The following is a 144179-nucleotide window of genomic DNA, read 5'->3' as shown; positions in this document are numbered from 1 at the left end:
CAAGTTTACACCAGCATTACACCAAGTTTACACCAGCATTACACCAAGTTTACACCAGCATTACACCAAGTTTACACCAGCATTACACCAAGTTTACACCAGCATTACACCAAGTTTACACCAGCATTACACCAAGTTTACACCAGCATTACACCAAGTTTACACCAGCATTACACCAAGTTTACACCAGCATTACACCACGTTTACACCAGCATTACAACAAGTTTACACCAGCATTACACCAAGTTTACACCAGCATTACACCAAGTTTACACCAGCATTACACCAAGTTTACACCAGCATTACACCAAGTTTACACCAGCATTACACCAAGTTTACACCAGCATTACACCAAGTTTACACCAGCATTACACCAAGTTTACACCAGCATTACACCACGTTTACACCAGCATTACACCAAGTTTACACCAGCATTACACCAAGTTTACACCAGCATTACACCACGTTTACACCAGCATTACACCACGTTTACACCAGCATTACACCAAGTTTACACCAGCATTACACCAAGTTTACACCAGCATTACACCTCTCACAGAATCATGATTCCTCTATATATGTGACCAGATTTGACTGAGAGCCTGCCATCGCGCAAATTCCAGCTTTTCACTGGAGGAGAATCACTTTTTTTTTTAAATGAGTTAATAACAGGCAGACTATTCACATAATAGAGCATGTCTGAAATAAGTGTCAGAGCTGAAATCGACATGTAAATATGAAATAAATGCTTAAACATGTAGCTAGGAGTAATGTTAGAGACCACAGAAGTGAACCTTTCAAGCCTGTTTTCTCAACTCGCTGTTTCTCTGCAAGACATTACTCTATAAGCCATATCTCCAAAACTGGTGGGTCAAACTGAACAACCAATATGTCAATTTGAAGCTATGATTCCCTGCTTTCATGTGACATGGAAAAACAAAAATTCAAAAAAATCCAATGGCAGTCAAACTCTCACAGAATCATGATTCCTCTATATATTATTACACCTCTAACAGAATCATGATTCCTCTATATATTATTACACCTCTCACAGAATCATGATTCCTCTATATATTATTACACCTCTCACAGAATCATATTATTCACACACCGCTACGTCAAAATAAATATCCCCATCCCCTGGGGACACGGTGGTAGAGCTTTCTGTAGGCTTGATGGGCAGAGCGGATCCTGTTATTGATATCCCTCGCTAGGGTCGTTGGTGTTGTTGATCATAGACCCGAGGTAGCAAAATCTGGGAACCAGCTCAGTGGCCTTGTGGTTAGAGTGTCCGCCCTGAAACTGGGAGGTTGGGGTTCGATCCCCGGCCGGGTCATACCAAAGACTGTAAAAATGGGACCCAATGCCTCCCTGCTTGACACTCAGCATCAAAGGGTTGGATTGGGGGTCAAATCTACTAATCAAATGATTCCCGAGCGCGGCACGGCTGCAGCTCACCGCTCCTTGGCTGCGGCTCACCGCTCCAAGAGATGGGTCAAATGCGGAGAACAAATTTCACTGCGGTAACGTGTGTGACAAATCGTACGACTTTGACTTTGACTTTGACCTGCTCTACCGAGTTGCCATGGATGGATACGTCAAAAGGCTGGAGAGGATGCGCAGGGTGGGATTGCGCCAGGATTTTTGTCTTTCCAACATTGACTTCCAGTCCTGCACTCTCATATGCCTCCACAAAAGCATCAGTAGACTCTCCTGTAGTATTCACTTCGTATTAACTTCAAAGTTAATACGAACTTAATACATACTGTTTTTGAGTCTCAAGTCATGAGTTTATCTTTCATTGTCTTTCAGGGCCGAGTTTAGGATCCAGAGCCGCGTGGGTGAAGTGTGCACCTTCACTCAGGAGTTTGGCATGGGCAGCTCCTACACTATGGTCATTCCCTCCAATTTATTGGAGGGAATTGTGAGTTACCTCGCACAATATGTTCTATGTTTCTCTGTCTCTTTGCTGACGAGTTACCTCACTCACTGCATGCTACGCTTCTGTCACTTTTCTGACGGGAATTACTTTGCTCACTGTGGCCCCCTTTCCACCGGTTGGTTCCCAATGGGAACCGGTTCAGTTCTTTTTGGTTCTTAGTCCCTGAGGCGGAGCTCCAACATTGGAACGTTAATAATTATGAATTGAGGGCAAAACCATACCTATATTAGATTGTTATCACCATGAAACTGCCCCAATTGACTACTTACACGAAGACTTAATGATGTATTGTATTACAAATTTGCAATGTGCAAAATAATCGAAAATATGAAAAAGCTACTACTGTGGAAGGGTTATCATGTATTAATTTACTTGTATTGATCCTATAAACAACTTAATATAGGTCTAGTTTTCCCCACCAATGTTGGAGCTCTGGCTCATGGACTAAGAACCAAAAACAACTGAACCGGTTCCCATTGGGAACCAACCGGGTCACTTCACTGACCCATTACCTCGCTCACTGCACACTACACATTAATACAATTATATGTAATTGGCCGCCGACCCCCATCTGAAAATATGTTGTTCCATGGATGCCCTAGAAGCAAAGATATGAGTTACAAACGTTTGCTCTGAAAGAATATAATATATTCAAAGATTTGCGCCACTTTTTCACGCTTTTCCAAAGATAGCAGATCTACAAGCTCGTAGCGCGGCACTTGGTGCAGAGCTATGAGCTTGTAGATCTGCTATTTTTCAATAGCTAAAGTATAAAATAATGCATGATGATGTGTCTGCGTGTCATGATGATAATGTGTCTGCGTGTCATGATGATGTGTCTGCGTGTCATGATGATGATGTGTCTGCGTGTCATGATGATGATGTGTCTGCGTGTCATGATGATGATGTGTCTGTGTGTCATGATGACGATGTGTCTGCGTGTTCCAGTGTGATGGTGATGTGTCTGTGTGTCATGATGATGATGTGTCTGCGTGTCATGATGATGATGTGTCTGTGTTCCAGTGTGATGATGATGTGTCTGTGTGTTCCAATGTGATGATGATGTGTCTGCGTGTCATGATGATGATGATGTGTCTGTGTGTCATGATGATGATGATGTGTATGCGTGTCATGATGGTAATGTGTCTGCGTGTCATGTTGATGATGATGTGTCTGCGTGTTCCAGTGCAAGGGCATCGGAGCCGTGAAGGACATCGACCCCAACACCGTCCACATGGCGTGGCAGATCCCGCAGTACTTCTTCATGACTGCAGGGGAGGTGGTTTTCTCCGTCACTGGCCTGGAGTTCTCCTACTCACAGGTATCTGTGTGTGTTCCACACGTCCCCAAACTCTGCTCCCTTCTGGTTCCACACGTCCCCAAACTCTGCTCCCTTCTGGTTCCACACGTCCCCAAACTCTGCTCCCTTCTGGTTCCACACGTCCCCAAACTCTGCTCCCTTCTGGTTCCACACGTCCCCAAACTCTGCTCCCTTCTGGTTCCACACGTCCCCAAACTCTTCTCCCTTCTGGTTCCACACGTCCCCAAACTCTGCTCCCTTCTGGTTCCACACGTCCCCAAACTCTGCTCCCTTCTGGTTCCACACGTCCCCAAACTCTTCTCCCTTCTGGTTCCACACGTCCCCAAACTCTGCTCCCTTCTGGTTCCACACGTCCCCAAACTCTGCTCCCTTCTGGTTCCACACGTCCCCAAACTCTGCTCCCTTCTGGTTCCACACGTCCCCAAACTCTGCTCCCTTCTGGTTCCACACGTCCCCAAACTCTGCTCCCTTCTGGTTCCACACGTCCCCAAACTCTGCTCCCTTCTGGTTCCACACGTCCCCAAACTCTGCTCCCTTCTGGTTCCACACGTCCCCAAACTCTTCTCCCTTCTGGTTCCACACGTCCCCAAAATCTTCTCCCTTCTGGTTCCACACGTCCCCAAACTCTGCTCCCTTCTGGTTCCACACGTCCCCAAACTCTTCTCCCTTCTGGTTCCACACGTCCCCAAACTCTGCTCCCTTCTGGTTCCACACGTCCCCAAACTCTGCTCCCTTCTGGTTCCACACGTCCCCAAACTCTGCTCCCTTCTGGTTCCACACGTCCCCAAACTCTTCTCCCTTCTGGTTCCACACGTCCCCAAACTCTGCTCCCTTCTGGCTCCACACGTCCCCAAACTCTTCTCCCTTCTGGTTCCACACGTCCCCAAACTCTGCTCCCTTCTGGTTCCACACGTCCCCAAACTCTGCTCCCTTCTGGTTCCACACGTCCCCAAACTCTTCTCCCTTCTGGTTCCACACGTCCCCAAACTCTTCTCCCTTCTGGTTCCACACGTCCCCAAACTCTGCTCCCTTCTGGTTCCACACGTCCCCAAACTCTTCTCCCTTCTGGTTCCACACGTCCCCAAACTCTGCTCCCTTCTGGTTCCACACGTCCCCAAACTCTGCTCCCTTCTGGTTCCACACGTCCCCAAACTCTTCTCCCTTCTGGCTCCACACGTCCCCAAACTCTGCTCCCTTCTGGTTCCACACGTCCCCAAACTCTTCTCCCTTCTGGTTCCACACGTCCCCAAACTCTGCTCCCTTCTGGTTCCACACGTCCCCAAACTCTTCTCCCTTCTGGTTCCACACGTCCCCAAACTCTTCTCCCTTCTGGTTCCACACGTCCCCAAACTCTGCTCCCTTCTGGTTCCACACGTCCCCAAACTCTTCTCCCTTCTGGTTCCACACGTCCCCAAACTCTTCTCCCTTCTGGTTCCACACGTCCCCAAACTCTTCTCCCTTCTGGTTCCACACGTCCCCAAACTCTGCTCCCTTCTGGCTCCACACGTCCCCAAACTCTTCTCCCTTCTGGTTCCACACGTCCCCAAACTCTTCTCCCTTCTGGTTCCACACGTCCCCAAACTCTTCTCCCTTCTGGTTCCACACGTCCCCAAACTCTTCTCCCTTCTGGTTCCACACGTCCCCAAACTCTTCTCCCTTCTAGTTCCACACGTCCCCAAACTCTGCTCCCTTCTGGTTCCACACGTCCCCAAACTCTTCTCCCTTCTGGTTCCACACGTCCCCAAACTCTTCTCCCTTCTGGTTCCACACGTCCCCAAACTCTTCTCCCTTCTGGTTCCACACGTCCCCAAACTCTTCTCCCTTCTGGTTCCACAGGTCCCCAAACTCTTCTCCCTTCTGGTTCCACACGTCCCCAAACTCTTCTCCCTTCTGGTTCCACACGTCCCCAAACTCTTCTCCCTTCTGGTTCCACACGTCCCCAAACTCTTCTCCCTTCTGGTTCCACACGTCCCCAAACTCTTCTCCCTTCTGGTTCCACACGTCCCCAAACTCTTCTCCCTTCTGGTTCCTAAACACACGTCCCCAAACTCTTCTCCCTTCTGGTTCCACACGTCCCCAAACTCTTCTCCCTTTTGGTTCCTAAACACACGTCCCCAAACTCGTCTCCCTTCTGGTTCCACACGTCCCCAAACTCTTCTCCCTTCTGGTTCCACACGTCCCCAAACTCTTCTCCCTTCTGGTTCCACACGTCCCCAAACTCTTCTCCCTTCTGGTTCCACACGTCCCCAAACTCTTCTCCCTTCTGGTTCCACACGTCCCCAAACTCTGCTCCCTTCTGGCTCCACACGTCCCCAAACTCTTCTCCCTTCTGGTTCCACACGTCCCCAAACTCTGCTCCCTTCTGGTTCCACACGTCCCCAAACTCTGCTCCCTTCTGGTTCCACACGTCCCCAAACTCTTCTCCCTTCTGGTTCCACACGTCCCCAAACTCTTCTCCCTTCTGGTTCCACACGTCCCCAAACTCTGCTCCCTTCTGGTTCCACACGTCCCCAAACTCTTCTCCCTTCTGGTTCCACACGTCCCCAAACTCTGCTCCCTTCTGGTTCCACACGTCCCCAAACTCTGCTCCCTTCTGGTTCCACACGTCCCCAAACTCTTCTCCCTTCTGGCTCCACACGTCCCCAAACTCTGCTCCCTTCTGGTTCCACACGTCCCCAAACTCTTCTCCCTTCTGGTTCCACACGTCCCCAAACTCTGCTCCCTTCTGGTTCCACACGTCCCCAAACTCTTCTCCCTTCTGGTTCCACACGTCCCCAAACTCTTCTCCCTTCTGGTTCCACACGTCCCCAAACTCTGCTCCCTTCTGGTTCCACACGTCCCCAAACTCTTCTCCCTTCTGGTTCCACACGTCCCCAAACTCTTCTCCCTTCTGGTTCCACACGTCCCCAAACTCTTCTCCCTTCTGGTTCCACACGTCCCCAAACTCTGCTCCCTTCTGGCTCCACACGTCCCCAAACTCTTCTCCCTTCTGGTTCCACACGTCCCCAAACTCTTCTCCCTTCTGGTTCCACACGTCCCCAAACTCTTCTCCCTTCTGGTTCCACACGTCCCCAAACTCTTCTCCCTTCTGGTTCCACACGTCCCCAAACTCTTCTCCCTTCTGGTTCCACACGTCCCCAAACTCTTCTCCCTTCTAGTTCCACACGTCCCCAAACTCTGCTCCCTTCTGGTTCCACACGTCCCCAAACTCTTCTCCCTTCTGGTTCCACACGTCCCCAAACTCTTCTCCCTTCTGGTTCCACACGTCCCCAAACTCTTCTCCCTTCTGGTTCCACACGTCCCCAAACTCTTCTCCCTTCTGGTTCCACAGGTCCCCAAACTCTTCTCCCTTCTGGTTCCACACGTCCCCAAACTCTTCTCCCTTCTGGTTCCACACGTCCCCAAACTCTTCTCCCTTCTGGTTCCACACGTCCCCAAACTCTTCTCCCTTCTGGTTCCACACGTCCCCAAACTCTTCTCCCTTCTGGTTCCACACGTCCCCAAACTCTTCTCCCTTCTGGTTCCTAAACACACGTCCCCAAACTCTTCTCCCTTCTGGTTCCACACGTCCCCAAACTCTTCTCCCTTTTGGTTCCTAAACACACGTCCCCAAACTCGTCTCCCTTCTGGTTCCACACGTCCCCAAACTCTTCTCCCTTCTGGTTCCACACGTCCCCAAACTCTTCTCCCTTCTGGTTCCACACGTCCCCAAACTCTTCTCCCTTCTGGTTCCACACGTCCCCAAACTCTTCTCCCTTCTGGTTCCACACGTCCCCAAACTCTGCTCCCTTCTGGCTCCACACGTCCCCAAACTCTTCTCCCTTCTGGTTCCACACGTCCCCAAACTCTGCTCCCTTCTGGTTCCACACGTCCCCAAACTCTGCTCCCTTCTGGTTCCACACGTCCCCAAACTCTTCTCCCTTCTGGTTCCACACGTCCCCAAACTCTTCTCCCTTCTGGTTCCACACGTCCCCAAACTCTGCTCCCTTCTGGTTCCACACGTCCCCAAACTCTTCTCCCTTCTGGTTCCACACGTCCCCAAACTCTGCTCCCTTCTGGTTCCACACGTCCCCAAACTCTGCTCCCTTCTGGTTCCACACGTCCCCAAACTCTTCTCCCTTCTGGCTCCACACGTCCCCAAACTCTGCTCCCTTCTGGTTCCACACGTCCCCAAACTCTTCTCCCTTCTGGTTCCACACGTCCCCAAACTCTGCTCCCTTCTGGTTCCACACGTCCCCAAACTCTTCTCCCTTCTGGTTCCACACGTCCCCAAACTCTTCTCCCTTCTGGTTCCACACGTCCCCAAACTCTGCTCCCTTCTGGTTCCACACGTCCCCAAACTCTTCTCCCTTCTGGTTCCACACGTCCCCAAACTCTTCTCCCTTCTGGTTCCACACGTCCCCAAACTCTTCTCCCTTCTGGTTCCACACGTCCCCAAACTCTGCTCCCTTCTGGCTCCACACGTCCCCAAACTCTTCTCCCTTCTGGTTCCACACGTCCCCAAACTCTTCTCCCTTCTGGTTCCACACGTCCCCAAACTCTTCTCCCTTCTGGTTCCACACGTCCCCAAACTCTTCTCCCTTCTGGTTCCACACGTCCCCAAACTCTTCTCCCTTCTGGTTCCACACGTCCCCAAACTCTTCTCCCTTCTAGTTCCACACGTCCCCAAACTCTGCTCCCTTCTGGTTCCACACGTCCCCAAACTCTTCTCCCTTCTGGTTCCACACGTCCCCAAACTCTTCTCCCTTCTGGTTCCACACGTCCCCAAACTCTTCTCCCTTCTGGTTCCACACGTCCCCAAACTCTTCTCCCTTCTGGTTCCACAGGTCCCCAAACTCTTCTCCCTTCTGGTTCCACACGTCCCCAAACTCTTCTCCCTTCTGGTTCCACACGTCCCCAAACTCTTCTCCCTTCTGGTTCCACACGTCCCCAAACTCTTCTCCCTTCTGGTTCCACACGTCCCCAAACTCTTCTCCCTTCTGGTTCCACACGTCCCCAAACTCTTCTCCCTTCTGGTTCCTAAACACACGTCCCCAAACTCTTCTCCCTTCTGGTTCCACACGTCCCCAAACTCTTCTCCCTTCTGGTTCCACACGTCCCCAAACTCTGCTCCCTTCTGGTTCCACACGTCCCCAAACTCTTCTCCCTTCTGGTTCCACACGTCCCCAAACTCTTCTCCCTTCTGGTTCCACACGTCCCCAAACTCTTCTCCCTTCTGGTTCCACACGTCCCCAAACTCTTCTCCCTTCTGGTTCCACACGTCCCCAAACTCTGCTCCCTTCTGGCTCCACACGTCCCCAAACTCTTCTCCCTTCTGGTTCCACACGTCCCCAAACTCTTCTCCCTTCTGGTTCCACACGTCCCCAAACTCTTCTCCCTTCTGGTTCCACACGTCCCCAAACTCTTCTCCCTTCTGGTTCCACACGTCCCCAAACTCTTCTCCCTTCTGGTTCCTAAACACACATCCCCAAACTCTTCTCCCTTCTGGTTCCACACGTCCCCAAACTCTTCTCCCTTCTGGTTCCACACGTCCCCAAACTCTTCTCCCTTCTGGTTCCACACGTCCCCAAACTCTTCTCCCTTCTGGTTCCACACGTCCCCAAACTCTTCTCCCTTCTGGCTCCACACGTCCCCAAACTCTTCTCCCTTCTGGTTCCTAAACACACGTCCCCAAACTCGTCTCCCTTCTGGTTCCACACGTCCCCAAACTCTTCTCCCTTCTGGTTCCACACGTCCCCAAACTCTTCTCCCTTCTGGTTCCACACGTCCCCAAACTCTTCTCCCTTCTGGCTCCACACGTCCCCAAACTCTTCTCCCTTCTGGTTCCACACGTCCCCAAACTCTTCTCCCTTCTGGTTCCACACGTCCCCAAACTCTGCTCCCTTCTGGTTCCACACGTCCCCAAACTCTTCTCCCTTCTGGCTCCAAAACACACGTCTCAAACTCTTCTCCCTTCTGGTTCCACACGTCCCAAACTCTTCTCCCTTCTGGTTCCTAAAACACACATCCCCAAACTCTTCTCCCTTCTGGTTCCACACGTCCCCAAACTCTTCTCCCTTCTGGTTCCACACGTCCCCAAACTCTTCTCCCTTCTGGTTCCACACGTCCCCAAACTCTTCTCCCTTCTGGTTCCACACGTCCCCAAACTCTTCTCCCTTCTGGCTCCACACGTCCCCAAACTCTTCTCCCTTCTGGTTCCTAAACACACGTCCCCAAACTCGTCTCCCTTCTGGTTCCACATGTCCCCAAACTCTTCTTAACTCTTAAATAACTTTTGTATGTATATGATGTATTGCCATGCTTTTTGTTCTTGCTTAATGTAAATCGCTCTGGATTATGAGCGTCTGCTAAATGCCTGAATTGTAAATTGTATAATAGTTTGTGCGCGTGTTTAACTGTGCGTGCGTGCGTGCGTGCGTGCGTGCATGCGTGCATGTGCGCATGCTCAAGAGTGATTTCCGTACAGATTTCACATTTGCTGTCAAATAGAAAGATATATATATAAGGATTAAAGACAAATGATTGTTATCGCCCCCCCTGTAGGCACCAAGCAACATGAAGTCTGTGCTGCAGGCTGGGTGGTTGTTTACCGTTGCCGTGGGCAACATCATCGTGCTGGTTATCGCAGAGGGAGCACAGCTTCCAGATCAGGTTGGTGGATTACAGCAGTGATTCCCAAACTGTGTCATGTCAAGGACCCCCAGACTGACACTAGTTAGCCCGTGGACCCCCATTTGAAAAGATATGCCAGCGACCCCCAAAAGAGAAGATTTTCACGGCTATAGCAGTGATTCTCAACCCGTTTAATTTCAAGGACCCCCAGTTTGACATGCATTAGTCTACGGACCCCCTATTTAATGGCATTTCTATTTCTGGGACCCCCAATTTATATTGTAAACTCAATGTTAATTTAACTCTGAGTGTGTACAAATTAGTTAACCCATTCTGGGCGGTAACCCCTGTTGGTGTTTAAGCATTATGTCATGCTTTATCTATTCAAAAATAGCAGATCTACAAGCTCATAGTGCGGCACCGAGTGCCGCGCTATGACCTTGTAGGTCTGCTATTTTTGAAAAATCGTGAAAATGTGCCTCAAGTCTTTGAATATATATTCTTACAGAGTGAACATTTTAACTCAAATCTTTGCTTCTGGGAGGTCCCTGGAACAACATATTTTCAGATGGGGGGGCGGAGGCTGAGGCATATATATAATTTTTGGGGTCCTTGACATGAAATATTGAGCACCACTGATATCGAAACAAGGTTTTTCAGAAAACTGTCAGGATTTTGAAGACATTTTAAAAATGTCGACGTCAGGCCTAAATGGGTTAAGGAAATGTGTTTCCTGTCTGGCCTGCAGTGGGCCGAGTACATCCTGTTCATGTGTTTCCTGTCTGGCCTGCAGTGGGCCGAGTACATCCTGTTCATGTGTTTCCTGTCTGGCCTGCAGTGGGCCGAGTACATCCTGTTCATGTGTTTCCTGTCTGGCCTGCAGTGGGCCGAGTACATCCTGTTCATGTGTTTCCTGTCTGGCCTGCAGTGGGCCGAGTACATCCTGTTCATGTGTTTCCTGTCTGGCCTGCAGTGGGCCGCGTACATCCTGTTCATGTGTTTCCTGTCTGGCCTGCAGTGGGCCGAGTACATCCTGTTCATGTGTTTCCTGCAGTGGGCCGAGTACATCCTGTTCATGTGTTTCCTGTCTGGCCTGCAGTGGGCCGAGTACATCCTGTTCATGTGTTTCCTGTCTCGCCTGCAGTGGGCCGAGTACATCCTGTTCATGTGTTTCCTGTCTGGCCTGCAGTGGGCCGAGTACATCCTGTTCATGTGTTTCCTGTCTGGCCTGCAGTGGGCCGAGTACATCCTGTTCATGTGTTTCCTGCAGTGGGCCGAGTACATCCTGTTCATGTGTTTCCTGTCTGGCCTGCAGTGGGCCGAGTACATCCTGTTCATGTGTTTCCTGTCTCGCCTGCAGTGGGCCGAGTACATCCTGTTCATGTGTTTCCTGTCTGGCCTGCAGTGGGCCGAGTACATCCTGTTCATGTGTTTCCTGTCTGGCCTGCAGTGGGCCGAGTACATCCTGTTCATGTGTTTCCTGCAGTGGGCCGAGTACATCCTGTTCATGTGTTTCCTGTCTGGCCTGCAGTGGGCCGAGTACATCCTGTTCATGTGTTTCCTGTCTGGCCTGCATTGGGCCGAGTACATCCTGTTCATGTGTTTCCTGTCTGGCCTGCAGTGGGCCGAGTACATCCTGTTCATGTGTTTCCTGTCTGGCCTGCAGTGGGCCGACTACATCCTGTTCATGTGTTTCCTGTCTGGCCTGCAGTGGGCCGACTACATCCTGTTCATGTGTTTCCTGTCTGGCCTGCAGTGGGCCGAGTACATCCTGTTCATGTGTTTCCTGTCTCGCCTGCAGTGGGCCGAGAACATCCTGTTCATGTGTTTCCTGTCTGGCCTGCAGTGGGCCGAGTACATCCTGTTCATGTGTTTCCTGTCTGGCCTGCAGTGGGCCGAGTACATCCTGTTCATGTGTTTCCTGCAGTGGGCCGAGTACATCCTGTTCATGTGTTTCCTGTCTGGCCTGCAGTGGGCCAAGTACATCCTGTTCATGTGTTTCCTGCAGTGGGCCGAGTACATCCTGTTCATGTGTTTCCTGTCTGGCCTGCAGTGGGCCGAGTACATCCTGTTTATGTGTTTCCTGTCTGGCCTGCAGTGGGCCGAGTACATCCTGTTCATGTGTTTCCTGTCTGGCCTGCAGTGGGCCGAGTACATCCTGTTCATGTGTTTCCTGTCTGGCCTGCAGTGGGCCGAGTACATCCTGTTCATGTGTTTCCTGTCTGGCCTGCAGTGGGCCGAGTACATCCTGTTCATGTGTTTCCTGTCTCCCCTGCAGTGGGCCGAGTACATCCTGTTCATGTGTTTCCTGTCTGGCCTGCAGTGGGCCGAGTACATCCTGTTCATGTGTTTCCTGTCTCCCCTGCAGTGGGCCGAGTACATCCTGTTCATGTGTTTCCTGTCTCCCCTGCAGTGGGCCGAGTACATCCTGTTCATGTGTTTCCTGTCTCCCCTGCAGTGGGCCGAGTACATCCTGTTCATGTGTTTCCTGTCTCCCCTGCAGTGGGCCGAGTACATCCTGTTCATGTGTTTCCTGTCTCCCCTGCAGTGGGCCGAGTACATCCTGTTCATGTGTTTCCTGTCTGGCCTGCAGTGGGCAGAGTACATCCTGTTCATGTGTTTCCTGTCTCCCCTGCAGTGGGCCGAGTACATCCTGTTCATGTGTTTCCTGTCTGGCCTGCAGTGGGCCGAGTACATCCTGTTCATGTGTTTCCTGTCTCCCCTGCAGTGGGCCGAGTACATCCTGTTCGCTTCGCTGCTGGTGGCCGTGTGCTTCATCTTCTCCTTCATGGCGTACTTCTACACCTACGTGGACCCCACCGAGATCGAAGCCCGCTTCGCCAACATGGAGTCCGAGGAGAGGAAGAAGAGCATGGAGGTGGAGATGATGCAGAGGAAGGACTCGGTCAAGAGCGACGGCGAGGAGAAGAAGTCTAGGCGAGAGTCTAGCAGTTCCAGCTCCGACGAAGAGCAAACCAAGCAAGATGAAGATGACAAGCAAACCAAGATCTAAACGAGAGGGCCATTCCAGTTTAGTTCACGCCTCTCTCTCTCTCTCTCTCTCTCTCTCTCTCTCTCTGTTATTTTTGTACTGTCGTACCCACGACTTGCTAGCCTGGGTTCCTGCCTGAATCGCTGCGTTCCGGACCCTTTCCAGACTGAGCAGCGAAGTGACAAAAAAAAAAACAGATTTGCGGAACGCAGCGAATCAGGCTGGAACCCATGCAGGGCCAACGACGTCCTGCTTGGTTCTCTGCATTGATTGGATTTGAGATTGATTTGAGATTGATTTGAGATTGATTTGAGATTGATTTGAGATTGATTTGAGATTGGCACGACGGGTATTTTAGTAAATGAGAGGTTAAGCCCAGTGGCGTGCACAGACATTTAGAGGGGCAGGTGCAAGTGAAAAAAAGGGCACCTTAATAGTGTGAGATTTATATATTTTGGGGCATAAATAATATATTGGAAGCTTTTTTTTGTATCAAGAATTGATCAATGTCACCATGGTCCACATAAACTACACTTCAAAAGGGCACATTGCTGTCCAGAGGGCAAGGGCAGGTGTCTATCTGTGCACGCCACTGGTTAAGCCTACTTTGTTGTGCGACGGTGTCTCGTGACAAAGAATTGCCGATGTACTGTAAGCTTGCGATGAAGTGGTGAGCTATTTTTTGGTACGCAACAGAGTGAATGAATTCGGCAACATGCAGGGGGAAACTAACCTGACTCCGCCAGATGGGGCAGCAGAGAGTACACTGGGTTCCCCCCTCCTGCTCCCATCTGGGAACTATCAGGCAGACTTGATGCCCGGCCACAAAACGGCCTGGCCAATCAGCAGCAGCTATCCCGCCTATAGCTGCTGCTGATGGCCGGCATCAAGTCTGCCTGAGAGTTCCCAGATGGGAGCAGGAGGGGGGAACCCAGTGTACTCTCTGCTGCCCCATCTGGCGGAGTCAGGTTAAGGGGAAACTGGCTTAAAGGGTAAACCCTGAAACTGCATGGAAAGTTAGCACGTTAATGTTGTTGCAGCCTTTCTAATTTTGTATTATTAGAGGTTATACTCATAAGAAACAAATCCATGTTCTCGACAGATAGTAATTTCTGTGCTTTCAGTTATTGTAAATGTATTGTTGTTTTTGTTTTTTTTACAATGACTTACTTTTTTTGCACTGTGTAGCAAAAGCAACATCGTTGGGCAATAATTTCCCTTTTCTAAGATTTATCATAAGACATAAAGTAACCATTCCAACGAGTGTATATGTATTTCCTGTGTATGCATTGCAATATAGATCTCGTCTGTGTTTTGTATTAGATGTTAGCGGGGCAGATAGCGGAAATAACCGTTCACTTGCGGATACAAGCACCAAAATTGGCACACATACTCCTTAGGGGTTGCTCTTTTGAGAAAACCACTGTGCCAAAAAAATATTCAAGATGGCGGCCATTTTTCAAGATGGCTGCCATTGAATATACAGTAATATTGCATTTCGCAATAAAATCCCATAGACTTGTCCTATTTGAATGATCTTGGTGTCAAATCATACATTTTTCACTATGTAGAATCCAAATTTGGACCCATGGACTTACTCACTAGTTTCCTTGTACCATATATCCTAATATTCTGCTAAATTAGAGGTTTGTGTTATGTCTGACTCGGGTAAAATGGATGGTAGTCTGCTTCAGCGGTACTAAGTATCTAACCTGACTCCGCCAGATGGGGCAGCAGAGAGTACACTGGGTTCCCCCCCTCCTGCTCCCATCTGGGAACTCTCAGGCACACTTGATGCTCCGGCCACAAAACGGCCTGGCCAATCAGCGGCAGCTAGAGGCGGGATCAAGGCAGCAGGGTGTATGCATTGATCCCGACCTCTAGCTGCCGCTGATTGGCCTGGCCAAAAACTAAGTATCCCCCCCCCCCCCCCCCCCCGACACATGAAATATCAACTTGTTTCCCACAGAAAGTACACACAGATTTAATACCAGTCTGCGAGACACCAGCTGCCCTACAGTACTGTATGTAACCGCCCGTCCTGCTGCCCTACAGCAGGGGTTCGCGACCCACGGGTCGGGGGGTCGCCAAATTATTTTTGGGGGTCCCCAAATTATTTTCCAAAAAAAAAGGAAAAAAAAAGATTTTTTTCAAAAATTTATTTTCACGATTTTTCAAAAATAGCAGACCTACAAGCTCGTAGCGCGCCACTCGGTGGCGCGCTATGAGCTTGTAGATCTGCTATTTTTCAATAGCTAAATTATAACATAATGCTTAAAACACCAAAAGGGGTTCCCGCCCAAAATGGGTTAAGGTTATTGTAGCAGTCAATTTATATTGGGGGTCGGGAGGGGGCGGGGCGGGGGTCCCGCCCGAGACATTGCCAAAGCATTTCCGGGGGTCCCCGGCCAAAAACGTTGAGAACCCCTGGGCCTACAGTACTGTATGTAACCGCCCGTCCATCCATCAAGTTCTTCAATAAATAAATAAATAAATAACATGGTTGTGTGGACTGCTCCTATTCACATTTCACAGTTCTTCTAAACTCCCGTCTGGAGTTCCAGATTTCTGCCAGTTCTTAAACATGCTTGGCTTCACACAGCATGATGGAGGACCTGGGCATGGAAAGCCATGTCTTTTGATATCAAATCCAGACTATTCTGTCATGTCTACTTTATGTATAGGCCCTGTATACATCTGTATTTAACATCCTATGGCAGGAAAACATGTCAAACTTTCCTTATGCTTTAAAGGACCTATAACATAAAATTCAACTTTTTCAATTTCTTTTGTGTTTTTGGGGCTCCCATATGTGTTTTCTATCCCCACAAATAACCACTTTTGAACAATCAGGCTTTCATATCATATGGGTGTTTTAATGGAAATTGCTCTCAGGAACAGCTCAACTGATTTTGGCCTCATCGTGATGTCATCAATGTCACCCTACTTTGTATAATTCCTCCTCTTCTTCAGTCTTCAGTTCCAAATTTGCATTTCCACTTTGTTTACAATGTCCACCATTGTTGATTTTCCAAACTGGCATGGAATGGAAACAAGCCTGGTTTTATCTAGCATCAGTATTATAATGAATCAAATATTAAATAATCTGCATATCAGCACCCCCACCACCTCAGGACATTGTGGTACTGCAGCTAAAACTGCTTTCAAAGTCCAGAAAGAAATGACAAGGCCTGGTTATATCAGAGTGGTGATTGAGGCTCAAACCATTAGAAATAACTTTGAGGGACATAGACAATATGATATTAAATATTAAAAGCAGTTTTAAAATGCATGTTATTTGCGCTTTAAGTAGCATGTGACATGTCAAACTAGGGGCTTTTCATGATTCTGAATCCATTCCAAGCATTAGTTTTGCACAAAATGCACTCCTTGGGCTAAAAACGTCCATAGACGTCATGACAAATGAGGTCAGCACATTTTTGGCTATGGGTAGTGGCTATGGCTGCTTTTAGCCCAAGGAGTGTATTTTGTGATAAACTAATGCTTGGAATGGATTCAGAATGATGAAAACTCCCTAGTTTGACACGTCACATGCTACTTAAAGCAAAAGGAAAGTTTGACATCTTTGCCTGCCATAGGATGTTAATGGTAGGGTCACGAGAAACACCTATAAAAGAAATTCCCCAATAGTGACAGCCGGTCAGCAAGTGGATTCATTAATGTATGTATATAGACAATATTAATAATAAAAGAAGACTATATACCAAATTTCCCACTTTAAACAAAAGAAGCCTGTCGGCTGCCGGACTATTTTTAAACTCAACTCAGACCGATGTTGAATGTGAAATGTAGCTATAGCTCAAATCCATGGCTCAAATGGGTCTGAGCGGCTAAATGTCATCAGATGGTGGTCCGTGGCTCAAATGGGTCTGAGAGGCTAAATGTCATCAGATGGTGGTCCATGGCTCAAATGGGTCTGAGAGGCTAAATGTCATCAGATGGTGGTCCGTGGCTCAAATGGGTCTGAGAGGCTAAATGTCATCAAATGGTGGTCCGTGGCTCAAATGGGTCTGAGAGGCTAAATGTCATCAAATGGTGGTCCGTGGCTCAGATGGGTCTGAGAGGCTAAATGTCATCAAATGGTGGTCCGTGGCTCAAATGGGTCTGAGAGGCTAAATGTCATCAGATGGTGGTCCGTGGCTCAAATGGGTCTGAGAGGCTAAATGTCATCAGATGGTGGTCCGTGGCTCAAATGGGTCTGAGAGGCTAAATGTCATCAGATGGTGGTCCGTGGCTCAAATGGGTCTGAGAGGCTAAATGTCATCAGATGGTGGTCCGTGGCTCAAATGGGTCTGAGAGGCTAAATGTCATCAGATGGTGGTCCGTGGCTCAAATGGGTCTGAGAGGCTAAATGTCATCAGATGGTGGTCCGTGGCTCAAATGGGTCTGAGAGGCTAAATGTCATCAAATGGTGGTCCGTGGCTCAAATGGGTCTGAGAGGCTAAATGTCATCAAATGGTGGTCCGTGGCTCAAATGGGTCTGAGAGGCTAAATGTCATCAGAAGGTGGTCCGTGGCTCAAATGGGTCTGAGCGGCTAAATGTCATCAGATGGTGGTCCGTGGCTCAGATGGGTCTGAGAGGCTAAATGTCATCAGATGGTGGTCCGTGGCTCAAATGGGTCTGAGCGGCTAAATGTCATCAGATGGTGGTCCGTGGCTCAGATGGGTCTGAGAGGCTAAATGTCATCAGATGGTGGTCCGTGGCTCAGATGGGTCTGAGAGGCTAAATGTCATCAGATGGTGGTCCGTGGCTCAAATGGGTCTGAGCGGCTAAATGTCATCAGATGGTGGTCCGTGGCTCAAATGGGTCTGAGAGGCTAAATGTCATCAGATGGTGGTCCGTGGCTCAGATGGGTCTGAGAGGCTAAATGTCATCAAATGGTGGTCCGTGGCTCAAATGGGTCTGAGAGGCCTTATGTCATCAAATGCTGAATAAATAAATAATGGACCTTGACATGAAAATGGTTGAAACCCACTGGCATTTAGAGACTCTGCCAGATCATGGAATACACTACTTGCTTCACAATCACATGTTTTGTGGGCGGCTGTGGCTCAGGAGGTAGAGCAGGTCGTCCAATGATCCCTGGGTTGGCGGTTCGAATCCTGGCTCCTCCTCCTGTCCACATGGGGAAGTGTCCTTGGGCAATAAGACACTGAACCCTACATTGCCTCCAATGAGTCGGTCGCTCTGAGGCTGTGAGCTCGCCACCGTCGGTGTGTGAATGTGGGAAGTGAAGACGCTGGCGTCGACTGTTCGCCGCTTCACCTCCCAATGTATGAATGAATGAACCGTTGTAAAGCGCTTTGAGCACTTGGAAAAAGCGCTATAAAAATGCAATTCATAAAAATGCAATTCATTTGTTTCAAAACTTGTGAATCAATAGCGCCCCCATCTGGCGGAGTCAGGTATTAGAGTTATCTTAATCAAACTGGACAAACCTTTTCACCCCCAGACCAGACCAACTTAACAACACGGAGGGTGGGGGGGTAATGATTGAAAACGAGGCTTAATAAATACAATAACGTACTGAACATAAATTTAATCAGGTCATTATATATAAACAACATTTTGGTTGTAGGCTACAATCCAAGTTCATATGGTCATAAGATTGAAACCCCCTGTTGTTAACTTGTTAATTTAAAGGGATAGTTCAGATTTTTTTAACTTAAGTTGTATGAAATATTTGCCATTAATATAGTGGTTGCAACTGTATTAATTGATTGCCCGAGTCCCATGGTGGGAGTTCTGCTCTGGTTTTGGTCAATATTAAGTAGTTCCGGTCATTTTGTGGGGGGCACTGGGGCCACGCAGTAAAAGTAAATGAATCCACAAAACGAATGTAATTTGTATTGTTGACCTATTTCTAAAATATTAGAGCGACTTTCGTTCAACTTTGACCCCTCTATCACATGGAACTATTTTTTGGGGCGTAGTGATATGGACACAAAAAACATAGTTCTGTGTGATAGAGGGGTAAAAAAAGAACGGAAGTTGCACTAATATTTTAGAAATAGGTCAACAATACAGTTTTGTGGATTCATTTACTTTTACTGCGTGGCCCCCAGTGCCCCCCACAAAATGACTGGAACTACTTGATATTTCACCAAAACCAGAGCAGAACTCCCACCACAGGACTTGGGTAATCAATGAATACAGTTGCAACCACTATATTAATGGCAAGTATTTCATACAACTTAAGTTCAAAAAATCTGAACTATCCCTTTAATGTTAATGTTAATGTTGAATCTGTCAAGTCTGGATCGGTCAAAATAGCGTCTGCATCGGACGTTGGTTCGATCCTAAAGTTGTGAATCGATATAATTCAACTAACTGCGGGAAAAACACAGATGTACAAGCCCAAAGCGCTGTGCATTGCGACGGGTAGATAACGTGTAGATCTGCTACTTCCAGCGCAGTAAGGGCGCATGCTTATGACGCTCATTAACTATGCATCAGCACTGCAGCCAGGGACAGTCACAACACACGAGCAGCAGACGGGATGCACAGGCAGATCCGACACAACTTTATTGCACACATCTGTGCTTTCATCCACGCTTCCATAGCCTTTTAATTATTATTTCCCATCCACGGGCACAAGCAGTGATATCAGCATGCAGCTTCCACCCGATCTGTGGTGGTGTTCTGTTGTCTGACGAGGGAAGCTACTAGCTAGTAGCTAGCATGGGAGCTAACGTTAGTTTAACTTCCACTATGTACTTTCCATCCGTTCCCCAACCCCTCACACTCGCTGCTGCGTTTACACGGGCAGACACAAAGACGAATGGGAATATCATTTGACCTGTCAAAACTATGCACTTCCCAAAACTCAGAGACATGCCACCACCTATAAACCCAAACCCACTTTCATTTATTTTATTCCATAGTCTTAGTTTTTCTCTAATAAAGTAGTTTTTATTTTTTTTCTCATGTTCTCCTTGAAAAGTGTCTTTAACTACTCAGAGAAGCATTATATAAATAATATTATTATCACTATTATTATTACTACTTGTTTTATTGCCTATGCTTATGTATAGTCACTATTCATTGATTCACTCTAGCCCAAACATTTAGACTCGTAGAGGTTTTTTTCGATTCTGACGAATCACGGCGACCACGGTCTCCTGCCAAGCGGAGGGACAGCAGCCTGTACTGTCCACGGTCTCCTACCAAACGGAGGGACAGCAGCCTGTACTGTCCACGGTCTCCTGCCAAACGGAGGGACAGCATCCTGTACTGTCCACGGTCGCCTGCCAAATGGAGGGACAGCATCCTGTACTGTCCACGGTCGCCTCCCAAACGGAGGGACAGCAGCCTGTACTGTCCACGGTCGCCTGCCCAAACGGAGGGACAGCATCCTGTACTGTCCACGGTCGCCTGCCCAAACGGAGGGACAGCATCCTGTACTGTCCACGGTCTCCTACCAAACGGAGGGACAGCAGCCTGTACTGTCCACGGTCTCCTACCAAACGGAGGGACAGCAGCCTGTACTGTCCACGGTCTCCTGCCAAACGGAGGTACAGCATCCTGTACTGTCCACGGTCGCCTGCCAAGCGGAGGGACAGCATCCTGTACTGTCCACGGTCGCCTGCCAAGCGGAGGGACAGCATCCTGTACTGTCCACGGTCTCCTACCAAACGGAGGGACAGCATCCTGTACTGTCCACGGTCTCCTACCAAACGGAGGGACAGCATCCTGTACTGTCCACGGTCTCCTACCAAACGGAGGGACAGCATCCTGTACTGTCCACGGTCTCCTACCAAACGGAGGGACAGCAGCCTGTACTGTCCACGGTCTCCTACCAAACGGAGGGACAGCAGCCTGTACTGTCCACGGTCTCCTACCAAACGGAGGGACAGCAGCCTGTACTGTCCACGGTCGCCTACCAAACGGAGGGACAGCAGCCTGTACTGTCCACGGTCTCCTACCAAACGGAGGGACAGCAGCCTGTACTGTCCACGGTCGCCTACCAAACGGAGGGACAGCAGCCTGTACTGTCCACGGTCTCCTACCAAACGGAGGGACAGCATCCTGTACTGTCCACGGTCGCCTGCCAAGCGGAGGGACAGCATCCTGTACTGTCCACGGTCGCCTGCCAAGCGGAGGGACAGCATCCTGTACTGTCCACGGTCGCCTGCCAAACGGAGGGACAGCATCCTGTACTGTCCACGGTCTCCTGCCAAATGGAGGGACAGCATCCTGTACTGTCCACGGTCGCCTGCCAAACGGAGGGACAGCATCCTGTACTGTCCACGGTCGCCTCCCCAAACGGAGGGACAGCATCCTGTACTGTCCACGGTCGCCTGCCAAACGGAGGGACAGCATCCTGTACTGTCCACGGTCGCCTACCAAACGGAGGGACAGCATCCTGTACTGTCCACGGTCGCCTACCAAACGGAGGGACAGCATCCTGTACTGTCCACGGTCTCCTGCCAAACGGAGGGACAGCATCCTGTACTGTCCACGGTCTCCTGCCAAACGGAGGGACAGCAGCCTGTACTGTCCACGGTCGCCTCCCCAAACGGAGGGACAGCATCCTGTACTGTCCACGGTCGCCTGCCAAACGGAGGGACAGCAGCCTGTACTGTCCACGGTCTCCTACCAAACGGAGGGACAGCATCCTGTACTGTCCACGGTCGCCTACCAAACGGAGGGACAGCATCCTGTACTGTCCACGGTCGCCTACCAAACGGAGGGACAGCATCCTGTACTGTCCACGGTCTCCTGCCAAACGGAGGGACAGCATCCTGTACTGTCCACGGTCTCCTGCCAAACGGAGGGACAGCAGCCTGTACTGTCCACGGTCGCCTCCCCAAACGGAGGGACAGCATCCTGTACTGTCCACGGTCGCCTGCCAAACGGAGGGACAGCATCCTGTACTGTCCACGGTCTCCTGCCAAACGGAGGGACAGCATCCTGTACTGTCCACGGTCGCCTACCAAACGGAGGGACAGCATCCTGTACTGTCCACGGTCTCCTGCCAAACGGAGGGACAGCATCCTGTACTGTCCACGGTCTCCTGCCAAACGGAGGGACAGCATCCTGTACTGTCCACGGTCTCCTGCCAAACGGAGGGACAGCATCCTGTACTGTCCACGGTCGCCTGCCAAACGGAGGGACAGCATCCTGTACTGTCCACGGTCGCCTGCCAAACGGAGGGACAGCAGCCTGTACTGTCCACGGTCGCCTCCCAAACGGAGGGACAGCATCCTGTACTGTCCACGGTCGCCTGCCAAGCGGAGGGACAGCAGCCTGTACTGTCCACGGTCGCCTCCCCAAATGGAGGGACAGCATCCTGTACTGTCCACGGTCGCCTGCCAAGCGGAGGGACAGCAGCCTGTACTGTCCACGGTCGCCTGCCAAGCGGAGGGACAGCAGCCTGTACTGTCCACGGTCGCCTGCCCAACGGAGGGACAGCAGCCTGTACTGTCCACGGTCGCCTGCCAAGCGGAGGGACAGCATCCTGTACTGTCCACGGTCTCCTGCCAAGCGGAGGGACAGCATCCTGTACTGTCCACGGTCGCCTGCCAAGCGGAGGGACAGCAGCCTGTACTGTCCACGGTCGCCTGCCAAGCGGAGGGACAGCATCCTGTACTGTCCACGGTCGCCTGCCAAGCGGAGGGACAGCAGCCTGTACTGTCCACGGTCGCCTGCCAAGCGGAGGGACAGCATCCTGTACTGTCCACGGTCGCCTGCCAAGCGGAGGGACAGCATCCTGTACTGTCCACGGTCGCCTGCCAAGCGGAGGGACAGCAGCCTGTACTGTCCACGGTCGCCTACCAAACGGAGGGACAGCATCCTGTACTGTCCACGGTCGCCTACCAAACGGAGGGACAGCATCCTGTACTGTCCACGGTCGCCTGCCAAACGGAGGTACAGCATCCTGTACTGTCCACGGTCTCCTGCCAAACGGAGGGACAGCATCCTGTACTGTCCACGGTCGCCTACCAAACGGAGGGACAGCATCCTGTACTGTCCACGGTCGCCTGCCAAACGGAGGGACAGCATCCTGTACTGTCCACGGTCTCCTGCCAAGCGGAGGGACAGCATCCTGTACTGTCCACGGTCGCCTACCAAACGGAGGGACAGCATCCTGTACTGTCCACGGTCGCCTGCCAAACGGAGGTACAGCAGCCTGTACTGAAGTTGAACCGTATACGTAAGTACTGTTTTATTTACTGCTGGTGTAAACCTGTAGTCAAGTTGTACAGGGTAGCAATAGTGTTTTATTTAAATACAAGAATGCTCTGGTCAAATGGCACATGCACTGTGATCTGTCCTTCACCGGCTATAAACCTGTCAATCTGTATATTGCACTTTCCCTCCATGCTTACATACTTAAAACACATATTTTAACCATTTATTTATGTCCACACAAAGGAGATGCATACAAGGACATAAATACAGTTACACTTAATCATGCCATGTGTTTTCATGTTACAATAGGCACATGCCACTCAGCATATATCTATGGGTATACGCCGAGTGGAATAGTAAGAGTGGCGACACGTTTTGATCTCGCCGCAAAGCGGGTGCCTTTGGGCTATAGTTCCAAACATTGGAACTATCCCATTGAGATAGAATTGGGAGTCAACGCCACTCTCTTACTAGATTACTCTGGGTATACCGTAGGTACAGTAACATATGTGGCGGCTGCCAATTATAACAGACATAACTACAATGCTTGGTCATAAAGGCTTCCTCTAGGCCAGGGGTATTCAACTAGATTAGGTCAGGGGCCACAACTGTAGAATGATTGTGTGTGGAGGGCCGCACAGCGTGCGCACGAAGCGCGTTTTTTTTAAAATGTATTATTCTACAAATGCTTTTTGTGTGCAAACACAAAGATTTATGTAGGCTACTGTAATACATTTGTGCACAGTATGAGCACAGGGTGATATGTCTATACAAGTATATGCTATACCTTAGAATAGACCTATTTGACAGAACGAGACACACACACACACACAGCAGGAAAAAAAGGTTTAGTTTTAATTTGTTATTATGCCAAGGGCCACTAGGGGGGGGGGGGGGGTGTGTGTGTGTGTGTGTGTGTGTGTGTGTGTGTGTGTGTGTGTGTGTGTGTGTGTGTGTGTGTGTGTGTGTGTGTGTGTGTGTCATATTAACCATACAACAAGTCCCTTTGCCACACAGGCCCAGGAACTGCTTCACACAACACTAGCTGACACCTCCATGGGCTTCCTGGGTGATGGCGAGATGGAGGGATCAGCGGAAGGCAGCAGAACATCCAGGCTTCAACACTACATCAAGGATCCCACAGATGTTCATGGCCAGCCAGCACCTGCCCTGCATGGAGTGGACAACCCTCAATCGTCTGAGGACAGGTGTGGGACGTTTCAGTACAGCAATGCAGAAGTGGGGTCTGACAGATGTGTAGGTAGGGCAGGAAAAACCTTTTGCATAGAGAGAGAGAATGGACTCTGAATGGAATGGAATGGAAGCACCTTAAGGAATACAAATCATTGTGTGTACACTGTGTATAGCAAATTACATCTGTATATAGAAATTCTGTTACATAAACAGAGCAATACATTCTTCATTTGTTTTATTTTTAGGATAGGATTTCAACTGCTGCTAGCCGATACATTTGCACTATATATTGTATCCCACAGTTTTTTGATATTTTATCTATTTTCTAATATTTATCTTTATCTTTGTATGTGTATAAGAGTTGTGTAATTTCACAGAGTTCAACAGAAATGTTTAAAAGTATTTTGTTGTGATTTTAAATTAAAAGGAAAAGGGATGGTATGATGTGCTATGATTTATAACAGCCACTAGATGGCAATGATGATGACTATATACTATTGCTATATCTAGACCAGTGGTTCCCAAACTTTTTCATGTCAAGGACCCCCAAATTGACACTAATTAGCCCGCGGCCCCCCATTTGAAAACATATGCCAGGGACCCCCATAATGGAAGATTTTTTTGATGGCTCTAGCAGTGATTCTCAATCTGTTTAATTTCAAGGACCCCCATTTTGACATGCATTAGTCTATGGACCCCCATTTCTGGCATTTCTATCTCTGGGTCCCCCAATTTATATTTTCAAATCAATGTTAATTTAACTATGAGAGTGTACAAATGGAACCATTTGGTTCCATTTGTACACTCTGAGTTACAGACCCATAAGGGTCCATTTGGTTACTATCATTTAGCTGCATGGGGACCCCCTGGAACTCCCTCAAGGACCCCTGAGGACTTGGTCATCTAGATGGAAATAATTTATCCAAATTCATGAATTCAATCATAACTAAATATAAGCAGTATAGAGTAGAAAATCAAGGGCAGAGAAATAAGCCACAGACACAGTGGTACAATTATAACTCAACATATTTTATTATTTTACATCCAGGTATGCCATTAACAGGCAGTTAACTGATCAATAACTAACTTTAACTATGGATACATCTTCCATGAGGGGGAATCGAACTCCAGTCTCCAAATCCCCTACAAAGAAAAGTGAAGAATTCTGATTGGGTGCCTGGCAACAAAGGCAAGCTTTTGTTTCATTGGCTGTGCGTCTGTGCCGACTATCCGCGACTGCCCCCAGCGAAGCGGACAATGGTTTCGTAGTTTAACGCCTAACAATATGGCACATGCCAAACAATGAAAACCGGTCCTGTTGGGAAGAAGTGAAAGCAACAGAGGGGTATTGTTGACCAAAATTGTACTTTAATTCAGAAAAGCTGTAGTATTAGATATAAAACCTGGACTATTGTATTATCAAAGTTGGATCACACTCCCTTGGACTCGAAGTAAAATTAGCTCACCCTCCCTCCGACTAAAATTAAAAAGACATGGCCCTCCCCTATTTTCCTCCAGGGCCCCCTTTTCTAAATTTCGACTGGTCCCTTAGGTCCTTATTTAAGGTTTTGTACTTAAGATTTGTCATTTCAGTATGCTCTGTTTTGGTCTTTGGTCATGTGTTCCTGACTGTTCTGTTACACTGTTGTTGCCTTGGTTTTGTTTGTCTTATTTTGTAGTAGGCCTATTGTGGCTAGTGTTTCCTGTCTTCCTAGTTACTGTTTTCCTGCCTTGTCTAACCTGGTAATTGGTCAGTGTTTCCACCTGTGTCCTGTTAGTCCCTCAGCCTATCCCAGTGTTGATTGTCAGTTGAGTTCACCTGTTATCCTGTGTCTATTTAAGTCCTGTGTTTGCATTGTTCTTGTTGGTTTGTTAGTTCCCTTCTGGGTGAGTTCCTGTTATGCATTCTGAGTTTTATCTGCCTTTTGCCCAGTTATGGAAGATCCTGAGTTTTATTAATGAATCCTTTAATTGTAACAAGTTTAATTGTTCTGCCTCAGTGGTGTCTCCTGCATTTGAGTCCTCATCCCTAGTCACTGTAACAGGTTCCTTACATACATAATTAATTAAAACATCTGCATGAATGCAGTCTTTTACTTTGTCTATTGTAGTACACCTAGCCCTCATCGACAGGAACTCTTCCATGTATCATTTATTTTAGAACACATGCCAGCGTTTGACCTCATCAATTCTAACTTGACAATCAAAAAGCTTATTATGATTATTCAACAGAAGAGTTCAAGGTGAATCCGTTATTAGTATCTTTTAACATTTTTGTATTTATTTTGTACGTGTTTATGGACAACAAGGTTGTCTTCGCTACTCCTGCGCAGACAGACATAGCAAAGACCCACTGCGCAGACAGACAGAGCAATGGCCCTCTGCGCAGACAGGATGGACGAACCAGGATGGATGGATAAACATCACAGTGAGTACAACTCTGCACCCCCTGCTCTCTCTCTAAGGTCCGACTCGCACCTTTCGATCTAGCATACAACATTGATGCATGCTAGATGTATACAAAGGGTGTGATACATCTTGCCCCAATGTATTTCCAATGGAAGTCACATGGTTTGACACAACATTTGTGTTGTACGGCTTTCGGCTGTGTTTCGACTGCCCCCCACCCCCTCATACAACACAAATGTTGTGTCAAACCATGTGACTCCCATTGGAAATGCATTGGGGGAAGATGTATCACACCCTTTGTATACATCTAGCATACATCAATCTGTTGCGACCGTGTGAGTCGCCCCTAACCGTGCACAAACACCCATCAAGCTCAAGCTTGTTTTATACATTTGAAAACTTCTTAAACGTGACCTCATGCCTAATCAGTACTTTTACTTTTTACTTTAACTGTATATTTTGGTGCCAATACTTTTGTACTTTTACTCAAGTAAATCTTGAACACCGCGGTCTGCATATGGAAAATTGGCACCACTTTGTGTTGCCAATCTGTGTGGTCTTTTACACATGCCATGCATAACATCTGTTTGCATTGTATTATTATTATTATTATTATTATTATTATTATTATTATTATTATTATTATTATTATTATTATTATTATTACTCAATGGAGAATGGAAGTGAGTAAACAGAGGAATAAGCTGTGAACTAATGGAGAGGTCATACCCACCTCCTGACAGTAGGGGGCACCCCAGCCACGCTGTAGATAACTGCACTAATGGCTAACCAGGGAAGTGATGTCCTTCAGAATAAAGGTTTATTGGTATTTAGTGGGTTAATTTCAGCAAGAGAGAAACGTGTATACTAGAAAATAATGCAGTCTGTTAGTCGGTGGTATACACCGTTGTCCAGAACCACCACAAAAGGCTCTGGTCAGGCTCTGCCAGTGGGCCTAATGAGGCCAACTCCTCTCACCTGGTCAGGCTCTGCCAGTGGGCCTAATGAGGCCAACTCCTCTCACCTGTGCAAATTCCAGCCTCTGCCTCAGCCAATTGATTGCCATGACAACCCCACAGCTGCCAATTGATTACTTAACCTTTTCACAGTCAGTTTGCACTCTTCAGGTACAGGCAGACAGACAGACAGACACAGACAGACAGACAGACAGACAGAGAGGCTGCGTTCAAATTCATTCCCTATGCCCCATATAGTGCACTACTTTGGGGTTCCGCCATTTTGTCATAGTGTCCGAATATGTAGTGAGCATTTTTGCACCCTAATGTAGTGGACTGAAGTATCCCACAATGCACCGGGAATTGTAGGGACCATCCGATGGTCACTACAAAAACACAGCGAAGCAAATCTGCCCCATAATGCATTGCGCAAGCTCGCTCTTGAGCGCACATGCACGCGTTTGCGCACGTGCGCTGCTTCTGCATCTTCTGAGTTGGAGCGCAATGAGCGCATGCAGTTGAACCAGCGAAAGAAATCACACAAATGTACTTTTTAAACGTTCGTTTTCCCCTCTTTTCTTCCCTGGCGGATTTCGAAGACAAATGATCTGTGCATTTATTTGCAATTGTTTTTTTGTATTTATAATAAAACAATTCATTTGCAATAGTATTACTAATCTGATTCATTGTATCACCCAGGCCCAGTGCATGACGTTAGGAGTGGAATCAGTTGCTTGCTGTAGAATAGATTTGCGAGATTCTTTATCACAAACGTAGGCTAAATACATGCATGTGAGACACATTAATTGTGTCCGAACATATGTTTTATTAATATTCATTCATTCCTGCCATGAAAAAAATATATGTTATCTATATTATTTCATTGAATTGCGATAAATACATTAAAACTTCATTATGTAGGCCTATAGATAGTAATTTATTGGACTGCTGTTTCTGTTAACACCAAACGTCCGTATTGTGAGCAGAGCTTGTAGATCGGCTACTTTCTGTAATTCTTTACCAAAAGTACCCGATCTACAAGCTCACAACATGAACATCGCGTTGCTTATAGATCGGCTATTTTTGCCGAGATCTCCATATACAGTATGGGCACAAAGACAGACAGTTAAAACGGGTGCTATGGCAAGTTGACAACGGGTATTATTAGGTTCCCAAGTTGCATCGTTCTCAAGTGGGCCGGTGGTCGACGGGCGCGTACACGTCTAGTTATCTTAAGTTAAAGAAAGACATCTGTGTGAACTGTTCAGTGTGTGTGAAAGGTATAGGCCCAGAGACAGTGTGTGTGAAAGGTATAGGCCCAGAGACAGTGGCCCTCATTTATCAACCGTGCGTACGCCAAAATATGGGTTTACGCCGAAATTACCGCAATTTTCGGCATTTACGATTTGCGCCAAAGCTTGAAAATGATCTTGTGCCAAGACAAAAATCACGTCTGGTCGGGAGCTGTCGTACGCTTTGTCCTCACCTGTTTTTCTGTCGTAGAACAGCGGAGCAGCATTGTTTGACCAGCTGAGAGGCTGTCACAGGCATCGAAACATATGTATTCACTCCTAAAATGTTTATATAAAACTGTATAGGTATGTATATGGGCTAAATGTAAAAAAGAAAAAAAAAGTAAAGGAATACGATGTGTCTTTGTGTCATGAAATTAGTAGGAGATTTCCAACTTTACAAGCAAGCAATTAAAATCGCGCATTTAAAAACAATGTTGCAAGTTAGATGCGTAAGCCATTTAAACAGTGTTTTGCATGATGAGCGCATACATGCGAGGATTTGGGCTGTCTGTGCTGAAATATTTCCATGACGGGACGTTGGAGAGTATAGTGCAGTGCTGCAGCGCGGAGAGTCCCAACATGGGTAGCCTACTGTAGCCTAATCTCCTCCTCGTTTAATAAACCCGACGCGTCGCTCAAATGCCAAATGTGCCGTGCCAGCGCAAGTGGGAACGCATCGGAGATAGTATAGGCTAAGCCAGCCTGCAGCTCACCACCACTGTCCAGTGCCACATGAGGCTACGGTTTTGTCTGCAATATTCATATAATTGACAGTTGACAGCGAGGCAATTTAAATAGACTGTCGAACGGTCAATTGGTCACGGTGTCACGGACGGACCACAGTGATAGAGAGACAGACAGGACAGACTGGCTGGCTGGCTGGCTGGCTGGCTGGCTGGCTGGCTGGCTGGCTGGCTGGCTGGCTGGCTGGCTGGCTGGCTGGCTGGCTGGCTGGCTGGCTGGCTGGCTGGCTGGCTGGCTGGCTGGCTGGCTGGCTGGCTGGCTGGCTGGCTGGCTGGCTGGCTGGCTGGCTGGCTGGCTGGCTGGCTGGCTGGCTGGCTGGCTGGCTGGCTGGCTGGCTGGCTGGCTGGCTGGCTGGCTGGCTGGCTGGCTGGCTGGCTGGCTGGCTGGCTGGCTGGCTGGCTGGCTGGCTGGCTGGCTGGCTGGCTGGCTGGCTGGCTGGCTGGCTGGCTGGCTGGCTGGCTGGCTGGCTGGCTGGCTGGCTGGCTGGCTGGCTGGCTGGCTGGCTGGCTGGCTGGCTGGCTGGCTGGCTGGCTGGCTGGCTGGCTGGCTGGCTGGCTGGCTGGCTGGCTGGCTGGCTGGCTGGCTGGCTGGCTGGCTGGCTGGCTGGCTGGCTGGCTGGCTGGCTGGCTGGCTGGCTGGCTGGCTGGCTGGCTGGCTGGCTGGCTGGCTGGCTGGCTGGCTGGCTGGCTGGCTGGCTGGCTGGCTGGCTGGCTGGCTGGCTGGCTGGCTGGCTGGCTGGCTGGCTGGCTGGCTGGCTGGCTGGCTGGCTGGCTGGCTGGCTGGCTGGCTGGCTGGCTGGCTGGCTGGCTGGCTGGCTGGCTGGCTGGCTGGCTGGCTGGCTGGCTGGCTGGCTGGCTGGCTGGCTGGCTGGCTGGCTGGCTGGCTGGCTGGCTGGCTGGCTGGCTGGCTGGCTGGCTGGCTGGCTGGCTGGCTGGCTGGCTGGCTGGCTGGCTGGCTGGCTGGCTGGCTGGCTGGCTGGCTGGCTGGCTGGCTGGCTGGCTGGCTGGCTGGCTGGCTGGCTGGCTGGCTGGCTGGCTGGCTGGCTGGCTGGCTGGCTGGCTGGCTGGCTGGCTGGCTGGCTGGCTGGCTGGCTGGCTGGCTGGCTGGCTGGCTGGCTGGCTGGCTGGCTGGCTGGCTGGCTGGCTGGCTGGCTGGCTGGCTGGCTGGCTGGCTGGCTGGCTGGCTGGCTGGCTGGCTGGCTGGCTGGCTGGCTGGCTGGCTGGCTGGCTGGCTGGCTGGCTGGCTGGCTGGCTGGCTGGCTGGCTGGCTGGCTGGCTGGCTGGCTGGCTGGCTGGCTGGCTGGCTGGCTGGCTGGCTGGCTGGCTGGCTGGCTGGCTGGCTGGCTGGCTGGCTGGCTGGCTGGCTGGCTGGCTGGCTGGCTGGCTGGCTGGCTGGCTGGCTGGCTGGCTGGCTGGCTGGCTGGCTGGCTGGCTGGCTGGCTGGCTGGCTGGCTGGCTGGCTGGCTGGCTGGCTGGCTGGCTGGCTGGCTGGCTGGCTGGCTGGCTGGCTGGCTGGCTGGCTGGCTGGCTGGCTGGCTGGCTGGCTGGCTGGCTGGCTGGCTGGCTGGCTGGCTGGCTGGCTGGCTGGCTGGCTGCATAGAGAGATAGAGGAAGTGTGTGTGTGGGGGGGGGGGATAATTACCACAGAGCAGCAGAAGTAGGAAGTGACATCATTATTGTCTGTCGGGCAGAAACGATGTGTACACACACCACACATGTTAGCTACATTACATGTTTAAATTACATGTTATCTACATTACACTCTTACCATTGTGGTCGACACAACAAACTCAAGTCAAAATATTTAATTTGATTTGATTTGATTTAGCACAATATAAAACAATTCAATAAAACATTCAAAAAACTATAAAAAGTGCCAGGAGGAGGCTTGTATCCCTAAACTTCTTTACCTTTTTTCTTAAATGTTTGAATAGTTCAAATTGCCAATCTATGCTCACAACGTGAGTAATGCTCACAACGTGTCGATGTAGATCAGCTAGTTGATTGAAGTATTTATTAACAGTTTGCAGAATTACAGTACGTTTCAAGCACAACTCAATACAAAAAACTGTTAGCTGTGGACGATACCATAAAAGCATTAGACCTACACTTGTTTACAACAGGGCCCACCATGTTCAATTCATCATAACATTTAGAGACCTACAAATACACAATTATTTATATATGGAGGTTTAGGCCTGAGAGCGACTGCCTGTGGGGCCACAGGGAGGGCGTTTCGACATCTGTGGTGAGAGAAGGAGGAAGAGGTTGTGCATGTTTTGCAATAGATGCAGAACTTGACAGGAAGCCAGTGCGGTTGTTTTCCGTGAGGGGCGGGGGGATGTGCTGACGAGGCTATTGGTGTGAGTTAGAACGGATGGTATACTATAGCTGAATGTTTTGCTAGTAGGCAAGGCCTGAGCAACACGCTGACCAATCAGACCTGCATCCTCCAATGACACCGTGTTTCATGTCCTTTCATGGGCAGGAAAGGACAGGAGTGGAGTCCTTCTTAAAGCAGTGGACTAGACCTGTCCTGCCACACTGAGGACGTCTGTCCTGCCATAGCACTGAGGATGTCTGTCCTGCCATAGCACTGAGGACGTCTTTCCTGCCACACTGAGGACGTCTGTCCTGCCATAGCACTGAGGTCGTCTTCTTAGACTGCAGCACAACAACGCCAGGTAAGAAACATCATGGAATCAATCCAGACCCAATGTAGCAGTTTATTATTATTATTTATTTATTTTATTAATAAGGGACCAAGCCCGAAGGTATTTGCTGTTTTTTTTTCTAATTCCTCCAAAAATAGCAGTTCTGTCTGAAACGTGCAGTCGTTTTTTGCGAAACTTTGCAAAAGAGGGTATGCGTGTGAGTGACCTCTTCATATCTGGAAGTAAACGACTTTCTGGCCTCGACGTACAGCCCATACATCCAATCAGAAAAGTCCTATCTGATTGCATTAAACAACGTTAAACAATGTTAAACTCACTTTGCCACTCGATTTGCCATTTGCTTTATGCATGTGCATACTCTTTATGCCATGACGTTAAGCTGTGTGTGTGTGTTCAACAACACAGCCATGACGTTAAGCTGTGTGTGTGTGTTCAACAGCACATCCATGACGTTAAGCTGTGTGTGTTTAACAACACAGCCATGACGTTAAGCTGTGTGTGTGTTCAACAACACAGCCATGACGTTAAACTGTGTGTGTGTTCAACAACACAGCCATGACGTTAAGCTGTGTATGTGTTCAAACAACACAGCCATGACGTTAAGCTGTGTGTGTGTTCAACAACACAGCCATGACGTTAAGCTGTGTGTGTGTGTTCAACAACACAGCCATGATGTTAAGCTGTGTGTGTGTTCAACAACACAGCCATGACGTTAAGCTGTGTGTGTGTTCAACAACACAGCCATGACGTTAAGCTGTGTGTGTGTTCAACAACACAGCCATGAAGTTAAGCTGTGTGTGTGTTCAACAACACAGCCATGCAAAATAACACTGACAGCTATGAGGTGACGGAAAGCTTCACCTGCATAGCAACAGTTGCTAAACTATTTGGATTGGCATTGATTGGACAATCACTTTTTGGGATGGGGTTTATCGAAGGGCTAATTGCGTTCGTCAATGAAGAGTGCACAGGAGGGGCCACACACACACACATACACGCACACGTGCACGCGCACACACACACACACACACACACACACGCACATGCACGCACACACACACACACACTCACACACACACTCTGTTATGACCTGGCTCTTGGGCCAGACCTGCTCTTGGGCCATAACAAAGGAGGAAGACACACGGCTGTTTAAAAGTGCACAAACCAATATTTATTTACCATATAAACAAACATATGAATCAAACAATACTAACATACAAAGTGGGGTGTGTTAATCAGTAGATCAGCAGTGTAAGTGAGTGGATGTGTGGTGAGTGTAGTGGGGGGTGTTGAATGGTGCGAACACATGCTGCTGCTCTCATGGAAGGAGAGAGAGCATTTTTTTGTCAGATTTTGTTGATTAATTGTTAATTGTAATTGTGAATTGTAATTCACTTGTCCTCATAGTTTTCTGTCTGAATTGGTACGTCCAGCATTTTGTTGTCGGTACATATCTTGTGAGAGCTCCATATGTGGGAGCTGTTGTTTAAAATTGGTAATGGCAGGAGTAGTCTTCACCAGGCTGGTGCAGCTGGGAGACAGTGTTGTATCTGTCAGGCTGTAGATGGTTTTACTTATCTGCGAAAAGAAAAGCCTGGTCACAACGTAAGGCAGAGAAGCTATTGGACGGATGTATCCTCTGGAACATCCGACCGCTGTATTTCCCCCGGATACGATATTTTACCGACCAATCACTTGTTTCACTTGTTTAATTTGCGGAGAATGTAAACTGACTGTCTAGTATGCGATTTGTCTCATCAGGCCAGAATGGCTGGGAGGCAGTGTTCGTTTCTCCTGTCCTTCTGACATATGGGTCGGTTGGGGAGGGGGGTTTGGTCAAGGGCAATGCTGGATGGATAGGTGTGGGGCTTTGTGCGCACACTCCCAGTGAACTGGGAGGAGCCTCCACCGGCACCCGCTGTTGTATTCAGGTTGGCCTTATTAAAGGGTACTGGATTGTGTATGTTGGATCAGAAAATGTTGTGAGGGAGAGTATTATATTGGACAACGTGAACTGTGTTTTGTCATTTTCAAGTCTGGCCTGTTTCTGTCTCGTATCTACCTATGTCCCTGTTCCTCTATTCTTAAATGCTTCAAGAATACTACGGTAATCTTAGTTGCTGATGAGGGGCCTGGTGTGCTGGATGCAGATTGAATTGGTTGAGCTGAAATACATTTTGGAGTTTGTCTTAATGTTGGTTTATAGTTATCTTAGGTAAATTATGTCTGGTACGTTGGTTATATTGGTTTGATTAAGTTGGTTTGGCAGGTGTATGGTTTGCGCAGATTCCCATCCTTAAAAATAATAATAATGAATTGACTATATAGCACTTTTGTGTTGCTGATTGTTAAAATGTGTAATGTCTCTGTTTGCCTTGTGGGAGACTGGTCACTGGTGTGTCAAAGCTGCTGGCAGCTTTAGGGTGAAACATCATGCCACAGTGTGGTAGTTTCATACGCTGGGGGGGACGATAGTCTCGGCTGGCCTCCCGCCTCTGAGAGGTGGAGCTCCAAACGAGCCGGTTGTGCATTAGGGCTATAGAGCTGACCGGGTTACCTGCCCCTCAGCCAAACTCCGCCACTGTTAACTCTTTTAACATCAGCAAGCATAGGTTGTGCTCTAATTTGTATTTGTTTCCTGTTTCCTGTTTGATCTAAATTGGGGGGGTAAGTCTGGTTCGGTTTGGTGTGGGAAAAAACAAAAACATCTGCCAAACAGACTTTGGTTACATTTTCGATTATTGATTGCTAAATGTCACAAATATTTAGTACATGGAATTTGGATTATTAGCTGATAGTGTCTCGGTCCCTTAAGGGTCCTGGTTTTGTAGGGGGAGGGTGTCACAGCCCCTTGTAGTTTGGCCTACTAGGGCCTGTGTGGTTTGTTAGGTAGGCCTATTTCTTTGCTTCCCACAGGTTCTGAATTGCCAATCAGTGCATTGGGAGCACCTGGCCAGTGTTCCCAGGGGAGGGGAGGAGGATTAATCTGTGAGTACACAGATTAATCCTCCTAACGTCAGTGTCCACATAACGTCAGTGTCCACTCCGAACGTATGAGGTTGACGAAAGCTATACCTGCATAGCAACAGTTGCTAAACTATTTGGATTGGCATTAATTGGACAATCGCTTTTTGGGGTGGGGTTTATCGAAGGGGTAATTGTGTTCGTCAATGAAGAGTACTGCATGGGAGGGGTCATGTGACCACACACACACACACACACACACACACACATACAAACACACACACACACACCTGTCCCACGTGCACCATACGCTATCGTGCTTGCATGTGTGGTAAACAGCCCATTGTACAGGAAATGCTTTCCAACTTCTGCTTTCCTCCTTCCCATTCTATGACTAAACATTTAGCATTTAAGCATTGCCACACACACACACACACACACACACACGCCCACGCCCACGCACACGCACACGCACACGCACACGCACACACACCACCCCCACAGAGGAATATATTCAAAGATTTGTGCCACATTATAAGATTTAAAAAAAAATAGCAGATCTACAAGCTCGTAGATCTGCTATTTTTCAATAGATAAAGTTTAAAATAATGGTTAAAACACCAGAAGACACAACATGTAGTCCAGGAAGGAAGTCTTCTAAATCTTGTCATTAACATATATTCTTTTGCAAAAAGGGTGAAGTTTCCCTTTAAGCACTGTAACAGACACATGCTATTGACATTTAGCATTTAATCATTTTAACTTGTATGAACAGTTCCTGATCAATCATTTTAACTTGTATGAACAGTTCCTGATCAATCATTTTAACTTGTATGAACATACCAGCTAGGGCCTTAATGTTACGGGCCATGCCGACCACACACACACACGCACGCACGCACGCACGCACGCACGCACGCACACACTCACTGTTATGACCTGGCTCTTGGGCCATAACAAAGGAGGAAGACACACGGCTGTTTAAAAGTGCACAAACCAATATTTATTTACCATATAAACAAACATATGAATCAAACAATACTAACATACAAAGTGGGGTGTGTTAATCAGTAGATCAGCAGTGTAAGTGTGTGGTGAGTGTAGTGGGGGGTGTTGAATGGTGCGAACACATGCTGCTGCTCTCATGGAAGGAGAGAGAGCATTTTTTTGTCAGATTTTGTTGATTAATTGTGAATTAATTGTTAATTGTAATTGTGAATTGTAATTCACTTGTCCTCATAGTTTTCTGTCTGAATTGGTAGGTCCAGCATTTTGTTGTCGGTACATATCTTGTGAGAGCTCCATATGTGGGAGCTGTTGTTTAAAATTGGTAATGGCAGGAGTAGTCTTCACCAGGCTGGTGCAGCTGGGAGACAGTGTTGTATCTGTCAGGCTGGAGATTTTTTGATTTGTATAGATTTTTATTAAGGATCCCCATTTTGAGCTTGTAAAATGGGGATGTAACTAATTCAGTAGCAGTAACAATAGTGTTTTCTCTCAGTCAGTTGATTCTTCATATCCATATGAGTGAAACGGCCGGGGTGACATGTTTATTTTGGAAACACAGTTCTTATATGAGGCGATCTAAAATCCCCCCTGCAAATAAAAAGTACACAAACCTGTGGATTTGCGCCCTCTACCGATATTGACGTCAGACTTCGGTGCTCTACGTCAGACTTCGGTGCTCTACGAGCTTGTAGGTCTGCTATTTTTGAAAAATCATGAAAATGTGGTGCAACGCTTTGAATATATATTCATTCAGAGTGAACGTTTTTAACTCAAATCTTTGCTTCTTTTAAAGTTTTTAACTCAAATCTTTTCACATAAGGGTCGGCGGCCGATTACATATCATTGTTGGGGTCCTTGACATGAAATGTTGAGCACCACTGAGATATAAACTAATCAGAAAACTGTCATGATTTAGAAGAACTTTGTTTAAATGTCGCCGTCAGGCCTGAATGGGTTGAAGTGTAACATAAAGGGGTTCCCGTCCTGAATGGGTTAAAAGGACGTCTGCAGTTCAAAGAAACAGACGCTGAAGAGGAAGTAACAACTAATCTGACCTGCTCTCCAAACCAGCTGGTCCGTGTGTGTGTGTGTGTGTGTGTGTGTGTGTGTGTGTGTGTGTGTGTGTGTGTGTGTGTGTGTGTGTGTGTGTGTGTGTGTGTGTGTGTGTGTGTGTGTGTGTGTGTGTGTGTGTGTGTGTGTGTGTGTGTGTGTGTGTGTGTGTGTGTGTGTGTGTGTGTGTGTGTGTGTGTGTGTGTGTGTGTGTGTGTGTGTGGTGGAAATAGCAGATCTACACGCTCACAATGCGTCGCTTGTAGTTCTTCACTACATCCACCAACTCTCATCGTGCACTATGAATGTCAAGGACCCCCAAATTGGCCATAATTAGCCTGCGGACCCCCATTGAAGAGGTATTCCAGGGACCCCCATTGAAGAGGTATTCCAGGGACCCCCATTGAAGAGATATGCCAGGGACCCCCATTTAAGAGGTATTCCAGGGACCCCCATTGAAGAGATATGCCAGGGACCCCCATTTAAGAGGTATGCCAGGGACCCCCATTGAAGAGGTATTCCAGGGACCCCCATTGAAGAGGTATTCCAGGGACCCCCATTGAAGAGGTATTCCAGGGACCCCCATTGAAGAGGTATTCCAGGGACCCCCATTGAAGAGGTATTCCAGGGACCCCCATTGAAGAGGTATTCCAGGGACCCCCATTGAAGAGATATGCCAGGGACCCCCATTGAAGAGGTATTCCAGGGACCCCCATTGAAGAGGTATGCCAGGGACCCCCATGAGAGAAGATCTTTACGGCTCTAGCAGTGATGCTCAACCATTTTCATTTCAAGGACCCCCAGTTTGACCTGAATTAACCATTTCTATCTCTGTATATTGTAAAAATCAAAGTTAATTTAACTCTGAGAGTGTACAAATGGAACCAAATGGACCCATTAGGGTCCATTTGGTTCCATTTGTACACTCTCTGAGTTACAGACCCATTAGGGTCCATTTGGTTCCATTTGTACACTCTCTGAGTTACAGACCCATTAGGGTCCATTTGGTTCCATTTGTACACTCTCTGAGTTACAGACCCATAAGGGTCCATTTGGTTCCATTTGTACACTCTCAGAGTTACAGACCCATAAGGGTCCATTTGGTTCCATTTGTACACTCTCAGAGTTACAGACCCATAAGGGTCCATTTGGTTCCATTTGTACACTCTCTGAGTTACAGACCCATAAGGGTCCATTTGGTTCCATTTGTACACTCTCAGAGTTACAGACCCATAAGGGTCCATGTGGTTCCATTTGTACGCTCTCTGAGTTACAGACCCATAAGGGTCCATTTGGTTCCATTTGTACACTCTCTGAGTTACAGACCCATAAGGGTCCATTTGGTTCCATTTGTACACTCTCAGAGTTACAGACCCATAAGGGTCCATTTGGTTCCATTTGTACACTCTCTGAGTTACAGACCCATAAGGGTCCATTTGGTTCCATTTGTACACTCTCTGAGTTACAGACCCATAAGGGTCCATTTGGTTCCATTTGTACACTCTCAGAGTTACAGACCCATAAGGGTCCATTTGGTTCCATCTGTACACTCTCTGAGTTACAGACCCATAAGGGTCCATTTGGTTCCATTTGTACACTCAGAGTTACAGACCCATAAGGGTCCATTTGGTTCCATTTGTACACTCTCAGAGTTACAGACCCATAAAGGTCCATTTTGTTCCATTTGTACACTCAGAGTTACAGACCCATAAGGGTCCATTTGGTTCCATTTGTACACTCAGAGTTACAGACCCATAAGGGTCCATTTGGTTCCATGTGTACGCTCTCTGAGTTTTAGACCCAGTTACAGACCCAGTTACAGGGTCCATTTAGTTACAAACTATCATTTAGCTGTCCCCGGACCCCACTTTGAGAACCACTGCTTTAAACAATATAGGCTTAGGCTCTTCTGTGCACATAACATGCGCACATTGTAGGCGTGCACGTGCGTGCGTGCATGTGACGTCATGATAATTAATAAACTTAACTTAAAGAGCTAAGTCTGATGCAAAGACCGAACTGATTCATGCAGACTAATTTAATTTACATTCGTACACATACCTTCAGTATGACCTTTTATTTATTATGCTCTCACATTGGTCATATTATGCACCCTCTCTTTTCTCAAGGGACGGATTAACCCCTACAAGGGCCCCTGGGTCCCAGGGCCCCTGGGCCCCTGGACCAGTACATTTTGCAGGACCCCCATAGCGTGCGTGTGTGCGCGCATCATTTTCGTGATTTTCTGTGTGTTTTTTTTTCATCTTTCTGACCTAAATTTAACAAAATCAATGGCCAATGAAGGGCCCCAGGAGCCTTTTTCAGGGCGTCAAACCTATAGTACCGCGCGGTCCAATGGCTAATTTGTCCCTACGGTTTTCTCTATCGTTTTTCACTGCGTCGATGAGCCTATAGACACAACCAAGGAAGATTAGAGAAGGAAGTGTCATGGTCACGTGACTGTGCTGACACTTTCATGTCCGGGGGTAAATTGAGTCAATGGGAATCACTAATCACTATTGAGTAGTAAAATTTCATGGCCCTTTGTCATAGATGCTTACTCATCATTTCAATTAGAAGACATCCTGAAATATGGGTAGATCATTCGATTGTACTGCCATCCCTCTATAAAATGACACAGTGTACACATCGAAAAGCAACACAGAAGACAATAATGTGTTACATGTCTTCTGTTATTTTCCAAAAGTGATTGCTTTACAAAAGATCTCAGTCATTCAGAAATAGCGTTTGTTCATGAGCTCTCATTGACTCCAGTGTATTTTATATATAAATAGAGCTGGTCACTGAGCTCTCATTGACTCCAGTGTATTTTATATATAAATAGAGCTGGTCACTGAGCTCTCATTGACTCCAGTGTATTTTATATATAAATAGAGCTGGTCACTGAGCTCTCATTGACTCCAGTGTATTTTATATATAAATAGAGCTGGTCACCGAGCTCTCATTGACTCCAGTGTATTTTATATATAAATAGAGCTGGTCACCGAGCTCTCATTGACTCCAGTGTATTTTATATATAAATAGAGCTGGTCACTGAGCTCTCATTGACTCCAGTGTATTTGATATATAAATAGAGCTGGTCACCGAGCTCTCATTGACTCCAGTGTATTTTATATATAAATAGAGCTGGTCACTGAGCTCTCATCGACTCCAGTGTATTTTATATATAAATAGAGCTGGTCACTGAGCTCTCATCGACTCCAGTGTATTTTATATATAAATAGAGCTGGTCACTGAGCTCTCATCGACTCCAGTGCATTCTGCTGAACATCCGGGTGCAGTTTGGCTCCCATGGTGCGACGAATCTGCCGCCTGGAATTGCGTGATAGCGAAAATGACGTTGGTGACCTTACCTCCATTTAATATACCTTGGACACAAGCAGGTTTTTCCCTGCGTTGATGAGCCTGAAGACACAGCCATGTTTTTCACCCACCTTACTTGTAATGTGATGTAATGTGACAACAGAGATTGATTCTGATTATCTTAATTCTTACTAACATAGCTGTGTGTGTGTGTGTGTGTGTGTGTGTGTGTGTGTGTGTGTGTGTGTGTGTGTGTGTGTGTGTGTGTGTGTGTGTGTGTGTGTGTGTGTGTGTGTGTGTGTGTGTGTGTGTGTGTGTGTGTGTGTGTGTGTGTGTGTGTGTGTGTGTGTGTGTGTGTGTGTGTGTGTGTCTTGTTAGAGAAATAACTTGTTTCCACAAACAAGTTATCTCTCTCTCTCTCTGTGTGTCACCATGCTGTTGTTTAAAGGGAACCTACACCTAGAAACTGAAATGACACACTACTGGTTATACTGGAAGTATTTATTACTGGTTATACTGGAAGTATTTATTAACAGTTTGCAGAATTACAGTACATTTCAAGCACAAACTCAATACAAAGACTGTTAACTGTGAGTGGACGACCCAATAAAGCATTGTTTACAAGAGGGTCCACCATGTTCAAATCATCAACACATTTAGAGACGTACAAATAGACACACCCAGTGTGTTAATGTCAGTGAGAAAAACACAGGAGTGTGGCTTTAGACACACCCATTTTTTGGCTTGTGTGTTTGTGGGAACAAACAGGTTATCTCTCCTCTCTCTGTCTCTCTCTCTCTGTGTCTCTCTCTCTGTCTCTCTGTCTCTCTCTGACACACAGCCTCTGAACAGTCTGGACTGCTTAATGTTTTAACAACGTGGGATTAAAGCACCAGGATGAATTCATGGTAAGTGTTGTTCATCATGTCTGTTTAATTAATGGAGGCTAAGCATGCTGCTGTATGGACGCACGCATGCACGCACGCACGCACGCACGCACGCACGCACGCACGCACGCACGCACGCACGCACACACACACACACACACACACTACACCCTGCTTCCTTAATCACAGGTGTTACCGATGATATTGATACTAATTTAGGCTCTGTTCCATTTAGTGTACATACAGTGGTGGTGCTCAAACTTTTTTTAAATTTCAACGACCCCCAAAACCCATTCTGGGCGGGAACCCCTTTTGGTGTTTTTAAGCCTTATGTTATACTTTAGCTATTGAAAACAGCAGAACTACAAGCTCGCAGCGCGGCACTCGGTGCCGCGCTATGAGCTTGTAGATCTGCTGTTTTTTTGAAAAATCGTAGCGCAAATTTGGAATATATATTCTTTCAGAGCGAACATTTTCGCTCATCTTTGCTTCTGGAGGGTCATATTTTGAGATGGGGGTCGGAGGCCAAATACATATAATAATTGTTGGGGTCCTTGACATGAAATAGTTTGAGCACAACTGACATCTAAATCATGACAGTTTTCTGAAAACAAAATATGTTTCTATGTTAAAATGTTTGCTCTGAAAGAATATATAAATTTGTGCTACGATTTTTCAAAAAACAGCACAACTACAAGCTCATAGCGCGGCACTCGGTGCCGCGCTATGAGCTTGTAATCTGCTATTTTTCAATAGCTAAAGTATAACATAATGCTTAAAACACCAAAAAGGGTTCCCACCCAGAATGGGTTTTGATGGTCCTTGAAATAAATAAAAAGTTTGAGCACCACCACTGTATGTACACTAAATGGAACAGAGCCTTAATTAGTATCATCGGTAACACCTGTGATTAAGGAAGCAGGGTGTAGTGTGTGTTTGGGATCACTTCATAAATGAAGGAAGGATCAGCTGTTTGGGATCACTTCATAAATGTCATGCCGACGTGAATGTACTCCAAAACCGACGCTCAAATTTGGGGCAGATTTTACACTCAATTGATAAATGAGGGCCTTAGAGTCCACAGAAGACATGATGTAAATATGAAATAAATGCTTAAACATGTAGCTAGGTGTATGTTAGAGTCCACAGAAGACATGTACATATGAAATAAATGCTTAAACATGTAGCTAGGTGTAATGTTAGAGTCCACAGAAGACATGTAAATATGAAATAAATGCTTAAACATGTAGCTAGGTGTAATGTTAGAGACCACAGAAGACATGTAAATATGAAATAAATGCTTAAACATGTAGCTAGGTGTAATGTTAGAGACCACAGAAGTGAACAAAAGTTCAATGACTTAGCCTCGGTCAGAAGCGGTCACACGATCTATGGTTCTATGATCATCTATGAGTATTTTAAGTATTTTAAGACATTTTAATGGCATAGAATGCCCTGCTTGCCGTGTCTCTCAGCTCCTTCACAGCTTTGGTTGACGTTACCTGGTCTCTCTCACACACACACACACACACACACACACACACACACACACACACACACACACACACACACACACACAGTGTCACTGTCATGTCAGACTATAAGAATGTTCAGAATGTCACGCACAGAAAATACCTTTGAGCGCTCGGCTGTTTCTGGTGAGAATGCTTGGTACGCAACCACGTTGAGAAGGTGTGCGTGCGTGCGTGCGTGCGTGCGTGCGCGCTTCCAAATTGTTATTTTTACTGTTTTATTGCTTTTAAATTCTTATCTTTTACTTCTTTATCTTTTCCTTATGAAGTTGTAATTTTCTTTTTGTTCTCTCCACATGTAAAGTGCCTTTGAGTACTTAGAAAAGCACTATGTTTTATATCCCAGATATAATTATTATTATAATTATTATGCTAATTATTTTTATTACTATTACGTGCTCTCTTTTTATTTTGATTATGAGTCGGTGTCGTCCTAATTCTGCCCTGCGTTATTTGGTGTTTTTTGCAGAATTCTGTGTGTAGAGCAGTGGTTACCAAAGTGGGGTCCGGGGACCCCCAGGGGTCCTTGAGGGAGTTCCAGGGGGTCCCCAGCTAAATGATAGTTTGGAACCAAATGGACCCTTATGGGTCTGTAACTCTGAGAGTGTACAAATGGAACCATTTGCACGTCAGAGTTAAACTAACAGTGATTTTTACAATATAAATTGGGGGTCCCAGAGATAGAAATGCCATTAAATGGGGGTCCGTAGACTAATGCATGTCAAACTGGGGGTCCTTGACATGAAAAAGTTTGGGAACCACTGCTCTACACCAGTGGCTCCCAAACTTTTCCATGTCAAGGACCCCCCAAAATGACACTAATCAGCCCCACGGACACCCATTAGAAAATATATACGAGGGACCCCCATAAGAGAAGATTTTTACGGCTCTATTGACCATTTGCAGACCGCGGCCATGTTTCCATCAGAGTTTGGAAGCACTCGTTTTCGGTAAAGCGACATACTGCTGCCTCCTGCATTATGTGCTAATTCAAAACAGGTGGTACACATGGGATGTTGAGTGATGTCTAACGAGCACTTCCAAACTCCAGCACTTAGAAAAAGAATCACCTGCACAAGGCCACAAAGTAGCTCATAACATGTCTACGGTGGATTTTTATGAAACAAACGCTTTGAGGATAGAAAGAATAATTCAAGCTTTCCGTACAGCTGCAATGTTGGTGAGTTTGACGTTGTTTAATACAATCAGATAGGACTGTTCTGTTTGGATGAATGGGCTGTCTATGGACGTTGCACCTTGGTAGCACCTTGCCATTAACTTATATGGTAAGATGGCCGTGGTCTGAATATGGAGAATAGCAGTTATGTTCAACATTTTCATTTCAAGGACCCCCAGTTTCATATGCAACAGGCTACGGACCCCCCATTTAATGGCATGTCTATCTCTGAGACCCCCAATTTATATTGTAAAATCAAAGTTAATGTAACTCTGAGAGTGTACAAATGGTTCCATTTGTACACTCTCAGTTACAGACCCACATAAGGGTCCATTTGGTTCCAAACTATTAGCTGGGGACCCCCTGGAACTCCCTCGGGGACCCCTGGGGGTCCCCGGACCCCCCTTTGGGAGCCACTGGTGTAAAGCAGATTCTCGGTTTGGTGTTTATCACGTTTTTCCCACATCTCACAAACATAGGTGACTCATTTTGGTACAGAGACAGTCATTGGGGCAAGACTAACCGTTCAGGAGAGGAGAAAAACTGATTTATTTATGTATTCATTTTAATCCAAAATGAGTTAATAGCACAGGCAGACTCTTCACCTACTAGAGCATGTCTGAAATAAGTGTCAGAGCTGACATGTAAATATGAAATAAATGCTTAAACATGTAGCTAGGTGTAATGTTAGAGACCACAGAAAACATGTAAATATGAAATAAATGCTTAAACATGTAGCTAGGTGTAATGTTAGAGACCACAGAAGACATGTAAATATGAAATAAATGCTTAAACATGTAGCTAGGTGTAATGTTAGAGACCACAGAAGACATGTAAATATGAAATAAATGCTTAAACATGTAGCTAGGTGTAATGTTAGAGACCACAAGACATGTAAATATGAAATAAATGCTTAATGTTAGGCCCTCATTTATCAACTCGGCGTACGCCAAAATATGGGTGCATGCCGGAATTACTGACATTTTCGGCCTTTATAATTTCCGCAAAACCTTGAACTTGAACGTGCGCCAGGACAAAAATCGCATCAGGTCGGGAGCTGTCGTAGGCTTAAGTCCTCAGCTGTTTTTCTGTGGTAGAAAAGCGGAGCAGCATTGACTGACCAGCTGACAGGCTGTCACAGGCATCTAAACATAATGTATTCACTCCTAAAATGTTAATATAAAACTGTATAAAGAAAAGAAAAAGAGAGATTTCCAACTTTACAAGCAATTAAAATCGCGCAATTAAAAACAATATACCGGTAACATGTTTACAATGTACTAGTTTATGCTTAATCAAACCTTGTTAAACATATTTATGCGAGCACACTTGTGAGATGATTTGGGAGCGCATGAGCGTGACATCAGAGGCCTATATATAATCCCTGTGATATTATAAAAAATGATTTGGGCATAAATGGACTGCACGCCTTTATTTCCAAGTGACAATGACAAGCATATAGCTTGCCTATGGGGCTTAATCATTCACCATTTAGTGATCATCAAGTGCTTTGACAGTCATTCAGATAAAAGCGAGATAATTTTCGGGAGTCGGGAGGACGGGATATTAACGGGAAACGGGATATTAATATAGTAGCCTACAAACGTATTCCAACATGCTCGTAATGCAACTGTGATGTGTCATGTAGCCTTGGTGCGTGCGTGCGTGCGTGCGTGCTTGCGTGCGTGCGTGCGTGCTTGCGTGGACATGACAGCCAGACAAGCGAGGCGAGAGGGAAACAAACATGTGTAGGGTATAGGCCTACAGCTATTATTTAATTCATGCAGGTGTTCGTTCTTTATTTATTTAGATAACACACCAGTTGGGCTTGCAAGTTGTGTGTGTGTGTTTGTGTGTGTGTGTGTGTTGTGTGTGTGTGGGGGGGGGGGGGCAGCAAGGCAAGCGGGGTAAACTTTTTTCATTGGCTTTTTCCATCATGTAACTATGGTTTCCATATATGTTGTTTGGTCGTATTGCAGTTGCTCATATCGCAAAAACGAGGGCGAGGCTTGATTTCATAGGGCGTGCCAGATTGATTTCAGCCGCCACATTTATCACTGCTAGGAATGAAATGAAGGAAGGATCAGCTGTTTGGGATCACTTCATAAATGTCATGCCGACGTGAATGTACTCCAAAACCGACGCTCGAATTTGGGGCAGATTTTACACTGCATTGATAAATGAGGGCCTTAGAGTCCACAGAAGACATGTACATATGAAATAAATGCTTAAACATGTAGCTAGGTGTAATGTCAAGAGTCCACAGAAGTGAACCTTTCAAGCCTGTTTTCTCAACTCGCTGTTTCTCTGCAAGACATTACTCTATAAGCCATATCTCCAAAACTGGTGGGTCAAACTGAACAACCAATATGTCAATTTGAAGCTATGATTCCCTGCTTTCATATGACATGAAAAATAAAATAAACTAAAATCTAAAAAAGTTCAATGACGTAGCCTCGGTCAGAAGCGGTCACAGGGAATTGGTTCTATGGTTCTTATATGGTTCTATGGTTCTATGACTCTAAGGTTCTATGATTCTATGGTTCTATGATCATCTATGAGTATTTTAAGTATTTTAAGACATTTTGATGGCATAGAATGCCCTGCATGCCTTCAGTTTGGTTGACGACGTTACCTGGTCTCTCTCTCTCTCTCTCTCTCTCTCTCTCACACACACACACACACACACACACACACACACACACACACACGTATATTCTGTGCATGACATTCTGAACATTCTTATATAGTCTGACGTGTGTGTGTGTGTGGGGGGGGGGGGGAGAGTTGCGTCATTAAGGAGAGTTGCGTCATTAAGGTTGCAGAAAACTGAGCTCTCGAGCGCTGTTCATGCAGCCTGGATGGAGAGGGACAAGCTGGAGTTGGAAATACATTGTTTTCAACGAGGGCGGCACAAATAAGAGCCATTTTAGGTCATGTGTGCAACATGACAACTGTTTTAAAGTATTGCACAGTAACAACTAAAGTCTCTGTAATGTTTATGTTGTACTATTACTACAAAATAATCTAAAATAAAGGGATTTAAGATCATTAAAGCTGGGCGGTTTCCAGTGCATTCTGCCAACTTCCAGTCCAGGACTTATCGCCAATAGAAGTCTATGTAGAAGAGCTGCCATTGGACTGAAGCCAATATAAGTCTATGTAGAAGAGCTGCCATTGGATAGCGCTGAACACAACCAACCCGGTCTCATTCCTACATTAACCCAATTTGCATAAACATCACTGTTGTTGTCATTTGTCACCAGAACTGTTAGAAGAAGCAACAAGGAAGACATCAACATGGGGAACTTCCCAGGCAGACGCAGACGAAATAAGGTACGTTTATTTACAAAGCAGACTAACTGAAGACCAGAGCTGAGTTGTTTAAATGTATTGCAAACATTCACTGTTAGTATACAGACTGTAGGCAGTAGCATCTGTACATTAACATCACTGTTAGTATACAGACTGTAGGCAGTAGCATCTGTACATTAACATCACTGTTAGTATACAGACTGTAGGCAGTAGCATCTGTACATTAACATCACTGTTAGTCTACAGCAGGGGTGCCCAAAAGGTAGATCGTGATCTACCAGTAGATCACAAAGGCTGTGCAGGTAGATCACATGACATGCCCCTAAAGAGTATTTCATTTAAATATATTGAAGGAAAAAAACGATTAAAAATAAATAAAAAAATCTCCCCCTCTATTTCCCATTCCAAGTGCATTTGTCTTATACTGTACAGAATGTAACACGAACTCTACTATTCCGAATGTACTTTGTCAATGAATTTAGATATTATTTTGACAGCAGAAACTGCCTGTCATAATTTCTCCCCCCTCCCTATTCCAAAGCCCCCCCAGGTACATTATATATTTAAAATATTTTCAGCAATGGTACACTTATTTTTTCAGTGGGTAGATCTTGTTGAGCTGGTCATTTTGAAAGTAGATCTCACGTCATAAATGTGTGGGCACCCCTGGTCTACAGACTGTAGGCAGTAGCATCTGTACATTAACATCAAACGGGTCAATTAGCCCTTCTTCGCTAAGTCCCTCCCCAACCCGTCCTTGTCCAATAGGCACCTTAGCGACGCTAAGTCCCTCCCCAACCCGTCCTTGTCCAATAGCCACGTTAGCAACGCTAAGTCCCTCGTTTGGATAAAAATGAATAAAATCACACCTGTGTGAAGTGAGGGGTGCTCTTATCATCATACATTATCTCATTCCAGCCAATCAAAACATGCGTCCTCACCTTCGTCTTCAGTGTTAGTGTTTTTACACAAACACATCTGGGCATTCAATGTCAATTCAATGTCAATTGAATGTATGGCAGGTCTGATCGAACTCTACAAACCCTCCCGCGCGTTCAGATGAGCTGGAAGTACCTTCATTAAAAACAGCCGGGACAAAGCTCCACACGTCCCCCAAACTCTTCTCCCTTCTGGCTCCAAAACTATGGAATAAACTTCCCATTGCAGTCAGAACTACAGACTCACTCCCAATCTAAACTATGGAATGAACTTCCCATTGCAGTCAGAACTGCAGACTCACTCCCAATCTAAACTATGTAATGAACTTCCCATTGCAGTCAGAACTACAGACTCACTCCCAATCTAAACTATGGAATGAACTTCCCATTGCAGTCAGAACTGCAGACTCACTCCCAATCTAAACTATGGAATGAACTTCCCATTGCAGTCAGAACTACAGACTCACTCCCAATCTAAACTATGGAATTAACTTCCCATTGCAGTCAGAACTACAGACTCACTCACAATCTAACCTATGGAATGAACTTCCCATTGCAGTCAGAACTACAGACTCACTCCCAATCTAAACTATGGAATGAACTTCCCATTGCAGTCAGAACTGCAGACTCACTCCCAATCTAAACTATGGAATGAACTTCCCATTGCAGTCAGAACTACAGACTCACTCCCAATCTAAACTATGGAATGAACTTCCCATTGCAGTCAGAACTACAGACTCACTCACAATCTAAACTATGGAATGAACTTCCCATTGCAGTCAGAACTACAGACTCACTCCCAATCTAAACTATGGAATGAACTTCCCATTGCAGTCAGAACTACAGACTCACTCCCAATCTAAACTATGGAATGAACTTCCCATTGCAGTCAGAACTACAGACTCACTCACAATCTAAACTATGGAATGAACTTCCCATTGCAGTCAGAACTACAGACTCACTCCCAATCTTCCGCCGTAGTCTGAAAACCCACCTCTTCAGACTCCATCTTAGCCCGTAGAACTTGCCCTAGCCCCGATGACCTTACAGGCATACGCAAAGGTATACATGGGCAACTGGCGGCCCGGGGGCCACATGCGGCCCCCACCTTCACTTAATGCGGCCCACAGGTTAATTCCAGAATACTGATATATTATTGATTTCAGCTGTTGCAATTTCAATCATGCAAACATGAGCCACTTTAATTACTTCAGTCTGTTATTGTCTTTTTTTGTGTCCAATATATTTGGATTTAGTTTGCAAAGTTAACATAACTATAACTAAATGCATTTGAAATTAAATAAAAGGGTTATTTTCAGGATTGAAATGCAAAAATGTCAAATAATTCAGGATTTCAATTCAAATAATAGCAAATATGCTGATCTACAAGCTCAAAACTCGCCGCAGTGCGACGCATTTTGAGCTTGTATCGGCTATTTTTGCTAGACAGTATGCAATGTGGCCCCTCTAGTGAGTGTGGAAATATAGTGGCCCTCTCCATCGTCAAAGTTGCCCACCCCTATTTGCCCACTCCCAGTCTTCCGCCGTAGTCTGAAAACCTACCTCTTCAGACTCCATCTGAGCCCGTAGCCCCTCCCCTAGCCTCGATGACCTTACAGGCGTACACAAAGGCTAAACTTATGTAACTTAGATAGCATTTTATGTAGACTTTTTTTAGGCCTAATAAAAGTTACAGGTATGGTATGTGTGATTGAAGTGTGAGATTACCATAATGAAAATAATCCTTAATCATATTCAAGGGCTTTAGGCACCCAGAGAGTGTATTAAGGAGAGTGAATAAATGGAACCAAATGAACCATAGCAGGTGCATTTGGTTCCATTTGTACTCTCAGAGTTAAGTTGACGTTGAGTTTACGCTATAAAAATAATACTGAGGCATTACATGGGGGTCAGTAGCCTATGCATGTCAAACTGCCATGTCTTTTCAAAGGGGTCTTGCCCTGAAAATGAATTAATTTTAAACTCTCAAGAGTTAAAGATCTATAAGGGTCCATTTGGTTACCAACTCTCCATCAATTGCATGGGGACCACCTGGAACCTCCTCAAGGACCACTGGTGGTCCCCGGACCACTGGTTGAGAACCACTGTTCTACATTCTATTCCAAGCTTAATTAATGAATGGACAAAAAAATGACGCAGACGGACTCGGACTCGGCCCCCAGCCTGGTGCCCTAGTCAGACGGACTCGGCCCCCAGCCTGGTGCCCTAGTCAGACGGACTCGGCCCCCAGCCTGGTGCCCTAGTCAGACGGACTCGGCCCCCAGCCTGGTGCCCTAGTCAGACGGACTCGGCCCCCAGCCTGGTGCCCTAGTCAACCTGGACTCGGCCCCGCCCCCAGCCTGGTGCCCTAGTCAACCTGGACTCGGCCCCCAGCCTGGTGCCCTAGTCAACCTGGACTCGGCCCCGCCCCCAGCCTGGTGCCCTAGTCAAAATATGGCCCTTGAGGAAAAGGAATTGGGGAAGACTATATAGTAGATATGCATAGTTTCATTATATAGATATTCCACTGTTATCTTCCTAACTTATGTATATGATTCATGATGACTATTTATTGTATGTATGTGATGTATTACAGTGCCTTTGTTCTTGCTTACTGTAAATCGCTCTGGATTAAGAGCGTCTGATAAATGGCTACATTGTAAATTGTAATGGCATTCAATGTTTGTATAAACACAATGTTTGTGTTAACATAATTTTTGTGTTTACCCAAACCTGGACAAAGCTGGACACATAGGAGGGGCCAGCGCCCCTCAAAACAAATAGAAAGGCCTCCTCAGTTGTTTGTGTGTCTCATCTAATCTGTTCTCTTCTATTTTCATCTCCAGCATAAAGCTCCAGGCAGAGCTAAAGGTGAGCTGATAATGTCTTATGAACTGATTAATGACTCTATGAATAGATGTCTTATGAACTGATTAATGACTATGAATAGATGTCTTATGAACTGATTAATGACTCTATGAATAGATGTCTTATAAACTGATTATTGACTCTATGAATAGATGTCTTATGAACTGATTAATGACTCTATGAATAGATGTCTTATAAACTGATTAATGACTCTATGAATAGATGTCTTATGAACTGATTATTGACTCTATGAATAGATATCTTATAAACTGATTATTGACTCTATGAATAGATGTCTTATAAACTGATTATTGACTCTATGAATAGATGTCTTATAAACTGATTATTGACTATGAATAGATGTCTTATAAACTGATTATTGACTCTATGAATAGATAGAAACTCAACAGAAATATTTTAAACAAAAACGTACAATATGTGGAAAAGTATCGTTTACGTTACTTCTGTGGCCTACTGGCAGTGCCCATACACGTGTGCGCGCGCGAACGCACGCACACACACAGTACTGTGTTTCTTATACAAGTCTTTTGTCTTTTCAGACCAGCATGGAGCTACAGCCGCTGACCCACCAATGTCAAGTTCAACGTCTACAAGACCAGGAGCAGCTGAAGGTGAGCTGACTGTGTGTGTGTGTGTGTGGGCACTGCCAGTAGGCCACAGAAGTAACGTAAACGATACTGTGTGTGTGTGTGTGTGTGTGTGTGTGTGTGTGTGTGTGTGTGTGTGTGTGTGTGTGTGTGTGTGTGTGTGTGTGTGTGTGTGTGTGTGTGTGTGTGTGTGTGTGTGTGTGTTACGTGCTGCTTAGCGGACAGTGTGGTGTTGTAGAGGAGGTCTCCCCGGACGCGTGCGTATGTCACACTAGTCGAAACATAGCAGGGATTTTTGTCCAGCGTCCACTTTAGTCCACTGTAGTCTGGAAATGGGAAGTTTTTTTAAGTTTTTTTACATCTGACCTGGTGCCAATTTTTGTTTTACACCTCTGCTGCTTAGCGGACAGTGTGGTGTTGTAGAGGAGGTCTCCCCGGACGCGTGCGTATGTCACACTAGTCGAAACATAGCAGGGATTTTTGTCCAGCGTCCACTTTAGTCCACTGTAGTCTGGAAATGGGACATTTTTTAAAGTTTTTTTACATCTGACCTGGTGCCAATTTTTGTTTTACACCTCTGCTGCTTAGCGGACAGTGTGGTGTTGTAGAGGAGGTCTCCCCGGACGCGTGCGTATGTCACACTAGTCGAAACATAGCAGGGATTTTTGTCCAGCGTCCACTTTAGTCCACTGTAGTCTGGAAATGGGAAGTTTTTATGTTTTTTTTACCTGTGACCTGGTGCCAATTTTTGTTTTACACGTCTGCTGCTTAGCGGACAGTGTGGTGTTGTAGAGGAGGTCTCCCCGGACGCGTGCGTATGTCACACTAGTCGAAACATAGCAGGGATTTTTGTCCAGCGTCCACTTTAGTCCACTGTAGTCCACTGTAGTCTGGAAATGGGAAGTTGTTTTATGTTTTTTTACCTGTGACCTGGTGCCAATTTTTGTTTTACACCTCTGCTGCTTAGCGGACAGTGTGGTGTTGTAGAGGAGGTCTCCCCGGACGCGTGCGTATGTCACACTAGTCGAAACATAGCAGGGATTTTTGTCCAGCGTCCACTTTAGTCCACTGTAGTCTGGAAATGGGAAGTTTTTTTAAGTTTTTTTACATCTGACCTGGTGCCAATTTTTGTTTTACACCTCTGCTGCTTAGCGGACAGTGTGGTGTTGTAGAGGAGGTCTCCCCGGACGCGTGCGTATGTCACACTAGTCGAAACATAGCAGGGATTTTTGTCCAGCGTCCACTTTAGTCCACTGTAGTCTGGAAATGGGACATTTTTTAAAGTTTTTTTACATCTGACCTGGTGCCAATTTTTGTTTTACACCTCTGCTGCTTAGCGGACAGTGTGGTGTTGTAGAGGAGGTCTCCCCGGACACGTGCGTATGTCACACTAGTCGAAACATAGCAGGGATTTTTGTCCAGCGTCCACTTTAGTCCACTGTAGTCTGGAAATGGGAAGTTTTTTATGTTTTTTTTACCTGTGACCTGGTGCCAATTTTTGTTTTACACCTCTGCTGCTTAGCGGACAGTGTGGTGTTGTAGAGGAGGTCTCCCCGGACGCGTGCGTATGTCACACTAGTCGAAACATAGCAGGGATTTTTGTCCAGCGTCCACTTTAGTCCACTGTAGTCTGGAAATGGGAAGTTGTTTTATGTTTTTTTACCTGTGACCTGGTGCCAATTTTTGTTTTACACCTCTGCTGCTTAGCGGACAGTGTGGTGTTGTAGAGGAGGTCTCCCCGGACGCGTGCGTATGTCACACTAGTCGAAACATAGCAGGGATTTTTGTCCAGCGTCCACTTTAGTCCACTGTAGTCTGGAAATGGGAAGTTTTTTTAAGTTTTTTTACATCTGACCTGGTGCCAATTTTTGTTTTACACCTCTGCTGCTTAGCGGACAGTGTGGTGTTGTAGAGGAGGTCTCCCCGGACGCGTGCGTATGTCACACTAGTCGAAACATAGCAGGGATTTTTGTCCAGCGTCCACTTTAGTCCACTGTAGTCTGGAAATGGGAAGTTTTTATGTTTTTTTTACCTGTGACCTGGTGCCAATTTTTGTTTTACACCTCTGCTGCTTAGCGGACAGTGTGGTGTTGTAGAGGAGGTCTCCCCGGACGCGTGCGTATGTCACACTAGTCGAAACATAGCAGGGATTTTTGTCCAGCGTCCACTTTAGTCCACTGTAGTCCACTGTAGTCTGGAAATGGGAAGTTGTTTTATGTTTTTTTACCTGTGACCTGGTGCCAATTTTTGTTTTACACCTCTGCTGCTTAGCGGACAGTGTGGTGTTGTAGAGGAGGTCTCCCCGGACGCGTGCGTATGTCACACTAGTCGAAACATAGCAGGGATTTTTGTCCAGCGTCCACTTTAGTCCACTGTAGTCTGGAAATGGGAAGTTTTTTTATTTTTTTTTACATCTGACCTGGTGCCAATTTTTGTTTTACACCTCTGCTGCTTAGCGGACAGTGTGGTGTTGTAGAGGAGGTCTCCCCGGACGCGTGCGTATGTCACACTAGTCGAAACATAGCAGGGATTTTTGTCCAGCGTCCACTTTAGTCCACTGTAGTCTGGAAATGGGAAGTTTTTTTATGTTTTTTTACCTGTGACCTGGTGCCAATTTTTGTTTTACACCTCTGCTGCTTAGCGGACAGTGTGGTGTTGTAGAGGAGGTCTCCCCGGACGCGTGCGTATGTCACACTAGTCGAAACATAGCAGGGATTTTTGTCCAGCGTCCACTTTAGTCCACTGTAGTCTGGAAATGGGAAGTTTTTTTATATTTTTTGACCTGTGACCTGGTGCCAATTTTTGTTTTACACCTCTGCTGCTTAGCGGACAGTGTGGTGTTGTAGAGGAGGTCTCCCCGGACGCTTGCGTATGTCACACTAGTCGAAACATAGCAGGGATTTTTGTCCAGTGTCCACTTTAGTCCACTGTAGTCTGGAAATGGGAAGTTTTTTGACCTGTGACCTGGTGCCAATTTTTGTTTTACACCTCTGCTGCTTAGCGGACAGTGTGGTGTTGTAGAGGAGGTCTCCCCGGACGCGTGCGTATGTCACACTAGTCGAAACATAGCAGGGATTTTTGTCCAGCGTCCACTTTATAAAGTCCATGCTCTCCAGTGAATAGCATTTATCCATTTAGATAACTTTTTAATTACTTATCTTTACACAGAAACATTACTTATTACTTATTTTTACACAGAAACATAATGTGTGTCCTATAGCATCGTTTAAATGCTTAATTTATAGTTTTAATGTGCAAATTAATCTTTTTTTCAATACTCTAGAGGGTACTCTTATTTTGAAGAGATCGTCCACCGGAAGTCTTATATTTGCTCACTTAGATTTGCCAAAAGAACGCTGCTCTCAATGCGTTGCTATCATCCGAGCAGACAACAACACACCCAAATTCACCCAAAGGAAGAAGCCGTTTATATCGCTGTTTATATAGTATGGTTGTGTACAATAGCGGATTAAAGGGTTCTATATGGGGCTGCCTGGAGTCTGGACTGGCGCTGGCCTGCCCGCTATGGCTGCTTCGACATGTATCGCATCTAGACGACGACCGCAGCGCGAAGCAGTGTTCAGTGTGAGACATTAGGCAGCCAGCGTGGAGGCTGACGCCAGTCCAGTCCATGGAACCTCTCCCTGAAGCTGCTACATTTAGAACGCCGGGCACGCCGGAGTGAGCTCCTTTAGTGGGGCTTAATGTGAAACATGACTGTGAACCATGGCTAGTATAGGAGTTACCAGCTAGCGCCCCTCAAAAACAACTAGAGGCAAAAACAAAAAAAGCTACTGGCTAGCGCCCAGCCGCCCCTCAAAAACAATGTTTTATTGCTTATTCTTTTGTAGTCACTATTCATTGATTCACTGGCATATGTTTCTCACTGTTATATTGAATATTGATATGCGATTAAAATGTGATTCATTGAGATTAATTACTTATAAGGCCTCTAATTAGATTAACATGTCCCAGCCCTATTATTTACTTTTTATTTTATTTAGTTACTTAGAGTAGAGCTTAACAATAATGTCATCTATCTCATCATCTTAAAGAAACATCTCAAAATTATGTGAGGACATAAAACCCAAAGTTTATATTGTTGATGCTATTCGCATTCTCATTTGTTATTAGTCAATAAAAGTGACTTAATGCAGAGAAACAAGTGTTTTTCTTTACAAATCAAAAATATTAGCCTAAATTAATGATCGTACAGTGCTCTGTGCTGAAAATAGGAGGTTTTTAAAAATATCCATTGAATCGTATCGAAAATCGTATCGAATCGAATCGTGACCTTAACATCGAAAATTGAATTGAATCGTGGGTTAGGCGAATCGTTACAGCCCTACTAAATAAGCATACACTTCAGAAACAAGCCCCGAAAAACGCAACCTAACCTGTCAATATTTTCAAGCAACTTTACAAAAAAACAAGACCAAAGTCGCTTATAAACAAGCGGACATGTTGTTACACAGATGCAATGAAGAAGAATCCTCACTCGGGTGCAACACATTTATTTTAGTTTTCAGGATAGGGGAATCTGTGAAACAGATTTAGATCACACATCAGTTTACATTCAGTGTCTCATTCAGTCTGTACTGCACTGATCTGATCTGAATACTACAACTTCCTTGAACACAGTATTTTCAATAAACACTGTTGCAATAAACTTAATACCTTAAGTGCCAAAACCTTCAGTTTAACATACAGTAGGCTACATAACACAGCTTCAGCAGCAATCTTAGTCAATAGCACTTCTTATGTTGGTTGACTGAGAAATACAACAAGCACAACATTAGCTCCCAGAACACACAATTAGAGAATAATGCAAATCTGCCATAAACAGACATTAATATTTTCAACATCTCCAAATAATCATAAAATACTCCAAAACTCTGTTACCAACTGCAAACATTATGTTGGTGATTGACAGAAATATCACAGTCCAAACTTAATCAACATGGCTGCTGTGTTGCAGTGTTAGCCTGATAAGTGCTGATGCTAAACACCAGGATAATCACAACTCACTCATCATAAAACACTCATCTCATATACTGAACTCATCTCTGCCCCATTTGCCCATTCATGCACACTTTGAAATGTACTCTTTGGTCATTATAGCAGCTCTTACCTGTGAAACAGATTTAGATCACACATCAGTTTACATTCAGTGTCTCATTCAGTCTATACTGCACTGATCTGATCTGAATACTACAACTTCCTGTTTAACGTGTGCAAGAAACCACATGTAACAAACTCACAAAGCCTCAAAGCGCCCCCTGCTGTCCTATTACTGTTACTGTGGTTAGGCACAAAACAGTGTTTAGGCATTCTTAACTGGGATTGAATGTCTGTACATTTTTAAATGGGGGGTGGCGCATTTATTGTAGGATAGTGTCCTGGTACTCACACATGCACCGTTTGTCATCCTCGAGCTGCCGTTCACACAGAGCCCAGCGGTAGAGTTCTCAACTAGATGACGTTCACACAGAGCCCAGCGGTAGAGTTCTCAACTAGATGACGTTCACACAGAGCCCAGCGGTAGAGTTCTCAACTTGATGACGTTCACACAGAGCCCAGCGGTAGAGTTCTCAACTTGATGACGTTCATACTGTGTTTCTTATACAAGTCTTTTGTCTTTTCTGACCCAACAGACCAGCATGGAGACACAGCCGCTGACCCACCAATGTCAAGTTCAACGTCTACAAGAGCAGGAGCAGCTGAAGGTGAGCTGACTGCGTGTGTGTGTGTGTGTGTGTGTGTGTGTGTGTGTGTGTGTGTGTGTGTGTGTGTGTGTGTGTGTGTGTGTGTGTGTGTGTGTGTGTGTGTGTGTGTGTGTGTGTGTGTGTGTGTGTGTGTGCACATGCACATGCACATGCACATGCACATGCACATGCACATGCACATGCACATGCACGTGTGAGGCAAGGATCAGCCTATAATCCTGTCCCAACATACATGTTGCCCTTGAATCTCCTCCAGGTCTGCTCTAGAGCAGCGCAACAACGCAAGCGTAAAAAAAAGCTAAACAGAACGTGAACAAATTAACAGGACTGCGCCCCACGTAAATACGCTTGCTCCCCAGTGCTCCGTGCAAAATTGCAGGTCTCATTGAAAATGAACTATAGGCGCGTTATATCACTAAATGAACTATAGGCGCGTTATATCACTAAATGAACTATAGGCGCGTTATATCACTATATATATATATATAGTGATATATATCGCTTCACGTTTGAAAGGCCCTTAAGATGCAGTTATGGAGCTAGTTGTATTCCTTCTAATGCGGGCATTTTAGTTTTCAAATTGTCTATTATATTAATAGTGTATCCTGGTACTCACACATGCACCGTTTGTCATCCTCGAGCTGCCGTTCACACAGAGCCCAGCGGTAGAGTTCTCAACTAGATGCCGTTTACACAGAGCCCAGTGGTAGAGTTCTCAACTAGATGCCGTTCACACAGAGCCCAGCGGTAGAGTTCTCAACTAGATGCCGTTTACACAGAGCCCAGCGGTAGAGTTCTCAACTAGATGACGTTCACACAGAGCCCAGCGGTAGAGTTCTCAACTAGATGACGTTCACACAGAGCCCAGCGGTAGAGTTCTCAACTAGATACCGTTCACACAGAGCCCAGCGGTAGAGTTCTCAACTAGATGCCGTTCACACAGAGCCCAGTGGTAGAGTTCTGAACTAGATGACGTTCACACAGAGCCCAGCGGTAGAGTTCTCAACTAGATGACGTTCACACAGAGCCCAGCGGTAGAGTTCTCAACTAGATGCCGTTCACACAGAGCCCAGCGGTAGAGTTCTCAACGGGCCTGAAATATTTTAAAAAGTATAAAACATACAATATGTGGAAAAGTATCGCTCACGTTACTTCTGTGGCCTACTGGCAGTGTCCGTATGCACACGCACGTGCATGCGCACACGCACACACAGTGCTGCGTCTCTTATACAAGTCTTTTGTCTTTTCTGACAACAGTTGTGTCAGACCAGCATGGAGCTACAGCCGCTGACCCACCGATGTCAAGTTCAACGTCTACAGGAGCAGCTGAAGGTGAGCTGACTGCGCGTGTGTGTGTGTGTGTGTGTGTGTGTGTGTGTGTGTGTGTGTGTGTGTGTGTGTGTGTGTGTGTGTGTGTGTGTGTGTGTGTGTGTGTGTGTGTGTGTGTGTGTGTGTGTGTGTGTGTGTGTGTGTGTGTGTGTGTGTGTGTGTGTGTGTGTGTGTGTGTGTGTGTGTGAGGCAAGGATCAGCCTATAATCCTGTCCCAACATACATGTTGGCCTTGAATCTCCTCCAGCGCAACAACGCAAGCGTAAAAAAAAGCTAAACAGAATCCAGGTCTTGTGAGTCGTGGGCGTGTGCACGAAACGAGCATGCGCACAACAAATTAACAGGACTGCGCCCCACGTCAATACTAGATGACGCTCACACAGAGCCCAGCGGTAGAGTTCTCAACTAGATGCCGTTCACACAGAGCCCAGCGGTAGAGTTCTCAACTAGATGACGTTCACACAGAGCCCAGCGGTAGAGTTCTCAACTAGATGACGTTCACACAGAGCCCAGCGGTAGAGTTCTCAACTAGATGACGTTCACACAGAGCCCAGTGGTAGAGTTCTCAACTAGATGACGTTCACACAGAGCCCAGCGGTAGAGTTCTCAACTAGATGACGTTCACACAGAGCCCAGCGGTAGAGTTCTCAACTTGATGACGTTCACACAGAGCCCAGCGGTAGAGTTCTCAACTAGATGACGTTCACACAGAGCCCAGCGGTAGAGTTCTCAACTTGATGACGTTCATATACTGTGTTTCTTATACAAGTCTTTTGTCTTTTCTGACCCAACAGACCAGCATGGAGCCACAGCCGCTGACCCACCAATGTCAAGTTCAACGTCTACAAGAGCAGGAGCAGCTGAAGGTGAGCTGACTGCGTGCGTGCGTGTGCGTGTGTGTGTGTGTGTGTGTGTGTGTGTGTGTGTGTGTGTGTGAGGCAAGGATCTGCCTATAATCCTGTCCCAACATACATGTTGCCCTTGAATCTCCTCCAGGTCTGCTCTAGAGCAGCGCAACAACGCAAGCGTAAAAAAAAGCTAAACAGAACTTGAACAAATTAACAGGACTGCGCCCCACGTAAATACGCTTGCTCCCCAGTGCTCCGTGCAAAATTGCAGGTCTCATTGAAAATGAACTATAGGCGCGTTATATCACTAAATGAACTATAGGCGCGTTATATCACTAAATGAACTATAGGCGCGTTATATCACTATATATATATATATATATAGTGATATATATCGCTTCACGTTTGAAAGGCCCTTAACACCCTCCGCGCCATTGCCGACGATTAAAGTCAATTGAAGCTTAATTTTGATACTGGCGCTTAACGCCATTGCCGACGGCCTTCGGCAATTGAGCTTTTATAGCGCGTTCGATTGCTTGAGCCAAAATGCTACTCACGTTAGCCGGTTAGCTAGCTGTGTTGTTAGCACAGCGCTGGATCGCCCATCTTAGATCGTCGTCGCTATAAGCATCCATTCTATCCATTTCTTTCAATCGCCTGTAACTCCTATTCCTTGTCCCAGATGGCATTTTTGGTCAAAACAGCGTTTCTTTGACGGCACAGAGCTGACAATCTAGAGCTCTCCGGAGCTCCGGCCTGGATTCACATTGTAAACAAGGCCCACACAGCTGTGTGAAAACTCCTAACGTAGGACTACCGGTTGTGGACCGGAAATGGCGGCTTTTCAAAATAAGAGCTCAAATTAAAAAAATGCTGGTGTGAATTAGATCCTAATTTTTCAATAAATGATAGCGGTCTAAGTGTTAAGATGCAGTTATGGAGCTAGTTGTATTCCTTCTAATGCGGGCATTTTAGTTTTCAAATTGTCTATTATATTAATAGTGTCCTGGTACTCACACATGCACCGTTTGTCATCCTCGAGCTGCCGTTCACACAGAGCCCAGCGGTAGAGTTCTCAACTAGATGACGTTCACACAAAGCCCAGCGGTAGAGTTCTCAACTAGATGACGTTCACACAGAGCCCAGTGGTAGAGTTCTCAACTAGGTGACGTTCACACAGAGCCCAGCGGTAGAGTTCTCAAATAGATGACGTTCACACAGAGCCCAGCGGTAGAGTTCTCAACTAGATGACGTTCACACAGAGCCCAGCGGTAGAGTTCTCAACTAGATGCCGTTCACACAGAGCCCAGCGGTAGAGTTCTCAACTAGATGACGTTCACACAGAGCCCAGCGGTAGAGTTCTCAACTAGATGACGTTCACACAGAGCCCAGCGGTAGTGTTCTCAACTAGATGACCTTCACACAGAGCCCAGCGGTAGAGTTCTCAACTAGATGCCGTTCACACAGAGCCCAGCAGTAGAGTTCTCAACTAGATGACGTTCACACAGAGCCCAGAGGTAGAGTTCTCAACTAGATGACGTTCACACAGAGCCCAGTGGTAGAGTTCTCAACTAGATGACGTTCACACAGAGCCCAGCGGTAGAGTTCTCAACTAGATGACGTTCACAGAGAGCCCAGCGGTAGAGTTCTCAACTAGATGACGTTCACAGTACAGAGCCCAGTGGTAGAGTTCTCAACTAGATGCCGTTTACACAGAGCCCAGCGGTAGAGTTCTCAACTAGATGCCGTTTACACAGAGCCCAGTGGTAGAGTTCTCAACTAGATGCCGTTCACACAGAGCCCAGCGGTAGAGTTCTCAACTAGATGCCGTTTACACAGAGCCCAGCGGTAGAGTTCTCAACTAGATGCCGTTCACACAGAGCCCAGTGGTAGAGTTCTCAACTAGATGCCGTTCACACAGAGCCCAGCGGTAGAGTTCTCAACTAGATGACGTTCACACAGAGCCCAGTGGTAGAGTTCTGAACTAGATGACGTTCACACAGAGCCCAGCGGTAGAGTTCTCAACTAGATGCCGTTCACACAGAGCCCAGCGGTAGAGTTCTCAACTAGATGACGTTCACACAGAGCCCAGCGGTAGAGTTCTCAACAGGCCTGAAATATTTTAAAAAGTATAAAACATACAATATGTGGAAAAGTATCGTTCACGTTACTTCTGTGGCCTACTGGCAGTGTCCGTATGCATGCGCACGTGCATGCGCACACGCACACACAGTGCTGCGTCTCTTATACAAGTCTTTTGTCATTTCTGACAACAGTTGTGTCAGACCAGCATGGAGCTACAGCCGCTGACCCACCGATGTCAAGTTCAACGTCTACAGGAGCAGCTGAAGGTGAGCTGACTGCGACTGCGTGTGCGTGTGTGTGTGTGTGTGTGTGTGTGTGTGTGTGTGTGTGTGTGTGTGTGTGTGTGTGTGTGTGTGTGTGTGTGTGTGTGTGTGTGTGTGTGTGTGTGTGTGTGTGTGTGTGTGAGGCAAGGATCAGCCTATAATCCTGTCCCAACATACATGTTGGCCTTGAATCTCCTCCAACGCAAGCGTAAAAAAAAGCTAAACAGAATCCAGGTCTGGTGAGTCGTTGGCGTGTGCACGAAACGAGCATGCGCACAACAAATGAACAGGACCGCGCCCCACGTAAATACGCTTGCGTTGTCGCACCGCGACTGCTCCCTAGTGCTCAACTAGATGCCGTTCACACAGAGCCCAGCGGTAGAGTTCTCAACTAGATGCCGTTCACACAGAGCCCAGCGGTAGAGTTCTCAACTAGATGACGTTCACAGAGAGCCCAGCGGTAGAGTTCTCAATTTGATGACGTTCACACAGAGCCCAGCGGTAGAGTTCTCAACGGGCCTGAAATATTTGAAAAAGTATAAAACATACAATATGTGGAAAAGTATCGTTCACGTTACTTCTGTGGCCTACTGGCAGTGTCCGTATGCACGCGCACGTGCATGCGCACACGCACACAGTGCTGCGTCTCTTATACAAGTCTTTTGACTTTTCTGACAACAGTTGTGTCAGACCAGCATGGAGCTACAGCCGCTGACCCACCGATGTCAAGTTCAACGTCTACAGGAGCAGCTGAAGGTGAGCTGACTGCGTGCGTGCGTGCGTGCGTGCGTGCGTGCGTGCGTGCGTGCGTGCGTGTGTGGCAAGGATCAGCCTATAATCCTGTCCCAACATACATGTTGGCCTTGAATCTCCTCCAGCGCAACAACACAAGCGTAAAAAAAAGCTAAACAGAATCCAGGTCTGGTGAGTCGTGGGCGTGTGCACGAAACGAGCATGCGCACAACAAATGAACAGGACCGCGCCCCACGTCAATACGCTTGCGTTGTCGCACCGCGACTGCTCAACTAGATGACGTTCACACAGCCCAGCGGTAGAGTTCTCAACTAGATGACGTTCACACAGAGCCCAGCGGTAGAGTTCTCAACTAGATGACGTTCACACAGAGCCCAGCGGTAGAGTTCTCAACTAGATGACGTTCACACAGAGCCCAGCGGTAGAGTTCTCAACTAGATGCCGTTCACACAGAGCCCAGCGGTAGAGTTCTCAACTAGATGACGTTCACACAGAGCCCAGCGGTAGAGTTCTCAACTAGATGACGTTCACAGTACAGAGCCCAGCGGTAGAGTTCTCAACTAGATGCCGTTCACACCGCACGCACGCACGCACGCACGCACGCACGCACGCACGCACGCACGCACGCACGCATGCACACGCACACGCACACACACAGTACTGTGTTTCTTATACAAGTCTTTTGTCGTTTCTGACCCAACAGACCAGCATGGAGCCACAGCCGCTGACCCACCAATGTCAGGTTCAAGTTCAACGTCTACAAGAGCAAGAATAGCTGAAGGTGAGCTGACTGTGTGCGTGCGTGCGTGCGTGCGTGCGTGCGTGCGTGCGTGCGTGCGTGCGTGCGTGCGTGCGTGCGTGCGTGCGTGCGTGCGTGCGTGCGTGCGTGCGTGCGTGCGTGCGTGCGTGCGTGCGTGCGTGTCGATACAGAAACGGGGGCAGACATATCTGAATGGTAGAGAGGCCTTCTGGGAATCTAGAAGGTCTCCAGTTAATTCAGCCAGATTTAGAGTTTAACAACATTGTTAACAAACAGATTGAAATGTTAAATGTTTTAATGTGTTGCTGGTAGGGCTCAGCTCTGGTAGATCTCTTTCTCCTTAAGCTGTTTAAGAATTGCTTTGTTCATTACAGATGTGTCAGCCTAGAATCCTGTCCCAACATCGAGAGAGGCCAGACTTAATTTGCCTGGGGTGATATGCATTGAGAGGGGCGAGACCTAATCTGCCCCCTGGGGATATGCATTGAGAGGGGCCAGACTTAATCTGCCTGGGGCGATATGCATTGAGAGGGGCCAGACTTAATCTTCCCCCTGGGGCAATATGCATTGAGAGGGGCCAGACTTAATCTTCCTGGGGCGATATGCATTGAGAGGGGCCAGACTTAATCTGCCTGGGGCGATATGCATTGAGAGGGGCCAGACTTAATCTGCCCCTGGGGCAATATGCATTGAGAGGGGCCAGATTGAATCTGTCTGGGGCAATATGCATTGAGAGGGGCCAGACTTAATCTGCCCCCTAATATGCATTGAGAGAGGCCAGACTTAATCTTCCCCCTGGGGCAATATGCATTGAGAGGGGCCAGACTTAATCTGCCCCCTGGGGCAATATGCATTGAGAGGGGCCAGACTTAATCTGCCCCCTAATATGCATTGAGAGAGGCCAGGCTTAATCTTCCCCCTGGGGCAATATGCATTGAGAGGGGCCAGACTTAATCTGCCCCCTGGGGCAATATGCATTGGGAGGGGCCAGACTTAATCTGCGCTGTTTGTGCACCCGCTTGCATGTGGAGGGAAATACTAGCAGTTTCACAACAACAACAACAACCCACAAATGTTCATTCCACTTATCTTCAGCGGGTCACTTTGTTGACCAACACCGGACAAAGCTCATTCAGAGAGTGACAATGGTCGACCCCATCCTGGATCTGCTCCTTGAGAAGAAGGTCATCACCAAAGAGGGCTACAATAATGTGAGGTCCAAGTCCACCAATGAGGAGAAGATTAGGGCACTCTATGACACCCTGAACAACAGAAAGTCTAAATACATTTTCTACCAAGGTCTTGAGACACAGGAGACGTGTCTTCTAGAGGATCTGTAAGTAATTGTGATTTAAATTAATTTTCTATTAAGTTCTGTAAGATAATACAAGATAATGACATCAGTACAAGATAATGTACACGGGTCCGCATCAATATTCCGACGGGCCGGTGTTCCGACGGTCCATTGTTCCGACGGGCCGGTGTTCCGACGGTCCATTTTGCCGACGGGCCGGTGTTCCGACGGTCCATTGTTCCGAGGGGTCGGTGTTCCGACGACACCCCGTTCCGTGTGGCCGCTGTTCCTCATCACGCATCACTGTCCGTGCACTACTGTAACTCTCGGGCAACATTCAGTTTCGAGTAGGCCTAGACCTAGATGATCATTAAAATAATTCTGATTTTGATTGAGAGTCCTAAACATATAGTAGCCAGCAAGTAGCTCCAGCAAACGTATGCACCTCTCTCTTTCTCTCTCTCTCCCCCTGCCTCTCTCTCTTTCTCTCTCTCTCTCGCTCGCTCTCTCTCTCTCTCTCTCACACACACATATACAGCAAAGCCGTACACTTTCAACAGTGCACGTTAAAACATTATTCACATAGCTGTTCTCTAGCCTGCGGTGGCCCCTTGGCTCAAAGCATGTAGGCTAACTGGATGTCATAATAAAATTATATAATTTAGCTTTATAGTTCAGCTTGTTGGAACGCAGTTGCGGACTGACGGTGGTGTGTGTGTGTGTGTGTGTGTGTGTGTGTGTGTGTGTGTGTGTGTGTGTGTGTGTGTGTGTGTGTGTGTGTGTGTGTGTGTGCGCGCGCGTTAATATAATTGATATTGATGGATGTAATTATGGTATGTATGGATCATCATTGCATGGTTCCTTTTGTGTCCCGTTCGGTGAAGAAGAAAAAAGCGGCAATTAGCCTATACCTAAGCATCCGCGCAGGGGGCTATATGAAAAAACGAACGTAGGCCTAACGCACAATACCATTTACGGTAGGCTACAACAGTATGCTTACAGTATAGGCTATATACCTACCATGTCCACCCTATATGACAACCATGGGAACGAAACGATACTTAAACTTTATAATTGTTTGGCGGAGCTGGGAGTCCGGGAGATAGACCCAAGTGGAACATGTCAAGAAAAACAAATACATATAGCCTATATCCTTGACAATGCCGAAACAATAGCATTTACTTAGCCTATATTGTTTAGTTTATTATATAGGCTATAGTTTATAATTAAATGTCTCTCTCTTTGTCTTTGTCACATCACCCTATAGTTTCCAAGCAAAACAAAAATGTCTCACACATCTAATTCTAAGACCCCTTTTTACATTTTATGAAATCAAGTTTGTTCTGTTTTTGTATAAAGTGACCTGAGAAAAGACTCCTACTGTACATTGGAAGTGTTTTGATTGATAGGCTAACAGTTGTATAATGGCAGTGAGACTGAATCTTTTTTACATTTTCACTTTTTTATTTGAAAATAAAGTGGGAAAAGGGAAAGGTAAAAATATCAATACTGCAATTTAGAAATAAGTCCAGAATTCAAAATGTACAAAAGTATGTAAAAAACAATGTACTTAAAGTACCACAAGTAAAAGTAGGTATAGTTACTTTGTATTAAGTAACTAAAATGTTCAAATAAATGGCAATATTTTTGCCCCCGAGATGTAGTAGAAGTAAAATTACTGGACATTGGAAATACTCAAGTAAAGTGCAAACGCAAAATTGTAGGCTATACTTAGCCTATAATACACTGTTCAAAATAAGAACATTCTAGTGTAAAAACAAAATCAAAAACTTGCCACACAAGTCCTGCCACTGTGTCCATGTATGGACAGTCAAAAAATTATCACATAAAATCGTGCACCGAATGCCGCACAGCATCCCAGTATTCATCCAGATCGCGGTCGCCCCTGTTGTAGTCCCGCTTGAGGTGACGAATCCTCTTCTCCAGGTCTCTCCATTTTTTCTTCTGGGGTGGTCGGGCGGCACCTCGCTCAGCAGCTCTGGTGGTGACCTCCATCAGACGCTGTTCGTCTTTTAGCTGCCTGAGGAAGATCCAAAGTGATGGATGCCGCCGATCCAGCTTCTGGTTCCACCTTTTATGAAAGGCTAAAACATCGAATAAAAAACATATGGTAACCATTTTCGTTGTGTTTGTTTCCAGTTATTTGTAGGCCTATACCTATTATAAGGTATACAAATCATATAGTTATTGTAAATTAATAATTATATTAAGAGGATATTTCTCCCACTGCCACTTCTAATGTGGATAGATAAAATAAATAAGATACATTAAAAAAATAAAATAAAATAAAAACTGTATTGGGTGTTAAACTCCTGAGTAGCCTAGGCATAAAAAATGACCCAACATTTTCTTTAAGTGAAATAACACAAAATTAACAACATTCAGAGTGTAATAATGTCTTACATTCAACGAAGTTGTTGGTCCTGTTGTCGGAGTTCCTTTCAAAGACATTCCACATCAGGGGTGGGAACTGGCATCCATCATTGATATAGTTGCGCCTCAAGTAGCGGATGAAGTTCGAAAGGCCTTCGAAGCGCCTTGCCAGACGTCTTGTAGGTCTAGCGTCTGCCAGCATGTTGAAATTATTGTGAACCAAAGCTAAGGGCAGGAAGCCGATCGCCATGAACTTCTGGATGCATGCGCGCAGACGGGGATGTCTCCGGTAATGCCCTGAATGAATGAATGAATGAATGAATGACTGAATTAATGAATTAATGGATGGATGGATGGATGGATGGATGGATGGATGGATGGATAAATAATAATATTATTATTACTAATAATGAATATAATATATAAATATAATAATAATAATAATAATAATAATATAATATTATTATTATTATTATTATAGAACAGCGTATACTCAATCAAGTGACATCTTAATAGTCAGGTCCATAGTTTGGACCCCATGCATGCTCTACAGGATGTAACGCAAGAACCCTGACAAAAAATAAATACAAAGACAATATAATAATAGCTGATTGATTGATTGATTATAATGTTTTGCCAGACAGAGGGTTATGCCTTCAATCTGACACGCTCCATATCTGCCCATTACTATACGGAAAGGTAATTTAAGGCAAAGTGCCCATTGTTTGGTTAACTGCCCCATATTTTACTTTTCCCACAATATTGGAGGTGAAACTGAAATACAAATATTTTGAGGGCTCTGAACAAACTTTTACATTTAACATGTTTTTGTGCGCAAGAAAGATATAGTTACCTGCAAGGCTCTCCGCCTGGACTTTCCTCCACAAGCTTTGCGTGAAGTGGAAATAACATCCCGAACTCTGGCTGTTGGGCATCTCCGTCTCGATGGCCAGGAGGAGGGAGCTCTCAAAGTCAGTGATGACCCGCTGGGGTGTCCACTGGTGCCCAGTGGCAAGCAGAACCCGCTGTTTGATATGGCTCAGAATTTCCCTGTACTGGCCCACCGTTTTCCCAGTGACCAGGCACATCACCAGGGGAACCACCCTGCCCATGTATTTGCCATGCACTGTCATGAACTGGAGGTATGGATGGGGGGAGGATTTAAATGTCCCGTCAATGTAGACGTCCTGGCACCTCCCGAGTTTTTCAAAATTCCGGGAGGTGCCAAAGACCAGAACGCCCCAGCCATTATCTTGGTGGGAGAGAAACTCTCTCCCACGCCACGTGCGTGCCCACTCACCCTCCACTAGAACGTCATCCACGCTATCGGGGACTGGGGGGAGAAGAGACGCCCGTTGTCTCTGCAGCCTCGACCTCACACTCACAAATTCGGGCACCTCCGCGTCCGAATCTGCATCCCTGACCACCTCGTCGTACACCCTTTTAATGGGCCTCGACGGGTCAGCCTGGATGGCTTGTACCATCTGCTGCCTAATGGCACCCGCCGAAATCAAAGGTTTGTCCTCGGGGTGGTTGTGGGGTGCGGCGTTAAGGACCTGGATGCGCACGTTGGGCTCATCGAGGTCGAAAGCGGCAGTGGTCATGAAAACAGCGCACGTTTGCCTCCAGCAACGCCAGTGCATCTTTCCCCCAGGTGTTTTTTTATTGAGTTGGTACCTGAACCCCTCATTTATCAGAACTTTTCCTCCGCGATTTCCTGCCTGCATGTATGCCATTTTCTTGGATAATGTTAATCGGTCAGCGTGGTGGCGTGAAAGTGGGGTATTTATTGCACTGCTGACCAATTGGAAACCACCAATTAAGAAGAACATATTTGTACTTCTTAATTGTTGTTTTCCGATTGGTGGTTTCTGATTAATGAATCACCCCAATGGTTTGTGATGGTTCAGTGTTTTAAAGGCCACCCGTGTGTAATTAAGAACATTTTCCCAGCGTATCAAAGACACTTCCCCACATTCGGCTTCAGCACCACGGACAGCGCAGTGGCTGCCTATGGTTAGAATTTGCATCACCATGCCCTGATCTCTTTCAATCGAATACATAGTAGCCTATTACGATGGCAGAGTAGGCTAAACAGCTCTTAAAGAGGACTATACTACGGTCACTCTTTACGCACGTGAATTTACTTGGATTATATTAGCATATATAGCCTATAGTGCATGCGGCTTATTTTGTTACCATAATTTATGGTGAAGAATTTGGTCTGCTATAGGCCTAACCACACCAGGCTATAATCAAAGTAGGCCTAAACATTGCAGTCATATTAGCAGTAAATAAATAAATAGGATGTTGATAATATAATCCATCCAATTTGTCAATGTGTCATTGCTGCTCTGCATGTTCGCTTGGGTGTAGGTTTCCAGACTAGAGACGATTCCTGCGCTCCGATAACGAAAACCATTAATCTATTAGTCCTACTCCACAGCATGGGACTAGGACAATAACGCACACATACACACACACACACACACACACACACACACACACACACACACACACACACACACACACACACACACACACACACACACACACACACACACACACACACACACTTAATTATCTTTATTTGACTGACTGAGTTCACAAATAGGCCTATACATTGTCAAGGGCACAAATATTTTTGAGTTGCTTCTGCTATCCCACACACACGATGTAAACACGCACGTGACATATGTCTGATTAATGTAACACTTGAATAATAAAATGGTGATTATAAAATTATCAGACATTGTTGAGAATTAAGAGTGAGGACGCATCCCGACAAGGAGGAAGATATTTCATGTAGGCCTATATATGCACACACTCTCTTCATTTGTTTCCATGGAAAAACAGCTGTAAAAAACTTTTATTATTTTTATTTCATTTCATTCAAGAGTGCGGCAGCGTGCGTAATGGCGTGCGTAATGGCCATCATACCGATCATGTATAGGCCTATTTTCACTTGATAGCGTTTCATGGTGAGAAAATATAAGCATGGCTGATATTGCAAATGAAAGCACCCTTCCCAAGGAATATGGATCAGTTTTAACTTAAAAAAAAGGTTATCCGTCCTCAAACTTGAACTTTTTATTTGGACAGACAAACAGCATTGAGGAGGAACAGTGTTGCCAGTTTCAGTTTGTGTCAGAGAAATAAGTAACCAGCCTAAACCAGGTCTATGAAAATAATCCCAAAAGAAGCGGATATACAAGCCTCTGCAACCTTTTAAAATGAAGTGCCATTTATTTTCTAGACAGTAAGTGTGCATATCAAGACTCATTTTAATAACGCCACATAAAACCATTCAACATTATGTTTGATATGTAACGATATATAATGAATATAACGTGTTTCACATTGAATACTTTATTGTATGTATTATTCTTTCACATTGTTATATTGATTACCTAAATTAATGTGGCAATGCTGTGCAGGATGTAATTTGTGAGGGACTTCATACGCCATCTGAAAATAGCCAATTTACAAGCTCACAATGCGTCGCAATGTGATGCATTGTGAGCTTGTAGATCTGCTATTTTCAAATATCAAACAAATGACAACTGTGAATTATTTTTAAAACATTTTAAATAATACAAATCGGGGGGTGGCGGGGGGGGGTCCCCCCTGACACAAAATATTTGTACATGGGGTCCATAGCACAGATGTATTCGTAGCCCAAAACCACTATTTAATTTACAAGCAACCAATACAAAAACAGTCGCTTATAATAAGCAGACATGGCAACACTGCTGAGCAGGCACGCATGACCTCCGTCAGAAGTGTGCTTCTGTGGAAATGAATACGATGCCGTCGGAACACCGGCCCGTCGGAACAATGGACCGTCGGAACAATGGGTCGTCGGAACACCGGCCCGTCGGAACAATGGGTCGTCGGAACACCGGCCCGTCGGAATTATGGGTGGACCCCAATGTACACTCACTATGCTCCACAGTCACACGTTGATTCTAATGTGTTCCTAATTCTTAAAAGGATCCCTGGTTAGTTATAGAGGGCAAGTATAATGTTTTAAGGCATATACGTCTTATTAGCCAGAGATCCTTTTAAAATAGCAGTGTTATTTTTAGCCAGGATGTTCATAATCATGACAGGGTTGTAGTTTTTCATTGTGATGCTAACGTTACATGTAGCATGCGTTGTGATGCTAACAACTGTGGCTCAAGAGGTAGAGCAGGTCGTCCAATGATCCATGGGTCGGCGGTTCGAATCCCGGCTCCTCCTGTCTACATGTCGAAGTGTCCTTGGGCAAGACACTGAACCCCAAATTGCTCCCGGTGTGCTGGTTGGTACCTTGCATGGCTTCCGCCGCAATCGGTGTATGAATGTGTGTGTGAATGGGTGAATGTAATGAATGTAAAGCGCCTTGGATAAAGGCGCTATATAAATGCACCATTTACCATTTTACCATTTAACGTTACATGTAGCATGCATTGTGATGCTAACGTTACATGAAGCATGCGTTGTGATGCTAACGTTACATGAAGCATGCGTTGTGATGCTAACGTTACATGTAGCACCAGCCATGTAACTAGACGTCTTTAGGCACGCAGGCTGGTCAGCGCAGGCTGACCACATTGGTAGATGAATACATAGTCAGTATAACATGTAGTATTTCTCTAGGATTGGTAGATGAATTCATAGTCAGTATAACATGTAGTATTATAGGATTGGTAGATGAATTCATAACATGTAGTATTTCTATAGGATTGGTAGATGAATTCATAGTCAGTATAACATGTTGGAGTATTTCTATAGGATTGGTAGATGAATTCATAGTCAGTATAACATGTTTTTCATTCCACAGCAGGTCCACTCAGTCTTCTCCTCCATCACAACCCGAAGCAGAAGCTGCATCTGCCTCTGCTGAAGGTGAGCTGACAATAAGTGTCTTATCACAGCTGAAAGGTCTAAGAAGCATGGTCATGGAAACAGGGGCAGACATATCTGAATGGGTAGAGGCATTCTGGGAATCAGAAGGTCCATAGTTAATTCTGCCAGACTTAGAGTTTAACAACATTGTTAACATGTTAGTGAAAAGAAAGATTGAAATGGTAAATGTTATATTGTGTTGTAGGGCTTGATCTGGCAGATCTCTTTCTCCTGAAGCTGTTTAAGAATTGCTTTGTTCATTACAGATGTGTTGGTGAAAATATCAGGCGGTTCCATTACTGGCTACGAACGCATGTTTCAGAACAAGATGAAAAACACATATCTATGTGTAAAATTGGACAATGAGTCCATGATGAAGTTTGACGACGTCTTTGTCCCGATCTACAACATAAACACCAGCTTCATAGGCATGCACAGGTATCATGAGGTCAGACAGATGGAGATGAACAGGGCAGGACTGGACGAACCAATCCAACTCTGGGAATTGTATAATTCTGGAATAAATGAAAGAGCAGTGCTCACTGTTGGTGTCGCAGGAATTGGAAAATCCTTCCTCTTACACAAATTTATTCACGACTGGACCATGGGCCGTTTCCCCCGAGACCCCCATCTCGTGTTCCCATTGACGTTCCGCCAGTTAAATCTTCTCGAGGGAAAAAGCTTTTCTCTGGCGAAGCTACTTCACGTATGTGTCAAGGAAACCAGATGCATTAAGGAAGAAGCTCTGAATGACATCTTCAGCATAGTGCAAGAGTCAAACGACTACAACACATGTCCCTGCAAAGTCATGTTCATGATTGATGGGCTCGATGAAAACAGGTTTCTATTGGATTTCGAGAAAGATTCCATCATCACGAATGTTGAGGAATCCCTGCCGGTCGAGGAGCTGATTGTAAACCTGATCAAGGGTGAACTGCTTCCCTCCGCTCGCATCTGGCTCACCTCACGGCCTGCAGCAGTCGATCAGATCCCTGAGGACCTTGTTCACAGGATGACAGAAATAAGAGGGTTCATCACAGATGACCAGAAGAAGGAGTACTTCAAGAAGAGGTTCATGAAGATCTTCAATGATGAGAACAAGGCCAACTCGATGACCAGCTTAATCATGTCACACATCAAGAAATCCAAGATCCTCTCCACCATGTGTGAAATCCCAGTCTTCTGTTGGATCCTTGCTTTTGTTGTGCAGCACAGAGACATGAAAGAGAAGCTCCCTGAGACCCTGGTTCAGTTGTACTGTGAGTTCCTGACGACTCTGACGAAGCAGATGGAGAAGAAGTTTGGTAAATCAGATAAGACGACGAAAAAGAGAAAAGAGAAGCTCATGAAGGCAGAAGGACCGTTCATTCTGAAGCTGGGCGAGTTGGCATTTAACCAACTGATCAACGAACAGATCCTGTTCTACCAGAAAGACCTGGAAGCCTGTGGTCTTGATGTGAACAAGGTCGTGCTAAAGTCAGGCATGTGCACAGCATTCTTCAGAGTAGACGGTGCTTCTTACCACAAAACAGTCTATTGCTTTGTTCACCTGAGCATCCAGGAGTTCCTGGCTGCAGTCTACCTGTTCCACTGTTTCACACAGAAGAACATGGAGGTCCTGAAGACATTCCTGGGAGAAGAAGAAGAAGAAGAAGTGACCCTGGATGTCTTCCTGAAGTTAACCATGGAAAAATCCCTGAAGAGTGAAAGTGGCCATCTGGACCTCTTTGTCCGCTTCCTTCATGGCCTCTCACTGGAGTCCAACCAGAGTCTGTTAGGAGGCCTGCTGGGTCAGACAAAGAACAGTCCAGAGGAGATCCAGAGAGCCATCAACAACCTGAAGAAGATGAATGATGACGACTTCTCTCCTGACAGATGCATCAACATCTTCCAATGTCTGATGGAGATGAACGACCCGTCATTAAGTCAGGGGATCCAACAGTACCTGGAGTCAGAGAGCAGCTCAGGGAAGAAACTCTCTGAGACCCAGTGTTCAGCTCTGGCCTCCATGCTGCAGATGTCAGAGGAGGTTCTGGAAGAGTTGGACCTGCACACATACAACACAACCACTGAGGGGCGGCGGAGACTCATCCCAGCTGTGAGGATCTTCAAAAAAGCAAGGTTAGTAGCACGCACGCACACACACACACACACGCACGCACACACACACACACACACACACACACACACACACACACACACACACACACACCGGGTTCATCGCTGTCAGTCAGTAAGGATAGATAAGGTTGGGTTATTTTCCACTCCAGGCTCCTGACTAAGTTCTTTAACTGTAACTGTCCCAGAATCTATTTTATCCCCCCCCAACAAAACGTATTAATAGATTTTGGTATTAATTATTCTTATTATTCAGTTGAAATGGCTTGTCAACCCTTTCTATTTTTATACAGTGAATACTGATTGCTACAGCAGGGCTGCTTGCTGGTGTAAGAGGGGGTGAGGGTTTCATAGTGTGTATACGGTAACGAACCATGCGCCATTCTTGGAGGAATTACGGTAACACCTGGTTTGTACTTTGTCCGTACGGCGGTGTCGCGGGGTGAATTTAGCTGATCTACAAGCCCACCACAACGCGCCGCATCCTCAGGTCTTTGAGGGCTTTTACAGTGATGAATGTTCATTGTAAAGCCTCATGGCTACAGGCACAGCGGACACATCACGTCTCACACAGATTCACCGGGAAAAGATGAATGTATCATTTCCCCTCCTGCTCTGTAACCCCCTCTAGTGGAGATAACAGGAACACAAATAATAGATTATTATAATTGTATTAATTATAAAATCACACCTGTGTGAAGTGAGGGGCGCTCTTATCATCATACATCATCTCATTCCGGCCAATCACAATTTGTCTAAAACGTTTGTGTTTACACAATGTTTGTGTTTACACAAACCCTCAAAGCTGGACATAGGAGGGGCTAGCACCCTCAAACTTAACAGAATTTAAAACATAAAGTTACAAAGTGTCTCTTGGTCAAATAGATATTCCTTAAAGACAGAGTTCCTTAAAGACAGAGCTCGTAGCGCGCCACTCGGTGGTGCGCTATGAGCTTGTAGATCTGCTATTTTAGCTGAAACATAACATAAAGCCACGCCCACAGCTGTTGTTGTATGATAATGTGGGTCACTAAAATGGTGTTATTTCGATTGGGCCTTTTGACTCAAAGGTTTTCAGCTTTCAGGATGAAACCAAAAATACACAGGGAAGACTTATTTCAATATTCTAACCACACCTGGGGGTCTATTAGAGTAATGTTAACTCCATAGACGCATTCACAACACCTGGGGGTCTATTAGAGTAATGTTAACTCCATAGACACATACAGAACACCTGGGGGTCTATTAGAGTAATGTTAACTCCATAGACACGTACACAACACCTGGGGGTCTATTAGAGTAATATTAACTCCATAGACACATACACAACACCTGGGGGTCTATTAGAGTAATGTTAACTCCATAGACACATACATTACACCTGGGGGTCTATTAGAGTAATGTTAACTCCATACAAAACACCTGGGGGTCTATTAGAGTAATGTTAACTCCATAGACACATACAAAACACCTGGGGGTCTATTAGAGTAATGTTAACTCCATAGACACATACAAAACACCTGGTTGTCTAATAGATTAAGATTAATTATTGTTACCGTGAGCTGTGAAATCTCACTGTATCAATACCGTGGCTGTTTATACTGTGATAATACCGTAATGCAGTATCCCGTTACACGCCTATAGTGCAAATAAAGGCTAGTTCTATTAACCCATTTTGACCTGAGATCAGATTCTAAAAATGTCTTCTACATCCTGACAGTTTTCTGAAAAAGCTATGTTTCTAGTCAGTCGTTCTTCGATTTTTCAAAAATAGCAGACCTAGAAGCTCGTAGCGCGCCACTCTGTGGCGCGCTATGAGCTTGTAGATCTGCTATTTTAGCTGAAACATAACATAATGCTAACACCAAAAGGGGTTCCCGCCCACAATGGGTTAAAGGCAGGTAAAATAGAGTCTAAAAGACATATAGGTCCACCAACTGGACCAAAGTACTTTAGCCACACTTTAATTTAGTCCCAGAACTCTCACTATAGTGGAGATAAACATTAAAGAGTTGTACAAGTGACTGAATGGTGTGGTACTAGAGGACGTTTTATTTGGTCACCACTAGGGGGCATCCCTGCATTGTGGCAGACAATAAAACATGCTTAACAATTTCTTTGAGATTTGGACACAAAATGTAGGAGAAGAAGAACAAAGTAAAAAGAATAAATAAGATAACATTCATAGATCCATACAAATTGCACATTGTAGTATTAATACAGATAATCTGGCGTTCACTTTTATGTTTTCTGGTTCTCTGTTCTTATATGACCTGTCAATATCTGACCAACTAGATTGTACATTTACAATACACTTTATAGTTAATTTCCTTGAACATGAACTTGATCTAATCTGTGTTGATAATCACTGATTTTACATCATCTACATTTACAGACTTGTTGGCCCAAACCTCAAAAAGGCAGACTATGAGATTGTGTCTTCAGCTCTCAGCTCTAATCCTTCACATCTGAGAGAATTGGACATCGGTTATAATGACATAACGGATCCATTCATGAACCTGCTCACTGCTGCATTGAAGAGTCCAAACTGTCAACTGGAGATACTGAGGTCAGATTATTATTTTGATTAGTTATGTTTTATTATTTATTTGATATTAAGAAGAGTGTGAATAAAGTTGACATCATGGTATCCCACATTGATTAGAATAATAATATGGTGAGAGTTTGTGTTGTCTAGTTCACACTCTCACATCACAGTAACTGCAATATGTAATCCATCATGGCTGCTAGGGAATTATCATTATCAACGCTACGGTACAGTAACTACAATATGTGAACTAATGAGGTACAGTGATTACAGTATGTAGAGTCATGTTGACATGCACACACACACACACTTCCTTTTTGGAAGATTCACATTAAGATTATTTACTTCACATTATTCCGGCCTGCCTTCTCTTTCCATCTCTTGGGGTCTTTACTCCAAAACTCTGATATTCAATCCAGATATTTCATGTGTAATTACAGACTTGCTGGCTGTACCTTCACAAAGACAGGATTTGAAGTTCTGCTCTCAGCTCTCAGCTCTAATCTTCTCCATCTGAGAGAATTGGACCTCAGTTTCATCTGCCTGCAGGAATCACAACTGCTCCAGCTCTCTGCGTTACTGAAGAGTCCACAGTGTGCACTGCAGATCCTGGGGTAAAGAATGTGTGTTCTGGCCCAGGCGGTGGCGTAACCGTCTGGGCACCCGACTGGTAATCCAGTCGCAGTGTGCCGCGGGTTCGACTCCCGAGCCCGACACGGCCTTTACTGCATGTCTTCCCCCATCTCTCTCCCGTTTCCTGTCAGCCTACTGTCTGTCCCTTCAAAAACCAATAAAAGGCGTAAGCCGCAAAAAAAATATCTTTAAAAAAAAAAGAATGTGTGTTCTCTCTGTGTGGATCTCTACTCGAACATCAACAGCACTTTGTTAAAAGTGTATTTCTCTGCAGGTTGTCAGGCTGTGGAGTCACAGAGGAAGGCTGTTATTCTCTGGCTTCAGCTGTGACCTCCAACCCCTCCTCCCAGCTGAAACAGCTGGACTTGAACTTCAGCCACTTAGGAGAGTCTGCTCTGAAGAAGCTGTCTGCTGCACTGGAGACTGTCAAGTGAGTCGACTATAGGACTGTGTCCATGTTGGTCAGTGAGTCGACCGAGGGAGGGGGCACACAGTGCCGTGTCGAGGGAGGGGGCACGCTGTGGTGAGTTGGGGGAGGGGGAACGCTGTGCCGTCTTCAGGGAGGGGGGAGTGGGCACGCTGTGCCATCTCCAGGGAGGGGGGAGGGGGCACGCTGTGCCGTCTTCAGGGAGGGGGGAGGGGGAACGCTGTGCCAAGTCCAGGGAGGGGGCGCGCTGTGGTGAGTCGGGGGAGGGGAACGCTGTGCCGTCTCCAGGGAGGGGGCACGCTGTGGTGAGTCGGGGGAGGGGAAACACTGCCGTCTCCAAGGAGGGGGCACATCGTGCCAAGTCCAGGGAGGGGGCACGTTGTCCCGGGTCAGGGGAAGGGGGCACGCTGTGTCGAGTCCAAGGAGGGGGACCGCTGTGACCGATCGAGGGGGGGGTAACTGCAAAGTTACTATATTTACCCAGGGTAACTGGACTAAGCATCAGATACTTGTTTACAGCCAGGCCCTGCTCATAGAACATTTCATGGTAGTGGTTCAATGCCTTGCTCAAGGGCACTTCAGCGGTGGTAATTTTAACGTGCCGGTCCGGGGATACGAACTGGCGACCTTCCGGTATCAAGACCACTCCGCAAACCGTTCGGCCACCGCTGCCACTAAACCAAAGTGAAGGTGAGAACTGGGGGCTGACCAGAGTTGTGGATTGTTGGCGTCTGGGAGGCAAGGAAGGGGGGGACGCCTGGGGGGCCCCAGGGAACAGGGAGGAGACCCTAGAGAAAACTCGAGCTGGGTCGGGAGGAGGCGTGGCCTGAGTGGCCGACGCAGTGGCGGGGGGAGCCGGTGGGAGAACTGAGAACCCACCCGCTGGATGGGCGGGGGGTGGGGAGTGACGGGGAGCCTGGCACCGAGTAGCCGCTGGATGGGCGGGGGGTGGGGAGTGACGGGGAGCCTGGCACCGAGTAGCCGCTGGATGGGCGGGGGGTGGGGAGTGACGGGGAGCCTGGCACCGAGTAGCCGCTGGATGGGCGGGGGGTGGGGAGTGACGGGGAGCCTGGCACCGAGTAGCCGCTGGATGGGCGGGGGGTGGGGAGTGACGGGGAGCCTGGCATCGAGTAGCCGCTGGATGGGCGGGGGGTGGGGAGTGACGGGGAGCCTGGCATCGAGTAGCCGCTGGATGGGCGGGGGGTGGGGAGTGACGGGGAGCCTGGCATCGAGTAGCCGCTGGATGGGCGGGGGGTGGGGAGTGACGGGGAGCCTGGCACCGAGTCGCCGCTGGATGGGCGGGGGGGTGGGGAGTGACGGGGAGCCTGGCACCGAGTAGCCGCTGGATGGGCGGGGGGTGGGGAGTGATGGGGAGCCTGGCACCGAGTAGCCGCTGGATGGGCGGGGGGTGGGGAGTGACGGGGAGCCTGGCATCGAGTAGCCGCTGGATGGGCGGGGGGTGGGGAGTGACGGGGAGCCTGGCACCGAGTAGCCGCTGGATGGGCGGGGGGTGGGGAGTGACGGGGAGCCTGGCACCGAGTAGCCGCTGGATGGGCGGGGGGTGGGGAGTGACGGGGAGCCTGGCACCGAGTAGCCGCTGGATGGGCGGGGGGTGGGGAGTGACGGGGAGCCTGGCATCGAGTAGCCGCTGGATGGGCGGGGGGTGGGGAGTGACGGGGAGCCTGGCATCGAGTAGCCGCTGGATGGGCGGGGGGTGGGGAGTGACGGGGAGCCTGGCATCGAGTAGCCGCTGGATGGGCGGGGGGTGGGGAGTGACGGGGAGCCTGGCACCGAGTAGCCGCTGGATGGGCGGGGGGTGGGGAGTGACGGGGAGCCTGGCATCGAGTAGTCGCTGGATGGGCGGGGGGTGGGGAGTGACGGGGAGCCTGGCATCGAGTAGCCGCTGGATGGGCGGGGGGTGGGGAGTGACGGGGAGCCTGGCACCGAGTAGCCGCTGGATGGGCGGGGGGTGGGGAGTGACGGGGAGCCTGGCATCGAGTAGCCGCTGGATGGGCGGGGGGTGGGGAGTGACGGGGAGCCTGGCGCCGAGTAGCCGCTGGATGGGCGGGGGGTGGGGAGTGACGGGGAGCCTGGCGCCGAGTAGCCGCTGGATGGGCGGGGGGTGGGGAGTGACGGGGGAGCCATGACCATAGAGATGTTGATGTGTGATGTTTGGACAGAGTCTGTGGGAGAATGATGACAAAATGTGTTTTGGTGGGACTAAAACAGGCCGATGTGAGACATTAAGCAGCAGAGGTTTTGACTTGATTCATTGTTGTTCTACTTCCTACAGTGTGAATCATGGAGGAGAACACTGGACTAAACCTCAACGCTGTGAGTCTGTCTGTCTGTTTAACTGTCTGTCTGTCTGTCTGTCTGTCTGAAAAAATATTGTGTGTGTGTGTGTGTGTGTGTGTGTGTGTGTGTGTGTGTGTGTGTGTGTGTGTGTGTGTGTGTGTGTGTGTGTGTGTGTGTGTGTGTGTGTGTGTGTGTGTGTGTGTGTGTGTGTGTGTGTGTGTGTGTGTGTGTGTGTGTGTGTGTGTGTGTGTGAGCCTGTCTGTCTGTTTAACAGTCTGTCTGTCTGTCAAATAGCAGATCTACAAGCTCACATGACTGCGTGGCGTGCTGAGGGCTTGTAAATCTGCTTTTTTAACTCTTAAAGTTAAAAATATAGTGTGTGTGCGAGCGTGCGTGCGTGCGTGTGTGTGTGTGTGTGTGTGCGTGCGTGTGACCGTGTGCGTGCGTGCCTTTCAGTGAATGATATATTATAATGTGTACTGTGTTGTTTTCTCATCAGATTTCCAGCGTCTCACTCTGGACACAAACACAGCAAGCTGTCGCCTCTCTCTGTCTGAGGACAACAGGAAGGTGACAGCGGATGGTCAGGATCATTCATATCCTGATCATCCTGACAGGTTTGATTACTGGGATCAGGTTCTGAGTTTAGAGAGTCTAGATGAATGCTGCTACAGTGAGATGGAGTTCAGTGGAGTGGTTATGGTAGGAGTGACTGACAGAGACATCAGTAGGAAAGGAGAGGGTGATGACTGTATGCTTGGACAGTATAAACAGTCCTGGAGTCTGTTCTGTGGTGATGATAACGATGGCATCCGTTACTCTGTCAGCCACAATAGTAAGACGACTCTCCTTCCTATCCGGTCCTCTGGCTCCACCAGAGTAGCAGTGTATCTGGACCGTCCCGCTGGGACTCTGTCCTTCTACAGAGTGTTAGAGGACACTCTGACTCACCTGTACACCTTCCAGAACACCTTCACTAAACCTCTGTTCGCTGGGTTCTGCGTTCTGCCTGACTCCTCTGTGTCTCTGTGTGAGCAGAGATAGAGTCTCCATGTGACTTCAGGTCGCCATGGTTACTCAACATGTTTGGGTGAGTCCATGTTGTCATGGTTACCACTGTCGCCTAATAGTGGACCCTTTGACACCGGCTAAGTCTGACATCATAGAACTCCATATTTGGACATGACTGACTCGTGGTGACATCATAGAACTCCATATTTGGACATATTGACTCAGACTGACATCATTGTGATGTCATCATAAATAAGACAAGCAGAGACACACAGACATCAGAGGCTTTGAGAGGATTTGTTTTCAATAGCAGATCTACAAGCTCACAACGCGTCACATGACGGTGCGTTGTGAGCTTGTAGATCTGCTATTTTGTAGATCTTGTAGATCTGCCATTTTGTAGATCTGCTAATTTGAAATAGTGATGTATTTAGGTTAAAGTTATTTTAGGTTATTTATCATTATGCTCTTAGGACCCCCTGGAACCGTCTCGGGGGTCCCTGGGGGTCCCTGGACCTTACTTTGAGACCCTGTGTGTGTGTGTGTGTGTGTGTGTGTGTGTGTGTGTGTGTGTGTGTGTGTGTGTGTGTGTGTGTGTGTGTGTGTGTGTGTGTGTGTGTGTGTGTGTGTGTGTGTGTGTGTGTGTGTCAGTGTTGTTTTTGGCAGCATATTTGTGTTTTAGTCATATATAGTCTGTTGAATAGTTTTCATTTAGTTTTAAGTCAGCTGGAATGTTTTAGTGTTAGTCTATAGTTTTAGTCGACTAAATCTACAGGTGATTTAGTCGACTAAAATGTATTTTGGCGGGCCTTGATGCGGTCGTAATGACTGTTTTTACACTTGCTGAAAATAGCCGAACAAGCTCACAACGAGTCGCGCTGCGACGCATTGTCAGCTTGTAGATCTGCTATTTTCAGCATGCAACCAAGTGTAAAATGACTTGTACTGGATCTCTTGTCCACTAGTCCCTTCCTAACATTTTAGTCTAGTTTTCATTTGTTGATGATATTGTCAGTATATTTAGTCTTAGTTTTAGTCATCATAGCTTAGTTTTAATTTAGTTTCCTTTTAGTTTTCGTCAGTGGAAGAAGGTATTTGACGAACTTTTTTCGTCTTAGTTTTAGTCGACGACATCAACACTGGTGCGTGCGTGCGTGCGTGCGTGCGTGCGTGCGTGCGTGCGTGCGTGCGTGCGTGCTTTTAGTCTACATTTTTAGTCGACTAAATATAATAGGATTTTAATCTGCTAAATGTTCAGTTGATTTAGTCGACTAAAATGCATTTTGGCATGCCGTTATGGTGACTGATTTTACTGAAAATAGCAGATCTACAAGGTCATAACGTGTCGCGCTGCAACTATGGTGTGAGCTTGTAGGTCTGTTATTTTTCAGAGCACAACCAAACATGAAATGACTTGTCTTTTAGTTCTACTGGATCTCTTCTCCACTAGTCACTCCCTGACATTTAGTTCTACTGGATCTCTTCTCCACTAGTCACTCCCTAACATTTAGTTCTACTGGATCTCTTCTCCACTAGTCACTCCCTGACATTTAGTTCTACAGGATCTCTTCTCCACTAGTCCCTCCCTGACATTTAGTTCTACTGGATCTCTTCTCCACTAGTCCCTCCCTAACATTTAGTTCTACTGGATCTCTTCTCCACTAGTCACTCCCTGACATTTAGTTCTACTGGATCTCTTCTCCACTAGTCCCTCCCTAACATTTAGTTCTACTGGATCTCTCCTCCACTAGTCCCTCCCTAACATTTAGTTCTACTGGATCTCTTCTCCACTAGTCCTTCCTTGACATGCATTTGTCGACCAAATTATCAATATATTTATTTAGTCATAGTTTTAGTCATCATATTCGTTTTTATTTAGTAATCTAGTTTTCGTCAGTCGTAAACTACGTCATGTCAAAAAACGTAGTCGACCAACATTCTACGCCATAGTTTTCATCGCGCGCGCGCGCGCGCGCGCGCGCGTGCGTGCGTGCGTGCGTGCGTGCGTGCGTGCGTGCGTGCGTGCGTGCGTGCGTGCGTGCGTGCGTGCGTGCGTGCGTGCGTGCGTGCGTGCGTGCGTGCGTGCGTGCGTGCGTGCGTGCGTGCGTGCGTGCGTGCGTGCGTGCGTGCGTGCGTGCGTGCGTGCGTGCGTGCGTGTGTGTGTGTGTGTGTGTGTGTGTGTGTGTGGCTGTGGTCCGGGAACCCCCAGGGGTCCTTGAGGGGGCTCCAGAGGGTCTCACTCATTCACTGCTAGATTTATTTTGCCCCTTATTTTGTCCTTTCAGTCAGTCTTTTATTTTGAAGGCGTTGATCTTATTTTAATTCACCCGAAACTCATGTTTTAGTAACAATCATTAAACATCATGTCATGAACAACTGAATGTATGTGATTGGTTAGCCTACATATCACGTAAACTTTCCCTTCATTGTCAATGGCATTTAATGTTTGTGTTGCCACAAATTTACGTGAAATTTGGCGGATATTCGTCCTAATAATTTCTCCTTTCATTGTCAATGGCAAATATGAGACGTGTGAGGACAAAAGCTGTATATAGGAGGGGCTAAAAAAAGAGAAAAAGGTGTTAAAGGTTGTCCTTGGCAGACGGCAGTGAATGAGTTAAATTAATATAGCAACAACTTCAGTTCAACCACTTTAACCTCTACATCAGATATTTTAATATATCAGATCTACAAGCTCTGCATGTGAGTTTGTAAAACAGGCTATTGTCACAACATCTTGAAGATGAAAATGAGAAGAAAAAAAACGAAAGAAGATTAAATCTGGTGTCGACTCAGACTCTGTTTATTGCCACGAAGTCGAATAGTCAGTTATGATGTGTCAGTTGTACATAATGAGATGAATAGTCAGTTATGTTGTGTCAGTTGTACATACTGTATGAGATGAATAGTCAGTTATGTTGTATCAAGTTGTAGGCTACATATGAGATGAATATCTTTTTGGGGGGCAGTCCAGACCCCTTTGGGTTTCTGCCAACGTGACCTCCTGAACAACTAGTTGAACAGCCCTGAAGTATGGTTTCTGTTTGACTATGACATGACTTTGATTGAAAGGTTTTTAATACAAGCCGTTCCAGTGGCATCTAAATGTAAGGTTGTAAGATGCTCATCGTTGGATGGCGAGGATGAAGGGGTACTTGTAAATATTTCTCCCCTCCAAGTGGTCCCTGCGTGGGCCAAAACATGTTTTAGAACCTTTTATTGTATATAAACCTTTATACTGAACCACTGAAACCCTGTTGACTTTGCTGACTGGGGTCCCACAGGGTTCCGTACTCGGCACCCCTCCTTTTTTTTCTGCTGTGACCGTGTTGATTGGTCGACTAGACTTCATGTCGTTTACTCTCATGGTGGACTTTGTAAATCACTCTGGATTCAAACATCTGCTAAATGTCTGCATTCATTCTTTAATGACATTCAGATCATTCATTGTTCATCTGTTGAATCATTGGCAGTCATTCCATTGTTTTGTTTTCTTTTGTTTTATTTTCATTTGAATATTAATTCCATATTATTCTCATTATTCAGACTAGAAGCTCGACGGCCTGCGGCCGGTCTCGCTCTAGTGCCACGGAGGGAAACAAGTGAAACCTGTGACCTGTAGAAAGATGTTACCATAGGTGTAACACAGAAACCTGTGGCCTGTAGAAAGATGTTACCATAGGTGTAACACAGAAACCTGTGACCTGTAGAACGATGTTACCATAGGTGTAACACAGAAACCTGTGACCTGTAGAACGATGTTACCATAGGTGTAACACAGAAACATGTGACCTGTAGAACGATGTTATCATAGGTGTAACACAGAAACCTCTGACCTGTAGAACGATGTTACCATAGGTGTAGCACAGAAACCTGTGGCCTGTAGAATGATGTTACCGTAGTTGCGCGCCGCTGTTTGATGACGTTGCGTAGACTAGTGGTCCTAATGGGCAAAATGAGGTGGCTGAAATGTGCCTGAATTATGTTGTTTTATATTAACTGTACAATATGTGAAGACATTGAGGGATAATTAGCCTAGACCCAAGGCAGAGTCTGTGTTAGTGTGGAGGCAAGTGGAGTGCTGGTAAGCTCAGCCCTAGCAACCAGACACCACCCCCTAGCAACCAGACTCCACCCCCTAGCAACCAGACACAACCCCACCCCCTAGCAACCAGACACCAGGTGATTCCTCTTGTGATTCTGGTAGTGGGATAATTCTGATGTTGTCTGATCATTCATATTCAGAATTCAGATGTTATTGTGTGATCATTAATATTCATTATTCTGATGATCACATTTTGTAAAAGTGTTTAATTGTTCAATAAACTGATTCTTGAATGTCTGATATTGTTCTTTATTAATATTCATAGTGTTGTCATGACAATATATGTGACCAAACTTGACACAACAGTAAGTCATTGGATCTTTTTTATTACTTTTGTTTTTTTCATGTCATGTGAAAGCAGGGACTCCCAGCTTCAAATTGACCACCAGTTTAGGAGATATGGCTTATAGAGTAATGTCTTGCAGAGAAACAGCGAGTTGAGAAAACAGGCTTGACAGGTTCACTTCTGTGGACTCTTAACATTACACCTAGCTACATGTTTAAGCATTTATTTCATATTTACATGTCTTCTGTGGTCTCTAACATTACACCTAGCTACATGTTTAAGCATTTATTTCATATTTACATGTCTTCTGTGGACTCTTAACATTACACCTAGCTACATGTTTAAGCATTTATTTCATATTTACATGTCTTCTGTGGACTCTTAACATTACACCTAGCTACATGTTTAAGCATTTATTTCATATTTACATGTAAATTTCAGCTCTGCCATTTATTTCAGACATGCTCTAGTATGTGAAGAGTCTGCCTGTGCTATTAACTCTTTTTGGATCAAATAAATAAATCCGTTTTTCTCCTCTGGTGAAAAGCTGGAGGTTGCACGATGACAGGCTCTCAGTCAAATCTGATCACATATGGCCACAGCTACATGACAACAGGAGGGTGATGTTCTTGATGTGATGTTGCAAAATGAAAAACAGGGAGCTCTCTGTCTACCGAGCAATCTCCCTTCCTACTCTCACCTTATATGGTCATGAAGTGCTCATTATGGTCATGAAGTGTTCCTACTCTATATATGGTCATGAAGTGTTCCTACTCTATATATGGTCATGAAGTGTTCCTACTCTATATATGGTCATGAAGTGTGGGTCATGACCCAAAGAATAAGGTCACGAATACAAGCGGCCGAAATGAGTTTTCTCCGACAGGTGGCTGGCATCTCCCTTAGAGATAGGGTGAGAGGTTAATCTCCCTTAGAGATAGGGTGAGAGGTTCATCTCCCTTAGAGATAGGGTGAGAAGTTAATCTCCCTTAGAGATAGGGTGAGAGGTTCATCTCCCTTAGAGATAGGGTGAGAAGTTCAGTCACACGAGAGAGACTCGGAGTAGAGTCGCTGCTTCTTCGCTTGGAAAGGAGCCAGCTTAGGTGGTTCGGGGCATCTGGTTAGGATGCCTCTCGGGCGTCTCCCTAGGGAGGTCCTCGAGGCACGTCCCACTGGGAGGAGACCCCGGGGCAGAGCAAGGAGCAGTTGGAGGAAACACATCGACTCACTGGCTTGGAACGTCTCGGGATCCCCCAGGAGGAAGTTACTACAGTTTGCTGTGAAGAGGGAAGTCTGGAGCTCTCTGGTGGAGCTGTTGCCCCCGTGACCCGACTATGGATAAGCGGTTGAAGATGGATGGATGGTGAAACGGTGAGACTCGGGTCAGTAACGTCTCTTCAGTAAACATGATTTATTAGAAGAGGTTACTACAGGTCAAAGGTGAAAGGTTACTTGAGTAAAAGTACAAAAGTATTGGCATCAAAATGTACTTAAAGTACCAAAAGTAGAAAGTACACTCAGTATTCAGAACGTCCCATTTCACAAGTTGTCAAATGTTTAAAATATTTATAGGTGTCGTTGCATGTTGTTCCCACCAGAGGGCCCCTATACTATATATTTTGAGAAACTGCTTCCTGTTCTGTAAGCTTCACTTCCTTCCAGGTCATTGATGGTTGCTGAGATGAACAAGCTGTTAACAACTAACTGGTATGAAAAAACACATTTCCATCATTCATAACAGCTAATGAGCCATTATATTATTATTATTTTATATTGGAGTCCAGACTGTGATCCTGAAGCAAAGAGAATTCAGTCAAGTTTAGTGCCACACTAGGCCCAAAGCCTGTTGCTAATGCTAACCATGTGTTGCTAATGCTAATCATGTCATAACATCTTACTTTATTTGCTTGTTTGAGTCCAGGGGCCCGTTTCACAAAACTTGGATTAGAGATTAAACCGGGATTTAATTTATCCTGGTTTAATATATCCTGGATCAGCGATTAACCGGTTTCATGAAAGCAATGCCACACTAGTTACCATGGAAACTAATGCTGTGGATTTAGCCTGCTCCGGACCAGGCTAACAGCCAGGTTTAACCTAATCCTGATGTCTTTACTGTTCATTAAGCAGTCAATCTGATCACAAACCAATGATTTTTGCTACACTTATTCAATTATTATGGGTTTATGTTGCCTTGTTTTAATCGGTCTGCATTAAAGGACTAATTTAAGCACTATATACAAAATCAAAGAACCAAAATATATAGGCTGCACAACCTCATCATGACAGCTTGTGAGCTTGTAGATCATCTGCTTTTGGTGAATGTTCCCACAGAATAGGTTTGCTGTGGTGCAAGTGGTAAAGAAGAATTATTATACATTTATTTTTTTATTAATTAGTGTGTTCCACTAGTGTGTTCCAATGCTTAATAATATACATCTTTGAATATATATTCTTTCAGAACGAACGTTTTTAACTCAAATCTTAGCTTCTGAGGGGTTACTGGAACAACATATTTTCAGATGGGGGGGTTGGCGGCCAATTACATGGTTCCTTGACATGAAATATTGAGAACCACTGATACAGAAACGAGGTATTTCAGAAAACTGTCAGGATTTAGAAGACAGCCTTAGGTCGTTCGGGCATCTGGTTAAGATGCCTCTCGATCATCTCCCTAGGAAGGTCCTCGATGCACATCCCACTGGGAGGAGACCCCGGGGAAGACAAAGGCGCAGTTGGAGGAAACACATCGACTCACTGGCCTTGGAACGTCTCGGGATCCCCCAGGAGGAAGTCACTAATGTTGCTCTGGAGAGGGAAGTCTGGAGCACTCTGGTGGAGCTGCTATTTTCACTACTTCTTACCGTTTTCATTGATTTATTCATAGAAATTATTGTTTTGCACCAGTGATTCTCAAAGTGGGGTCTGGGGACACCCAGGGGTCTTTGGGTGGGTTCCAGGGGGTCCCCAATGCAGCACGACAATCGTTTGAACCACACGATTAGACACCAGCGCGCAACAGACTCTTCATGTTTAAAATGTCATTCATAAGATTTTGGGGCAGGCCCGTCTAGAGTTTGAATGGACAGGTATCAGTCAAAAGGGAGACATCGAAGAGGAAGGATGGGTAGGGATGGATCAAGGTCAAAACTGGTCAGCTCCATATATGGAGATCAATGTGTTTGAGGTTTGAGGTCAGATGTAGAGTTGCTGGCCGGCTCCATATATGCAGATCTAGGTGATAATCCAGTCTTCTCTATGTATGGTTATCCACTATCCAGGGTTTGATGAGGACAGTGTCATGATCTTCACTGACGGCCATATGGTGGTGTGACATGTCACGAGGCGTGAGGGACTGTTTAGCTCAAATCTAAAATGATACATAATAGTACAGGAAATCTATGGAAAATACAGGATCAACCTCTAACTAATTGCAAAAAAACCGAACTCAGCTGACTTTGCATCTTCAATATATCCTGAATAACAGAAAAAAAGTTGCCTGGAATTGTCTGAGGGGAAAGTGTTGAAAATAGCCTGAACAGTGTGGCCACCATTGACATCCTATTATAAGGTAATATTTTCTAAATGTCCTTATGCTTTAAGTAGCATGTGACATATCAAACTAGGGTTTTCATGATGCTGAATCCATTCCAAGCATTAGTTTTGCATAAAAACACTCATTGGGCTAAATTTGGCCATAGCAACTTGCCCAAATGTGCTGACCTCATTACATTTTGGCAAGTTGCTATGGCCAAATTTAGCCCAATGAGTGTTTTTATGCAAAACTAATGCTTGGAATGGCTTCAGCATCATGACAACAACCTAGTTTGATATGTCACATGCTACTTAAAGGACATTTAGAAATTATTGCCTTATAATAGGATGTCAATGGTGGCCATACTGTACAGGCCATTTTCAACACTTTCCCCTCTGACAATTCCAGGCAACTTTCTTTCTGTTATTCAGGATATATTGAAGATGCAAAATCAGTTGAGTTGGTTTTTTTTGCAATTAGTTAGAGGTCAAATTTCATTATTACTGGACTATAACCCATTAAGACCTGCTGCCCCTTTAAGGGGAGTGCATAAAAGGGGTGGCTAGTATTGCGGCCTTCTGTTTGCCAGAAGAGAGAAAACCTGGAGCAAATAATGTTGATGCTTTAATCAGTTTGGCAATATGGGGATATGTTTGGAATCGGTGGCATATACTATATTCCCTTTTATAGAGTTGTATTTTGCAGAGCTGGGACACTGGCATCAATACAGGGTAGGGAGGATGGGTTTTAAGAGGATTTTTGATAATGTTCAAAATGCTAGGCCTGCTGTTAGCCTACTTTATACTCTTATCTCCCAGAGCCTTCCTGGGTTATCACATTGTAGTGTATCAGAGGGAGCCTTGAGTATGTATGTTTCTATCAGAGAGAGCCTATATGTATGTTTTTTGTTGTTTTGTATTTTTGTATTTTTGTTGCTGGGATGAATTGGTATTGAGGGCTGAACCATAAAATGTTGTATTTGTGATTTATTGTAGTCCGGACTAACCGTTCACTGTTCCCGTGCCATATTTTATGTATATTTGAGATTGGGTTTTAATTGGGCTGAGGACATGGGTGTATACTGGGCCATTAATATTATTATTGCTTGTTTTGGATTTTATTTGCTGTCGTTACTTATTTACTTTGTGCTTTTGCTTTGCCATATTTATTTTGTAGATCTATTTTCAAAAGATTTCCATGCATTTGAAAAGTTGAAATGGGGCATTCTGCATGAGTACTTTTACTCTTGGTACTTCAAGTACATTTTCATGTCAATACTTTTGTACTTTTACTCGAGTACATTTTGAATTCCGGACTTTTACTTGTAACATAGTATTTCTATATTGCAGTATAGATTATTTTACTTTGGATTTGATGAGGTCAGATCAACATATGGAATGAATTCGGTATTGGCCATATATGGAGCGTGTCACGAGGCGTGACTGACGGGAGATTCAGATTCGTAGTAATTGTTAAATGACCACTTCACCACTGTTCAACCTATCTTCATATAATTGGTCCTCACTAATGAGCAAGATAAAATAGCACAATTTCTTTCTACTCAGTCTGTGTCTCATAGAGACACACAGGGACTACAAATGTCACGCCCCCAAATTAGACAGCGTCCCCACTTCTGGTCCGTTGGCACGGATACTGCAGGCCAGCCCATAGAAGTCCATTGAAATTCAACTGTAGTTAGCCTACTTTTAAAATAATATGAAATGAACTGAAGACTATATTGATTTGAATAAAAATATGTTTCCAAATGTATGAAGTGTCTTTGTCAACATATATTGTTGTTTTCTCAATAGAGGATGTATTTCACATTTAATTTACCACTTGAATGAGTTACCCATAATGTTAACGGAGCAGAGGGTTGACGGCAGACAGAGAACCTACGGGACGTCACTGCCTTTACGAGGCTACGAGCGCCGACTTTGAAGAGTGGAACTCAATATACATCCCGATCCCGACTGACTTTGTTATTCATGTCTATATTTTGAACATGTCACAGGATTACTATATATGTTCTACCTACCACGGAGCTCCGACGGTGTGTTTTACCGCTGTCAACTTGTTGTATAATTAACTTTGCTGAATAGTTGCATGGGAAAATAACCCAGCTAAATGGAGGAGTGACATCCTGACATTTTCAACTACCTAGTGAATTCTCCAGATGAGTATTAATAATAGTCTTGCAAGATGCTGTTTAGATCATTTTCAACAAATACATAGCATATAAAACGAAATACAACAAATATATCTGGGTGTTGAAAACCTCAAGGGATGCATCCGTGACGTATATACCGTGCGACCACTTTGACTTGAGATTTACAATGCTAGCACTTTTCACAAACTGATGGAGTATATTATAGTACATTGTAGGATGTATATTGAAATGGCAGGTATGTGACATTGAAAAGGACAAATTAAACATATGGGACACTTTATTAGAACACAAAAAAAATCGCTATAGCCTCAGTAATGAACCAGTGAAATTAGGGTATTTTATGATGCCTCTCATAGGGATTGCATTGGCAGCTGCAGTACACAGTTGAAACGGACCAGAAGTGGGGCCACTGTCTCATTTGGGGGCGTGACATTTGTAGTCCCCGTGTGTCTCTATAGGAGGGCTGTGGGCAGTTCAGGAACCCGTCCACCAGTGACATCATCGATTGGTAATCCAAGCTAATAGAAACTGCAGGCTTTCTATTCCTGAAAAGTTGCAATGCAAAAATGGAAAACAGTTCTCGCGATAATTAAAATCTGAATATATATATATATATATATATATATATACTTTTTTTTTTTTAATCTTGTTTTAAAACAATCTGCCTAACGATGATGTCACTGCTGGACGGGTTTCTGAACTGCCCACAGCCTTCCAATGAGACACAGACTGAGTAGGACAAAAATTTGCTATTTTAGTGAGGACCAATTATATGAAAATGGGTTGAAATGTGGTGAAGTGGTCCTTCAAGTAGAATTTTTTTTACATGACATCAGAGACACTGGGATCACTGCTAAAATCTAAAACCACACATTACAAACATAAAGACCCCCAGGAAAGTGTTCTAAATCTTCTAAACGCCATTAACAAGTTTTCCTTTAACCAGTAAGGTGCCCTGACGGCTACTGAGGTCGCGTGCACGCCTCCACCTGGGTGACAGCAGACTGCTGGGCGAGCGCTGGCGCTTTGGCATGGGGCGTCAGATCAACATATGGAATGAATTCTGTACTGGCCATTTATGGAGTGTGTCTTGAGCGTACAGGGTTTGATGAGGTCAGATCAACATATGGAATGTCGGAACAGGTCAGCTCCATATATGGAGATCTAAGGGTGGCAGCGGGGGCAGTGTCTTGAGTGTACAGGGACTGACGGCACGACAGGTTTTGCAGATTTTCATAGTAATCTGCGAACAAGGGTTGCAATATTTTTACTTTATGTGAATTTGGTTGGCATATATATCTTATTTTGATTTGTTTATTTGCTGTGTGCGATTCGTTTAGAGGCCCCAGTAGGCCCTGAAGCCTTCACTGCTTATCACCAATTTAACACTTGTGGGCTTATAGTCCCATTTTTTATGATTATAATAACCCCTCCTTCCCTTCGTATTTTAACACGACTTCCTTTTTAAGATTAAATAAACTTGATGTTGAATAAACCTTTTTGGTACATCAGCCTCTGGTTCTGTTCATTCTGAACACTTAACCAATTTGGGTTACCTTACCTTTGTTCACTTACCTTGTCCAATATAAATACAATATATGGTTAATGTGTTTGTAGGATCCCTCACTCCTATCTGTGAGGGTGGTGTAGTCATTATCTTGTATAATACAGGCTATTAGCCCTGCTATATAAACATTAGGATATGTTTTCGAACATTGACATTCAGTCACGGTCCGCTCCTCGCACCGTGGACTTTGACTGTCCTTATTTAGGTTTTGGACTTAAGATAAGATTTGTCATTTCAGTATGCTCTGTTTTGGTCTTTGGTCATGTGTTCCTGACTGTTCTGTTTTTTTACACTGTTGCCTGGTTTTGTTCGTCTTATTTTGTAGTATTGTTCCTAGTGTTTCCTGCCTTGTCTAACCTTGTAATTGGTCAGTGTTTCCACCTGTGTCCTGTTAGTCCCCCAGCCTATCCCAGTGTTGATTGTCAGTTGAGTTCACCTGTACCCTGTTATCCTGGGTCTATTTAAGTCCTGTGTTTGCATTGTTCCAGTTGGTTTGTTAGTTCCCTGTTGGATGAGTTCCTGTTATGCATTTTGAGTTTTATCTGCCTTTTGCCCAGTTATGGAAGATCCTGAGTTTGATTAATGAATCCTTCTAAGTTTAATTGTTCTGCCTCAGTGGTGTATCCTGCATTTGAGTCCTCATCCCTACAGGTTCCTATCATTAATTAAAACATCTGCATAATTGCAATCTTTTACTTTGTCTATTGTAGTACACCTAGCCCTCATCGACAGGAACTCTTCCATGTATCATTTATTTTAGAACACATGCCAGCGTTTCACCTCATCAATTCTAACTTGACAATCAAAAAGGTTATTATGATTATTCAACAGAAGAGTGAATCCGTTATCAGTATCTTTTAACACATTTTTATTTATTTTTTACGTGTGTAGGGAACAGTTTATGGACAACAAGGTTGTCTTCGCTACTCCTGCGAAGACAGACATAGCAACGACCCACTGCGCAGACAGAGCAACGACCAGCTGCGCAGACAGGATGGACGACCCAGGATGGATGAGAAACATGCAGTGAGTAGGTTTAGGTTTATTTATTTAGCACGTAGTAACAATTAACATATCAAAGAACAAAAATACAATGCAAGGAAGGGAAGAAGCCAGCTGGCTTATTTGGAATCCTTTCCTGTATGGAAGAGGTCATTGATTTAAACAGATTAAAAGTTCATTAAGAACAATACACAAGTTTACAAGTTGGCAAAGGGGGGCAGCTGTGCAATAAAGAAATAAAAACACAGACTGCACAAAAAAGGGAAATAAACAATACAACAACAAACACACAAAATAAAATATAACACATCAAAGTAAATCATGTAATCTACAGAAAGGAAGAAATAAGATATTTCTTTAGATGTTTTTTGAATATTGGCAAGGATAATGAGGATCTCTAAGTGAAGCATCTAGGGAATTCCATAGATGAGGGCCTCTAAATTTGATGAATGATTGATGTTTGGAAGTGCGACAATAGGGTAATTCAAAATCATCTCTTTGCCTTGTGGGGTAGGAGTGGCCACTAGGGGGCGGCGGTGCCTTGTGGGGTAGGAGTGGCCACTAGGGGGCGGCGGTGCCTTGTGTGGTAGGAGTGGCCACTACGGGGCGGCTGTGCCTTGTGGGGTAGGAGTGGCCACTAGGGGGCGGCGGTGCCTTGTGGGGTAGGAGTGGCCACTAGGGGGCGGCGGTGCCTTGTGGGGTAGGAGTGGCCACTAGGGGGCGTCGGTGCCTTGTGGGGTAGGAGTGGCCACTAGGGGGCGGCGGTGCCTTGTGGGGTAGGAGTGGCCACTAGGGGGCGGCGGTGCCTTGTGGGGTAGGAGTGGCCACTAGGGGGCGGCGGTGCCTTGTGGGGTAGGAGTGGCCACTAGGGGGCGGCGGTGCCTTGTGGGGTAGGAGTGAATGTCAGAAGTAACACGGAAATAAATGTGAAAAGAAGAGGGAATGTCTTGTTTGCATTTTTTGAATTTAAACATAAATAAACGGGTCTGAAAAACGTTTACTTTGTCAATGTCGGTAATAGTGAATATTTAATAAAGAGCGGGGCAGGCGGCTCATACTGATTTGAATGTGAAATCATTCTCAGAAACCTTTTTTGAATGATCAGTAATGGTGCATAGTACACCCCCTGCTCTCTTTCTAAGGCCTCACTCAGACCTTTAAAACATTGATGCATGCTTGTTGTATGAATGTTGTGAGTGTCATGGCCGCCCCAATGCATTTCCAATGGAAGTCACATGGTTTGTAGTCCACATTTTGGACTACAAGCTGTTGTATGGCTTTCGGCTGTGTTTCGACTGCGCCCCTCCCCCTCATACAACACAAATGTTGTGTCAAACCATGTGACTCTCATTGGAAATGCATTGGGGCAAGCTGTGTCACACCCTTTGTATACAACAAGCATACAGCAATCTGTTGCGACCGTGTGAGTGAGGCCTAACCGTGCACAAACACGCAGCATCATATTTTATATTCAGTGGTGGAAGAAGTACTCAGATGTTTTACTTAAAAGTAAAAGTAGCAGTTCAATTTGGGTCACGGCCTGAAAAGTTTGTGAGCTGTTATTTTGAAATGAACAGACCATTCAGGAGCTTGAAGATGCCGTTTGTAGATTTTGATTATTTGTATTAAAACATACATTAACCACTTCAGCCATATACACTTTGGCTATTTGAAAATAGCCGATCTACAAGCTCACAGCACGTCACTTTGTGAGTTTGTAGATCTGTTATCTTCAAAGGATTTAAAAACATATATATACATTTGTTTTATACATTTGAAAACTTCTTAAACGGGACCTTCTGCCTAATTAGTACTTTTACTTTTTACTTTAACTGTATATTTTGGTGCCAATACTTTTGTACTTTTACTCAAGTAATTCTTGAATACAGAACCAGACAATGTATACGATTTGGTACTGATATTTTTACTTAAGTACAAACTGCGAGTACTTTTTTTATTCAACGCTTTTACTTTTCTTAGAAATACATTGAGGGCAGAGCGGTCATTTTCAATGATGCCAAGATTACAAAAGGCATAATACATATTAAAGCAGTGTAATATTGAAAATAAGAACAGCACCACAAAATGAGTTCTATCATGTAAAAACAAGCAAAGAACAGTGAAAACAATACTGACATCTTATTTAAAACGGTCACAAATCAGCTTGCAAGTTTCTAAATTGCCCCATGCAGAGAGATCATGTAGTCCATTATTGAAGTCCATTGTAATTGATTCCAGGTAAAGGGAGCGCTAAAACCGAAGGCTGTTTTACCTAGCTCTGTGTTGGCCTTGGTGGAGCCAGTGGAGGGCTCTGTGTTGGCCTTGGTGGAGCCAGTGGAGGGCTCTGTGTTGGCCTTGGTGGAGCCAGTGGAGGGCTCTGTGTTGGCCTTGGTGGAGCCAGTGGAGGGCTCTGTGTTGGCCTTGGTGGAGCCAGTGGAGGACTCTGTGTTGGCCTTGGTGGAGCCAGTGGAGGGCTCTGTGTTGGCCTTGGTGGAGCCAGTGGAGGGCTCTGTGTTGGCCTTGGTGGAGCCAGTGGAGGGCTCTGTGTTGGCCTTGGTGGAGCCAGTGGAGGGCTCTGTGTTGGCCTTGGTGGAGCCAGTGGAGGGCTCTGTGTTGGCCTTGGTGGAGCCAGTGGAGGGCTCTGTGTTGGCCTTGGTGGAGCCAGTGGAGGGCTCTGTGTTGGCCTTGGTGGAGCCAGTGGAGGGCTCTGTGTTGGCCTTGGTGGAGCCAGTGGAGGGCTCTGTGTTGGCCTTGGTGGAGCCAGTGGAGGGCTCTGTGTTGGCCTTGGTGGAGCCAGTGGAGGGCTCTGTGTTGGCATTGGTGGAGCCAGTGGCGAAGGGGAGAGACATGCTAGAATTTGGGCTGGTTGAAGACCAAGTGTGCTGTGCTGCGGCATTCTGGACCAATTGGAGGCACATGCCAGTAGGCCAGTAAGGAGGGAGGGAGTTACAATAGTCAAGTTTTTATATGTCTGATGACTGGTTACGGAGCTGGTCTGACCGAGGAAGAGTTTAATCCTTTGAATGTTATAGAGTGTAAACCTACAGGATGGAGTGACCGCTGGCACAGTAATGTGTGCTTTGAATGAGAGCTGACTGTCCAGTACAACCCCAATAAGGTTCTGACTATATAGTCATAGTTTCACTCATCATAGCTTAGTTTTTACTTGGTTACTATTTAGATTTAGTCGACAAAATTGTTGCCATCTATATTTAGCACTATTTATCTTTGAACAGTTTATTAGACAGCAATGCAAAAACAGCAACAGAGTACAATCAAACACAATAGTCCAAAAGGGATTGCACCAAAAAAAGGATCTTGTTTCCATTTGGGTCCTATGCAATCAATTCATATAGACATCACATGAATATGAAGAATAACAACAAAATTCAATATAATCACAAGAAAAAATGTACAGAGTTGGAAAAAATGGGGGGGGGGCGATCACCTGTTTATGGGAGAAGTGATCATTTCCTCTCCCTTGGGCCTCCTGAAAGGTGCATTTTCAGGCCTGTTTTAACAGATGTAAGTGATCTGCATTGTTTGAGGGAGGGGGTCTTTGGTGGCGGTGCTGTAGAAGGAGAATTACCCATATTTGTTTTGAAAGTGATTTGGAAGTTGCCTTATTATAGTTATTTCCAATAAATTGGTCCCATTACTTCCAGAAATGGGTTGCACTGTCGTTACAAGAAGGTGGGAATAGGACATAGCAGTGACGGCCATTTTGCAGTGCCACAGATTGAAAGACTTTCATTTTCCCCATAATTGTCTGGAAAAAAACCATACAACTTATTTTCTGGCTGCAATCCAAGCCATCAAGGCTGATGGTGTATCATGCCCAGGGGTGTAACGTAAGGCTGTCCATAAGCCCTGTTTTTAGGATTGGAGGATTGGTTGGAGAGTGGATACTGCTGCAGCTGGAGAGTCAAGTCTCCCAACGGTGCTGTGATCTACAGCAGGCTTTTAGGAGTTATGTGCAATCTCCTCGTCTTGTCCTCGTTTAACCCATTTAGACAGTTTTCTGAAAAAACCTGTTTCTATGTCAATATGGTTCTCAAACATTTTAATGTCAAGGACCACCAAAATATATATGAAATTTCCCCATCGGAAAATATGATTGTTCCAGTGACGCCCCCATGGATGCAAAGATTTGAGTTAAAATGTTCGCACTGAAAGAATATATTCAAAGATTTGCGCCACATTTTCAAAAATAGTGCCACATTTTCAAAAATAGCACATCTACAAGCTCTTGTAGATCTGCTATTTTTCAATAGCTAAAGTATAACATGATGCTTAAAACACCAAAAGGGGTTCCTGTCCAGAATGGATTATGGATAAACACAACGCCTGGCTCGAATGCCAAATGTGCCGAGCCAGCGCAAGTGGGGACCGCATCCACCATTGGGACTTGGGAGATCGGAGATAGCTAACCGCCAGCCAGCCCACCACCACCAGTACCACAAACGTTAATGTTTAGGTTACGCATTCATATAATTGACAGCCCCAGCCACTGCAGCGAGGCTATCTAACATAGGCTGTCATAAACGTGCATGGTCACGGTGTCACGGACCACAGGCAAAGTGCAAGACACCAGACGAGTCGCCCCTTTACCAACTCGCCCCGGGCGTACAGCTGGTGGAACTGCGCGGCCTGGTATTCCTGAAGTAAATGATGCTTAAACTTTTAAACCTAACCTTATTCCTAACCTTAACCTCAGTAAAACTATGCCTAAACCTAACAGTGTACCTAAACTGAACCCCAGTAAAACTATGCCTAAACCTAACACTGTACCTAAACTGAACCCCAGTAAAACTATGCCTAAACCTAACACTGTACCTAAACTGAACCCCAGTAAAACTATGCCTAAACCTAACAGTGTACCTAAACTAAACCCCAGTAAAACTATGCCTAAACCTAACACTGTACCTAAACTGAACCCTAGTAAAACTATGCCTAAACCTAACACTGTACCTAAACTGAACCCTAGTAAAACTATGCCTAACCCTAAACTTATTTCTAACCTTATTCTAAGTAAAACAAAATTAAGAATTCAAGAACCGCGGCACCGAGCGGCCGGCGTAAGAAAATCACGGGCGAGATGGTTTAGGGGCGACTGTATCTGATACTGACATGTGAGCTATTTATTGTATTCATGGTTCACAGGTTCAGGTTTATTAACTTAATATACAGGCCGATGTTGTTATTGGTTTACCTGTGATCCTAGTTAACTGAGACAATACTAGGTGATTTTTTTCAACCGAGCCACACAGCTATTTATTCTACTGTTGAAATGAATGGATTATAAATATAACTGTGTGCTTCGCTTTGTGACCCATGACCTTTGTGTTTGACCTCAGTGGAAAACACCAGACCCTGCCTGAGGGTAATAATTTAACCATATATATATATACTGTAAATTACCAAAGTCCTGAAGGTGCCATACAGCTGAGTTCTAACCACATAGCAGTGGACAGAGTCTACAGCTGGCATAATGTAGTTGTGAACCACATAGCAGTGGACCCCAGAAGGGGCAGTAGGCGTAAAATACATTTGTTTTATACATTTGAAAACTTCTTAAACGTGACCTTCTGCCTAATCAGTACTTTAACTGTATATTTTGGTGCCAATACTTTTGTACTTTTACTCAAGTAAATCTTGAACACCGAACCAGACAATGTATACGATTTGGTACTGATACTTTTTAACGTTTATTTCTTTTCAAAAAGAGCCGCCATGAACCGCCATGAAAGTATTTCTCACATAACGGTTGTTCCTGAAATCAGGCAAGTATTTCTCATGTAACAGTTTTCTTCCTGAAATCAGGCAAGTATTTCTCATGTAACAGTTTTCTTCCTGAAATCAGGCAAGTATTTCTCACATAACGGTTGTTCCTGAAATCAGGCAAGTATTTCTCATGTAACAATTTTCTTCCTGAAATCAGGCAAGTATTTCTCATGTAACGGTTGTTCCTGAAATCAGGCAAGTATTTCTCACATAATGGTTGTTCCTGAAATCAGGCAAGTATTTCTCATGTAACAGTTTTCTTCCTGAAATCAGGCAAGTATTTCTCACATAACGGTTGTTCCTGAAATCAGGCAAGTATTTCTCACATAACGGTTGTTCCTGAAATCAGGCAAGTATTTCTCATGTAACAGTTTTCTTCCTGAAATCAGGCAAGTATTTCTCACATAACGGTTGTTCCTGAAATCAGGCAAGTATTTCTCATGTAACAATTTTCTTCCTGAAATCAGGCAAGTACTTCTCATGTAACGGTTGTTCCTGAAATCAGGCAAGTATTTCTCACATAATGGTTGTTCCTGAAATCAGGCAAGTATTTCTCATGTAACAGTTTTCTTCCTGAAATCAGGCAAGTATTTCTCACATAACGGTTGTTCCTGAAATCAGGCAAGTATTTCTCACATAACGGTTGTTCCTGAAATCAGGCAAGTATTTCTCATGTAACGGTTGTTCCTGAAATCAGGCAAGTATTTCTCACATAACGGTTGTTCCTGAAATCAGGCAAGTATTTCTCATGTAACAGTTTTCTTCCTGAAATCAGGCAAGTATTTCTCACATAACGGTTGTTCCTGAAATCAGGCAAGTATTTCTCACATAATGGTTGTTCCTGAAATCAGGCAAGTATTTCTCATGTAACAGTTTTCTTCCTGAAATCAGGCAAGTATTTCTCACATAGCGGTTGTTCCTGAAATCAGGCAAGTATTTCTCATGTAACAGTTTTCTTCCTGAAATCAGGCGAGTATTTCTCATGTAACAGTTTTCTTCCTGAAATCAGGCGAGTATTTATCGCGTAACAGTTTAATTCCTGAAATCAGGCGAGTATTTCTCACATGACGGTTCTTCCTGGCATCAGGCAAGTATTGACAGGAGGTCCTTTCTCCAGGTTCCTGGATTCCTTGAACCGTACTAAACCCATTTGATCAAGGCATCATCATGCGCCGTGAAGGAGCCTATAAGGTGAGAAACAGTCAATATCATGATTCACCATGCAACAACATTTATGTAAGGTGCAACTGTTACTTACTTACGCCTACTGCCCCTTCTGGGGCATCGGCCGTCAACAAGCGATCTCCAGGCATCTCTGTCTTGAGCTGTTCTCTCCAGCTGGTTCCAGGTCATCTTCATGGTCTTGATGTCTGCCTCCAGGTGCAACTGTTACTGCATTCTAAATAGGCCTACATACAAAATTGCAGTTGCAACTGATTGCATTCTAACTACATGTGTAAACGCTACACGTGAGCTACATGATCACAGTTGTGTTACAGTCCACTGTACAGGCCATTTGGTTTCCAAAATGCTTAGTATTGTAGCAGTCGTCACGTGGCGCGCCTCATTGGTATGTGCCCAAAATAACAGATCTGTAAGCTGTTGAAAACGCCATGAGCGGTGTGCAGGGTTGGGAAGCAACGGATTACAGGTAACGCTGTTATGTAATCGGAGTTAAAAAAAAGGTAAATAGCGTCTTACTAACTAACTGGATTACAGTAACAGGGATTACAGGCTTGATTACATTCTCCCCTCATCATTCTCCCCTTCCCTTAACCCTTCCCCTCATCAATTTATTACAGGCTTGATTACATTCTCCCCTCATCAATTTATTACAGGCTTGATTACATTCTCCCCTCATCAATTTATTACAGGCTTGATTACATTCTCCCCTCATCAATTTATTACAGGCTTGATTACATTCTCCCCTTGATTACATTCTCCCCTCATCAATTTATTACAGGCTTGATTAAATTCTCCCCTTGATTACATTCTCCCCTCATCAATTTATTACAGGCTTGATTACATTCTCCCCTCATCAATTTATTACAGGCTTGATTACATTCTCCCCTCATCAATTTTAGGCCTAGAATAAATTAAAACAAACAAAGAATCAAGTCGAAATAAATAGTACTTTTGTACTTTTACTCAAGTAAATCTTGAACACCGAACCAGACAATGTATACGATTTGGTACTGATACTTTTACTTAAGTACAAACTGCGAATACTTTAATCTTTTATTTTATTTTATTTTTTTAACGTTTATTTCTTTTCAAAAAGAGCCGTCATTTTCAATGATGCCAAGATTACAAAAGGCATAATACATAAGCAGTGTAATATTAAAAATAAGAACAGCACCACAAAATTAGTACCATCATGTCAAAACAAGCAAAGACCAGTGTGAAATCAATACCGACATCTTATTTAACAGTCTTTATCCAAGGCGCTGTAATTTTGCATTACATTCACCCATTCACACACGCACATTCATACACTGATGGCAGAGGAAACCATGCAAGGCACCAACCTGCTCATCGGGAGCAATTAGGGGTTCACTGTGTGTGTCGCTGCCGCTACCCATAATGCACTGCACAGTGGGCACACGAGCAGCGGCGGTCCCAGCAGGACCACGTCAGAATCCAACTCTCCAGTCCCTATATTATATATATTATATTCCATTATATCGCGTGATGATCTATAGCCAGCGGACACTCTGGTCAGTGATCTGTATAGGGGAAAACAGGAGGCGGGTGTGTGTGTGGAGCGCTCTGTAGCTGCGGGGTCACGGGTGGAAAATGATACATTCCGTTCAAATGGCACTCCAGTAGGCTATGCATTGCTCGCTATGATGCAGACATAACCATAACTCTATGGATCATATCATTAACATGCAGCTCTCAACAGCTTCTGTGTTGACCAGTGTGGTGGTCGTATCAAGATCATTTCAAAACGACATAGCCTACAACAATAGTTGATTTCTAAATGCAAACTGAATCAGTCTGTGAATAATTACAGCTGTTGGTCTCTCATTGCAAAGTTAAACTTGTCAGCTCAATCGCGCTATTGTGTGTGTGTGTGTGTGTGTGTGTGTGTGTGTGTGTGTGTGTGTGTGTGTGTGTGTGTGTGTGTGTGTGTGTGTGTGTGTGTGTGTGTGTGTGTGTGTGTGTGTGTGTGTGTGTGTGTGTGTGTCCTCTGCCATGTGAGAACGTATTTGTTAAAGTACCATTTGTTTTTCCAATAGGCCTATACCAATTGCTTTTGGCTGTATACATATTTTATTATAATGATTAGGAATTATTATTATAATGATTAGGAATAAAGTTACCTTTTGTACAAACTGTGCCTGAATAAGACTGTATTTTAAAATGAATCATAATGGTGGTAGGTCTACTTAAGAGCCAAATATTTTCTGAGGTGGTATCGTTGAGAACCACTGATTTAACTATTTCTGTAGTTTTTTCATTCTTGTCTGGTTATCAATGATAAAACTTGTTTTATCTAATTAAATAGTTTTGCATAAAAGTAATCCAAAAGTAAGTGAAAGTAACCCCTTACTTTTGAAATTGTGGTACTCTCATTACGTTACTCAATTTTTTGCAAGTAACTTGTAACTGTAGGGGATTACTTTTTAAATGTAACCTTCCCAACCCTGGCGGTGTGTGGATGGTTTGTATGTTTGTTCTTTTGGACACCGTCCGTTACGCACATTACGTGTGCTATGTATCTGTATTAAGAGTCGATGATTGATGTACACTAGATTATAGCCAAATTGGCAGTTGATAAAAATAATGTAGTCTATCTCTGTTCAGGAATGTTGCACAACGGTGAATGATGGAGAAGTTCCATAACTTATACATAACCGTCACTTCTAAAACTAAAATAAAGGGAGCTGCTACTTCAGAGATGTTTACTCACCCCTGGAATCCATTACAATGGTGGAAATGGAACATTAACAGCCAACGAGAGTTGCATAAATCCTTTATTTCGGCGATAAGTCTGTTCTCTCACACTGTTCTCTGTATATTGAACCATCTAGTGGCCTAACATTATGGTAATTGTTTGGGTCAGGCCGGGCCTCGGGCCGACCCGGGTAGGGTAGGGCCGGGCCTTAATTTTCGGACCCGTTGAGAACGCTACGTCTCCCCCTCTCCCACCCCCCCTCATCCTCCCTTTTCTCCTCCCCTCTCCCCCCCTTGGTTGTGTGGGTTCGTTTCCCATCAGTGCGATTGTTATTAACACTGTACAGACTCACGGTCCAGTAAGACCTGCCACTAACTCGTCATCCGGGGAGCTTCTCCCCGGAGTCTCTTTTTGTCTCCCACTCTGCAGTTCCATGGACTTGTATTATGGACCCCCAGCTGCCTATCAAGAGTGTGACTGTGGACCCGGCCTTCTCCCAGAGCACGGCCAAGGACTGCTACCATATCATAGTACACCACCACACTGTATTTTATCTTCTTCTTAATCCAAGTGCATTTTTGTGGCTCTTGAATCAGAGACAGTCATTTTTTTCACCCTTCAGCATGTATAGGAGTCTTCTTTTGTGAACAGCTCACGTGTCATGACTGATTGTGCTGACATATTTCCATTGCTGACCCACGGCAAAGGCCAGGTCTGGGTTGGTATGGGTGTTCCATCGTGCAGAGAAGAAGCTTGGAGGCACTTTTGGGTCAAACAACAGTAGTGAGTTGGTGCTAGAGGCCCATTGGCTGTGTGTCTCCATTTGATGATGTTTGGCTGTAACCCCAAACCTTGTGCTGGGAATTGAAGTCTCCTGTATATGAGCCATTCTACCGAATCGGTTCAAATTCAGAGTTGGAAATTGTGTGAAATTTGTATGCTATTTTGGAAAAACTTTTACCATATTCATGTCGCACCAGATCTAAGGGACACATATTTCATAAAGGCAGACTCAATTATCATATTGTATTTTAATAATGTAAGTGTCAGTGTTTGTTTTTCCTTGGCAGACCTTGGAGATCTGGGCGGTGTTGGGCGCGGAGCCAACGAGACCTTCACGGTGCTGCTGTCCCAGCCCCAGCGGAGGAGCCCATCTGGGGGGAGCGGCTCCACCGTCCAGCCCCAGCGGAGGAGCCCGTCTGGGGGTAGCAGCTCCACCGTCCAGCCCCAGCGGAGGAGCCCGTCTGGGGGGAGCAGCTCCACCGTCCAGCCCCAGCGGAGGAGCCCGTCTGGGGGGAGCAGCTCCACCGTCCAGCCCCAGCGGAGGAGCCCGTCTTGGGGGAGAGGCTGCACACCTACATCACCGTCCTGGAGAACCTGGCTCTGTCCGGCCTGTTCCGCATCGGACCCACGCTGAACAGGTCAGCGCTGAGCATCACACCACACACCGCATCCACAAAAAAAGATATTTATTTAGGCACGCACGCGCACGCACACACACTGTAGGTTTAATATCTCTACCTGTGTATTTGCTGTTCAGAACTAACACAGAGGTGGTGGCCACGGAAGGGAGCGTGGTCTTCCTGAAGGGGGCGTGGTCTTCCTGACCGGTTCCCGTAGCAACGGTCTGGACTCTGCCGTCGGCGTGGAATGGGAGACGCAGTCTGAGAGTGCCGCGGCCGCAGGTGAGCTGACGAGATGACTTCATGGTGTAATTTAATTGACTGGTTCTCCAACTGATGCGTATTTGGCCACGGACCCCCATCTGAAAATATGTTGTGCTTGACCAGTCATTAGTCCTACAAGTTGCTACAACCTATCTCAAACCCTCACCCTAACCCTAACCTCCCACGGGGCAGCACACCAAAACCTAACCTTAACCCTCTCCCAAACACCCCTCACCAACCTTAATCCGGTCGCGTTAACGCACCCCTCACCAACCTTAATCCGGTCGTTTTAATGCACCAATGTCTAACCAATGCTATGTCTAACCAAAGTGTGCCTCCCCAGTGGTGCCCAGAAGAGAAGATTTATTACAGCAACAAAAAAATACCAATCCAGAAAATAATTGCAATTGCACAAACTCGCAAGCGTGGCACAAACTCCTGCGCTGTGAGCTTGTACATCTGCTACTTTTGACCATCCAACATATCAATGGATAAAGTGGTTAAAATGATTGTGATGCCACGTTAACTACTGTTGATGCACCTTCACCATACCTTTGTAGCTTTATAACAATCCAGTATTTGTTGTCAGATTGTTTATTTGGATTCCTTTCTCATTTCACCTTCCTTCAATCTTCGCCTCCGTTTCTCCTCTCTTTCGCTGTAGTCGGGGGATATTAATAAAATCTGGGAATACATTTCTTACCAAGAATTTTCTTCACCAATGTGTTTGTAAAGGTGTCTACTAACATATCCCACATTGGTTTCTATTCAACCACCCTAGGGGAATTTCTGACAGCTGCTGAAACCATTAGCCTATAACGTAAAATGTTCTAAATTTCATTATGTTTTAAGTAGCATGATTCTGAATCCATTCCAAGCATTAGTTTTTCACCAAAAACAATCCTTGGGCCAAAAATGGCCATATCCGTCATCACAAATGTGATGAGGTCAGTGCACATTTGGGCAAGTGGCTATGGCCGAATTTAGCACAAGGAGTGTTTTTCGTGCAAAACTAATGCTTGGAATGGGTTCAGAATCATGAAAAACCCCTAGTTTGACCATAGACCCCCTAGTTTGGCCATAGCCACTTGCCCAAATATACCCAAATGTTTTGACCTCATCAACCATTTTTAGGAGTGTTTTTAGTGCAAAACTAATGCTTGGAATGAATTCAGAATCATGAAAACACCCTAGTTTGACAAGCATAATGAAATTTAAAACATTATGCCTTATAATGGTTGTATGGCACACCAACTTTCAGCAGCTGTCAAAACTTCCCCTAGGGTGGTTGAATAGAAACCAATGTGGGATATGTTAGTAGACACCTTTACAAACACATTGGTGAAGAAAGTTCTTGGTAAGAAATGTATTCCCAGATTTGACACTATACTGACGATATTCCCTGACTACTGGGGTAAATGGATTGTAAAATGGATTCATGATGATTGTGTGTGTGTGTGTGTGTTTCTTGCAGAGGGCAGCATCCCAGTGCTGGGCGTGTACCAGACCTTCCAGAGGGCAGCGTCCCAGTGCTGGGCTTGTACCAGACCTTCCAGAGGGCAGCATCCCAGTGCTGGGCGTGTACCAGACCTTCAGCAGAGGGCAGCGTCCCAGTGCTGGCCGTGTACCAGACCTTCAGCAGAGGGCAGTGTCCCAGTGCTGGGCGTGTACCAGACCTTCCAGAGGGCAGCGTCCCAGTGCTGGGCGTGTACCAGACCTTCCAAGAGAACCCTACGTCGGCCTGGTGCTCCATCCCCGACGACGGAGCCTCCTCCCTGGCTATGAGACTGGACAGAACGCCCCCTGTTGGATCAGCTCACACCCTGGCCACTCTGTGCAGATGGCAAGGGATCTTTGTCCCCATACAGGTACATACAGACCATCTCTCCTCTCTATAAGCACCTTGCATTTACCTCCATTTTGTTTTCTGTCGGGTGGAAACCTTGGATGTTCAAGACTACTTTTCAGGAAATACTCTCATCTCTTACAAAACAAGTCAACAAGATACTGCACTTTTTAAGCTTTCAGCATGTATATGAGTCTTCTTTTGTGAACAGTGGCATGACTGAGGTGCTGACATATTTCCATTGCTGACCCAAAGCAAAGGCCAGGGCTGGGTTGGTATGGGTGTTCCATTGTGCAGAGAAGAGGCTTGGGGGCACTTTTGGGTCAAACAACAGTAGTGTGTTGGTGCTAGAGGCCCATTGGCTCTGTGTCTCTCCATTTGATGATGTTTGGCTATAACCCAAACATGATCTGCAGATCAGCTTCCACCAACTTCTTCTAATAACAACTTCTAATACCACCTTTTCTAAACACGTCCTTCTAACACCACCTCCTTCTAACACGTCCTTCTAAAACCACGACCTTCTAACACGTCCTAACACCACCTCTTTCCATGTTGGTGAAAGCTGATCTGCAGAAGACATATGATGATGTGAATTCACTGACTCCCACTGGTACCAGCGCCTGCCTTCTATGCAGGGGTCTTCAATTCCCAATACAAGGATTGGAGTTACAGCCAAACATCCTCAAATGGAGAGACACAGAGCCAAGGGGGCTTGTTTGACCCCAAAGAAGCTTCTTCTCTGCACAATGTAACACCCATACCAACCCAGACCTGGCCTTTGTCGTGTGTCAGCAATGGAAATGCGTCAGTACCTCAGTCATGCCACTTGAACTGTTCACAAAAGACTTGTATACACACTGAAGGGTGAAATAGTGCAGTATCTTGTTGACTGTTTTGGAAGAGATCTCTGCTTCAAGTGCCACAACATTGGACTCAGATTAAGATGAACCTGGCAATAGGAGACCTTATGATTATGGACGATTCAGTGCCACAGAGCTTGTGGGTGTCGGGACGAGTCAAGTAGATGACACCTGATGCAAAGTGAAGAGTCACATATGATACCTGATGAAAGGGGCTTGTCAGATGTACGTGCAGATGTATGTATGTGCATATCACCCAGCTAAGCAGCACAGTCAGTGTAGGTGAAGTCAGGGTTCATATCTACAGGTCATCATGACCACAGCGTCTCCATGCATGAGACATCAGACTTCCCATCTTGTGACTGCGACGTCACCACGCTGCCACCACCACCATCACTGTGCTGAACCAACGAGGGGATGCCAACGATCTCCTCCACGTGGGTCATCGTCAGCTGACAGCAACATGGATTCATCTCAGCCAATCACGATAGAACAACAACATTCCGCCATGTTTGCTATAATTGTGTTATTCACGGAATAGAAACTTTATCCAGGACTCAGGAACAGACTTTGTAACTATGGAATAACTCTATGTCAAGCCTGGATCTGTAACATCTTTTCACTGAGAATCAATTTGTATAAATTCCACTAAACTTTATATAATTCGGCATGGTCTGAATTCCTGCATCTTCCTAATTAGTTTTTAAGGGTCTTTTACCAAGGTGTTTTATCCATTGCCTGGATTGTGTTCAGGCTTCAAGGGTTTTTCTAGGATTGGCAAAGGTTACTAAAGGATTTTAACCCATTTTGGGTGGGAACCCCTTTTGGTGTTTTAAAGCATGATGTTATACTTTAGCTATTGAAAAATAGCAGATTCAGATTAATTTGGTTCCATTCAAAGTTCTCTGAAAGGTTTATCCATTGTGCTATCTTAAACTGACAGCGCACTATATTTGACAACTACTAACGTTTTCTAAAATGGTTCTTTAATTGCTGCCTTAAACTGACAGTCCTATATTTTAACAATGAATCCATGAATTGAACAAGGTGGACCCTCTTGTAAACAAGTGTAATGCTTAATTGGGTCGTCCACTCACAGTCTTTGTATTGAAATTCAGGACCCTGATGAAGACCGTATAGGTTGAAACATGTCGGTTCAATACATTTTCCTCCTTTTAACATTAAGTGTGCCCGGATCTCCTCTTTGTTCTACAGTCGTTGTATTGAAATTCTGCAAACTGTTAATACATATTTCAATCAATATTTCAATCAAATTCTATAACTATTACCCTAGAGTTGGGTTCTGCTTGACGTTTCTTCCTAAGGGAGGGAGTTTTTCCCCGTTACCACTGTCGCAATATTGCTTGCTCTGGGCGGCTGTCCTTTGCTCTACATGTAAAGTGTCTTGAGACAACTTGTTGTGATTTGACAGTTTAATAAAATGGAATTGAATTGTGTATCAGGCATATATGCATGTGTTCTGACAGGTGGGTGAATATAATTGTGCAGTAAGATTGTACTATAAAACTGTATTTGTACGTATAAAGCTGTTTAATTGTGTTTTAAACCAATGCAAGGGAATGCTTGACGTGTCTCTGTAAAGATGTTTAATTGTTTTGAACCAATGCAAGGGAATGTTGGATGTGTCTCTCTGTAAAGATGTTTAATTGTTTTGAACCAATGCAAGGGAATGTTGGATGTGTCTCGGTATAGCGGATTAATTGTTCTGATGAACTAATGCAAAAATAACAAATGATTTTTTTTTCTTTTTTTTTAAAAACTCCTGTGTCTATTGTCTGTTTTTGTTAGACACATATTATAACCCACATTCAATACATCATCAATATATATCACCCACATTCAATACATCAACAAAGCCAATACGAAACAGGCTGTCTTAAACAACAAAGGGACACTACAAAGTGTGTATATTCTAAACATTTAAATAAAAGTACTGTATTTGAAGCCCCTAGTAGTAAATAGTAGTGCAAGTGATAGTTTTTGGTTAAATATGTTTATCGTAATTATTACAGTAAAGATATTGGTTCTGTTCAGAATTTGTCACGTCATGTCTTTCCACAAAATAATAGAAAAAGCTCAAAAGGGGCTTGATAAGACAGTTCGATAAGGTGCTAGTTATGAATAAAAAATAACGAGCTCCATCGCTAGTCCTCCCTCACCAGCACGCTGGCGGGAGCTTCTTCACACCCTGACCAATCTATAAATCTTTGTGCATAGTTCAATTTGAACAAGGCCCTTTGCCTTACCAATCGCCCTATTTAGCTTTATATTCATTGTCTTTGTTCTTAGATAACTTGATTGACTTTGAATGACGCTACAGGATAATAGGCACCACTATAATAGTTCTTTATGTATTTTCTTACTTGATAAGCACTTTTCTACCTTTTGAGGTTAAAGTAATATTAACGTACAAACATGAGTGATAATTGATTCTTATGCATTCTGTTAGCTGCTTGGTAAGCACACTTTACTAATTTAATTTACTCTCATTTTAGTTATACAAAAGTGTGCTTACCAAGCAGCTGTTTTGAAAGAAATCCCGGAGCTGATTGTGTTAAACACTTAAGCCCTATATATACTTTGAGCGGTCACGACCAGAAGTGAGGAGGCAGAGGCAGAAGATACATCAAACCCCAAAGGTGGGCCCGTAAATGTCAGTGTCCATAACATACATGGTAACAATAAAACCTGCATGCATATCGGCCTTTAATACACCCCACCCTCAGGCGCTACCATCCACAGGGGTGCTCTAGCACATGGGTTCCCAAAGTGGGGTCCGGGGACCCCCAGCGGTCCTTGAGGGAGTTCCAGGGGGTCCCCAGCTAAATTATAGTTAGGAACCAAATGGACCCTTATGGGTATGTAACTCTGAGAGTGTACAAATAGAACCAACGGGTCCATTTGGTTCCATTTGCACACTCTCCGAGTTAAATTACCGACAGAGGCCAAACACATACCTCTACTGCACCCTATAAGCATGTGGTCCGAGACCATGGACTATAGCCTGTCACTTTTCCGTGATTTTCACCTTTTTTTCAAATCCTCCGTAATCGTGAAAAATGGCATCCTATAGCATGCGGTCTGTAACAGCCGTTGGCTGTTTTTGGTATTATGTTTGATTAGTAGTGATAAATATGTATGGAGCTAATGCTAGTGTATCCATATATATTTATCAGTATAGGCTGCTTATTATGAGTTTCCTTGGACATGTTACTGTTTGGCAATTGTCCTCCACAGAAGATGTCTGTCGTGGGCCACTGTCCTGTGGGTGTGACGTAGGCCTGATCATCCGACTCTCCCCATTGGCCAGGCGGTCACGTGACTTTGCTGTCTTCCTGGAGTGTGGGCTTTATAACCACAGTCTGTGGCAACAGCTCTTCGAGTAGCAACGCAGCTCTCCCTGCAGCCGATGCCATGCTCTGTTAAGCCACTTGTCATTATGGTTCTGCTTTGTTTGTGCCTGTGAGAGAGGACGTCTGTTTGGTAGGTGTAAGTTGTAGTTTTTGTCCCTGTATGCTTGTTAGGGTCAGATGTCCGAACTCTGGTCTTTTGTAAGTAACTATATTTACATATGCAAAGCCTTTGTAAATATTCTGATACCCAATATTCTGAGCCTTTGTAGATATATATTTCATTCATTCTGAGCCATTACATATATATCTATTTATTCTGTCATGAGCAAGTCTGTAAATAGCTATTTATTAAATAATTTTACATAAGTGACATCAGTTTCGTCCTTCCAACTATTATGGGCCAAGTTTGCCCCTAGACCAAGAGTGGTCCGTAATACGGTCCGAGACCATGGACTATAGCCTGTCGCTTTTCCGTGATTTTCACCTTTTTTTCAAATCCTCCGAAATGGTGAAAAATTGGCATGCTATAGCATGTGGTCCGAGACCATGGACTATAGCCTGTCGCTTTTCTGTGATTTTCACCTTTTATTCAAATCCTCCAGAATCATGAAAAATTGCACCCTATAGAGCGTCGCAGTCCCGCCCCCTACCAGGGCCCAGGAAATGATTCTCCGTTCATTTTCCTCATGGACATTTCAGAAAGTATTTATATAAAGATGTTTACGCCGCGGACAAAGCCAACTCTTGTCGTGACAAATCATGACAACAAACACAATTTTTTGGGCCGAACAAATAATTAGAAAGAAGAAAAAAACGGCAGGTTACTTTTTGTGTTGTTTTTCTTCTTTGTAATTATTTGTTTGGTCCAAAATATTGTGTTTGTTGTCATGAGTTGTCACGACTCGAGTTGGCTTTGTCCGCGGCGTAACCGTCTTTAAATAAATACCTTTTGAAATGTCTATGGGAAAAATACATTGGGAATCATTTCCTGGGCCTGGCGTCGTCATGAAAGGGGGTGGGACTGCGACGCTCTATAGCATGCAGTCCGAGACCATGGACTATAGCCTGTCGCTTTTCCTTGATTTTCACCTTTTTTCAAACCTCCGAAATCGTGAAAAAAGGCACACTATAGCATGTGGTCCGAAACCATGGACTATATATAGTCTGTCGCTTTTCCGTGATTTTCACCTTTTTTTCAAATCCTCAGAAATCGTGAAAAAAAAGGCACACTATAGCATGCAGTCCGAGACCATGGACTATAGCCTGTCGCTTTTCCGTGATTTTCATCTTTTTTTCGAATCCTCCGAAATCCTGAAAAATTGGCAACCTATAGCATGTGGTCCGAGACCATGGACTATAGCCTGTCGCTTTTCCGTGATTTTCACCTTTTTTTCAAATCCTCCGAAATCGTGAAAAAATGGCACCCTATAGCATGCGGTCCGAGACCATGGACTATAGCCTGTTGCTTATCCGTGATTTTCACCAAACTCTGATGGAAACATGGCCGCGGTCTGCAAATGGTCAATTACAGCTCTACAGATAATAGAAGATTTGAGAATAATATTTGTTCTTGGTTTAAGTGTTTTAGGGTGACCAGATCCACACTGTTCATTTGAGGAACAGAAGTATCGCTTGTGCATTCCACAGTTTGCCCCCCCCCCCCCCCCCCCTTTCCACTTGTCCCACACAAGCGACACTGAAGTGCCTTCTAAAATCCTGACCGTTTTCTGAAAAACCTCATGTTTATGTCAGTCTTTCTCAAACATGTTCATGTCAAGGACCCCCAAAAATATATGTAATTGGCCGCCGACCCCCATCTGAAAATATGTTGTTCCAGAAGCAAATATTTGAGTTAAAAACGTTCACTCTGAAAGAATATATATTCAAAGATTTGTGACACATTGTCACGACTTAAAAAAAAGCAGATGTACAAGCTCTCGGTGCCGCGCTATGAGCTTGTAGATCTGCTATTTTTCAATAGCTAAAGTATAACATGATGCATAAAACACCAAACAGGGTTCCCGCCCTGAATGAGTCAAATGCATTGATGTCATATTTGACCATATAGGCCTATTGGCTATCTACCACAGACGAATAACAGTCTTACAGCCGGGCTCCACCGGGCGCGTCAGCGTCGCGTCTCCGTCACCGTCAGGGAATGTTCCCTTTTTAATCAATGAAGGGTGGCTCCACTGCCCGCGTTGACGGAGACGCGACGCGTGCATTAAAATTGAACCGGTGCGTTTTTTGACGCGACGCAGACGCAACGCAACGCGTCCGGTGGAGCCCTGGCGTAAGTCCACACTATTGATCCATAATATATAAATGATAGATAAGGGTTCAGGACAACGAGGCCTTTTCGTGGAGGGGTCAGTCTGAAATTTGGACTTAGACTGTTTTTCGTCTGTGGTACTATAAACTCCTCTGGTGTCTCACTTTTTTTTGGGAAATCATTTTCATGTTATTTTAACAGGCTTAAAAACACATCTTTCAGAAAAAGTGACAATGAGAGAGCTTTACAACAGAAGGCCAACTATTAGGGGACTAAACTATAAGGACATTTGAACCCCGTCAGTCACAATGTGGGACAGACAGGGTCTCAATTTGAACCCTGATGCCTGTCAGTCACAATGTGGGACAGACAGGGTCTCAATTTGTTATTGTTTTATTTTTTTTAGCTAAAAAACCCCTTAAAATCCATTTAATGGGTTAATGGGTTAGGACAGGGGTTCTCAACCCCTGTCCTCGTGGGGTCGGAATGATGGCATTATAATATTAATGACTAATGATGTCATTACTAATGATATTAATAACTGAACTTGTTCTCTTGTTACGGTGCATGATTGGTTTTTATGAATAATTGATAGATTTTTATGATTGGTGTTTTTTACACGAGTGTATGGAATAGATGTTTATATATGGCAGGATTAGCCTAAATTGCACTCATTTAGGGGAAATGAGTGCAAACAAGTCTATTGGTACCAGTTACTACACATGTTTAAGCAAACAAGCAGCCTTCCATTAATCTATTTGATTCCCACAGAAGAGTAGTTAAGGCCTTGACACATTGTCAGGACCGGGATTCGAACCCAGGACCTTCTGCTTTCCAGGCAGCCTCTCTACCCATTCAGCTGCCTCTTCTAATCAACACAATGATTCTCAAACATCTTCATGTCAAGGACACCCAAATTAATAATAGGTATTTGGCCACAGACCCCCATCTATGATTCAGATAGAAGAGCCTTGTCTGGGTTTGAACCCACAACCTGAGGATCATGTAGTATGTACACAGTGTCTTAACAGAGGGAGCCACCAAGTTCTCTCTAATCATCCACACTTTTAGGGTGTTCTTTGGGTGTCACTCTTTAAAACATGTGTTGGGCAGAAAGACATGAGCTGGACTTGAACCCATGACCTGTGGCTCACATACACAGCAGTTTAACCCAGAGAGCCACCATGCTCCTCCTCTGCTTTGCATCTTTTTCCAGTGTTCTTCTCCAAAACATGCTCCAGCGTGAAAGAAGAATGAGCTCAGCTGGGTTTGAACTCACAACCTCTGGCTCACATAGACATTGTCTTAACACTGGGAGCCACAGAGCTCTCTTTGATTCAGCTCTCTGAGATTCCTCATAGTTTTGCTTCTGTTTTAGGTTGTTCTTCTGGTTGTCACTTCAAATGGGGCCTTGGGATCATATACAGAGCATCTTAACAGCGTTTGCTGTTCCATCTCATGTGTCTTTGATGCTTTTAAGTGTTATCATGGATGTTAGTCAGATAATACAGAGGAGAAACCATGACAGAACACAGAGCCCGGTAGCTCAGTGTGTTAAATGGCTGAACACATGATCCAGACGTTGTGGGTTCAAATCCCGCTCTGCTCTTTGCTCTGAAACTTTACTTTGAAGAAAGAAGAAGATATAAGCGCCCGGAAATCTCACTCAGTCAGGAGAAGGCTGTGGTGGCGCAATGGATAGAGACCCTACCAGCGATGCGGAAAGACTCTACCTGCGAGCTGGCTGCGAGTTCTCCTACCGGTTGATAAGTCATGGACCATGTATGGGCCCGGGACCATGTATGGGAGTGGGCGGTGTTGCCCCCTGGTGGTCTAGGACAATAAAACGAGGTGGTTATGAAAATAAAATCCAGATCTGGCTGAAATCTTAATAAGAGAGAGAGAGAGAGAGAGAGGGTGTGGCTAGAGAAAGGAAATGAGAGAGAGGAAGGGGGTGTGGCTAGAGAAAGGAAATGAGAGAGAGGAAGGGGGTGTGGCTAGAGAAAGGAAATGAGAGAGAGGAAGGGGGTGTGGCTAGAGAAAGGAAATGAGAGAGAGGAAGGGGGTGTGGCAGAGAGGAAGGGGGTGTGGCTAGAGACAGGAAGTGGTGTGACTAGAGAAAGGAAGTGAGAGAGAGGAAGGGGTGTGACTAGAGAGAGGAAGGGGGTGTGGCTAGAGAAAGGAAGTGAGAGAGAGAAAGGGGTGTGGCAGAGAGGAAGGGGGTGTGGCTAGAGACAGGAAGTGGTGTAGAGAGAGAGAGGGAGAGAGAGAGGGGGAGGAAGGGGTGTGGCAGAGAGGAAGGGGGTGTGGCTAGAGACAGGAAGTGAGAGAGAGAGGAAGGGGTGTGGCAGAGAGGAAGGGGGTGTGGCTAGAGAAAGGAAGTGAGAGAGAGGAAGGGGTGTGGCAGAGAGGAAGGGGGTGTGGCTAGAGACAGGAAGTGGTGTGACTAGAGAAAGGAAGTGAGAGAGAGGAAGGGGTGTGGCTAGAGAAAGGAAGTGAGAGAGAGAAAGGGGTGTGGCAGAGAGGAAGGGGGTGTGGCTAGAGACAGGAAGTGGTGTAGAGAGAGAGAGAGGGAGAGAGGGAGAGAGGGAGGAAGGGGTGTGGCAGAGAGGAAGGGGGTGTGGCTAGAGACAGGAAGTGAGAGAGAGGAAGGGGTGTGGCAGAGAGGAAGGGGGTGTGGCTAGAGACAGGAAGTGAGAGAGAGGAAGGGGGTGTGGCTAGAGACAGGAAGTGGTGTGACTAGAGAAAGGAAGTGAGAGAGAGGAAGGGGTGTGACTAGAGAGAGGAAGGGGGTGTGGCTAGAGAAAGGAAGTGAGAGAGAGAAAGGGGTGTGGCAGAGAGGAAGGGGGTGTGGCTAGAGACAGGAAGTGGTGTGACTAGAGAGAGGAAGTGAGAGAGAGGAAGTGGGTGTGGATAGAGAGGAAGGGGTGTGACTACAGAGAGGAAGGAAGGAAGAGAGAGAGAAAGAAAATAAGTGAGAGAAGAGAGACGAACGACACTAGAGAAGAAAGACACTAGAGAGAGAAGAAAGACACTAGAGAGAGAAGAAAGAAACTAGAGAAGAAAGAAAGAAACTAGAGAAGAAAGACACTAGAGAAGAAAGAAAGAAACTAGAGAAGAAAGAAACTAGAGAGAAGAAAGACACTAGAGAAGAAACTAGAGAGAGAAGAAAGACACTAGAGAAGAAAGAAACTAGAGAGAGAAGAAAGAAACTAGAGAGAGAAGAAAGAAAGACAACAGAAGAAAGAAACTAGAGAGAGAAGAAAGAAAGAAACTAGAGAGAGAAGAAAGACACTAGAGAAGAAAGAAACTAGAGAGAGAAGAAAGAAACTAGAGAGAAGAAAGACACTAGAGAGAGAAGAAAGACACTAGAGAGAAGAAAGAAACTAGAGAGAGAAGAAAGACACTAGAGAGAAGAAAGACACTAGAGAAGAAAGAAACTAGAGAGAGAAGAAAGAAACTAGAGAAGAATTAAACTAGAGAGAGAAGAAAGAAACTAGAGAGAGAAGAAAGAAAGAAACTAGAGAGAGAAGAAAGACACTAGAGAAGAAAGAAACTAGAGAGAGAAGAAAGAAAGACACTAGAGAAGAAAGAAACTAGAGAGAGAAGAAAGAAACTAGAGAGAAGAAAGACACTAGAGAGAGAAGAAAGACACTAGAGAAGAAAGAAACTAGAGAGAGAAGAAAGACACTAGAGAGAGAAGAAAGAAAGACAACAGAAGAAAGAAACTAGAGAGAGAAGAAAGAAAGAAACTAGAGAGAGAAGAAAGACACTAGAGAAGAAAGAAACTAGAGAGAGAAGAAAGAAAGACACTAGAGAAGAAAGAAACTAGAGAGAGAAGAAAGAAACTAGAGAGAAGAAAGACACTAGAGAGAGAAGAAAGACACTAGAGAGAAGAAAGAAACTAGAGAGAGAAGAAAGACACTAGAGAGAAGAAAGAAACTAGAGAGAGAAGAAAGAAACTAGAGAGAAGAAAGACACTAGAGAAGAAAGAAACTAGAGAGAGAAGAAAGACACTAGAGAGAGAAGAAAGAAAGACAACAGAAGAAAGAAACTAGAGAGAGAAGAAAGAAAGAAACTAGAGAGAGAAGAAAGACACTAGAGAAGAAAGAAACTAGAGAGAGAAGAAAGAAAGACACTAGAGAAGAAAGAAACTAGAGAGAGAAGAAAGAAACTAGAGAGAAGAAAGACACTAGAGAGAGAAGAAAGACACTAGAGAGAAGAAAGAAACTAGAGAGAGAAGAAAGAAACTAGAGAGAAGAAAGACACTAGAGAGAAGAAAGAAACTAGAGAGAGAAGAAAGAAACTAGAGAGAAGAAAGACACTAGAGAAGAAAGAAACTAGAGAGAGAAGAAAGAAACTAGAGAAGAATTAAACTAGAGAGAGAAGAAAGAAACTAGAGAGAGAAGAAAGAAAGAAACTAGAGAGAGAAGAAAGACACTAGAGAAGAAAGAAACTAGAGAGAGAAGAAAGAAAGACACTAGAGAAGAAAGAAACTAGAGAGAGAAGAAAGAAACTAGAGAGAAGAAAGACACTAGAGAGAGAAGAAAGACACTAGAGAAGAAAGACACTAGAGAGAGAAGAAAGAAAGACAACAGAAGAAAGAAACTAGAGAGAGAAGAAAGAAAGAAACTAGAGAGAGAAGAAAGACACTAGAGAAGAAAGAAACTAGAGAGAGAAGAAAGAAAGACACTAGAGAAGAAAGAAACTAGAGAGAGAAGAAAGAAACTAGAGAGAGAAGAAAGACACTAGAGAGAAGAAAGAAACTAGAGAGAGAAGAAAGAAACTAGAGAGAAGAAAGACACTAGAGAAGAAAGAAACTAGAGAGAGAAGAAAGAAACTAGAGAAGAATTAAACTAGAGAGAGAAGAAAGAAACTAGAGAGAGAAGAAAGAAAGAAACTAGAGAGAGAAGAAAGACACTAGAGAAGAAAGAAACTAGAGAGAGAAGAAAGAAAGACACTAGAGAAGAAAGAAACTAGAGAGAGAAGAAAGAAACTAGAGAGAAGAAAGACACTAGAGAGAGAAGAAAGACACTAGAGAAGAAAGAAACTAGAGAGAGAAGAAAGACACTAGAGAGAGAAGAAAGAAAGACAACAGAAGAAAGAAACTAGAGAGAGAAGAAAGAAAGAAACTAGAGAGAGAAGAAAGACACTAGAGAAGAAAGAAACTAGAGAGAGAAGAAAGAAAGACACTAGAGAAGAAAGAAACTAGAGAGAGAAGAAAGAAACTAGAGAGAAGAAAGACACTAGAGAGAGAAGAAAGACACTAGAGAGAAGAAAGAAACTAGAGAGAGAAGAAAGACACTAGAGAGAAGAAAGAAACTAGAGAGAGAAGAAAGAAACTAGAGAGAAGAAAGACACTAGAGAAGAAAGAAACTAGAGAGAGAAGAAAGACACTAGAGAAGAAAGAAACTAGAGAGAGAAGAAAGAAACTAGAGAAGAATTAAACTAGAGAGAGAAGAAAGAAACTAGAGAGAGAAGAAAGAAAGAAACTAGAGAGAGAAGAAAGACACTAGAGAAGAAAGAAACTAGAGAGAGAAGAAAGAAAGACACTAGAGAAGAACGAAACTAGAGAGAGAAGAAAGAAACTAGAGAGAAGAAAGACACTAGAGAGAGAAGAAAGACACTAGAGAGAAGAAAGAAACTAGAGAGAAGAAAGACACTAGAGAAGAAAGAAACTAGAGAGAGAAGAAAGAAACTAGAGAGAGAAGAAAGAAAGACACTAGAGAAGAAAGAAACTAGAGAGAGAAGAAAGAAACTAGAGAGAGAAGAAAGAAAGACAACAGAAGAAAGAAACTAGAGAGAGAAGAAAGAAAGAAACTAGAGAGAAGAAAGACACTAGAGAAGAAACTAGAGAGAGAAGAAAGACACTAGAGAAGAAAGAAACTAGAGAGAGAAGAAAGAAACTAGAGAGAGAAGAAAGAAAGACAACAGAAGAAAGAAACTAGAGAGAGAAGAAAGAAAGAAACTAGAGAGAGAAGAAAGACACTAGAGAAGAAAGAAACTAGAGAGAGAAGAAAGAAACTAGAGAGAAGAAAGACACTAGAGAGAGAAGAAAGACACTAGAGAGAAGAAAGAAACTAGAGAGAGAAGAAAGACACTAGAGAGAAGAAAGAAACTAGAGAGAGAAGAAAGAAACTAGAGAGAAGAAAGACACTAGAGAAGAAAGAAACTAGAGAGAGAAGAAAGAAACTAGAGAAGAATTAAACTAGAGAGAGAAGAAAGACACTAGAGAGAAGAAAGAAACTAGAGAGAGAAGAAAGAAACTAGAGAGAAGAAAGACACTAGAGAGAGAAGAAAGACACTAGAGAGAAGAAAGAAACTAGAGAGAGAAGAAAGAAACTAGAGAGAAGAAAGACACTAGAGAAGAAAGAAACTAGAGAGAGAAGAAAGAAACTAGAGAAGAATTAAACTAGAGAGAGAAGAAAGAAACTAGAGAGAGAAGAAAGAAAGAAACTAGAGAGAGAAGAAAGACACTAGAGAAGAAAGAAACTAGAGAGAGAAGAAAGAAAGACTAGAGAAGAAAGAAACTAGAGAGAGAAGAAAGAAACTAGAGAGAAGAAAGACACTAGAGAGAGAAGAAAGACACTAGAGAAGAAAGAAACTAGAGAGAGAAGAAAGACACTAGAGAGAGAAGAAAGAAAGACAACAGAAGAAAGAAACTAGAGAGAGAAGAAAGAAAGAAACTAGAGAGAGAAGAAAGACACTAGAGAAGAAAGAAACTAGAGAGAGAAGAAAGAAAGACACTAGAGAAGAAAGAAACTAGAGAGAGAAGAAAGAAACTAGAGAGAAGAAAGACACTAGAGAGAGAAGAAAGACACTAGAGAGAAGAAAGAAACTAGAGAGAGAAGAAAGACACTAGAGAGAAGAAAGAAACTAGAGAGAGAAGAAAGAAACTAGAGAGAAGAAAGACACTAGAGAAGAAAGAAACTAGAGAGAGAAGAAAGACACTAGAGAAGAAAGAAACTAGAGAGAGAAGAAAGAAACTAGAGAAGAATTAAACTAGAGAGAGAAGAAAGAAACTAGAGAGAGAAGAAAGAAAGAAACTAGAGAGAGAAGAAAGACACTAGAGAAGAAAGAAACTAGAGAGAGAAGAAAGAAAGACACTAGAGAAGAAAGAAACTAGAGAGAGAAGAAAGAAACTAGAGAGAAGAAAGACACTAGAGAGAGAAGAAAGACACTAGAGAGAAGAAAGAAACTAGAGAGAGAAGAAAGACACTAGAGAAGAAAGAAACTAGAGAGAGAAGAAAGAAACTAGAGAGAGAAGAAAGAAAGACACTAGAGAAGAAAGAAACTAGAGAGAGAAGAAAGAAACTAGAGAAGAATTAAACTAGAGAAGGAAGAAAGTGAGTTTCACTCATAGAAAGTGAGTTTCATAGTAAGGTGTTTCATAGGAAGTTATAAATATGTGTGTTTCATAGTAAGTTAGAAATATGTGTTTCATATGAAGTTTCTCTCATAGAAAGTGAGTTTCATCGTAAGTTAGAAATATGTGTGTCACAGTCATCAAGTAGACAGGGTTTTTGTATTTTTTATACAGATTTACAGTTCAGCAAAAACAGTTAAATAGTACTTAAAGTGTATCCTTATAGCTGGGTGACATGTTTTTACATTTTTGTATGAATAGCTTATCTCAACACATAACTTTTATTCCAGGGATAAGCTAGCATATCACAAGATCTACCATCAGTGTAGTATCCTTCATGATTTTTTAAATCCTCGAAACAAAAATTTACTTTCCCTGCATTCCGTATGACCTATTCGATTAAAACACACCACAGGCAGAATAGTCCGTATATCGTTCAAAGTCCACCCCAAATTTCATTCACATGGTGGTTTGAGAAATTCCATCCGTAGGGGGGCGCCTATTGCAAAAACATGCTTTTTGGTATAAATCCACTATGTTTGCAACAGCGAGACACTGTACATAATTTGGGTAAATAAACATAATTTGGGTAAAGCCCTTCAGGTACTCTTCTCGATCCACTGCTGGTGTAGAGGTGTCCTCATGATGCATCAGGCAACCCAGAAAAAATAAAATAAAAGCAAAAGATTTAGTACATAGACATAACAATTAACATCCCTAGCTGGAATACTGTAATAGGCATAATGCAGTTGTGTCTAGGTCTCCCTGTCGACTAATCCAATAGTTATGAAATAATCACTAAGAAAATGAGCTATTGCAGCCATAGTTTGGCTTAATGTTCTCTCCCGTGTCACTGACAGAGTCACTATGTCGTGAAGTCCTTCAGGACCTCCAGAACTTTGAGTAGAACTCAGCTGTATGACACCTTCTTCCAGCTGCCGCCAGCACTATGAGTAGAACTTCCACTGTATGACACGATAAGTCGATGACCGTGGTGCCGCCAGCACTATGAGTAAAACTTCCACTGTATGACAACTTGGTGCGGTACCTTGGTACTACACGGCACAGTGACTCTGTCAGTGACACGGACAGAACATTGGAGCAAAACTAGGTCTGCAATAGCTCATTTTCTTAGTGATTATTCCATAACTATTGGATTAGTAGACAAGGAGTCCTGTGCCCGGCCTCGACACAACTACATTATGCCAGCTGTAGACTCTGTCCACTGCTATCTGGTTCACAACTACATTATGCCAGCTATAGACTCTGTCCACTGCTATGTGGTTCACAATTACATTATGCCAGCTGTAGACTCTGTCCACTGCTATGTGGTTAGAACTCAGCTGTATGGCACCTTCAGGACTTTGGTAATTTACAGTATATATATATGGTTAAATTATTACCCTCAGGCAGGGTCTGGTGTTTTCCACTGAGGTCAAACAAAAAGGTCATGGGTCACAAAGCGAAGCACACAGTTATATTTATAATCCATTCATTTCAACAGTAGAATAATGAGCTGTGTGGCTGTCAGTTAACTAGGATCACAGGTAAACAGGTAAAATTCACCACGGACAAGACCAAGTCTTGCCATGGACACATTTGTCCGTGTACGGACATATTAATGACCTCTTAAACATTTAGAAAATACACATTAAAATAAATCCAACACAACTTTCAAACAAGTCTGTGGAATCTATGAAATCTATGCAGAAGTTTGATCTGCGACACAATTGTATCAGTACATTGAAATGCCAGATAACCAATGAACAATGAATGTTCAAGTAGCAAGATATCTAAATTAGATTTTTAACATAATCCATTCATCATGTCATTCATCCCCAATGCATGTCTTTTGAAGATTAGTCATATCACATGTGGCAGCCAAGTCTATGGACCTTTTAATGTTTGTTTAGAGCACTAATACGTAAATCATTTGCCAGCCAAGTCTATGAACTTTAATGTTTCCAAACGTACAATACATCGTTTGCCAAGAGATCCACGACTTACCAGGAAAGAAGAGAAGCTCAGTCTGGGTATAGCTTGAGGTGGTGAGAAGACAACCTGAGTGGCAGAGTAGTGGAGAGAGAAAAACTGTTGAGTTTTTAAGTGGTGTAACCACTTCCTTAAGTGACTATGATAATGTGTGTGGGTGGCTGGGTGGGTGGCTGGCTGGCTGGGTGGGTGGCTGGGTGCGTCTGAGCACGGAAACAGCATGGTTGTTTTTCACCACCTGTGCGCAACCTAACACACACACAAACACACGCACATATTAACTGTATATATGGTGATTTCGGGTGTGCCAGTACAGTACCGTTTCGGACGCGGGGCGGCAGGTGCGTTCCTGTTGGTCTGGACCCCCCAGAGGTCAACAGGGGGGTCCAGGACCCAAAGTTACTGTGGTATATTGAGCAATATATTAAACACCACTTAAACTAACAAACCAGAGCAATCGAGGACCACATAGGGACAGTGTAGTGCCTCAGTAAACTATAGGACCATAGAGACAGTAAACTATAGGACCACATAGAGACAGTAAACTATAGGATCACATAGAGACAGTAAACTATAGGATCACATAGAGACAGTAAACTATAGGACCACATAGAGACAGTAAACTATAGGACCACATAGAGACAGTAAACTATAGGATCACATAGAGACAGTAAACTATAGGATCACATAGAGACAGTAAACTATAGGACCACATAGAGACAGTAAACTATAGGATCACATAGAGACAGTAAACTATAGGATCACATAGAGACAGTAAACTATAGGACCACATAGAGACAGTAAACTATAGGACCACATAGAGACAGTAAACTATAGGACCACATAGAGACAGTAAACTATAGGATCACATAGAGACAGTAAACTATAGGACCACATAGAGACAGTAAACTATAGGATCACATAGAGACAGTAAACTATAGGATCACATAGAGACAGTAAACTATAGGATCACATAGAGACAGTAAACTATAGGATCACATAGAGACAGTAAACTATAGGATCACATAGAGACAGTAAACTATAGGATCACATAGAGACAGTAAACTATAGGATCACATAGACAGTAAACTATAGGATCACATAGAGACAGTAAACTATAGGACCACATAGACAGTAAACTATAGGATCACATAGAGACAGTAAACTATAGGATCACATAGACAGTAAACTATAGGACCACATAGACAGTAAACTATAGGATCACATAAGTAAGTAGCCTTGCCGAGCCATGAGGCCCATAGGGCAGGAGCCTATCTCCTGTTTCTGTAGCGTGAGGCAGCTTGATGTACAAGTACACCCCCTGGACATGACGCTAGTATGTCGCAGGGACTTACCCCCAATCCAACCCTTGATGCTGAGTGTCAAGCAGGGAGGCACTGGGTCCCATTTTTAGAGTCTTTGGTATGACCCGGCCAGGGATTGAACCCCGACCTCCCAGTCTCAGGGCGGACACTCTAACCACAAGGCCACTGAGCTGGTATAGGATCACATAGAGACAGTGTAGTGCCTCCAACCCGATCTCACCCAAACACGTTCAAATAACACACACGACTAGTAAACCCCAAAATCCGTACATATTACACTACTACTGTTTTGACCGCGACGGAGGCGTGGCTTTCAACGGCTAGTAGTGTTAGTGTATGTACAGAATTGCCAATCTGTGTTATTTCACTGTGTTTGGGTTAGACCCTTTGGGTTACCCTTTGGGTGAGACCGAGTTGAGTGCCTCAGTAAACTAGGATCACATAAAAACAGTGTAGTGTCTCAGTTAACTAGGATCACAGGTAAACCAGGAACAGGGTAGTGTCTCAGTTAACTAGGATCACAGGTAAACCAGGAACAGGGTAGTGTCTCAGTTAACTAGGATCACAGGTAAACCAGGTAGTGTTATATTTAAAAAATCACACCCGTGTGAACTGAGTGGTGTAAGGTCTTATATAGACTGATCAGCTGTGGTCTGACGTATTGTCTGACGTAATGAAATCACACCTGTGTGAACTGGGTGACCATATCAACCATGCTCATTTTTTGGTACGAACAGACAGACAGACAGACAGACAGACAAACTAACAAAGCCAGTTGTAGGAGTGGTTTACACCACTCAATAACAAAGCCAGTTGTAGGAGTGGTTTACACCACTCAAAAATAGATGCCTCATCGGCTCCAGGGGGGTAAGGAGGGGCTTTAGCCCCCTCTGGTGGAGGCTTAGCCCCCCTCCAAACAAGCCCAATTGACTGACTCGATTCATTGATTCATTAGCCCCCCCTCTAAATAGAGCGTCGCAGTCCCGCCCCCTACCAGGGCCCAGGAATTGATTCTCTGTTCATTTTCCTCATAGACATTTCAGAAAGTATTTATTTGAAGACGTTTACGTCGCGGACAAAGCCAACTCTTGTCATGACAAATCATGACAACAAACACAATTTGGGCCAAACAAAGAATTAGAAAGTAGAAAAAACACTTTTTTTGTTGTTTTTCTTCTATGTAATTATTTGTTTGGTCCAAAATATTGTGTATGATTTGGGTTATGATTTGGGTTAGGGTTAGGGTTAGGTCTTTAAATAAATACTTTTTGAAATGTCTATGGGAAAAATGCATTGTGATTCATTTCCTGGGCCGGGACTCTGTCACTCTATAGCCAGCTCCTCCATAGTACCCCCAGTCACAATTTAACCCTAACCCTAACCCTTAACCCTAACCCTAGTTCCAAATCATCATTTAGCTGGAACTCCCACAAGTACCCCCTGGGGGTCCCCGGACCCCACTTTGGGAACCACTGCGACAAAGTATAAAATAAGCATCAAAAGATGACATAAAAAAAAGAATATACAAGGTTTCTAACTGACAGTTGTTCCTTTTGTAGCACTCTATAGTGTATGTTTACGCATAGTTTCATTATATAGATATTCCACTGTTAGGTTCTTAGCTTACGTATGATTCTTGACGACTTGATGTATTTATGTATTAGCATGTTTTAGTTTGTACGTAGGGGGGTGTGTGTGTGTGTGTGTGTGTGTGTGTGTGTGTGTGTGAGTGTGGCCTCTTACCGTCTGCGGTTGGGTTTCCCAGGATGGTGGTGACCTCCTTGTTGGTGGGGTTCTGGCCCAGCTGCCCAGAGCACTACAGATATCGGCCACCAGGTTCTCACCAGCTCTGTCAAAGAGACCGAACGCCTCCTTGAAGTCTGGACACAAACAAGACAAGACACACACACACAGACACACACACACACACACACACCTTTGAATGCGGCGAAACGGAATTCAACATCGAGAGAGTAAATCTATAACCGCGTACATCTTGTGTCATATATTAAATTATACATGCATTTATTGTACAGTATACATGTACTGTGTACTGTACTATTTATGCCATGAGTCATGACTGTCACTCCATCAACTTTCCCTGACTGAAGTGAGAAACATAATTAAATAAACTAGCGCCACGCCAAAAAAAGAATACAAATACAAATACAAACAAAAATTAAAACAATCTTAACCCATTTTGGACTGAGGCCGATTCTAAAAAGCCCTCTAAATCCTGACCTAAGCTTTCTTATATTTATGTCTTATATTACACTTATTACACTATTACACTATTACACTTATTACACTATTACACTGTTGCACGATTACACTGTTGCACTTATTACACTTATTACACTATTACACTGTTGCACTATTACACTGTTGCACTTATTACACTATTACACTTATTACACTTATTACACTATTACACTGTTGCACTTATTACACTATTGCACTTATTACACTATTACACTTATTACACTATTACACTACTATACTATTACACAATTAACACTATTACATGTATTGCACTTACACTATTACACTTGCACTTATCAGGTTGAGGGACTGAGTGAACATAGAGCTTTGGATAACATTTATATATGTAGGGAACATTGAGGGAACACAGGGCTGAGGGAACATAGGATAACTTAAATAATATGTCATAAAATAAATACTACTACTTTTTTGTATCATTGCTCTCATGGCTTTGTCACTGTTAGAGCTCCAAAAACCTGTTCTAGGTCCTTATTTAGATCAGTTATTATTAAACAATGCCAACCTTTTTTAACAACCAAACTCGTATCTTAGTTAAAAGAAGTGAGGTAAAGTTAACAGAAGTTTTTAAATAAATGTAGTGGAGTAAAAGTACAATATTTGCCTCTTCTATTGGAGTAAGTATTGGAAATGGGAAATACTCAAGTAAAGTACAAATACCTCAACATTATTGTACTTAAGTAGGCCTACAGTACGTAAATGTACTTAGTTACTTTGCACCAGTGGTTTCAAGGCCCATTATTTATTCTACATTTGAGCCCAAATGGATCTGATGAAATGTAGCCTCTCCCAATGTAGAATATTTCTGGTGTCATTGTTGGATAAGATTTTGTCCACAATTCCATGCTGTATTATGTATTAATGTTGGCACCACAGGAGAGATACAGAGAGTAAGGCTGTATTATGTATTAATGTTGGTACCACAGGAGAGATACAGAGAGTATTATGTATTAATGTTGGTACCACAGGAGAGATACAGAGAGTATTATGTATTATGTATTAATGTTGGTACCACAGGAGAGATACAGAGAGTATTATGTATTATGTATTAATGTTGGTACCACAGGAGAGATACAGAGAGTAAGGCAAACGTTGATCAAAATAACAATTCTTCTACATTCTCTAATTGTGTAGACTTAGTATAAATTAACTGATGCAGGAGAGGAGAGTGTGAAATGAAACCAAATGGACCCACAAGGGTTCATTTTCTTTAATGTCCATTTGGCGGGGACCACCTGGAACCCCCTGAAGGACCACTGAATAAATACGCCTGCTTTACACCACTGACTACAACACACCATTAGTGTCTTAAAAGGATCCCTGGCTAAAGACAAATATGCCTTAAAACATTATACTTGCCCCTCTACAGTATAACTAAAATTACAAAATAAAAACACTTTCATAAAAAGAAAATGTTTCACTCAATAGGAACTACTCCTGTCGCAAGTTGATGTCATATATAAGATGTATATATATGTATATATGGAATGATGTTATATGCCTATGGAATGTATGGAATGCACATGCTAATAAAAAGTATATAAAATATTGCTTTGCTCATATTAACCTTAGGAAGTATTACATTGTTTTTATTAGCATATGCATTCCATACATTCCATAGGACTAGACCATTATGGACATATGACATCAAGTGTGACATTAAGAAAGTGTTTTTATTTTAGTTGTAGAGCAGGGCAAGAATAATGTTTTAAGGCATATTTGTCTTATTAGCCAGGGATCCTTTTAAGACACTCAAACAAGTGTTGATCATGTCAACAAAATAAGCAGAATGACCCTTTAATGTTTTGCCATGCTGTTGCCTCAGTAACCAAGGCTAGCTAGCTTAAGTAAGTAAGTAAGTAGATTTTATTTGTAAAGCAAAGTCACAAGGTGCTGAACAGAACACAGAACAAGCAATCAACAATAAAGCAATAAACAAGGCAAAATCTCAAAACATAAGCATGTAAGATAGTAAAATAGAGGCAGAATCACAAAAACAAAGTATGTCAATGCTTAAGTAGTTAGCATCTTGGTTAGCATCTTGGTTAGCATCACACTTCTTCATAAACATCACTACAATGTTACAGTGTTGCACCAAAGTATGATTAAAACACCAAGACAATATTCTCTGGCGTGGTTTTTATCAAGTATCTGGACTCAAACAAGCAAATGAAGTATGTTATGACATGGTTAGCATTAGCAACAGGCTTTGGGCCTAGTGTGGATTCACAACATTAAACTTGACTGAATTCTCTTTGCTTCAGGATCACAGTCTGGACTCCAATATAAGATAATAATAATAATTAATGGCTCATTAGCTGTTATGAATGATGTAATAATAATAATAATATAATGGCTCATTAGCTGTTATGAATGATGGAAATGTGTTTTTTCATACCAGTTAGTTAACAGCTTGTTCTCTCAGCAACCATCAATGACCTGGAAGGAAGTGAAGCTTACAGAACAGGAAGCAGTTTCTCAATATATATAGTGTAGGGCGCCCACTGGTGGGAACAACATGCAACAACACCTATAAATATTTTAAACATTTGAAAACTTGTGAAATGGGACGTTCTGAATACTGAGTGTACTTTCTACTTTACTTTAAGTACTTTAAGTACTTTGAGTACATTTTGATACCAATACTTTTGTACTTTTACTCAAGTAACCGCTTCTTATAAATCATGTTTACTGAAGAGACGTTACTGACCCAAGTCTCACCGTTTCACCATCCATCCATCTTCAACCGCTTATCCGTAGTCGGGTCACGGGGGCAACAGATATCCACCAGAGAGCTCCAGACTTCCCTCTCCACAGCAAACTGTAGTAACTTCCTCCTGGGGGATCCCGAGACGTTCCAAGGCCAGTGAGTTGATGTGTTCCAACTGCACCTTGGTCTGCCCCGGGGGTCTCCCAGTCTCCCAGTGGGAGACGCCCGAGAGGCATCCTAACCAGATGTCTCCTTTCCAGGCGAAGGAGCAGCGACTCTACTCCGAGTCTCTCTCGTGTGACTAAACTTCATCTCTAAGGGAGATGAACTTCTTACCCTATCTCTAAGGGAGATGAACTTCTCACCCTATCTCTAAGGGAGATGAACTTCTCACCCTATCTCTAAGGGAGATGAACTTCTCACCCTATCTCTAAGGGAGGTGCCATGCAGCCACCCGTCAAAGTAAACTCATTTCGGCCGCTTGTATTCATGACCTTATTCTTTGGGTTATGACCCACACTCCATGACCATATATACAGTAGGAACACTTCATGACCATATATAGAGTAGGAACACTTCATGACCATATATAGAGTAGGAACACTTCATGACCATATATAGAGTAGGAACACTTCATGACCATATATAGAGTAGGAATACTTCATGACCATATATAGAGTAGGAACACTTCATGACCATATATAGAGTAGGAATACTTCATGACCATATATAGAGTAAGAACACTTCATGACCATATAAGGTGAGAGTATGAAGGGAGATTGCTCGGTAGACAGAGCTCCCTGTTTTTCATTCTGCAACATCACATCAAGATCCTTCACTACCCACCTGTTGTCATGTAGCTGTGGCCATATGTGACACGATTTGACTGAGAGCCTGTCATCGTGCAACCTCCAGCTTTTCACCAGGAGAAAAACTGATGTATTTATTTTATCCAAAAAGAGTTAATAGCACAGGCATACTCTTCACATAGGTACTAGAGCATGTCTGAAATAAATGGCAGAGCTGAAATTGACATGTAAATATGAAATAAATGCTTAAACATGTAGCTATAGTGTAATGTTAGAGTCCACAGAAGACATGTAAATATCAAATAAATGCTTAAACATGTAGCTAGGTGTAATGTTAGAGACAACAGAAGACATGTAAATATGAAATAAATGCTTAAACATGTAACTAGGTGTAATGTTAAGAGTCCACAGAAGTGAACCTTTCAAGCCTGTTTTCTCAACTCGCTGTTTCTCTGCAAGACATTACTCTATAAGCCATATCTCCAAAACTGGTGGGTCAATTTGAAGCTGGGAGTCCCTGGTTTCATATGACATGAAAAATACTAAAGTAATTAAAAAGATCCAATGACTTACTGTGTGTCAAGTTTGGTCACCTATATTGTCATGACAACACTATGAATATTAATAAAGAACAATATCAGACGTTCAAGAATCAGTTTATTGAACAATTAAACACTTTTACAAAATGTGATCATTAGAATAATGAATATTAATGATCACACAATAACATCTGAATTCTGAATATGAATGATCAGACAACAACATCAGAATTATCCCACTACCAGAATCACAAGAGGAATCACCTGGTGTCTAGTTGCTAGGGGGGTGGGGTGGTGTCTGGTTGCTAGGGGGTGGAGTCTGGTTGCTAGGGGGTGGTGTCTGGTTGCTAGGGCTGAGCTTACCAGCACTCCACTTGTCTCCACACTAACACAGACTCTGCCTTGGGTCTAGGCTAATTATCCCTCAATGTCTTCACATATTGTACAGTTAATATAAAACAACATAATGCAGGCACATTTCAGCCACCTCATTTTGCCCATTAGGACCACTAGTCTACGGCAGTGTTTCCCAACCTGTGTGCCGCGGCACTTTACTGTGCCGTTTGATGTGTCCACGTGTGCCGCCTGATTTGACCGAAAATAACACTAACCCTCCGCCGAAAGCAATCGTTGTTGTTGTCACACATCTAACCATTAGACGTGCGATAACAACAACTACGGAACAATAGACTCTAACGACCCTCGGCCATTGAAATGTTAATGCTAAAGAGATGCATCCAGAAGACGCTACATTTCGCCCCCTCCAGTAAGACTGGAGCGCACGTAGACAGCAGACACATACAGTCCTACATGTCCCGACCCAAACACTGAGGAGGTAAAGTAAACGTGACGTTGTTGTGATTAAACATAATGTGCCACGAAAAATAGCTGTCCAAGTGTCCATACATGATCGCCTCGTTCGGCGAACAAAATCCTCCACAGAAGCGCAGTGATGCCTGATTTATTCTTCGTCGTACACGTGTTCCATGCTGAAAATGGCTGATTTACAAGCTCACAACGCGTTGCGGACGCAACGTGTTGTGAGCTTGTCGATCAGCTATTTTCAGCACGTGGAAATATGCAGGCTGTGAGAACTGAGACCCTTCACAATAAAAGCATGCAGCTTTCACAAGTTGGCCCATAATAAAGACAAGGAAAAGGATTAAGAATTAGGTAGCATTTCACATTGCATATGAGCTATTTTTTTCTCCAAAATGTATTTAAAAAAAATATATAATAAGGAATTAATTTGGATAATGGTAATGGAGATATTGTAAAAGTTGTCACTTTATTAATCCCCCAAGGTTTTTTTATTCAATAAAGTCTAAAATAAATGAACTTTCCCAACACTGTATATATATATATATATATTATATATATATATTTACACACACATACATACACATATGTATGTATATGTATATAGATAGGCCTATACACCGTATATCTAGGTGTGCCCTGAGATTTTTAGGCTATGAAAAGTGTGCCCTGGGACAAAGGTTGGGAAACACTGGTCTACGGTAACATATTTCTACAGGCCACATGTGTCTGTGTTACACCTATGATAACATATTTCTACAGGTCACAGGTTTCTGTGTTACACCTATGGTAACATCTTTATACAGGTCACATGTTTCTGTGTTACACCTATGGTAACATCTTTCTACAGGCCACAGGTTTCTGTGTTACACTTTTTTCCCCTCCGTGGCGCTAGAGCGAGACCGGCCGCAGGCTGTCGAGCTTCTAGTCTGAATAATGAGAATAATATGGAATTAATATTCAAATGAAAAGAAAACAAAAGAAAACAAAACAATGGAATGACTGCCAATGATTCAACAGATGAACAATGAATGATCTGAATGTCATTAAAGAATGAATGCAGACATTTAGCAGATGTTTGAATCCAGAGTGATTTACAAAGTCCACCATGAGAGTAAACGACATGAAGTCTAGTCGACCAATCAACACGGTCACAGCAGAAAAAAAAGGAGGGGTGCCGAGTACGGAACCCTGTTGGACCCCAGTCAGCAAAGTCAACAGGTTCAACTGAGATTTAGATTATTGCTTAAAACCATATGTTAGAACATTGTTAGAGACTGCACATGGATTTACACTTTCATTGAAACAAAATAGAGAAGTTTCCTTTCAGCCTAAGTACTGTCATTCAAATTCATACCCTTTGTATCATATTAGTTTCCGATGATCAAAAGTTAAGTACATTTTGTTCTCACTTAAGACTTTTACTTTAAAGTGAGAACAAATGTACTGTAGTCTGTTTATCAAAAACTAAAGTGTTTTGTGATTAGTGTAATTTGTTTTACACTTACATTTTGTTAAGTACAGTTGCTGTTCTCACTTTAGACTGTTACAATAAAATGTTCATTAAAGTGTTTTCAACTAGTTTCTCAAACAGTGCTGTTATGACCACAGCTCATCTTAGAGTAGCTCAATTCATTTAGAAAAAACAACACTTTATACACTCATGGCATGCAGCATGTCAATCAAATCAAGTATAGGCTGAGCTCCATACTCTGTTTTGAGCTATTCTAGTGACTCAAGGATATACATTATTTAATTGAATCAGACAAATTCCATTGTATGTATTTGTTACAACAAACACCAATCAATTAAATACAAAAACAAACAACAATTTGGGCTAAGAACTAAGTACTGTGGAATTGTATGTGTGACCATGTCTTAAATTCAACTTGATGGTATGCCATCTTGGGAAACCATTAAAAGTGCTAAGGTAACCACACTGCTTATACATTCCACAATGGTGAGAGTAGACAAGCCTATAAGCAGAGTCTTGTTAGAAGAACCACATTATGAAGGTCAAAGGACCACAAAGTCCAAAAAATTCATCGATGGCCTAAACTCAAAAAGTGCTAAGGCAATTACAAGCAGTTTCCTACTTTGCTCAGTCAGTGCACACAAAGAAAGACCAAACAGGAAATGTGGCATGGGCACCAGGCTTTATAGGGGAGGGGCTAATCAGTACCTACTGACACCTGAGTAATTGGGGTGTGGCCTGGTCTCCCTGTCAGGTGTAAGTAGCCTAATCAAACAAGTCCCATTTGCAGCAGAAATAGCAGGGCCAGTATCTTAACCAGTGCAGTTCATATCTGAACTGTTCTTTTGTGTACACTGTCCTCATCAAACCCTGGATAACCATACATAAAGACTGGATCATCACCTAGATCTGCTTATGGAGCCGGCCAGCAACTCTACATCTGACCTCAAACCTCAAACCCATTGATCTCCATATATGGAGCTGACCTGTTTTGACCTTGATCCAGCCTTCCTCTTCGATGTCTCCCTTTTGACTGATACCTGTCCATTCAAACTCTAGACGGGCCTGCCCCAACATTTTATGAATGACATTTTAAAGATGAAAACAGCACGCTGGTGTCTAGTCGTGTGCTTCAAACGAGTGGCATGCTGCATTGGGGACCTCCTGGAACCCACCCAAGGACCCTGGGGGTCCCCGGACCCCACTTTGAGAAGCACTGGTGCAAAAACAATAATTTCCATGAAAAAAAATCAATGAAAACGGTAATAAGTAGTGAAAATAGCAGCTCCACCAGAGTGCTACAGACTTCCCTCTCCAGAGCAACATTAGTGATTTCCTCCTGGGGGATCCTGAGACGTTCCAAGGCCAGTGAGTCGATGTGTTTCCTCCAACTGCGCCTTTGTCTTCCCCGGGGGTCTCCTCCCAGTGGGACGTGCATCGAGGACCTCCCTAGGGAGATGATCGAGAGGCTCCTTTCCAGGCGAAGAAACATTTATGCCTGAATTACACTAAGTTTCATGCACGGTGCACAAACCATAAACGGCCACTAGGGGGAGGCATGGTACAGTGTAACAGCGGAATAGCTATACTGTGATCTCATCAAAGTCTAACTCCACTAAATCCCCCCCCAGGTATTGTGATTATACTAAACATTTCTGAACCTGCATGTTCTCTATCAACCTATTGATTGATTGAAGTATTTATTAATAGTATGCAGAACAGGTACATTTCAAACACAACTCCGCTTTCTGGAGTAGTCATGTGACCAGCTAGACTATGGACCAGAGCTAGTGACCAGCCCACAGCAACAGGGCTGGGGGTTTGGACTTTATTTATTTGACCCTAAACCTAAATAGTTATGATATATCTAGAGAACAGACAGCCCTGCCACCACCTATTCATTTAATAGTTATAATATATCTAGAGAACAGACAGCCCTGCCACCACCTATTCATTTATTTGACCCTAAACCTAAACAGTTATAATATATCTAGAGAACAGACAGCCCTGCCACCACCTATTCATTTATTTGACCCTAAACCTAAACAGTTATAATATATCTAGAGAACAGACAGCCCTGCCACCACCTATTCATTTCAATTGAAATATTGCTGTGTGCACCATGCACACAAAAGACCAGAGACACTAACTATTCATTATTACATTACGAGCGTTCATGTAGGGATTGTTGTGGACCACTGGACTGTTTACAAGTGGCAGAAAATGTAGAAAATAAAAATGTTTTCTTTTGAGTGAACGTTTCTCACTGAAATGTATGTTAGGCTTCCACACGTAGGCTTACAGAACAAGTAAGACGCGCAAACGCGGGAAGTGAACGCAGCTCGTAAATTGCAATAACAACAATTAGAATAAATTACACACACACACACACACACACACACACACACACACACACACACACACACACACACACACACACACACACACACACACACACACACACACACACACACACACACACACACACACACACACACACACACACACACACACACACACACACACACACACACACACACTTTAGGCCAGCTTCTATAGTTAGTGCTCACTGCGTTCGCAATAAGCTCTCAATTTGCAGTATATGTCCTCCATAAAATAAATTCACCCAGGGTCATTGGAAATCCATATTTTGATAATTTAATATCGCCATGCATAAATCATGTAGAAAGTACTTTACAGCAATGACAATTAAAAACAAAAACAAGAACACATTTACTGTGAAAGAGTGTCAAACGATGACTAAAAAAAGGCCAATGGGTCGTAGAGCCGAGTTCACAAAACAATACATAAAACCTTCAACCCATAGACAATAAAGACATCAAAAGGAAAAAACAAAAACAAAAAAACAAACATGACTTGTTACGAAATGCTGATATTATACTATGTTACATTGAGGTGAACAGACAACCGTGTGCAATTTAATTTCACACCCCACAACTGAACTGGGCCTTTTTCACCAACTATTCACAATAGCAAAGCAATGACGATCTGGTGCGTCCAGGGCAGCAAATCAAGCACACCTGGACAGCGACCCCCGACAGAAGTGGGGGCTTATCAGAGTTAACCACTTGAACCCCAGCATCCCTATTCGGCAAAAAAAAAAAACAAGATCTACAAGTTCACAACGCTGCTGTTTTTGGTGTGGGGGGTGGGGGGGGGGGGGGGGGAGCGGCCCAGGTACAGCTGTAACTCAGGTCTGTTTAACCACTTAAAACACCAGCATGGATATTGTGGGGAAAGCTTTCGCAAAGAAATCGCAGATAGGAAAACGTTATGAGCTTCTCGATTGGCTATTTTCAGCGCCGGCTTTTCAGTTATGGGGTTTAAGTAGTTAAGTAAAAGTAGTAAGTAAGCAGACTTACAGACTTAATTAAGATTTTTGTGAGGTGGGGGTGGTGTAGTGTTTGTCGAAGTGTGTGTGTGTGTGGGGGGGGGAGGGGAGATACCGTTTGTTGGGTGCGGGGTACATGCAGACAGCATCTAGGGTTGCAACAGTTAATTGAATTAACCGATAAAATAACTGATTTTGAGGGGCACTTTTTTTGTCATTAAAAGGCGTCAAAAATTCAAATAGCGAACCAGTCGCTTATAAACGTGGCGTGACCTTGCAGATGAGCCGGTTGCCGTTTGTGTGAGACACTGGTGTATGACAGAATATAAAACAAGGCTAAAGTGGTTAATCGGAATATTTGATTTAATGAAATAAAAAGTATTTGAAAATGTCCATTGTTTTGCTGATATAAAAACAAAAAACACAAAAAAAACACTTCTCGATTTAATAATAAAAAAGTAATTGATCAAATATTTGCAAAGAAAAATAATTGATAGCTGCAGCCCTAAAAGCAACAGTTCAACATCACCCAACGCTGGCACCAGTTAAAAATGTACAACATGGCAAAACACTTCATTTTACAGATGATTATGACGCCATAGCTAATACTGCTCTCATCATATATATATATATTCTATAGCATTTCAGACCATAGTCAAAACATTACTGAAAAGGAAACCTTCACAGCAAAATGCAGAGTTCATTTTACGGTGCGCTGCTAGCCTGCTACACAACAAAAAAGCCAATATAGACTGTTGACTATTCACATATTTTGAAGAAACCTAGAGTGCTGTTCTAGTGTGCAATCCACTGACTGGAGTTAAAAAAAGAACAAGCCATGAACAGGGCCATGTTTACGCACACATAAATACGTCTACATTATTGATTAATCTGTAGTGTGTGTGTCACCAGATACTATTTAGTGCCTTTAACTCTATATACTTTGTACATAGTAGGTTGGGTCCGCTGCCTTGTCCTCCTACACCAAATCGCTTTGCCGGAAATAACCAATCTAAGCAGTGGCGTGCACAGACATTTAGAGGGGCAGGTGCTCAAGTTAAAAAAGGGCACCTTGTGCAGCGCGTGGAACCGGCCGGTTGCCTTAATCCATTTTGGGCGGGAACCCCTTTTGGTGTTAGCATTATGTTATGCTTTAGCTATTGAAAAATAGCAGATCTACAAGCTCATAGCGCGCCACCGAGTGGCGCGCTATGAGCTTGTAGGTCTGCTATTTTTGAAAAATCAAAAAAAAAAAAAGAGAAAAAAATGTTTTTTTTTCCTTTTATTTTTCAAAAGGGCACATTGCCAAAAGGGCAGGGGGTGCTCTAGCACCCCCTAGTGTCTATCTGTGCACGCCACTGAATCTAAGCTTATAATGCATCATGTTGCGAGTTGCAGGTCTGCCATTTCTGACGAATGTTCATGTCCGAATTGGGACGCTAGGGTTCATATGGGTAAAAGGCTATTTAAAAGACAAATTTAATCAAGCTTCCACAACCTCATTCCTCAGAGTAACACAATTGTGTGCATGTAAACGTAATCAGTTCTGTGCAGAGCAATAATTCTGAACTAGACTCGTCGCAGATACATCTGTATAGAACATTTTAACCCATTTTGGGCAGGAACCCCTTTTGGTGTTTTAAACATTATGTTATAATTTAGCTATCGGAAAAATAGCAGATCTACAAGCTCATAGCGCGCCACCGAGTGGCGCACTACGAGCTTGTAGGTCTGTTATTTTTTAAAAATCGTGAAAATGTGCCTGAAATCTTTGAATATATATTCTTTCAGAGTGAGTTTTTAACTCAAATCTTTGCTTCTGGTGGGGGTCCCTGGAACAACATATTTTCAGATGGGGGTCGGCAGCCAATTACAGATAATTATATCTTATAATAATATTGAGCACCACTGATATGGAAACATAGGTATTTCAGAAAAGGAAATTAGAAGACAGGATTTAGAAGACATATTTAAAATGTTGACGTCAGGCCAAAATGGGTTAAAATAAATTGGAACACGTGACCTGGGTGTTCGTTTGATTTGAGCAACATAATTGGACAAAAATGTCTCACACACCGTTACGGTCAGATGGCTTCTGTTTGGAGGCAGACACACTAAGTAGGTTCCCGATTTTCAAAAAGCATTTTGACCATGACATCTGCTTCATAACACCATTTAAATACAATACTGATTCATTCACCAAAAAAAACATCCAAGTACCGCATCATATATTCAAGTCATTTATGATGTGGTCCTCCTCGTTCTCCCTCTGAGTGTCTAGCGAAACCAACAGTGTAGCAGTTGAATTTAATTAATTTAATATACAGATTTTCCTTTGCACAATCTTGGCCTACTTAACCCATTCTGGGCACCTTTTGGTGTTAGCATTATGTCATGCTTTAGCTATTGAAAAATAGCAGATCTACAAGCTCATAGCGCGTCACCGAGTGGCGCGCTACGAGCTTGTAGGTCTGCTATTTTTCAAAAAAAAAATCGAAGAACGACTGACATAGAAACATAGCTTTTTCAGAAAACTGTCGGGATGTAGAAGACATTTTTAGAATCTGATCTCAGGTCAGAATGGGTTAACAAACAGATTTTCCTTTTGCACAATTGGCCTACTTAATTCATTCTAGAATCACACCTGCTTTTAGTTCTTTAGATTGAGAGTGAAGGAATAGGAATATTCTTTGAGTCAAGTTTCTTTTTAAACTATGGGATCTAATAAGATCCTATTCTAGCTCCCATAGTCAGATTTCTCATGGCTGCCAACAGCGTATCAGTTATTGTAGATGGCACGACATACAGTGTTTACATGTACCAGAATATACCGACAGTGCTGTGGACTCTAGGTAGAATGTAGAAATGCATTAACACATTTTGGGGCGGGAACCCCTTTTGGTGTTGGCGTTATGTTATGCTTTAGCTATTGAAAAATAGCAGATCTACAAGCTCGTAGCGCGCCACCGAGTGGCGCGCTACGAGCTTGTAGGTCTGCTATTTTTCAAAAAATCGAAGAACGACTGACATAGAAACATCAGAAAACTGTCAGGATGTAGAAGACATTTTTAGAATCTGATCTCAGGTCAAAATGGGTTAACATTTTGATTGGACCGTGGCCACCATTCAAGCGAAGACAAATAAATCCCCAAGTGAAGCTTAGAATTTCACAAACAGACAACAGATTGGTCTGAAAGTCAAAGTCTGAAAAGAAGACCGCACCTCCAAGAAAAGCTCAATTTACATAATAGCTGCGAAATTAAAAAATATATATAATATATGGTCAACTACAGTATAAGCTCTAAAACTACAAATACTGCAAGGTATTTAAAGAGGGGGCGGGGCAGGCAGCGTTTCTCCCAGGCCGGAGCCACAGACCTGGGTGAAAGCATCTCCCAGGCCGGAGCCACAGACCTGGGTGAAAGCCTCTCCCAGGCCGGAGCCACAGACCTGGGTGAAAGCACAGACCTGGGTGAAAGCATCTCCCAGGCCGGAGCCACAGACCTGGGTGAAAGCATCTCCCAGGCCGGAGCCACAGACCTGGGTGAAAGCCTCTCCCAGGCCGGCGCCACAGACCTGGGTGAAAGTTATAGCATGAGATGTGTCGTCATGTTGCACTACAACGCTAGCTTCTTATTGCACATGAAGCTGCAATGTCAACTCTGTGTGTGTGTGTGTGTGTGTGTGTGTGTGTGTGTGTGTGTGTGTGTTTCCAGTCAACAGAACTAAATGGGTGAGCGTTTCTTCCTCTCCTGCAGTAGACCTTCACATCCTTGACAAAAAAACAAATCTCAGTCAGTCCATCATCGTCTATTTGATTTCTCTTCAGGGATTGACCAATCGATCTGAACCTGCGCATTGGCACTGACCACTGACATATGCAGAGAGAGACAGAGAGAGAGACACATTCCACTTTCCCCAAGCTGTTCATTAGCATTTTCGCCACAGGCGTAGTTGCAGGCCATGGCCTAGATAGATAGATGGCACTGCCGTTTGTATGGGATATGTAGTCATGGTCCCATCTCCCTGGGATATGTAGTCATATGTGACGGGATATGTAGTCATATGTGACTAAATTTGACTGAGAGACTGCCATTGGATTTTTTCATGTCATATGAAAGCAGGGAATCATAGCTTCAAATGGACATATTGATTGTTCAGTTTGACCCACCAGTTTTGGAGATATGGCTTATAGAGTAATGTCTTGCAGAAAACAACAAGTTGAGAAAACTTGAAAGGTTCACTTTTGTGGTCTCTAACATTAAACCTAGCTACATGTTTGGGCATTTATTTCATATTTACATGCCGATTTCAGCCCCGTCACTTATTTCAGACATGCTCTAGTATGTGAAGAGTCTGCCTGTGCTATAAACTCATTTTGGGGAAAAAAAGGGGGAAAAAAAGTTTTTCTCCTCTGGTGAAAAGCTGTAATGTGCGCGATGGCAGTCTCTCAGTCAAATCTGGTCACATATGTAGTCCCATCTCCCTGACAGACGGGTGGATAGATAAATGCAGGTATGTATGGCCTTGTTGGAACAGCAGATTAGTCTCATTCAGTGGCCGTGTTGGCACAATGTGAGGGAGAACTGGTTGCATCATGTGGTACATTTAACCAGGTCAAAAACGTTGTTCGTTAGCTTTGTCCTCATTTACAACCAATGGGAAAGGCTAGGAATGAGCGTGTGGCTAAGAGCACTAGGCTAGCACCCGAGTACAGAAACAATGAGCGTGTGGCTAAGAGCACTAGGCTAGCACCCGAGTACGGAAACAATGAGCGTGTGGCTAAGAGCACTAGGCTAGCACCCGAGTACGGAAACAATGAGCGTGTGGCTAAGAGCACTAGGCTAGCACCCGAGTACGGAAACAATGAGCGTGTGGCTAAGAGCACTAGGCTAGCACCCGAGTACGGAAACAATGAGCGTGTGGCTAAGAGCACTAGGCTAGCACCCGAGTACGGAAACAATGAGCGTGTGGCTAAGAGCACTAGGCTAGCACCCGAGTACGGAAACAATGAGCGTGTGGCTAAGAGCACTAGGCTAGCACCCGAGTACAGAAACAATGAGCGTGTGGCTAAGAGCACTAGGGTAGCACCCGAGTACGGAAACAATGAGCGTGTGGCTAAGAGCACTAGGCTAGCACCCGAGTACGGAAACAATGAGCGTGTGGCTAAGAGCACTAGGCTAGCACCCGAGTACGGAAACAATGAGCGTGTGGCTAAGAGCACTAGGCTAGCACCCGAGTATGGAAACAATGAGCGTGTGGCTAAGAGCACTAGGCTAGCACCCGAGTACGGAAACAATGAGCGTGTGGCTAAGAGCACTAGGCTAGCACCCGAGTACAGAAACAATGAGCGTGTGGCTAAGAGCACTAGGGTAGCACCCGAGTACGGAAACAATGAGCGTGTGGCTAAGAGCACTAGGCTAGCACCCGAGTACGGAAACAATGAGCGTGTGGCTAAGAGCACTAGGCTAGCACCCGAGTACGGAAACAATGAGCGTGTGGCTAAGAGCACTAGGCTAGCACCCGAGTACGGAAACAATGAGCGTGTGGCTAAGAGCACTAGGCTAGCACCCGAGTACGGAAACAATGAGCGTGTGGCTAAGAGCACTAGGCTAGCACCCGAGTACGGAAACAATGAGCGTGTGGCTAAGAGCACTAGGCTAGCACCCGAGTACGGAAACAATGAGCGTGTGGCTAAGAGCACTAGGCTAGCACCCGAGTACAGAAACAAATACAGAAACTTCTTCCCCAAAAATGTGTCTGGTCAAGAGAGCAATGCCTCAATGACACACATGCTACATGTCATTGTCTGCCATTATCTATTCACATCTTCGTTATACAGTAAAACACGTATATAAACTGACCATTCTTCCAACATCGCGTGTATTATTTGATCCTTACTCCTAGTCCCCCCCCCACAAATAATCTTGTATTAGTAGTATTCTACAACATGACATTTTCTTTCCTAACTGGGATTCCGATCCCGATCTTTCGGGGTGGAAGATCAAAACGTACCGCTCATCCAAAAAGGCATCCTTGTTTAGCCAGGGGAGATATTTGCATTTATGAGCTTCAGGAAGTACTACTAGTACCTGTATGTGTCATAGCAGGCAGCAGGGTCTCATCGTCTCAACGGAGAGCAGGGAGAGACCACCTCCACCCTAGCAGGCAGCAGGGTCTCAACGGAGAGATGTCCTAGCCATCTTGCTGCTTTAAAACCCATTTTGGGCGGGAACCCCCTTTGGTGTTAGCATTATGTTATGCTTTAGCTATTGAAAAATAGCAGATCTACAAGCTCATAGCGCGCCACCAAGTGGCGCGCTACGAGCTTGTAGGTCTGCTATTTTTGAAAAACGACTGACATAGAAACATAGCTTTTTCAGAAGACTGTCAGGATTTAGAAGACATTTTTAGAATCTGATCTCAGGTCAAAATGGGTTAAAACTCCACTTCCCTTCAATTGCTTGGACTTTAAGCCGAATTGTACTTTTGAACAGGCATCTTCTCTAGTCGACACCGATTATTTTGGTATGTTTGGCAACATTAATGAAAGTCTATGGAGAAAATAAAAGTGACATCTAAAACAAAAGAAAACAATAAAAAGCAAGCCATTTATATGCAATATATGGCCAAAGCTGTGAATAGACCATGCCAACATTGTTGTTTAAAAGTAAAACAGTCAAGGTATCCCATTGAGAGAGAGAGAGAGAGAGAGAGAGAGAGAGAGAGAGAGAGAGAGGACACAGTAGCGTTGCTGCACCGATAATATGCATTAATTTCTAAATGACGACTCACATTTTCACCTGTTTTACAGTAACCCGGGAGGGAGGGAGTGATGCTGCCGTCACCTCTCAGAGGTTTATTATATGTATCGTGTTTGAAACGTTGGAATACATTCATTCCCTTCACTCATAAGCTTCACGTACACACCGCTGCACAATGCTATCGCGGCACGACATATTGTTCGTTTGAAAACCGGTTCCTTTGGCGGCATTGAAGCGACAGCATCGCAACACGGCGTATGAATCAAGCTTTAGCCGTCTCGTCCTTCATTCCTCCATGAAAGACAAAAGGTTGATTGGCCTTCCTGTCCATCTCTCCATGAGGAAAGAGACCACGGTCTTCTCCTCCTTCCTGTCCATCTCTCCATGAGGAAAGAGACCACGGTCTTCTCCTCCTTCCTGTCCATCTCTCCATGAGGAAAGAGACCACAGTCTTCTCCTCCTTCCTGTCCATCTCTCCATGAGGAAAGAGACCACAGTCTTCTCCTCCTTCCTGTCCATCTCTCCATGAGGAAAGAGACCGCGGTCTTCTCCTCCTTTCTGTCCATCTCTCCATGAGGAAAGAGACCACGGTCTTCTCCTCCTTCCTGTCCATCTCTCCATGAGGAAAGAGACCGCGGTCTTCTCCTCCTTTCTGTCCATCTCTCCATGAGGAAAGAGACCACAGTCTTCTCCTCCTTCCTGTCCATCTCTCCATGAGGAAAGAGACCACGGTCTTCTCCTCCTTCCTGTCCATCTCTCCATGAGGAAAGAGACCACAGTCTTCTCCTCCTTCCTGTCCATCTCTCCATGAGGAAAGAGACCACGGTCTTCTCCTCCTTCCTGTCCATCTCTCCATGAGGAAAGAGACCACAGTCTTCTCCTCCTTCCTGTCCATCTCTCCATGAGGAAAGAGACAGTCTTCTCCTCCTTCCTGTCCATCTCTCCATGAGGAAAGAGACCGCGGTCTTCTCCTCCTTCCTGTCCATCTCTCCATGAGGAAAGAGACCAGTCTTCTCCTCCTTTCTGTCCATCTC

At 44.5% G+C, this 144179-nt stretch overlaps 4 protein-coding genes and 1 long non-coding RNA gene across 9 annotated transcripts in view; 3 read left to right on the top strand and 2 right to left on the bottom strand.

Moving 5' to 3' along the window:
* Positions 1-13034, top strand: part of LOC306917172 (solute carrier family 15 member 1-like) — a gene marked incomplete at its 5' end in the record, with an annotated part of 43825 nt that extends 30791 nt beyond the window's left edge. Inside the window, 4 exons of the mRNA XM_079495305.1 lie at positions 1813-1924; positions 3129-3263; positions 9807-9914; positions 12604-13034. Of these exons, the coding sequence (XP_079351431.1) occupies positions 1813-1924; positions 3129-3263; positions 9807-9914; positions 12604-12888 (640 nt within the window). The 3' untranslated portion in view covers positions 12889-13034. The remainder of the gene's footprint in view (positions 1-1812; positions 1925-3128; positions 3264-9806; positions 9915-12603) is intronic.
* A 13482-nt stretch (positions 13035-26516) lies between these two features.
* On the top strand, positions 26517-81621 carry LOC306917075 (NLR family CARD domain-containing protein 3-like). Of its 5 annotated transcripts, none has more exons than XM_079495197.1 (19): positions 26517-26645; positions 32114-32304; positions 41483-41549; positions 47504-47573; positions 51337-51361; positions 51919-51990; positions 57621-57692; positions 58950-59024; positions 59816-59887; positions 62146-62220; positions 63674-63751; positions 64826-65066; positions 72244-72308; positions 72575-74429; positions 76822-76995; positions 77415-77588; positions 77882-78037; positions 80328-80368; positions 80832-81621. In XM_079495197.1, exons 4-19 carry the CDS (start codon positions 47538-47540, stop codon positions 81374-81376), a joined length of 3756 nt encoding a protein of 1251 aa, XP_079351323.1. In that variant the 5' UTR covers positions 26517-26645; positions 32114-32304; positions 41483-41549; positions 47504-47537; the 3' UTR covers positions 81377-81621. The 5 variants fall into 5 exon arrangements, with proteins under 5 accessions (XP_079351323.1, XP_079351322.1, XP_079351324.1 ...); XM_079495196.1 differs by having other exon boundaries at positions 32109-32304; XM_079495198.1 differs by lacking the exon at positions 57621-57692 and having other exon boundaries at positions 32109-32304.
* A 22337-nt stretch (positions 81622-103958) lies between these two features.
* Positions 103959-107821, top strand: LOC306916915 (uncharacterized protein). Its single transcript, XM_079495008.1, has 4 exons — positions 103959-104223; positions 104764-105114; positions 105234-105378; positions 106835-107821. Exons 1-3 carry the CDS (start codon positions 104140-104142, stop codon positions 105237-105239), a joined length of 441 nt encoding a protein of 146 aa, XP_079351134.1. The 5' UTR covers positions 103959-104139; the 3' UTR covers positions 105240-105378; positions 106835-107821.
* A 13365-nt stretch (positions 107822-121186) lies between these two features.
* Positions 121187-129191, bottom strand: LOC306917033. Its single transcript, XR_013789092.1, has 4 exons — positions 129077-129191; positions 126142-126278; positions 123089-123142; positions 121187-121720 (listed from the first exon to the last, which is right to left on the bottom strand). It is a non-coding gene; the product is annotated as an uncharacterized lncRNA (long non-coding RNA).
* Positions 129192-141776: 12585 nt separating this feature from the next.
* LOC306917104 (N-chimaerin-like) overlaps positions 141777-144179 on the bottom strand; it is a 55446-nt gene continuing 53043 nt past the window's right edge. The window contains exon 15 of the mRNA XM_079495234.1: positions 141777-144179. This exon is cut by the window's right edge and continues 527 nt beyond it. The gene's annotated coding sequence lies outside the window, so the exon portion shown is untranslated.

The sequence above is a fragment of the Electrona antarctica genome (genome assembly GCF_951216825.1).
Source record: "Electrona antarctica genome assembly, chromosome: 24".
Classification (NCBI taxonomy): domain Eukaryota; kingdom Metazoa; phylum Chordata; class Actinopteri; order Myctophiformes; family Myctophidae; genus Electrona; species Electrona antarctica.
The sequence above is the reverse complement of the archived record's forward strand: the minus strand, read 5'-3'. Positions and strand labels throughout refer to the sequence as shown.

Coding starts and splice junctions, on each gene's coding strand:
- LOC306917075 (XM_079495197.1), top strand. CDS start 47,538: ATGGGGAACTTCCCAGGCAGACGCAGACGAAATAAG. Junction 57,693..58,949: donor AAGAGCAGGAGCAGCTGAAG/GTGAGCTGACTG, acceptor TTCTGACAACAG/TTGTGTCAGACCAGCATGGA. Junction 80,369..80,831: donor CTGGACTAAACCTCAACGCT/GTGAGTCTGTCT, acceptor TTTTCTCATCAG/ATTTCCAGCGTCTCACTCTG.
- LOC306916915 (XM_079495008.1), top strand. CDS start 104,140: ATGGACCCCCAGCTGCCTATCAAGAGTGTGACTGTGGACCCGGCCTTC. Junction 104,224..104,763: donor AGGACTGCTACCATATCATA/GTACACCACCAC, acceptor TTTCCTTGGCAG/ACCTTGGAGATCTGGGCGGT.